The sequence below is a fragment of the Strix uralensis genome, chromosome 4 (assembly GCF_047716275.1).
Source record: "Strix uralensis isolate ZFMK-TIS-50842 chromosome 4, bStrUra1, whole genome shotgun sequence".
Taxonomy (NCBI): Eukaryota; Metazoa; Chordata; class Aves; order Strigiformes; family Strigidae; genus Strix; species Strix uralensis.
Window position 1 is genome coordinate 122,273,032 of NC_133975.1, and position 144,179 is coordinate 122,417,210.

Consider the following 144,179-nt stretch of genomic DNA (forward strand, 5'->3'; position numbering starts at 1 on the left):
ACGCCTAGACTGAGAGCATAGGTGGATTAAATGTGGTTCTGGACTAACCCCTGGCCTAAGGAGGCGTTTCTCCTTGTCTGCTCTGCCCAAGAACAGGAAGTAGAAGCACATTCCTCCCTCCCCGCCCTTTTCTGTAGGCTGCTTAATGCTTTGGCAGCATCTCGTAGTTTCAGTATACACATGAATACGTTGGGTGGGATGCTGATTGGTCAGAGATTCAGGTGGCAACACCTAGTAAAATATGCATTCAAATCAAATTCACATTTGAATTAAGAAAGGTGTGTTTTGCGTTGCTCTTTGTCATCTACTGAATAACGCCCCTCTGCGTAGGAGCGATCTAGATATTGGTGCTTCTCAGCTATTGAGTAACGCTGTAATCAGGGCATCCTAGACATCATACTTAGACATCATACTTAGGCTCTTGAAGAAGAGGTAGTTGCATCTCTAGAAGTCCTTAAAAATAACAGTAAAAAGCTGTTTTATGAAAAGCTAATACTAAAAAAAAAAAAAAAAGTATTTCTAGGCATCAGTAGTCAACATTCACAGAGGGTTTATGCTTAGCTTCTGGGATGGTACTTGCAGTGTTCACAGAATAGTTTGCTTGCTGAGAGAGCAGACATCCACCGCTTCGAGCATTGGAAATTCTTAGGCCTGATCTAACCATTTGCTTTATTGACCTAAGGGGGAGAAGAGGCTCACCCACTGCTGCCAGTTTCCAATCCCACAGACATGAATTAATGGCTGTACTTTCAGCCTGTGTAAATTGGCGTATTGTCTTCCATTTCTGTGTAACTATACCAGTTGGCCCCAAATGAAACACAAGCCTTGAAATTATTTCTCCCTGAAAGTGATTTTGTGCTCAAAACCGGTGATGGAGAATGCAGATAAATTCTGAAAAATGTATTTTCCAAATACAGTTAATTGTTCATATCGGCAGTAATGGCATCCCTATGAGATAAATGGGGTGACAAAGTCTGTGCTTGATTACAATAAAGACATGATATTTTTGCTAGCTGATTTGTTTCTAGCTCCCTTCTTTGACAAAAATTTATCTGACAACCTGTGATTTTAGAATTTGCATGACTTTCAATTTAAAGGTGTTCATAGTATCTGACAATTTATAGTGGTAGCTGATGAGTACTGGCGATCATCCCACTAACTAGTTTTTGTTCTGTCTGTCTGATACAGAGACCAGTGATTTACATCTCCCTTTAGCTTATGTGGCTTCGTGTAATCTTTTTGATGTTCTTAGGCAGACCCAGCTCTCAGGTAATGGTTTTTACTGGTATCTGGGAATACCAGTAAAGGGAAAGCCTTTTGAAAGCATTAGTGCCTACAAGAGTAGCTGGCAAATTTATTGTATCTACTGTTTGAGCTTGTTTCTTTCCCTCCTCTTTAGTGACAAATTTGGGTCCCAGGGGGTGGGGGTATAACAGTCTTTGAAGCTGGAGTAGTGTTCTGCCAATTTACTTTTTATTGGGCAGTTGGATATGATTCACCTGAAAAACTGTAAATACCTGGTTGCCCGAACTAACTTTATAGTTAGTGCAGACAAATAGCCATTTTCAGGTGTGATTCATCTCATCATCTTAAACTGGATGGCTCAAGTAAGTGAGACCCATTCTATCTTAAAAGTACCTATTTCTCTTAGTTTGCTAGAAAGTGGGGCAGCGTCACCAAATCAGCCACGAGACTTACACATTGTGGACTATGGTGACTTGAACCCCCTTGTGAGTTTTCCTGCAGTCTTAGTCCAATACAAACCCTCTAGTTATACATAGCTGCTCTGCTCCATTGGTTAGATCTGTGTTGTTCCTCAGCTGCTAGGTTTATGTGAATCACCTTTTTTCTTGCTTCCTGGAGTGCAGCGGGAAGCAATTTTTAGAACAACGAGCACTAAAATTAGAAATAACTCAGTGACACTTTTATAGTAGCCGCATGCAGGAGTACTTGTTCCGTAGTAGTTTAACCTTCACAGTATCATAAAACAGCTGTAGAGCTGTTTTTGGTGTCAAGATGAAATAAATTTACAATAATGTTTAGTTACCACATTTCATGAGTCTTACACAGAGCTATTTTTGCTGGTAGCTTTTTTCCTAACTCCTTAAGAAATCAGGACTGGGAGAACTGGCCTCAAACCAAAAGCCCCAACTGTTTTTTTGGGTGTGGGTTTTTGTTTGGTTATTTTTTTTCCCTGGAACATTGTGCATAGTAGATTGGGATTAATATCCGAAGTGTAGTATACTGGCCCTTTTTTCATTTAGACAGTTTTAATCTGTTCAGGCGAATGTCATCTTTTCTGGGTCTTGCAGCATAGCCAACTTTATGAACCTGTTCGGTGTTGATAGTTCATTAATTGCTCTGGAATTTTCATCCAGAGTACCTGTTAGCTGGTTTTGTTCCTTGTTGGCTTGTTTTGTTAGATGTTTTGTGTGCCAAAGGCTCCAGCTTCAGGATTCATGTGATTTAAGGATAACTGAGAATCTTTATTTAAGACAGTTCTTCGCTCTCATTGTGGCAGAAGGGTTTGAAATAGTAATCTGACGACACAGAAATGCTCAGAAACTGGTAAACAAATGGAATCAAAGCCATTTTTACTCTCGTGATTTTTGTTGTAGGGTGGGGATGAATGATTCATTATGTCCTCATTTTTTTCTTCATTTTCATAATGCTTGCAATTGACAATATTGCATTGCAATAAGCCTCTAAAGATGTTCTCTATTAATATTATGACATCCAAACAGAAATCCAAATCTTTTCTCTTTCACATGGGCTTAAAACCAGGAAAACACCAGTTATTTGTGTACACTGATGGAACAGAATAAACAAACAGAAGATACTAAAACTGCTGCAGTGATCTGTGCACTTGTCATTTCAGGTAAAACCAGTGATTCCCGATCCCAGATGCTGTCTGGCCCAACCTGTGTTTTGCTGATCTTATTACCAGGTCAGAAGGCTTGTGAAGCTCGATTGGTCCATGGAAAAATTACTTTTGGTGGCTTGTTGAGAAGGTTCCCTTGATGCCTCTATTGCCTGGTGGGGCAGAATTCATAAGCATGTTGCTCCAGGCAAGGGAGGATCTGGAGTATGAAGAAGTGGCTCTTTGCACCATAGCCTTTCTCTTTGCAGTGTCTTATGCTTCCTCCTGATTTTTTCCTCTCGGAATAAGCACCTTCCTGTAGAGTGTGCTGAAGTTTGTGGATCATGTTCCTGGGCACCTTAATCTCCCCCATGAATGAATGGGATCTAAAAGGTGATTTAGAATTAGGAGAAAGTCTGACAGGATTTTTATTCCAACTTGATCCTTCCACTCTCATTGCAGCCTGTGTGAAAACTTGCCTCATCAGGCCATGCTTACCCTGCCACATTCACGCAGCTTGATGTGGCCTCAGCAGAGTTGTGCAGGTTTCTTTGGGGACTGCTGTTGGCTTCATACCTCAGCAGCATGTTGCCAAATAGTAAAGGTCAAAGTGGTGGCATCCCAGGCTCCCTCTAACCAGATTCAAATGGAAAATTGTAAAAGGCAGTTTTGTGCTCATGTCAAATTAAAGAATAGTGTTTTATTGTTTTCACAGACTCAAAGTTTATAAGGCCAGAAGAGGATATTCACATGACACTAATTTTAGGTGGCATGTGTGAGAGGCTAATCTTCTCAGACATCTCCAAAGGGAGGACAGAGGACTGCAGTGAGGGTCCTGGACAGAATCCCCTTTGCTATAGAGGGAACCTAGAAGACAGGTTTAAATCAAATGCATGTCAGAAGGCAGTGTGAATGCCTTCCATTGGGATAAACTAGTTCCCTCTCTTGCATAACACCGCTAATAGGATGTCCCTGGAATATTTATGGTTTGGAGTGGGACACATCTTTTACAAAGACGTGATCCAACTGAAAAAATAAGGCAATTTCCAGACTCTCTAAAATAAACAGGAGATTCATCACATATAATAATGTTGTTCACATCTTCCCTTCCTATTTTTCTTTCCCTAGTAAATACAAACATATTTTTCCTGGCTCTTCTTGTGCATTCCATTTTGTAATAAGGGTTTGAAGAGAAAACAGAGTGACCACACTACTTTAAAAACAGGCACTGGATTTTTATGTTTGTGCAGGCTGTGTATTAAACATCTAATATCCCAGAAGAGGCCAGCATCTTGCAAAGTAATGCCTTTCCAGCCCCAAAGCCTAAACTTAGCTCCAAAATCCATATTTAGACTTAATTGTAAGTGGTCTAGAAAGTCAACATGTAAGATACTGCATCTTTCAGCCTGTCAGCGTCCAAGAACATGGGCATTGCAGGTATTCACTTGCTGTCTTATACTCATCACATTTGGGCTGGTGTCAGTCTGAACCCATACAGCTGTGACTTCAGATGCGATTTAGTGATACTATAGTGATCAGTGAACAGTGTTTCTATCACGGAAGTTTCAGCCTGTGGATATGGCTTCATGAAGCTGTGAATTATTATTTTTTATTTATTAGTCAATAAAAGTAAATACAGAATATGTTTGCATAAAAATATTTTTTTCAGAGACAGATAACTAACCTGGCTTCAGGTGGCTTCCTACTGAGAGCGATTATCAATAGTCTTTCATGTACCATGAATTCCAGAAAGAGCATAGATTAACATTATAGTTAGCTTCTAATATAATGTCTCTTGAGAATTTTTCTGAATATAATAGTAATAATAAAAAAGTTGTTGCCCATCTTCCCTTAAGAGCTGACTTTTCAGCACAGCTAAGTATTGTATAAGGTTATATATCCTTTACTGCTGGTAGTGACTGCTCTGTCCTGGGACAGAAGATCATTCAGAGATATGAGGAGACACCTCTGAGACCTTCATGCCTGTAACTGTTTTGCAGCATTTAGCTATACCAGCATTAATATAACTGTGGCAGTTAAGAAAAAATAATACTATGAGCTGACATCATTGTAACAGCAAACCATCGACTCCTGTGCCCCTTCTTATGTGTGGGTTGTTAGTTTAAAAAAAAAAAAAAAAAAAAAAAAAGAGGCAAAGGGCCATTTGTTTAGTGGCAGCATGTGCCATGTCACCCTATGAGTCCAAGCTGTATTGAATACAGAAATGCTGAAGTCCTGGTGGCTGAGCTCTTTCATCTGGGTGCTTTCAGTCACGACTTTTAGGTCACTGGTGTTGACAAAATAGAGACTATCATCTTTGCAAAGATAAGTTCAAGCAGTATAGCTGAAGACTTTTCTACTGTTGTCACCATCCCTATAGCTGTGAATTTGACTTCTGAGTGCTTGGGAGTCTGGGGTGAGCACGTGCAACCTTGTATAAACTGGGGTTATTCCTGACTGTGTACTGGAAACCGAGCAAGATCTATTAAGGAGCTGAAAATACTAGGCTACTGTGGGGCCAGAAGAGCTGCTGTGTTGCCAGAGGAGCTGGGAGCTCTTGCTGCTCATGAAGTAGAGAAATGGTGGAATGGTGGTGGGCAGATGGGGTATCTCGCTGCAGGATCAGTGTGGTGGGGCACTGGCCTAGGAAAGCAGCCAGCTGGTGTGTTTATTGTGCTGTACTAAGAGCACGCTTCTGGGTGGGTTTGATAAAAGGTGAGTTGAAATGAAGGCAAGAAGGGGATGGATGCCCTGGTGGGGGAAGGAGGAAGATTAGGATGAATGTGTTAGGAAAAGGGTAGAAAAGAGAGTGTCTCAGGTATTCATTTACTTTGGGGTCTTTTTCAATGAAGTTTTGACTCCTTATCTCCCAGTGGGACATCTGCCTCTGTGTGGGAATGCTACTTCTTCTCTCCTTTTCTTAGCGTTCCCTTACCCTCTCTGTTTCCCTCTTTTCCCTCTTGTCTCCTTTCATCTTCATGCATCTTCTTCCTGACTGCATTTCCAAAATCCCGTTTTGCCCTGACCTCTTCCTCCAGTCCCACCTGCCAGAAGGATCGTCAGAGGAGAAAGTAACCTTTGTTGCTCAAAACTGTTGTTAGTTTTTCCAGGTAAGTCTCTGTTACAGTTTAGTTAGCAGAATCAGGGAGATTGCCTCTCCCAGTTATTGTTTTAGTCTTCTGAAGAAGATGTTTCTGATTTCTTTCCTCCCCTATTGGAAACAAACTTTTCCTTTGTTTGAACGATCAGTTTGCATCTGGTATGTGATGGACTGTTTTGGCTTGATGTGTTCAGCAGAGCTGGCTGAAGGCTTCTCAGCTATGCAGGCAAAGCAGCCAGAATTTGATACATTGCCCTGTAAATAAGGGCATGGGCCAGATGTCTTCTGCAATTAGAAAGAAAAATATTGGGAGAGAGATTCTGGCTTAGTGTTGTGGGGGAGATGTGCCTGGATGAGAGAGCCGAAGAGATCTTCCCTTTTTCCACAGTAGGGCCTGCACCTTCCAGCCTGGCTTTCTAGAGCTCTGGCAACAGGGATAGAGGCACTGGAGCTCATGGTCATTTTGCCATCGCTTGTTGACTGCTGCTCTACACAATTGCTTGCTTTGCCTGTAGCTGGAGCTGGTCCTGCTCTTCGTTTCCTCCATGTTTGTTGCATGTTTGGTTCAGGGTGGCCCACAGATACAAATGCAAGGACATTGGTAAGCCCAGAGGAGCCTTGTATACCAGTGAAGTAGCTTGAAAATGTCTAGGTCTGAGTGGGTACAGAGGGAGTGATTTCCAGTTTAGTGAACCATTTGTAGTTTTAAGTGTCATATTATGCAAGAACCTGTCATCACTGTTTGTGTCATAGGCTCTCCAGCAATGTTTTCCATGTGGAAGACTGATGCTCTCACACCCCTTTTTCTGCCTTGTTTCACAGAAAACTGCATTCATTCTCCTTGGCCTTCTCAGGCTGTCAGCACCCTGACACTGGTTCAACTCTTCATCCTTTCTCTCCTAGGACAGACATATACAATATACAGCCACACTTCAGTGCAACAGTTGAATAACTTGAAAAGGAAGGTTTTCTGAAGAAGACCAATTGATGAATTGGTTGGTCTAGCGACTTGATTTTAAAACTTCCTTTATAAGGCACCATTATGCAGGACAGAGGGGGAGGGGGGAAGGGAAAGAAAGAAAGGAGAACCATCGATGGTCTGCTTATGCATTTCTTTATTGTGATATGTGTTTTATTGGTACTTTTTCTAATGTGCAAAAGGCATGGCTTAATTCCAGCAGTTGCCATGCAGGTATTCCCAGGTCCACTCGACTTCAGTCCTTCTCGGCAGCTGTCTTTTCTTTGGTGGCTCTCAACTCTTCGAGTTCAGGCTTTGAGAGGCATTTTTGCAGGAGTGGAACACTGAAGGGTGCCGAGTGTCCAGGGCGGTTGCTGGCGGAGCAGTGCCATCTGCCGAGAGCGGGAAGGACGGACCGGGAACTGCTGTGCTATGACGGGACTCCAGGCAGCTCTGGAAGTGCTGCTGCTTGGAGGCTGATAAATACTCTTTGTTTTGTGCTTACTTGAGGTTTGGGATTCAAGCTCTTCTGGTGTAGTTCTCAGGATTACCAGTATTTTTCAGTCAAAAAGTTCCTGCCTGTTGGTGCGAGTGAAATCTGCTCAGAGGGGCCACTGGACTGTTGAAAAATAATCACCTGCTCTGTTCTTTGTCTCTTACTGTCAAAGCAGCCCCATTTTAGTTGAGATACACAATTTTCTCTTTCTAATCAAATGTATCTAAAAATTGAATTTAGAAAATGGCATTTTTCTGCTTGGTTAAAGGATTAATAAAGACTTCCCCTCACTGGAAGTGTTCAAGGCCAGGGGGCTTTGAGCAACCTGGTCTAGTGGAAGGTGTCCCTGCCCATGGCAGGGGGGTTGGAACTAGATGATCTTTGAGGTCCCTTCCAACCCAAACCATTCTATGATTGTATGATAATAAGGCACTCAGCTTTGGCTGGGGCAGCAAGAAAAATGCACTCAAGATCCAACATAGCGAAGAAAATAAAACAGTAACTTCTCCAGTAAGACAAAACATTGGATGAGCTGAGAGCAGATACAAGAAGAGGCCATACCAAGCTCACTTAAGCACATTTTCTGACTTTGTTCCTTACCATGTAATCTTCATTCTGTAGTGGGGGATGAGGGAGGAGAGGAGGCTGTATTTCCAGGGCTGTGCTTGATATGTTCTCAAGTCAAAAAAGCTGTAAATGCTTCTGCTGTGTGTGGCCAGCGAAACTGATTCTTTCTGCCGCAACTTCTTGGATATTGTCATGTGTGTTGTGATGCTGTTTTACCTTTGATGAAAATATGGTTGTGTAGAACTTGGTATTTGCTTTTTCAAGGAGTCATTTGTCGCAAAGCAGAGTATCCCTGGGAATGCCTCCATGTGTGCCATACTGGGGAGGTGGGGGAACTATTTGATGAAGGCTAGAAGCCAGGGCAGGTTTGTTCCCTCGCTGCCCTCCCCCACGCACAAAGTCTCCCCTAGGTCCTGTTTGATGCCCAGGGTGCTTACAGCCCCAGGAGAGGGGCTGCAAGCCCCTCCCATCATCCTGAGTCACTCCGCTAACGTGAGGAGGAGGAAGAGGAGGACACTTGGTTAATGCCAGTTTGTGCACCTGCAACAGAGTGACACTTTGCTCGTGGCGCTTTGTGGACTGCAGCAGCTGTGGGCAGCGTGGGACTGCTGCCTTGTTTAAGGCACAGGTGATTTTTATTGCTTCTCACGCAGTTTGTGTGGGCTCGGTAACACCAACCTGTCGCGGGAGAGAGAACAGTCTCTAGAGCACCTGCTTCTGCGGGAGCATCCGTCACCTTCTAGCCCGTGGGATCCCTCTGCCAAAGCCACAAGAAGACTAAAACACATCCCCCCCAGCCGCTGCCAGAGGCTTTTTTTTTTTTTTTTTCTTTTTAACGTGTGCCCACACGCCACCGAGGCAGAGTCCTTCGGGCATCTTCTCCCGGGTCCCGTTTCCGCGCAGGAGCAGCGGCCGCGGGGCGGAGGGAGGCGGCGGCTGGGAGGGCCGGGCCGGGGACGCTGTCCGTGGTGCTGAACCGCTGTCCGCGGTGCTGAACCGCCGCCCCCGTGTCCCCGTCTCCAGCAGCACAGAAGGGGGACCAGGCCTTGTGCCCCCCCCCCCCCCCCCCCCCCCCCCCCCCCCGCACAGCCTTGCGAGGGACTCCCCGGGTGCGTGTCCCCGCACCGAGGGAAAAGGTGGTTCTAACCAGGCAGGCATAGCTTGGAAAAAGTACTCCTCGCTCCCACCACCTGATTTCAAAACCATCTAACCAGACATTTAAAAGGAGGCAGGGGTTTGTTTCATTGTGTTGGTGGGGGTTTTTTGCTCTTTTTCTACGGGCTGATGCTGCTCAAATCCATCTGGGCAGAGGTCACTGAAATAGTATTAGGACCACAGATCTATAGTGCAAGCAGGACACTGAGGTATCTGGGTAGGCTGTTTCACAGAGGAGATGATAGTAGCTAGGGCTGAGCATAAGAGGCATCTAAGCAAGCGAGTGAGGGTTAAACTGGAATGATTAGGGTGACAAGAAATTAAGCGGGAGACCATGGACTGCATACTGTCTCTCTTTATGACTTGCAAATTAGAATGGAAATTAAAAAGCTTGAACACAGAGATCCCCACGCCTCCTAGACACGGACAACTGAGCAAAAGATTGTCTGCAACTGTCTTTCATTAAGTGGTGTCAGGCTTTCCTTCCCCTGACCTTCACCAGTTGTTTACAGGAGGGCTTTCCATCTCCTCTTGGAGAGCAGGGTCACAAAGGGGCAAGGGACCAAGCCAGAGCAGGCCCGAGACCTGCTCTGAGCCACCAAGCCCAGGCAGTGACAGGGGGCCCTTACACCAAGTTGTTTTACCCAGGCCTCCCCTCCAAGCCAGGTCATGACCTGGGGCTTGCTTAAGCCCCTGCTTTGCTTCGGACTTGTGAGATCCACTCTGTGGCCTGAATTGCCCCAAGTGCAGGTGGGACATGGTCTTGGTGTGACAGGGAGCCCCATTACTGTGGTGGGAACTGAAAAGGGGTCCTGCAGGCTGGGCTGGACCCCCCAGGACCACAGGGTTGGCAAGGAAGCACTGGTGAAGTGAGCAGAGGGCAGAGCCCCAGTGTTGTGGGGAAGAGGCACCCACGTGCAGAGCTGGAAGGAGAGGTGTCTGGAGGCAGGACATTGTTGGCCAGCCTGGCTCACCTCAGGGACAGAGGGGAAATCTGCCTCGGGGGGTGAATTTGGCCCCTTTTCTCCATGTGTCCCCTCTGGCCCTTCTGGTGCAGACGCATCCTGGCTGCAGAGCCACCAAGGAGCTGGCGTCTTCCCTCTCACAGCCCTCAGGCTGCAGCTGGTGACCGGGAGAGGGCTGGGGGCTTCTCTGGGCGCTCCCCCGGACCCCAGGGGTGTCCCAGGCAGCCGGTCCGGCCCTGCAGCTTCCCCCGGGCACCCCCAGGTCTCTGGGGTGTCCGCATCCCCATCTTTGTGTGAACATGCGCGGGGGGAGGCGGTGTTTGCTTTTCACGCCAGTTTCGCCGATACGATCGTTATTTTCTCCACAGTCTGCAAGGGCTGAAGTTTCCCTTGATGGTCTCAACTGCCCGCCCCACAAATCAATTAAACCCAGCGCCGGCAACCGGGCCTGATCAAAATAAAGGAGAAGCCACACAGCAAACAAACAAACAAACAAACCCCAAACAAACAGGCGCCCCCGCGGCTCCCAGGGCGCCCCCCCGCTCCCCCCTCCTCTCCCGCGCAGCCCGGGGTGGGGAGTGCCCGGGAACGCCCCGAAACCTTCTGCGCCCCGCGGGGAAACCAGCTCCCCTTTACCCCGCCCCAGGGAGCGGGCCCGGGCCCCCCCGGAGACACCCCCCCCCGGCTTCCCATCGCCGCTGCGCGCTGCCCCGCGGCCCCCGGGGGCTCCCGGGCAGGTCGGAGACGGGGCCGGAGAAAGCCGCCTCCCGGGGTGGAGGGGCGGGGGGTGTCTCCGCCGGGTCCTGCCGAGCGGCGCCCGCGGGGCTTTCCCGTCCCCCGCTCCGAGGTTTGGGCTTGGGGCGCCCTCGGGGCCGGCTTTGAAAAGGGACGTGCCCGCCTCCCCTGGCCGCGCTCCCAGCCCGCTCCGCCATCTATCTCTTTAAAGAACCACTAATTTATCGTGTTTTCCTAATTATGTTTTATGTAGCTATTCATGAGCTATTTGGTGTTCCAGTGTCTAGGGCTATCCCTGCTCTGCTTTCCTTTCTCTCCCTCCCCCTATTCCCTCGCTTTGATGTCCTTTTGCATATTACACAAACAAGATCAAAAGCTGCTTTTACCACCTCCGCCCACCTCACGCAATATTTGTTACGGGAGAAAGTGTGTTTCGGGTCGAAACGCTGCCTTGTTAGAGAGAGCTACGACCTAGCTGAAACCTGGGAGGGGGGTGGCGGGGAGGGGGGACACGACACCAAGTACATGAACTTTAAAGTGAGCCCTATTACCGCGTTATTTAAAGGTCTGATTGTGTCAGGTATAATACTGAAGAAAAATGTTATGTCGGACAAAATGCTTATATTTTCCTGCGGTATTAATGAGAAGCTTGCCCTGGGCTATTTCCCCATCTCAGAGGGCAGCAGATGCAGAAAGTCCTTGGGGAGTAGATCTTTGAAATTTCATCAGCATTCATGGGTGACCTAGCCTTTTCAAGCACAATGATAGACATGATAAATCATCTTTACAACGAATTCTAATTATCCTTTATATGGCTGGGCTGCCTCTCGAAAACAGAAATCTAACACTTTTCCATATTGCTTCCAGATTTCAGTGAGGCTGTCAAAAGTCCTGTACCGTCCTTCTTCCCCGCTGTGGACCGCATTGCGTGACATTAGCCCTAAACCTGTGAGTGTGCAGGAGGCAAACTATGCTATTAAGTTACACGCTTGCCTTGTATTGAACTAAATTTAATTCCTTTCCTCTCTTACCCAATGAAATTATGTGGCGTGGTGTAAGATAGGATTAGAAGTATATCATTATAGCAATTAATACTATAATGCCTCCATGATTAGTGTGCTACATTGAATTTCATGGATTTTTGCTCACTGTTGCCTAGATTTCCCTTGGGTCCTCTAGCCCAAACCATTGTATTCTTAGTAAATTAAATGTGAAATCACAGCAATATACTTAATAAATCCACTATCACCTGTATGCTTTATTAATAAAGGAGTCCAGTGCAACCTGTACAGCATCACCTTGCAGCCTGGGACGCACCCACTGGGAAGGCCTTTTCCCCCGAGGAGGTGGCAGCTGCCTGCTCTGTCCCCACTGTCCTGCCCAACTTTCTCTCTGCTTGCAGAGCAGGCCCAGAGGAGCCAAACTGTGGGAGCCCAGCACCACTTACCCCAGCACAGGGCATGGGGGGAGGGTGGATTTAGGCTTTTGTCTCACAGGGGGAACGTCTTACCCCGTGGTTACTTATGGAAGGGAATGCATTGCGATGCAGTAACCCCCCACTCTGCTTGGGGATTTGGATGAAATCCCCTGCCCCTTGCTGGCTCACCCCCCGTCCAGGGAATTTCAAGTTTTCCTCCCATCTCCCCTCAGGGAGGAGGGGGGATCTTTAAAGAGAAGCCTGTTTGAAGTGGCCCTGATGGAAATGGGGTTATTTCAGAGGTACAGTAATGACTGTCTGGTTATCTGCAGCCAGGGCTCTGTGGTGGGGAGATAAGATATTTATTAAGAGACCCATTTTAATGCTGGGGGATCGCTTACAGAGGGCCCAAGAAAAATGGACTTTATCTAGTCTATTATTATGTACAGTCACCCCGTTGATGTTTTACTTTAGTTTAGACACCATGAATAAAAGCTAATAACTTTCCCTTCAGCTTGTTTATCGGCAAGACACCTGAGGGCAGTGGGGTGGGGAGATATTTGCTTTAATGGGGGTGATTGAAAAGAGACTTTCCAGGATTGGGGGTGGGGTTGGAGCTGCACAGGGACCCTCAGTGCCTTACATTCAGGGTGTCTTTTGGACTCAGACTTTCCTAGGATCCCTGCCAAGAGCCTGGGAAGAGGGGCAAACTGTGGTGGGGAAGAGAGACCTGGTGGGGTGGAGGTGACCTGGGGACAGGGAAGAGCTGGGCTCTCCTTGGGGCCAGACCAGGACGATGTGAGTGCTTAAACTTGGGTTGGGCTGAAGATATGAGGGATGGAGACAGATGCCTCAGGCTGTCTCCAAAGTGGGCAGTAGGCCGGCCTGGCCTGGCCGTGCCTGTCTCTGCCCTTGGATGTTTCCAAGTCTCTTTCCCCAATGCATGGGAAATAACATTTGATGCTTTGGGTTCTGGTGATTGGCATTGTTCTACCTCATGCTGAGCACCTGGGCTGTGGGCCTGTGTGGGACACTCTTTACCTGGACAGCTGATATCCATATCACCATTTTCCTTCTGCCCTCCCCTTCACCCTCTTCTTCCCACCCCTTTGGTAAAGTGGCACCTTCCAAGCACAGGGAACTTCCAGGGCAGGGCAATGTCCCACCTGTGAAGGGGAGGGTGGTGGAAGACTTTGCAGGCATAGTGGTGCACAGCGAGGCGGGAGGCTGGGATAGGGTTGGTGTGGGGTGAGGGAATGAGTCTTTACAAAGCAACACAGGTGCTGAGTCCCTGCAGACTCCATTCCCAGGTGGGTTCAGGGACCAGCTCACATGTTGGCACATCTCTGGTCTGAGATGTCTACATCAGGAAGGGATGCAGTATGGAGCCAAACAAATCCTTTCACCTTTGCTGTAAGCATCTCACCATTCCTGTCCTCCTCCTCTTCCTCTCAGAGACTTAAGACCTCCTCTCCTCTCCTCTCCTCTCCTCTCCTCTCCTCTCCTCTCCTCTCCTCTCCTCTCCTCTCCTCTCCTCTCCTCTCCTCTCCTCTCCTCTCCTCTCCTCTCCTCTCCTCTCCTCTCCTCTCCTCTCCTCTCCTCTCCTCTCCTCTCCTCTCCTCTCCTCTCCTCTCCTCTCCTCTCCTCTCCTCTCCTCTCCCCTTCCTTCCTTCCTTCCTTCCTTCCTTCCTTCCTTCCTTCCTTCCTTCCTTCCTTCCTTCCTTCCTTCCTTCCTTCCTTCCTTCCTTCCTTCCTTCCTTCCTTCCTTCCTTCCTTCCTTCCTTCCTCCCTCCCTCCCTCCCTCCCTCTCTTCCTCCCTCTCTTCCTCCCTCCCTCTCTTCCTCCCTCCCTCTCTTCCTCCCTCCCTCTCTTCCTTCCCTCTCTCCCTCAGCCCTGCTCAGGGCGCAGTTGCGGGTGGGATGGCCGGAACCGCTGCCCTGTCCCCCCCCGCCCTTTCCAGCAGCGCCCTGTGCCCATGGGGGGAGGCCGGCGCGGAGCCCGCGGGGGGGGCCGCGCTGTCCCGCGGGGCCCGACTAAACAGATTATCCAACTCGCTTTCACTGCAGGCGTTATGAGGCGGGATAATGCTTTTGTCGGGGGGAGAATTATTTGTTTAGCGGCAAAGTACACAGGAAGGGATCAGCGCGCTGCCCAGCGCTCCCTCCCTCGCTTTGCCGAGGAGCCCGATCCAGCCCGTCCGCCCCGACGGGCCGGGCCGCGCCTCGGCGGAGACCCCCGGTCCGAGAGCTCTGCCCCGGCCCCCAGGCTGGGACACGCGTGGGGACACGCGTACGGTGGAGGCAGCAGTGCCGCGGCGGAGGGGGGCGGCCGGGAGGGCAGCCTGCAGGCAGGGCTCCCCTCTCCCCGCCGCAGCCTCCGGGGACCTGTTTCTCGGCTCCCTCGATCAGGAGTAGCTCGCTGCCTCTTGCCGTCCTCACCCACTGCAAATAAAATTAAGCAAGGGGAAAAAAAAAAAGGGGGAAGCTTTTCAGAGGAGTGAAAGGCCGGATCCCTTCCGGAAAGTGCTTCACTTCTGCTCCCTCAGGCTTTCAATTTTTTTCCCCTTCCTTTTTTTTTTTTTTTTTCTTCCTATTTTCTTTTTATTTTATTTTTTTTTTTTTTTAATTTTTGCCCGTGTATCTTTCCCCTCCTAAACTGACTTCACTGGCAGCTTTTCCCTCCTTGCGCTCACCCCGGAGGAGGAGGAGAAGGAGGAGGGAAAAAAAAAAAACCAACCCAACACCAACCCAGCCACTAAACCCACCCAGCAGTGGATGGGGGGAGGCAGGAGGCTCGCAGGGCGGGCTCCTGGCCAGCGGGCGGTGGGAGCCCCCTCGCTCGGCGAGCTGATGGCCGGCGGCGGGGGAGCAGGGCGCTGCCGGCCCCGCGCACCCAGCGCAGCCGCGGCCCCGGCCGCGGTGCCGGCGGGGCGCTGAGAGGGGCCCGCACCCGCGCTCGCTTGTCAGGCAAGGTGCGCTGGAGGGGGGATAAAACGGGAGGGAGAGCGGCGGAGAGAGGCAGAGAGAGGCAGGGAGGCTGGTGGGTCTGCCCGGCTGCTGGCTACCTTCAGCCCGGCAGCGCGCATCCTGGCAGATGAAGGAGTAACTCACCCGCGCCTGGCTTTTTTCTTTTTTTTCCCTTCTTTTTTTAAGGGGTGGGAGGTGTTTGCTATTTTATCCCTTTTTCCCCCCCCCCCCCCCCCCCTCTGTCTGTGTGTGTATACAAATACATCGCCTCCTCTCAGGGAGCCGGATATTTCCAACCCCAAACTATGGCTTTTCAAAAACCGCCCGATGCCTCCAACGCCACGAGGAAAAACCCCAGCCTGCTGGAGATTGGAGCCTTGTGCTTGGACTCTGAGATCATCTTCGGCTTCACCAGCCACCTCCTGCGGAGGAAAGCCAAGGTGAGGGGACCTCGCCCCGGCCCTGGGGGGCTGGGGGCCGGGAGGGGGCCGGGGGGGGCCGCTTGCCCGCCCTGCCCCGGGCCGGCTCATGGGAAGGGGGTGGCCAACTTGGCGGTGCGAAGTTGGCGGCGGCCGTGCCGGGGCGGGTTTCAGCACCACGAACAGTCCTGGCGGCTCCGCGGAGCGGTGCGCAGCCGCGCGCAACGGCGCAGGGCGGGACGGCGCTGCCCGGCCCGCTCCCGGGGCTCCCCCACAGGCGCCTTGTGTGCCCCCGGCTTCAAATGGGGAGTGGGGGCACCGCGTCGCGCTATTTCCAGGAGGATTTCTGTAACTTAATAAGAAAAGGAGGCGGGGGTCAGCCCAGCAGCGCGGCTCAGCCCCACGCTGGCCGGGGAGCACATCCCTTGACCCCCACCCCCCCCGCCCCGTCCAGCCTGAGACTTGGAGCCGCAGGAGGGTTTTGCAGCCGTTATTCGGGCGCATGGAATTTCGGAGCAAGTTCCCGGAGACCTGCAGAGCCCCGAGCAGGCGAGGGAAGGAAGCCGGGGCGCACCGCCCGGGTGCAGGGGTCTGTGCCAGCCCCGCTTCCCCGCCCGCCCCTGAGAGGGGCACACGGCAGCCCCCGCGTCCTGCTTCTTCACCTCCCTACCCAAACTTTTCCCGGGCTCCAGGCGGGCGGTCCGGTCGGGGGGGCGGCGGCTTGTGCCCCCAGGGGCTCTGCCCGCGCTGCGGGGACGCACATGGCCCCAGCTCTCCCCATTTTTTTTTTTTTTTTTTTTTTTGGGGGGGGGGGCGCTTCAGACACGCGCTCGGGAGAACCAGGAAAGTTTAAGCGTCTGGGGCAGGTGCCTCTTGCGGGGGGTGGTTGGGGTTTTTTTGGTCCATATGTATGTTTTTCCCCACGCTTTGTGCTCGGCGCTGCTCCCGCCACCGCAGACCCCAGCCCACGGCTCCGTGCCACCAGCACCCACCCGCCCGCTGGCGGGGGAAGGAGACAAGAGTCCGCCTTCGGCATCGCCGGGGGGAGCCGCCGCCGCCGCGCCCCGGCGCGTCCCCGCCGCTCCGCCGTGGGGTGCCGGGTCGCGCTGCGGCTCCGGCTCCGTCGCGGGTGGGACCGGGGGCTCCCGCGCGCGGCGGCGCCGGCAGGTGGCGCCCTGGTCACAGGGATGGCGGCGGCGGCAGCGCTGAGCCCGCGGGGCCTCTCCGCGGGGCCCGGGCACGTCCCGGCTCGGCCCCTGCCCACCGCCGCCCGCCCGGGCAGCCGCGGGGGGGGGAGTGATAGACAGCGGCGCGTACTCCCCTCTCCGGGGGGAAAAGAAAAAAAACCAACTAAAAAATAAGTGCTAAATATACGAGCCGGAGCAGCAGCCAAGTAGACAATTAGCCGCGAACGTTAATTTCTCCATCTGTCAGGTCAATTTTCGCATGTAGGAACATCCCATCGCGCCCGCCGAGCGGCTGGGGAGTCGGCCCCCGGGGGGGGGCTGCGCCCCGCGGCACCGCGCATCTGCCCGCGGACGCCGCCGCCACCCCCCCGCCCCAGTCCCCCGCGCAGGAGAGCACCAGCGGCGGGGGCCGAGGGGGGGCAGCGGGCCCCTTGCCGGTCCCCCGACCCCCAGGCGCAGCTGCCCCGCACCCTCAGCGCCCGCGGCAGGGGCCGACGGCTGCGCGGCTTCTCTGCCCCCGCGCTTTGACGCGGGACTGGCACCCCCAGCCCGGCCCTTTTATCCGCACTCCCGAGGAACTTGGGTGTGTTGGAGTGTCAAGGAGGCAACCGCGGGAGTGCCCACGCTTTAGTCACACCGTTTCGGAACTATCCCGTAGGGTCACTATGAAATGTCATCTTCCCCCACACCCCTAACCCTAAACCCCAGCCCCCCCTGGCCGAGGCTCCCCCCGCCCCGTTTACCCCACCCCACCCGCCCCCGCCCAGCCCCTCCTCCCCTGCCCTCCGAGCACTTTTCCAGCTTTTTTTTTCCGACGTGTTCCCGTGCTCCGGGTCCTTCCCCGTGCCGCCGTGGGGAGCTCACTCCGCCTCCCACTCCCAGCCCAAAACTTCACTCCCTCCTCAACATGGGAGGCAACATCACCTAGAGCGGCAGCCCGGACGGCGGGGAAGGGGCGAGAGCACTGTTGGCACCCCCCGACCCCCGCCCCGCCATGGGCGCCGCGGGCCGGCCTCGCCGCCGAGCACCGGCCCGTCCGCACTAGCGGAGCGGGGCGCGGGGCAGGGGCGCATCCCCCGCTATCATGATCGCGGCCGCCGGCAGGAAGGGTCCGGGACCGGGACCTGAGCCCCGAGCGCCGGGGGTAAGTTGTTACAACACTCCTCCCCGCGCTTGGGCTTTTTTTTTTTTTTTTCTCTTTTTTTCCCCGCGAGGGGGGTGGGAGCCGCGTTGCCTCCGCGATCCTCCGCGCTGAGCTCTGCTCTCTCCGCAGGTGGCGGAGGGGAGCGCGGCGCGGGAGCTCTCCCCGCGGAAGAGGCCGGCGGCCGAGGAGCGCTGCGCCAGCCGCCCGCCGCCCGAGGGAGCGGGGGCCGCCGCGGGGGCCGAGCCGCGGCCGCTGGAGCGGGCGGCGGCCGGGGGCTGGTGCCGGAGCTGCCAGGCCCAGCTGGCCGAGCTGAGGAGGCAGGCGGCACGGCTGGCCGCCGGCGGCTGCCCGCCCAACGCCCCGCCGGTAAGTGCGCCCGTACAGCGCCGAGCACCTTCGGGCGGTCAGGGGAGACCGGGGGGGGGGGGGGGGGGGGAAGGGGGTTACGGGGGTGCGGGGGCCGCCGGAGCCTGGCCCCCAACCCGGCGGGGTCAGGTGTACATCCCTGCGGCTTTGGGAGGAGAGCAAAGCCGGCGATTTGCAACCGAGGAAGGTTCTTCAAAAGTTCTAAGATTTTCCGTCCTGGGCTTTATCAGAAAGCGAAACCGTGCGGCTGGACGCTCACCCTCTGTTACAGTCGCCGGCTGCGAGAAACAAGTTAAAAGAAATAACAGGGAGTTTGGCCAGCGGAGCGGGCGAGAGGCTGTGCGGTGCCGTCCGGGCCGCGCCCTCGGCGGAGCCGCTCCGAGAGCCCCGGTGCCAGAGCGGCCCCGTCCCGCTCCTCCCAGCCCTGGTGGCCCCGTGCCGGGGATGCCGGCTGGGTGCTGCGGCCGGGCTTTGCAGCACCTTCATCCCTCCTGCGAGAAGCTGCCGGTAGCAGCGGCTCAGCCCCTCCTTCCGAGGAGTCCATCAAATGCAGCTGAGAAGCACACGCTCGCGTTTGTGGCGCTGGAGGAAAGTTTGAGCGGGATGGTGTTGGTGGGCTTTCGCCGTCTGGGTGCTGGAGTGACCCTCCTTGGCTGACGGGCTCATTCCTGGCCTCAGTGTCACTGGGGCAAGCCGGGGCTGTGTCATTTGCTTCCAGTTTTTTGCCTCATGATGTCCCTTCATATCTGGTAGGAATGGAGAAAGTGTGTGAGCGTGGTAGAGGTTTCCTTTAACACGTGTGCCCCTTTATTCCTGTGTATTGTAGTTGCCTGACCGTTTTTTCCTTTCCGTGTGTTTTCTGTATATCAGAGGTCTTGTCCCTTTTCCTTTAGTGAGGGCACGTGACACAAAGCTTTAAAAAGGTGATATAGGTGAAAAAATACATCTTGCCTAGACACCTGAAGAGATCCAGAGGATTAGCTGACGGGGCAAAATGCAACAGAAGACCCTGAGATTCTGTTCCAGGGCACACAAAACGTGTGTCGGGTTTTTGATAACATTTGGAAGTAACGTATTGTTTTCTAAACAATGCTTATCTGGATGTTTGCAAGAATGGGGGGGAGGGTCTGAAGAGGAAGCCAAACCCTACTGACCTTCATTTTCATTCAAAGAGTTCCTGTATGATCTACAGCATTCCCATTGAATCTAAATATAGTTTTGTTTGGAAGTGCATTGTGGAGCAGTGTCCGAATGCGCGGCAAGGTTTGTATTTCCAGGCCAGATCCAAAGCTCTTTGAAATCAACAGGAGTCTCTCTATTGACTTGCTAGGTTTGGAGCGGGCTCTTATTTCTGCGGTGTAAAAGGTCACGTATCTTACTGAATTCAGGACTGCTGGACCTTTTGTTTTCTGTATTGCTGCAAATCATGGAAAGAAGTTTAATTTGCCCTTGTGAAGTGCATGGGATAGGCTGCTTCACCGAGGAGCACATAAACCCCTGACCCGTTGTTGGGGTGGGCCTCTGCTCTAAAGAATAGTGTCCTATCTGGGAGCGATCTCTGTCATGGGAAAATAAAAGCCGCCAGTGCAGGAGAATCGGGGGGCTTGGCCAGGTGTTCGGGTGAGGAGACCTGTGAGCAAAGGCCTGTTTGTGTGGTCTCCTTCCTGCAAGTCTCGGGGGACTTCCTTGATAAGCACTCGATGATGGGTAAATTAATCCCCCTTTTCTGCAGGGTTTCAAAGCATGCCTAGGAACGTAATAAAATAGTAGTCATCACAGTGTCAGAACCTCGACAGACTTGATCGCAGAGTAACAGATACCTGGAGTTTGCTTATTGAGTGCAGTAGAGTTAGATGTTTATTTTTTTTGGTTTTTAAATAAATTTTCTAATGCTTGTGAGACCTCTAGCCTAATTGCAAGCTTCCCCCCCCCGCCCCCCCTAATCCTGGTGTAGTGAGCAGCTCCTCAGGAAGGAAGATGCAATAAACAGTCCTACTTACTGCCTTCTGAGTGTGAAGTAGGTTAGCGGGAGATAACAGTCAGGGGTTCAGCTACTCAGCTGCTGCGAATTGGCCTTGCAGTGGGAATCTGATGCAATATGCTGGCAGGTTGAGCGCTGTGTAATGTTTGTGCCAGAAAGGCAGCTTGCTTTTTTTTTCCCCTCCTTTCTTGTTTAATTGTATAACAAGACATCTGAAAAAGCATCTCCTCTCCATAAGAGTTTCATGCCCATACAATAAAAGTCCAAAGAGTTTCTTATAAGCTCTTCTAACATACTGTCAAACTAAGCAACTACTGGATGAGTAAACACAGGAGGCTACTGCTTGGAGCATGCTGCTCTTAAAGGATTTACCTCCTTTGCCATAATAATTAAGGGATCTTTCAGCACAGATTCAGAAAGATTTCCACACCTGGTTGAAAAGCCTTTGGAAAGGTGGGTGGGTGCCTCAGAGATGAAAGAAGGGCTAGTTTCCTGCTGTTGATATCTTTCCTGATGAAAGAGAGGAGGTGTATTCTCATGCGTGGGGCAGCTGACAAGGGATTGAATTCACATTAGAATAAAAAGCCAACGTACTGTTTGCAGGGATAACAAATCTAATTGCTTGAGAGGGCTATGATTCATACAGTTTATGTGTTGCTGTCCTTTCAATTAGATGTATTTAAAATATATAAATAAAGTTTCGGTGCTCAGATGATGTGCATTGATTACAGAATACTCTCAGTTCTTTGCATCTCTTTAAAGTCCTCCAAATCTCTGTGGACAGATGATAAAAAGATACACCTCTCTGCTTATGTTAAAACTCTTTAACAGTTCTCCCAAGTACAAGATTTACTGCACTCCACACTGTCAATTCCCTTCTTTTTACCGCTGCTGCCTTTACAGTTTGCCACCACAGTGAGGCCTGTGTGTGAATCAAAATGTGATTTTCATCAAGCGTGGATGAAAACGAGCAAAATTTAATCTGAAATTATTCCAGATTATCAGTTTGGTATTGCAGTATCAGCATCAGTTGCTGAACTAGTGTTAAGAGGGGAAAAAAAATAAAAGGTGCCTTGGTTTATTCCTAATTAAAAGTTCTGCGTGTGCCTTGCAGGCCATGTCCCTGGGGAGCTGGTAATGGGATACAGGATCTCCTACGGCCAGGGCTCTGGCTGGGGTGGAGAGCAGGTTGTTGTGCCTGGAAGTTGCGGCTGTTGGCAGCTGTGGGGCAATCCACGGGAAATGGGTTGGTGGTCTCTGTCTCACTCCCAGTTGGCAAATAGCCTTGTCACAAAACCACCACAACAATTACCGCTAATTGGCATCACTGTTGGCAGTTTCACAGGAGAGGCTGAGGACTGAATGGGGATGTAGATTAAATTAGTAATAATAATACTTAGCACCTCAAATCTTCACAGTGCTTCACAAATGCTAATTAATTAATTTGCCTGATGCCTGTGTTCGGTAAACCCAAAGGCACTGTCATTTGTAAAGAGGTGTATGTTGTTTCTAAGGAGGTGTATGTCTCCGAAAGGAAGGGGACAGGCAGGGACTGTCCGACATGAGAGATGTGCTCCTGCAGCTGCGTCGCTGGAAGTAAAGTCTGCGCTCCCTCTAGGAGCCTCAAGGATATACAGCTACTGTAAAATGGTTTTAGCTAATCCCTTATGAGCAGAAGAAGAAAGCTCTCTTGGTATGAGGAACATGCACACTAGTACAGCCACATCCACAGAAGGGTTTTATACTGGTATAAATATTTTGGTTATAGAAAAGTAGTAACTGTACCCAGTTATACTGTAATAAAAGATTATTTTAATCGGTACTGAAAGGAGGCCAAGACCAGAGGAAGTTCACTTTGGAAGTGATTAACTTTGAGAATTCTGTTTCTCCCAATCCAGGGATTCGTAGACCGTTTCACTTGTCCCCATCCACCGTCACCCCTGATCCCTCTGGTCTGAGTTTATATTGTACATACTGCCAATGCAGGCAAGTGTCAGAGGCAGCATTAAAGGGGGAAGAAACATGCATATTGTATTGTAGCTTAAGTTCAGCCAAGTTCTTGCTGTCCTAGTTTTTAAGAGCTTCTTTTCTTCCCTGTTTTTTTTTTTTTTTCCCCCTGTTGTGTTATCTGCACTGTATGTTACATGAGGCACGCCACTGAACGGCTTCCAGGGAGTCTGAGGGACAAAGGAGCAAGTGTGGGCTCTTTATTGCTGGTGGGGTGGACAACGCTTTTTCTCTGATACTTAAAAAAAATGAATTCCCACTTGAACAGGTAAGATGTGGTTGAGTACAAAGAGGCACACTGCCAGCCCTGGTCTGCAGAGAGTCTTGGTGACCAGGACAGGTCATGCTTTTGGTTGATAATGAACCATGAATCATTTGAGGGAGCTAAGCAAGTTCCAGCCCGCCATGTCCTTGGCAAGGCTCTGTGTTACACCAGCTAGAGTTGGAGGAAGCCCGACTTCTCTGGAAAAAAGGGGAGGATAGCAGTGGCTTTAGACACACTGCACTGACATGTCTCAGCTGTGCAGACACCACGCAGTGCTGCTGGATTGAACTCCCACCACACCCACTTCTGATCAAAGCAATGGTCTCTTAGTACACCTGTATGTGCTGCTGATTGCATCATCTGAAGGGGGGATGAGGAACGAAGTTTTGGAAAGGGCATGCTCTTTCCTGTGGGTTTCTCCTGCATGCTAAATAACCCCCCACATGTTGCCATGAGCAGCAAAGCTAAGGAAGGATGGTTCTGTAGGATGGATGCTTTGCTCACCTCCTTTGCTCTCCCCATCCCTCTGCATTAATCCCAGCTGTTCCCTCCTTGTCCTCAATGAGTCGATAAGAGGCAGCACCTTCTCTGCATCTGCAGCTGCTCACGTACAGTTTGGTTGACAGTAAGTTAGTACATGGACATCTGGCTTCTGCCAAACAATTAATAACAGGTAGGTCCTGCCCCACTTCACTCATGGCCAGTTTGTGGAAGTTGTAGGAACTTGCTCTGAGCCTCAATTTCACATCATTTGTCAGGTTCAAAAGCTGTTAAGGAGGGCTGGCAGCAAGGAGGGTGGAAAGAAGGGCAATAGAGCAGTTGTCATTGCTTTGGAAAACCAGGCCAAGAGGACAGGCATGGGATTGAGGACTGTGGTCCTGATGCATGAGGGCCAGGTATGCTTTGTTATTCCCACCTTGGCCACTCTGATGGTATCAGCAGGACTTGTAGAGAGGAGAACTTGTGTGATGCCTGGCTGGGGATACCTGCCCCCTCACTGTTGTGTGCTTCAGGAGCCTGCGCTGCCCACAGAGGAGCCTGGGAGAGGGCTCTGTGTCCTTAGCATTTGCCTGCAGGCTTGTGCTTTCCTGAAAGCAAGGGTTCAGAGCATGTGGGGACTTCTCACAGCATTTGAGGTGCATGTGGAATAGGTCTGAGCTTTTAGAAGCAACCCCTGACTTTTTGTGGAGTTTTTCTTCTCATCCTGATTGTTTTCTATTGATGTGTCAGCCCTTTCTACTGAGCGGCATGGTCATCTGGAATTTGAGACTTCTGGTGAAGAGGAGGCTGAGTCTTGGATAAGTTTGGGGTCCTCTGTTCCTGAGGGGCTGTTTTTCTTTTTATGGGAGACCTTTCTGCAAGTGGGTTGATGTGGATAAGGGGAATTGAGTGGGAGAACTGTCTTTTACAGATTCCTCTCTAGAGGAATCCAGTTTTCAGGGCTCTTTATAAGCACTAAATGCACCTTAAAACATTCTATATTTAACATTTCAAAAATGCATAAGTGGAAAAGTAATGTCTTAGTTAATAAATATGAAACTACGGGGCATTTTTTTGAGATGCACATTTAATATTTAATTTTGTGAGAGAGACTCTTGCAGAGACTTGGCTGTGGAGTGCTTCAGGCTATGAGCTCAGATGTGGATTTCAGGTACGTGTGCAATCTAATAATGGGGTTAGTGACAACACCGTGTCAAATGTGTTGACATGAGCAGTTTCCTTGTTTCGGTCAGTGCAGTAGTCCGCATGCTATGTGATAGGCTGTGGAAACTGTTGGTAATGAGTTTGCTTTAGACATTTAGGATTTTCAAGCATGCCCTTTTAAAATACAGGTGAGCGGGATTATCTTGCAGTTCAGATGCCGGAGGCAAGAGACCTTCTCACTGGGGGATCTGAAGTGGAGGAGTGGGGATTGCGCAATTAGCTGAAGGTACTGCGATCTCCCGGGTAGATGAGGGTAATTAGTATTGCTCCTGCTCTTTCTCTAGCTAATGCCTTCAGCACCCTGCCCTATTAGGGGAAAACGGAGGACACATATAAACCATTTCAAAATCCCAGGGGGTGGAAAAGAGCATCTGCTCCTAACATCTGAGGTTACTTTGAACCTGTTGAAATATGTAGTAGCTGCTTTATTGTTTTTGCCAAGAGTTTCCACCTACAGTGATCCCAACCTCTGACTTGTTAACAGCGAGGTTGTAGGAGGCAGTAGTCATCCTCCTCTTCCCCGACCCACAGCAGCTGATAGTGGCTGTTGCTCCGGACCTGGCACCGCAGGGTATTGAAGCAGGATGGCTGAAACCACCAAGAGATTTTTCTTTCCCAAGACCAGGATTGCCCACCATGTACACAGTCGCTGCCTGGGTCTCCTGGTGCTCAGGTACCCCACCATAACTGCACTCTGTGGGTCTGAATCCTTCATCCCACAGTGAGGATGCTGATACAGAGAAGAGCCAGTTAGTCCCTGGGTTTTCAGCTGACAGATGAACATTTTGTCGAGAAAAGTGAGCGGAGATTTTGCTTCACCCTGGCTAGAGGAGGAGAATCTATCTGGAAACATGTGCATGTTTTATGGAAGATTTTTCCATGACGATGCTGTTGCTTTTCTCAAAATTGGATTACCTTCAGGAACTAGATCTATTTGGATATCGCTCACACTGAGTATGGCAGGCAGCTGTCCATTTGGGAGTATTGAATCCTCTTTTTTTATTTTTTTATTTACTGAAGATCTATGGAATTTAATTTGTCTGGATTTGGCTCCCTGTCCTCTGACTTCAGACCTGCAGCACTAGAATAACTATTTTGTATTTATGTGTCCAGCATATCCCCAAATGGAAGGCATCTTTAGGAAGGTGGGAGTCTTGTCTGTCACTGGCTGTGCTCATGATCAGGAGCAGGCTGACTTCTTTTACAACTATCTGCTAATTTGGTATAGTCTTTCAGATGAGTGGCTTATGGGAGAAGACTTGGGCCTTACTTTCCAGAGAATCATGCCTCCTGCTGCCTTTGTTAACAGGAGGAATTGTGTCCCATTGCAGGGATGCAAGACATGAATTTAATCCCTAGACCTGTCACTAACTTTGTGAATTTGGGCAGGCTGCTTAATATCCACATGCTTAATTTCTCTTTTGTTCAGCAGAGAGAAAATGCTTCCATCTTTTGTCCATCCAGTAAAAACTTTTCTGCTTGTATGGCATTGAGCATCATCGACTACTGTTCTTAGCAGAGCTGACTGCTACTGTAATATGCATAATAAGGAAGAATATATAACAGAGGGACACAGAAAACAGCAGACTCTGTGACTTGGAACTGAACTTTCAGGTCAGGTGTCAGGGTATGGTTTCTGGGGCTGGGGTCTCTGCAACAGCAGAAACAGCAAAGCCAGGGACTGCAGATAAACTGTGAAGACAGTAATAGACAGTCCTGAAAATCTGCCAGCTCACCAGGAGGGGAGTGGTGAGGCTGTGGAAGGGGACTGGAGGTGTTCAGGCAAAGGGGAGCTTGCTTAAGTAGCAGGTATCAGATCAGCTTGTGGAGCATGGATTAGAGCTGTGCTGATGCTATCTAAAAGGAGTTTATCTGCATAGTGCACTGTGCCTCCCTGTGATGAAACTAGAAAGCTGCTTTGTGGAAATGTGGTGTGGTCTTGTAAATTGGGAACTCTTCAGTGGCTTCAGTCCCTCGTACTGCTGTTGAAGTTTATGCCAAAGTGTGTTAATTAGTAGTTTTTCATTAAAAATGCTTTATTTTTAAATGGAAAAAAGGCAAATTTTGTAGAAGAACCCAAGAAAAAGGCTTCAAATGATTATTCCAAGCAAGGAGGGTGGTGGGGATATGCCACTTTGCAAGAGTAATGTATTCTTCTCTAGGATAAGTTAAACTGAACGTGAACTTTTGGTGTGCAGTTCTTTGGACTGACTTCTTTGCTTTGAAGCTGCATGAGCTTTTAAGGCATAGCTGGCAGATGTTCCTTTTCATGTTGGAGAAAGAATGTTTAACTGGTATAAATATATCCACCTATTTTAGGCAGCATAATGCCATTGTTGCATGTTTGTTTTATCACTAGGAGTCTGACTGTTTTATGCATCACCCTAACATACAGTGAATCAGCGAAATCTCAGCACTTGCTCACAAAAAAAGGCTTAGCAGAGCACAATTATCCTTCTTTCTGAGTCAAGCTTTAAAATCAGTCTTTCATCAGCATTCCTGGAGTTTGGCAGGCTGCTCTGAGTTTCGGCTGGGGCCGGGCCGGCATTACCATACATCAATACCTGTGCAGAGTTGATTGGAATGCTGGACAGCTGTGGGAAAATGATCAATTTTCATTTAGCTTGTAGCAAATCTTCCCCTATCGTTTCTGAGGGATTTTACACTGCTCGATGAATGGGATGGGAAGTCTTCTGTACAAAAATGAAATGTGATACTTCTGGCTAGGCTGAGCATTGACTGGCTTTCAGCATTAACTGTGAAAGTAAAGCATTAGTCCTAGTTCTCACAGCATTCTAAAGATTACGTTTAAATGTGTTTCCTGTTTTACCACAACATACAATTTGTTATAGCATAGTTTGTGTTGCTTTTGGTCTGTATATATCGATCAGTGCTGATTATACTGTAAATGAGCAGTGTTTGGCTTTGTGTTTTAAGTCATTTGGGAAGTTAGATGTACTCAGTTTGTATTGTACTCTTTTTATTGTGTGTTGTTCTCACTGTATTGTGTGCTGTAGCATGTGTTTACTCCTTCTGGCATTGTTGCTGTTCTCCTGGATTTCAGAGTACAGAAGTATGATTTGTCTGTAGCTTTATCAAGTAAATTTTTTTTGCAGGGGTTGCCTGCTGCTTTTGCATCTTATGTGGTTCCTGAGCAGTTCAGAGGTGGTGGCTGTGCCCAGGGTACATCACGCAGCCCTCAGCAGAGTGGTACTGCTGAGTGTCTTAGAGGAGATGAGCCTGCTGGGGTAGTTGAGGTCAATGGCAACATGCTGGATTGGTGATACACATCTGATTCCCATCACAAAACAGGGCGTCATCCCCGGACTGTGATGGGTCTCCTGGAACTCTCTGGGATGTGGCCATTTCAACAGCTGTTGGAAATATCATGCAAGTGGCTTGTACAATCAAGAAATCTGGATATCCTTTTTTCAGTTGCTTTACTACTTTTGGGTCATCTGCAGGGGCTGTTTGTACTGTTTGGTGTGGAGTGGTGAAAGCAATCCGCTCTTTCCTTGGTAGCTGTTGAGCCTCTTCCGGTACCTGTGGACAAAACATGCCGGTGTTGTGACAGACCCTCTCTTTAACAGCAAATTACCTAGTGTGGAGCATAAAACCAGCTGCTTGTATCTACTGCCCAACTGCAGCCAGGCTCTAGTGACCAATGGCACAGTTCCCAGAAGGGTTAAGAGACCAAGAGCCAAACCTTAAAATGTGCTCTGTGCTTCATCTGTGGAGTGCTTAGTAGGTGTTGGTGTGGGGGCAGCTCCAGAAGCCAAGACCACTGCCAGGCCTGTGTGACCAGTCACCAGCCCAAACTGGGAGCATCCTGCATGGCCTGTTCAGGCAAGTAAATGATTTCCAGCTGCACTAAATAGTCAGCAAAAGTTGGACAGATCTGGCCTCTGTTCAGCAGATGGAGCTTGGCTAATGATGCCAGAACACCTGATGTCCAAATGATGGAAGGAAGGGTAGGGAGATAGTTGAGTGAGCTAATCTCTGGTAAGTAGGGCAAGGAGGGTTTTGCTTTCCATGTGGTGAGTATGCTTAGGATAAGTGTGAAGACCATGCCAACTTCTGCCAGTATTGGACTATGTGCTGTGTTGACAGCAGCAGATGTGTTAGAGTTTTGGCCCAGATTTAGTAAAAGTGGTTGTTGAACTTAGGAAAAGGGAAGTTTGGCTGACTTGGGTATTATTTGAGAAACGTTAGCCATGTTGTGATAGCATGTCAGTTTTGTGTTGAATATGTGTACCTGTGCTTGTTTGTATAGGGACCCAGCTTCTCCCCTTGTGAGAATGAGTGCTCCAGTGACAGAGAGGAAACAGAGTTCAATCTTTGATGAAAACATCACATAATCCCCACGTGCATGCCCTAATGCTGGGTGTGTCATGAGGAAGAGAGGTGTTCCCATACCGCTGCCTGGCCCTGGGCCATCTGGTCTCAAGGAAACAGTCATTAGTGATGAGAAACAAATTTGCTCTACAAAATTTGGCCTTTGAAGGATGGAGGCGAGGTACAAGTGTCTTTGCCACTGTCATTACTGGGCAATGCTGGTGCTCCTTTTTGCTGGTGGGCGGAAGATGGAAGGGCTGGTTTGTCCCAGATACCAGCTTTAAAAGAAATTCTTTAGACTTAATATGAACTACAGGTGCTGCAGAGCTTTTGTAAGCTATCTTGAAAACTGTGCTGTGGGTGAAACACAGGCCAGGATTTGGCCTGTAACTATTTTGCCTGTAGCTTGTAATTAAATATAAAGTTAAACCCAGAATCTCCAGTTAAAATGTTCAGGTGTTAGTGTAGCTTGTATATCTGTGAATGCAAAACTGAGCTCTTTTGCTGTCTTTCTCTGAAGATTTTCTTGCAAAGAAAGGCAAGTACATTTGACATTCCTCCAACAAGCTCTCACAAGGGTAATTTTGTGTGGATGATTGAGTGGCATGGAAACACTGTAAGATATTGTCCTTCTGTGGGTTTTGTAAAGAGGAGATACAGCTGAAGTAATTTATAATATGCAGAGTCTCAGCAGTCTGCTGAGAGAGCTTCTTTCGGCAATTACCTGTAAGAATAAAGTAAAAAGCATTTATTATTGATATTCACATTCCACATATTAAGAAATATTTCTTCTGATATTGTTAATTTTTTATTTGTAGGCTCCAAAGGAGTGTAGAGTAAGACAAATGTGGTCAAGGAAGAAAAATATATGAGTTAATGTATTACGTTTACATATTTTTCGTTTGACGGATTTATGGTTTTTAATTACACCTTCATGTCTTGCATTGGGATCCCTGGGGGCCCTTTCTGAATTTCATGCTTATACTCTTAGAATTATGAGATGCTTTAACCTGCCACCTTGTGCAGTCTTACTGCTGCTTGACTGACCTCTGGTAAAGTTACTTTTTTTTTTGAGTTTAAAATTTGAGACCTCCACAAAGAGCTAAATGATTACAAAAATATTTGTGTGATTTGGAGAGTTTCTCAGCCTGCCATCTTGTTCCTGTGAAACACAGGTTGTGAATTGTTTTCTCTGAAGTTTGTATGGAAGGGCGGACTTTGTGCTCAGCATTTGCCAGTTGATCATGAGTAGCAACACCCTGGCCTCAGTTTATGGCCTTGCTGGCTCCCAGTGGGGTGTTTGGCAGTGGAAAGTAGTCGTGTCTTTGGTAATAACCCTTTGGGGAGCTATGACTGAGTTTAGGAAAGAGTATTTTCAGCAATATGGTGTCCTGAATCTGGCTGTACATCTCTCTACTTCTGTCTACAGTTACATATAGCACTGGATTTTCATTTCATAACATTTTGCATCGTGGTTCTTTTATTGACAGTGGAATCAAAAACCTGTGTTAACAGGTGGAAAATGAAGCCTGTTGGCACTGTGTAATTTCAATTGATTTACACCGGTGAAACAGAAGAGGAAGCCAGACTGAAGAACTGGGTCAATGTCTGTATTCCAAATCTGTCTCTCTGTGTAGGTATCATTACTTCTGCTTTTTTCCAGCATATCCGCTTCATTTTTCTGTTCAGTGGAAACAGAATTACCTGTATGTGGGGGTGGGGTGGGGGGGAAATAGTGCCAGGATCTGTTTGGTATAACTGAGATATAGCTTATTCAAGAGCCAAACAACCCAGGCTGATAATACTCAGAATTGCCAAAATAAATTTGCCTTGGGACTGACACTAAGCATGAATATTCAGCCACAACTTGAGCCCCTTTTCTCAGATTTGTGCTGTACATCCTTTTATTATTCTGGTCATGGCTGCTCCTGAGCACACGCAGTTCAAGAGCAAAATAGCTCTGATTTGTGCAGTTAGAATTTAGTTGGGTTTCAGCTTCTTGTTGTCAAGTCTTTTGATGACATGAAAGATATGTTATATGCAGGGCTGGCTTTTCTGACCCACTCTGAGTTCTTCTCCCCTGAGCTTTTTATTGCTGTGGGAGGGCTTGACTCTTGTAGGATTGGGTGCAATGAAAAGTGTGGAGTATATAGCTAAAGAACTGCAATGCAGAATAAACACTTGACCCTGGGAAGTGAGCACAAGTGAGAACACAAAGGCATTGTTCTTTGAGGTGATGCGTTGGAAGGTCTCTACCGTGTTTTCTTTTTTGTAGTTTCCATTTTAATTCCTCTTGCTAGCCCAGGTTCAATCTGATTTTTCTTTCTTCTTGCCACTGGAGCAACAGTCCCATTTGTCGGTGTTGGAAAGTAGTCCAGGGCATCCACTCTTACTAAAAGTGTAGAGCTTTCAAAGCTCTGCTTTCTTTGGAAGCGATGAAAGGTCTGGTACAGAAGTTTGTCTCACTAAGGATAATGGTACAGAAGCAGTTCACCTGCATCTAAAGGAGTGAGCTGAAAAATGGCTATGATTGTTCAACAAGAAAAAAATGTAGATCCACTGTGTGCAGAATCTGCTTCTTTCTGTACCTCGACAGGATTCCTTAAATCTGTGCAAGAGCAAAGAGTTAAGATAATCCTGATTTTACAGAGGAGTTAGCTAACCCAGGAGTCTTGTAGCTCAGTTAAGTACAATACAGGAGTGACATCAGTGAGAGATTAGAATAAGCTTTGTTATCTTCAAAGACTGTTTACTTAATGGTTGGGGAATCGCTGTGTTTGTAGGTAGAGGTAGGAAATGTCCTCAGGCAGGCAGGAGCTGATAGCATTAAACAGAGGAGTAGTGTTTCTACTCAACCATCCTTACATTGCTTGTGTGCTTCTCCCAGCCTGCTGGCTGTCTCTGCTTTTGTGTACACCACCAGTACCGAGGTCTTTAAGAGATTGCCAAGGTAATTTCAGATGTTAAGCACTGAACCCAAGCAGTATCCTTATAGCTTTTGGGTTATTTCTTCCACGTCCTACTGACTTTGTCCCTATATAGGGTAATTATATGGACAGTCTGTAGCGTCTGGCTTGTTTTTATGTTGTTTGCCTATAATTCTTTTCCAAATTCCTGTTAATTTTCAGGAGAGATGTGCTTACAGGGTAGCTTCTGAAAGCATAGCCTGAGTTAGCATGTCTATCTGTGGAGTGGTGGGGAGGGAAGGGAGAAGGGAACAGGGTCTGCTGCTTTTCAGTGCTGGGCTATCCATGGCCTGTCCTGTGGTGTGATGTGATGGGTATGGGGCACGTGTCACCGTGCAGCATTGGCTGTGCTGGGAAGCACATTCTGTCAGGGGAACGAATCCTTCTAATAAATGTCCCTGTCTGACAGCCAAATGGTGTAACGACCTGAGGAATCAACTGCTATAAATCCTGGGGCAGTACTGCTTGTAGTTTTCTTACACGTATACAAGTTTTCTTTAAAAGATTGGTTCAAGGTGTTTTAAAAATCGCAGAGTTGAGTAGTGTTACCTACCCTTGGATATTTCAGCTATCGCTTGTAATCACATGGAAGACAGCATGTAATTGGTTTGGGTTTTTAGAGGACTCTTGTGCAGTACTTGGATCTTTCCTGCAGAGTTCTTTTTGACAGCAGTGAAGTTACTTCTGATCTCCAGTAAAAAGGACAATTTGATTTGCAGATTGCTGTGTAAAAGCTGCTATAAACTTAATTTGGAGCCCACTGGGATACATGTCCTGCATGCAAGCATTTAGCTCTTTCTTCCTCGTTGGCATTTTTCTTTAAAAGACAAAGCAGAGATGCAGTGTTCCAGGCAGATACATTTTTGTTCCCAGCTGTTTTGAATGCTGATTTGATGTTAAGTCTTTGTTCAATCCAGACCTATGTCATTAATGACTCTGGAGTAAGTAGGTGTGCAGAACTGGAGGAAATCCTGTTTTATATGTTCCTATTCTAGGAGACTCTCAGAAAGACTAACAATAATGCTGCTTGGTGAGGTAATGGGTAAACATAGTAAGAAATAAAAACGTGCTTACTCCTTACTGAAGCAGAAAAATAGCTTATGAAGCATAATGTTGTCTTTGATACGTGTAGATAATCTGACCTGCTTCAGTCTGTGGATTAAGGCATTAACTGGGGCAGCTGAAACGGCTTCTCATAAAGAACCTGTCCCTCTGGTTGTAAAGGAGTTGTCAGCAAATGCTAATGAGAATTAAAAAGAAGTAGGAGCCCAGTCATAACCCAGCGAAGTCACTTGAAAGGCTTGCCTTGACTTCAGCAGTCAGTTAATTCCCACCTGAGGTGGAGGGTTGCTTTGTGCAGCTCAGCATTATCACAAGTCTGATGTGGGCACCAGTTTCAGTCAAGGGGGTGGGTGGTGCACAAGAAAGCTCTGGTGAAGCCTTGGGTTTGTACCTATCCTCTTCATGGTCCTTTCACTGTGGGAAAGACAAAATGGGTGCATTCCGCCAGCTTTTCCTTCCCTTTGTTGAATGAGTGAAGTTTAGGAGAAGTATTTTTTTTTCAAGAAGAACCAGTATTCTCATAGGAGGTCAAATTACTTCATCAAGTTCTTGAGGAAGTCAAGGCTGGGTTTAAAGCTTTTGATCTTGGCCAGTAGATGGAGAGCAGGTAGAAAAATAGGATGAAATTTTGGGAAACTGTTTCCGGGGTTTTTTGGGTTGGTTTTTTGGTTGTTTTTTTTTTTTTTTTTGAGAAGCAAATGTGAAATTGTGTGTTGGGTTTTTGTTTTGTTTTGTTTTTTCTTTTTCTTTTTTTTGTCCATCAGCCAACTTCCATAGCAGCATGTGTGAATACAGTGAAACGTCTCCACTGCAGTCTATTCGCACTGTCTGTGCTACAGGCTTCCCTGAGGACCTAGGGCAAGTCAGCTAGCATTACATTTTTAGATATACTTACCCCATTTAGCATATGCATTTTGCTTAGCATGCACTTACAGACTAGTGACTTGCATGCATATATAGCAGAGCACTCCTGTTGGTATTCCTTATATATGCACTGGTTTTTATGTGCATTGATCTGGTGTGTGTATACTTCAACTATATTTCTAATCTCTCTCTGCCTTCATGTTTTTGGCTGTGAAACAGCAGCGATCCCTTTTCTTTGAGTAAGCAGGCAGAGTCATACTTGTGACATTTTAAGACCACTTCGAAGATATAAACTTGTTTAAGTGCTTGTGATTTATCTTGTTTTGCTTTATTTGTTTCCTTAAATGTCAGCCACTCTGAACAGTTCCTTGGATTTTCCTTTTATTCAGGAAGTGTCAGCTGATGAGAAGGCAGCTGGTGTGCTGAAAGCATCATGCCCTTAAGAATTTGGTGTGTGATGTGTTTAGTTGGGGAGAAAGCCCAGTTGCTGTTTTGTTGGTTTTTTATTTTTTCTGCTAAAAGTTGATGTCTTGTCCTGTTGATTTAATGAAGAAAGAATGCTGCAACACATTTAGCTGTGCAATGCCTTTCAGGTAGTGAGAGATACCAGAGGAATGAGAGAGATCCCGTGTGCATAACTGGCTGGCACTTGGTTGACCTAAGCTGACGGGTCTATACATAGTTCTGATTCCTGCCCGCCAAAAGAGCATCTGATGCAGACAGCTGCTGGGTGTGTGACCCCTTTTGGTACTTGGGGCGTGCGTGGGCACGTGCCTTCCTACCTGTCTGGTGGGTGCGGCTACCTCCAACGCTTTCTGCTCTCCTGTGCTCTTGGAGAGGACAGCCCCACCAGGAGACCTCGTCCTAGGTGGAGGGAGCTTCTGGACCCCTCATGGCAGGAGGGAGCTGGGATACCTGTGCTTATGTGCTGCAGAGGAGCAGATGATCGTGGCTCCCTTATGCAAACAGTGCTTCTTGGTGGAGTATTTAAGGTAAGTGGGTGAAGGAGTGAACATGCATTGGACATCACAAGCTTGTAACTGCCTGGTGGAAAGTGCAAAGGGGAGATTGCTTGAAGCATCTCCCTCTCCTAGACCCCAATAACTGCGTTATTGGCCCCAAGATGATGTTGGAGGGAGGGAAACTATCTGTTAACAGCTTCTTTCCAGAAACGCTCGAGATCAGAGTCTAATAAGTATGTATCACGTCTAATGTATCTTGCTTGTTTCAGGTTATGTTGTGATGGCAGTCTTGATCATTATCTCATATTAATTTTCTAGAGCATGATGTATGTGGATACACCTACTGCGCTCAGAGATTTCACTGCAAGATTAGAGACATGTTTAGGAAATTAGTAATGAGAGAAAAACGTGTAATTAAAAATTATATCAGTTTGGAAGCTCATCCATCTTCAGCCAGCTTGCTGGAAGATAAAGGAGTCTTACACAATGCTTAGTGGTGGGAAAACGCATTTGGCTTTCTACGTTTTAAACAGGAAGGAACTATTTAAATGACAGACTTACAATAGTAATTAGGGCATTTACTTGGGAATGCTGGATCACGTATTGTAGTTGCATAGTGTCACAGTAACTCGGACTGTATAAAATTATGGCAGATCTCATTATATTTGTTTTCTTTTAATGATGCCTTCAGACAAATTAATTTTTAACTTATTTGGACCCTTTATAAAGTAATTGGGTCCTTGTACTGAAAATAGTGTTCATATTTTGAGGTAGTCAGATTTACATATGCTAAATATTGGCTGTAGTGTTATGAGGTTGTGTACTTAACAATTTATTTGTTTCCTGAGATATGCAATTTTATGTGAAATGTCTTAAATTCAGAGTCTGCAACAGAATTTCAGCTCTTCATCCCCAATGACCATTATAAAATTGCCATATGCCTAAAAATGTGCTCAGCACAACTCCGATTGTTCAGACTGTGAATTTCCTCTCTTTTTATCATGGGATCCTTAGCTCAGAATAATTTTATTCTTTAGCAGTAGGAGAAACACCATTTGGTTGTATATGGTTCATTATAAAATGTGGTAACTTTTAAGCATTTCAAACAGTAAACATGCTTTATTTTAGTTTTTATGCCATTTTTCATGAACAGTTAACAGTGCCTTGTTGTCATTTTTGTCATGATGTGTCCATAAACTCAATTATCTTTCTCTTTGGTCCAACTTACAAGCACATAGAAAACCTAAGCAGATGTCAGAGCAATAACCAGGTGTACATTGTAGTACTTTGCAAAGTTTTAATTGCTGCAGGGATGTTTCCTAGTTAATGGATCTGTTTATTAAGTGCTTCTATCTGTTGTGTCTTGTTCAGGAGCATACCTTACATATGGTATTTTCAGGCTGAGCCTGGCTATTTTGTCTAGCAAGAGCCTCATAGTAACCCTGCAGAAGGATGTGCTTTTTCAGTTACAATGTCCATAGTGTAGTTAGCAAAACTGCTGAATTGCTTGTTGTGTAAGGTACCATGTAATTTGTGATTTTTGGTAAAATTATTAAGTGCTTTAGAGTTGTGAGTTTGACAGAGGGGTGCCTAGACCCAGCTGGGCCTATGGATGTGACCAATGTGTAAATATTTACTGTCATTGCCTCTGTAAGCACTATGGGGTAAGGCTGAGCATGGTCCATGAAAAATGGTCAGAGGGCTGGAGCACCTCTTCTGTGAAGAAAGGCTGAGAGAGTTAGGGTTGTTTGGCCTGGAGAAGAGAAGGCTCCAGGGAGACCTTACTGTGGCCTTTAAGTACTTAAAGGGCGCTTAAAAGAAAGGCAGAGAGACTTTTTAACAAGGCCTGTGATAGGACAAGGGGTAGTGGTTTTAAATCAGAAGAGGGTAGATTTAGATTGGATATAAGGAAGAAATTCTTTATGACAAGGGTGGTGAGACACTAGAACAGGTTGCCCAGGGGAGTTGTGGCTGCCCCCTCCCTGGCAGTGTTCAAGGCCAGGTTGGACGGGGCTTTGAAACTTGATCTAGTGGAAGATGTCCCTGCTCATGGCAGGGGGGTTGGACCTAGATGATCTTTAAAGGTCCCTCCCAACCCAAACTATTCTATGGTCTTTGGGTGGCTGCTGATGGTGGGTGTTGAGTGTCCACCTGTTGAGAGATGCTGGCTGTTGTTATTTGGGAGGAGGGACTACGGGTGAGGAGAGCATGGCCAAAATGACTCACCAAAGACCAGCAATTCTTGATGGTGCTTGGAGTGGGGGGCTGTTAGGTTGGTGGCCAAGGGACCCCTTATATCTGGGAGGTGGAGGTCAGCAGCTGTGATGGAGCGTGTGGGCAGCTCCCTGGCATTCCCTATTATGCCTACACATGGAGAACTGGCCTTCCTGGAGAGCTGCGAGGCAAAGCATATTCACTCTTGGCAGCCACTTTGGAGTCTGTGCTGTTGTGTGTGAATGGGGAGATGTGGATGCCCCATACTCACTGCCCAGAAGCAGCTGCACATGGTTCATGCCACTGTGCAATACCCAGATTTGTACCCAGACCAGGCCATGAAGCCAGGACTGTGTTTTTTATGAGAGATATTATGTATTGATGAAACAATGAGAGAAAATCTTTTCCCAGGAATTAAATAATTGCTTCCTTGATGAAAGGACCCAACATCTGGCTCTTGTGTTTCATGTATTTTGTCATGTAGATGTAACTGTTTGCTTTGTTCCTGGCAGTAACGTTAACTTATTAATGTATGAAGCTGTTTCCAGGTCAGTGGGAAACTGCATATAAATCTTTATTACATGTACTTGATTGTCTTTAACTCTTTAGAAGATATAATTAGCATCCAGTAATCATATTGCAGTGCTGTTTCTGTGATTATGCTGGTGGTTAGTGTGCAGTGCAATTCTGGTTTTATAGACTGGAGCTAATGTTAGCTTGATTAAAATAAAGGATAAACATTGGCCCATGTTGTTGGCCAGTTAATTTTCTCACCTTTCTGCTGCCCAGTTTCATTGCCTTCTGCAGTTCTGAGATGTGACCACCTGCCACTGAGTGGCTTCTGATTAAAAAGCTGTGATTTTTAATACCTGGTGCTTCAGGTTGAAGTGGAGGCACTTGCAGTAATGGTGTCGGTGAGGCAAGAAGTGGATTGGGGCAGGGTCTTCAAGGACAGTGACTTGGCTGAAGTACTAATGCCTAGAAATGTTTTGATCCTATTGTAATGAATAGCTGCTGGTTCCTGTTGTTGTTTCTGTTTTGATTGAGTGCCCAGCTGGTGTATGGTGGAGATAGGATGTTGGGGCAGGGAAAGGAAGTAACTGTCAAAAGTGCATCTCCCTTAGGAAAGCAAGAATGTGGAGGCATGGTAGAATTGGGGTTTAAATAGCACTTATTTTTGCTTGGTTTTCAGAGTGCACTGACCGTATGCAATTTTCCACATGCTGGGTAATGGAAAGTTGGCCCCAGAGGAAGTCACTTTGTAAGTCAAGTTTGGTATTATAAAATCAATCACTGCTGGGTCACTAATTGGTGTGGAAGATAGGAATTTCCTATACAGTATGATAAGTTCATTGGTTTTCTGGCAGCATGTGCGCAGTGAGCTGTTTAGCCAACGATATTCTTTCCTGGTTGTGTTGTTAACTCAGGAAAAGCATCGGGTCGCTTATAGCTACACCCAAATCCCTGGTTTGTTTCTGAGTAGTAAGGGGAGGGTGGGGGGAGTTTGATGTCATGTAGAATCTACATGCGTTTTATGAAGTTTGTTTTCATCTCTTTGTGGCATAATAGTGAAGCTTGGCAGCCACATGGGAATCGTGAAGATTGATTGCTCTTGGTGTTAAGCATCTCACATCTCTGAGTTTATATCAACACAAGCCTTCTTCCAGCAGCAGCATCTGGCTCATTGGCAAGATCTGCGGACAGTTGTTCTGATCGCTCTGGAGATGCCTCTGGCTGTCATGTGGCTGCTGCCTTGGCTGTGCTGCTTTGTTATTCTAGCTGGGCCCATTTTCATTTATTTAATTTTTGGCTTACCTTTGATTCTGATGAATTGCTCCTGAGATTATGGCCTTGAATAAATCTTGCCTAACTTCCTCATGCAGGGATTTCCATGAGATGCTGATGTTAATTTATTTCAGTGACTATTTGCTGATTGGAGCTGGAGCAATAACATCCCAGTCTGTGCCTTCTGTGCAGGTTTTCCCTGTGAATCACAGCATCAGTCTTGTGAAGTAAAACACACATCTTTGAGCATATCCTGCATAATGGGTTTCTCTGAGACTAGAGCTGCAAGCGTAAATCAAATATTATTACCAATACACAGTCAGGGTCTGGGATGATGCTGAGAGTCCTGGAATCAACGACTTGGATTTCTCAAGTTGACCACTGGGAGTGGAGTTTCTGGCCCAGCTGATATAAACTGGCACTGGAGCAAAGAATAATGTGTGTCAGCTCTGGATTTATATCACCTCAAGTGCTGTCCCTGTCTGTTTGATTGTATGTTTTTTATTCATATACATTGTACTTTAAAAACATGATTCTTTCAGAAGTACTGTGGCTTTGGAAGACACGTGGGCTCAAATAAAAGTGAGTGTTTCTTAAAATAATGAAGCATCTATTTTCATTAAATAAGCCTATTGGGGTCACTGCTTCTTCTGGTTGAAATTAGCAGAGCTGTGATGTGCAGGAGGCCAGACAAGATGGTTATCTTCACTGGCCTTTAACTCTAATGATCTGTAGAACTGCTTCTGCACTGTCCACAATGGGAGCTGTTCAACGAGCTGTCGGATTTTATAAGGATGTTAGCAAAGCAAGGCATGATTACACACAGTTTTCTGGTTTTAAATGTGTATTTACATCTTTAATAATAAATACTAAGGCAACTTGGGTGGCACGTACATTTTTTTAGTGATTTACTGCAAATTTGACACATTATCTACCACAACAAAATTTTGTTTTAAAATGAAGGGGGAAGTTTGCACACCACGATGTAATTTAACTCATCACCTGACAGCTACAAATGTGCATTTAATGGGAATTTTATGGAGAGGCAGGTTGATGAAAGAGTTCATTGCTGTTTTGAAGGTAGGAACAGGGATGCTTCAACTTAGAGGGGAAATACTGACTTTGCATTCAGTATGAATGTGGCTATGGATTTCTTTAGGGCCCAGGTCTCACTCTGGGGCTGTAATTTCTCTTCTTAAAACAACCCTTTCCTCCTCTGTTTTTGGCCTTCTCCAGCAGGTGATAAGGCAGCTTCTTTTCCAAGGTCCCAGAACACAAACTAAAATAAAAACATCCTTTTATGTAGTACCTTCAATTGAATTGAAACATAAATGTATCCTATGATGTTAGGCATTGTCTACATTTGTGGAATTTCTATAGAATCAATGTTAGACAGTGCAAATGTTTAAAAACTCTGGAAGTGTGACTGGTAGGATGAGCTAGAGCCTTTCATCTCTTAGTTGCTGGTTTTAATAGGATCTGACTTGAAGGGTTTTGAAAGTTGTTGCCAGGTATTTGATTGCTTCTCGGTCTCAGGAGATAAGGCTTTTTTGTGTGTGTGAGCAGCCTGAAAGAGTTTATAGAGGTATTTTCACCAGCCATCTGTGGGCATGTCTACATGTATGTGTGTTATAGGCAGATACAAGCTCACTTTGCCCATGTGTTTAATATGTTTATATCCCATGTCATAGCAGAGTTTATAAACCCTATTAACAGGGCTTTCAAGATGCTCTGAGCATGGGTGGAGTGGGTTTTTGTCTGCTTGTGGGCACAGCCACATTGATTTATGTTTGTAGAAGAGACCTTAGGCAAAGGGAGTTGCTCCTCTTTGATTACACCAGCCCTTTGGATGGGGAGCGGTTGCACAGCTTGCAGGTTTCACAGGACCACTGCGGGGCTTCTCACCATAAGGATTACAGGTGGGTATTCATCACAGGCCTGTAGGCCCACTCACACGAGTGTGATTTGCTGGGCTGACAAAGGCAATTCTTACTTGTTATTTAGGTTGTGCAGAAAATGTACAGTGCCTTTTGGTGCCCAGTCAGGTATTTTAAGGGTTTGAGGCTGGATACATGCTTTATTTTTCACAATGCAGTATAGCCATTGAAAGGCTTGTTACAAGATTGTATGATCAAAGGGTAGCAGCTACCTTGCAAAAACTGGTGTTCTTATGGGAAACCAAAGTACTCTCATTCAAGGCAATTCATTGGTCTGATGTAGGACTATTAGAAATAAGTTGTTTTGTAGATAAGGATTATCTAATACTGTTCAGGTAATGGCTGTTGAAGACCAACAGAATCAACAAAACCAGCTACAAGGGTATCTTACTACTAATAATAATCTTGTTCTTGCTATGTTTCTACATAGTATCTTACTATGACACTGCTACTAGTTCATGGTCCATGATGTTGTGGTGTTACGTGCTGAAATTCTCATCTAAAGAAACTGTTGAAATAGGAGAAGTCTGTAGGTAAATTATAGCCATAGAACACACTGGGCTATTTTAAGTTTTCAGAAGCACTTTGAGTAACTAGTCCTTACTGTTTGTTCTGTGTATATATTTAGGATTTTGATATCTCTGTCCATCTATCATTTGCATGGGTATTTGGGAGAAACCATGCCTTTCTTTTGTGATTATTTGTTATTCCTGAAAACCTGATAGAAATGTCTCAGGGTCAGAGGAGTAACAGGTTTACTGAGAAAATTTTTCTGGAGATGCTGTGAAATGTGTTGATGACAGAGCCTCTAGAAGAATCGGGACAGATAGCCCTGCAGATAGCTATGGATTCATCTTTCTCATGCCATCCTGTTACAAACATTTCTGGTGTACCATCAGCAACCCTGAGATGTCTTAAATTTGTAATCTGGAATGGTAGTTGCATTCGTTCACAGTTCCTTTAAGTTGGATTTGCAATGAGGTTTTTTTTGAACCTTTGCAAGGAGATAGTCTAGTTACTGTAATGCAACTAGTACTCTCTGGTTGTTTTGTTTTTTTGTTTTTTTTTTTTTCCCCCCCAATTCTCATTTCTTAGATTTTACTCGATCTTGATTATTATGTTTATTTCCAGAATGTTATGGACAGATTGGAGTGGTTGGAATTACACCATCTGATTTAGGCATCTCATTTCGATTCCTAAAATTATTCCCTGACCCTGTAGGGAATGAAATGTAACAATTCTGTACTTTTCATCTGTAAGGGTAGATTGAAATTGAAATATATGTAGTATAGTTAATGATAAAGAATGTTTTGGGTGTCATGGTGATGGGCAGTATTTGGCAAAAGAAGAATTATTCAAGGTGATACAGAAGGTCACAACTAGGACAAGAGGCATGGAATTAATACAGGAATGATGCAAGTTGGAAAATTTGCTGTGAGCAAGATAGCGTAGGTTACTGAATTAGTCATCTAAGGAGAATAGTATTTTGAAGTCTATATGCTTTGTCTGTCTGTGGCACTTGAACCCAAGCAACAAGTCTGTCTACAAATGTGTTAGTCATCTTTCCAAAACTAGGATCATAAGAACATAGGGCTGGAAAAGGATCTCAGATCTTTAAAAAGTAGTCCCTTTTCCTCCACTGAAATGTGATCACCTCCCATGGTTGTTTCTCCGCTGCTCTTCAGAACCTGTCATGAATGACCGAAATTTCTCAACTTCATTCTGTAGCACTTGCCAGTATTCACTCACCTTTGATAGTTTTAAGGCATCTTTGCTGAAAAGTAGCATGATTTCTTTATTTTCTTTTTCCGGGTGGAGATGGAAAGTAATTGGTTACCAGTCTTTTTATAACTACTTTTTTGTGTACTGGAGGACTCTGCTCAGTTTTCTCTCTTCTAAAACAAATAAGCCACTCTCCTTTGAACTTCCCACAACATTCTTGTTTTCTAAACTGCTTTTTGTCCTATAGACACTTCTCAAATGGTCTGCATCCATCTGCTGTTTATATGGCTGAGATTATAATTCACCCTAATGAGATTCCATAGGAGGATTATTTGATTCTTTGGGCAATGTCCCACACCTGCAGATGTCCCTTAGGATCTGCATATTTATCATTCTTTCTAATGCAAGATGGGGCGAGCAGAGTGAGGTCAATTACTTTTATGCACCAGCATCTTGACTGAAACCAAGGGACAATGATGGACCTTACTTCCAGCCAAGTCCAGAGGTACTGGAGGCACCAGGACACCACTTTCCAACATGTAGCTGATGGCAGATTTGTGAATTTACTTGCTGAAGTTCCTCTGCTGAAGAGTGGTATTAAAAAAGCACCCAAGAATCCATTTTAAAGAGCTGCTGTGGGTTGAACAGATTGGAGAGGGAGGTGGTGTCTCATACATGGGCCACCTAGTAGGCAAAGGAACTAGAGCAGACTTTTCAGGTAGTGTGTGGCCTGCTTGTGGCTGATGAGTTAGAAATACACTTCATCATTCTTTTTCTATTCATCCCTCCTTAGAGGGTTTTTTTTCCTTCTTTTTTTTCTTGATTAAGACCAAGCAAGGAGAAAAAGGAAAAACTCTAACCCACTGCGGTACTGCTTAAGTTCAGATGTAAACCCAAAATTTTTCAGCCAAGTTGTTTTTTGGTGAAGCGGTTAAACTGAGGCAGTGGTACTTTAATTAAGATGAAGAATAAGCGTAATCCACTTTGTTTCTGGAGACAGACTGCCTGGTGTGCTAACTGTGCACTATATGCAGCAATTTGTAGCTTGCAAGCGGAGTGCTCAATGGGCAGCCCTTCGGTTGTGAAAGCTAAATCATTTCTGTACTGTCCTCAAGTATTCATTTACCAAAAAAATAATTGATAAAATGAGCAAGTGAAAGAGACACTAAGAGGGTGTGATCCAATGCCAAGCATTGGTTTTCATAGTTGATTTTAAATCTGCATTATGCTAATGATGTTAATTTGGAAAATGTGTCCACTCCCTAACTTCTGCCGCTGAGCATTCTTTTAATTGGATTCAGATGGTTGGACTGAAACAGTTGTAGGGTTTGTATACAGCTGTCCTGAGTGCTCCAAGCATTTTTTTTCCTATCCAGTTTTTCTAAGCCAGAGTTGCTTTCACTGTGGCTGGTGTCCAGACGTTCTTGAACTCCCTCATTAAAGGTCTGTCTGATACAAATGGGCATGGTTCTACTGGGGCAAATGCAGTTATGATCACTTAAACATGCTGAAGATCTCATCTGGGGCATGACTCCTCTCCCAGTCCATTTGCGTTGTCTGCACTGGGTTGCTGTCTGCTCTGGCCAGAGTTCATCAGTGTGGGAGTCCATCTCACAAGGCTTACCATTGCAATTTGTCATTCTGACAACATGGGTTGTTACCTAAATAATTGTAATAGTGGAAACAGCCTTTTGTTTCCAATAAAATGATATTAAGAATTGATGTTTCTGAGGCATTTTGACAAGGCAGCATGTTTTCTGTGTAGTGGTGCTGTGTTGGGGGTCAGAGCTACCTTATTATCTGAGGAGCCTGATTGAACATAAACTGTATGTGGAGGAGGTAGCATTCAATGTGATAAAGGTATCAGAGAACATCGGTTTCCTGAGTAGTTCTAACACTTTTCATAAGTGCTCAGTTTGCTTTTAAGAGGAAACAGAAGTAGTGACTTTTTATGCAGTCTAATAGGCAGAGTTTCTATAATCTGATTTTACCGTGCTCATCCGAAATTTACTCTCTGGTTTCAGGGAAGAAATAATTAAGGATGGAAGGCTATTTATCTTCTAAATAAAAGTGTCTAATTTCTATCAAAAGTTTTTGTCTGAATTTATGAAAGGCAACTTTGTCTAAGTGGCTATTTCTGAAAGTAATAATCAAACAAAGGCTTTTCAGTATTGTGTGGTGATGGGTATGCTACTATTGCCCCAAACACTTGCTGCTGTTCCAAATGATAATATTTTGATGAAGCTTTAAAAAAAAAAAAAAAAGAAAGAAAAAAGACACAATGGGTGTTGGAAGACAGTGTTTTCATATGAACAAAATCAGTACAGAATTTGCATTGTGAAGTTACAGTAAGCCTCAGACCCAAGAGGGAAAATTAAAGGATTACTTAAAACCAACAATAAACATGCAAATTAAAAGTAATCATTTTAAAATGAAGTCATACACTATTAAAAATAAGCACAAAATTACATACTAGTATGGATGTGTAGTTTATAGAATACACCAAATGTTAAAATTGAATGAAATTAAGAAAAACATTTTCCAAAGGCAAGTAAAATATCTGCTTAATTAGATCGTAAAGAAAGGAGATTAAAAGTAATATTTTGTGATACAGTAATTACTGTTTTTCAGAAGTAGTCAGGTTCCTCTGTGTTGATCTAAATTTAACTGTGATAGCAGATCTCTTCGGGGTCTTTTGTTTTGTTTGTGTCTTTAATTATTTTAAATCGCAACCACTACCTTTATTTTGTTTTCTTTGCAGTGAACACACTGCATGGCTGTTTGCTCCAATACTCTGCCAGCTCATGAACACAAATCTGGGAGATCAGCTCATACCCTCCGGTTTTGCGAGGTTAAAAGCCAAATCATTGTAGGGGACTATACAGCAAGATAACAGGAAAGGCGGCTGAAACCATTGGGAGGTGGGTTGAGGTGCTGATGGGAGCCTGAGATGTAAATAAACCAGATTGCTCTCATTTCCTCTTTCCACTGTATTATGCATTCCAATAGCACTATTCATCTTTATGACAGACACCTATTGCTTTAACTTTACTGCGGGCCACTGAAGTACATTAAAGTGGGCAGGAAATGGAAATAAATAGAGTTCAGTGAAGGCTGCAGAATAACTAAACACACTGCAGTCATTTTTAGTGTGGGGTCATGTGTTTTTTAGCAGATTTATCGTATTGCTTGACTTTTGTGAGAAAGATGGGCACTGTTTAAAGGAGATGCAGTATACTTATAAAATAAGTAAGAAAATGCTTGGATACTTTTTTCAAACTCTTTGGGATGCCAAAGATGAAAAGAAATTGGGTTGAGTGTCAGCTGGGTAGAGTCAGTGGGATACATCTGTGTGCAGTACTTGAGGTTGTGGTTAGAAACAGAATAATGGGATTGGAGATTTGAAGAAATCCAGCTAGCGGACAGCATGGGAGGAAGATCACAGTCCATTGACTTGAATTAATCTTCCACCTAAAGGTAGTGAGACATTCAGGTAGAGAGACTGCCTGGAATTTGGCCTTAAAAATATATCTTATTTGTTTTTTAATGCATGCGCATTTTGCTCACTTTGGAAATGTGGATTGCCCTCCTGTTTATTCAGAGGGCTGTTTTCAAGGACAGCAAAGTTACACTGCGAGTTACAGATACCCTTAACCCTCAGGAGATGGGACTTGTGGTGAATTCTGTTTTTGTGAAAGCTTTGTGTGTTTGTTTTTCCTTGATTGTTTATATTCTGATAAGGTTAGGTCAGTAAATGAATGAATTCACAACATAAGTTACTTGAGGACTTACAGCTCATGTTTTCACTCCTTTGAGATAGTCAGCTACTTGGAAACTTTTCTTTTTAAAAAAACCCCAAAATTAACCATTAGGACTGTTTTTTTTCCTTGATTACGCTGAGCAGACTCTGGTTTTGCTGAGTATAGAGTTCTCTTTTTCTTCTCTTTTTCTGACAGTGACTGCTATATAGTTGAAAGGCAAGCATCAGCCTTCAAAGTATTTGTCAATATAGAAGATATTAGTGGATATTTCACAATGTCATGTAAGATAAAAACTAATTTGTAAGCAGCACGGCAGAAATCTGGAAAGACAATTAAGACAAAAAATCATTAACATTGATTCTTTTGCACTGGGAAAGTACATTCCTTTCTCCCAAAGCATCCTTTAAAAATGTTGTTTACCTAGGTCTATATTTAAGTATATATTTCAGTGTGACATTCACTGATTCCTCTTATTTCTTTTTAATTATTTTTATATCAAGAATTTAATTTAATTCAGAATACTGCTCCAGATATACTTGCATTGCAGAAACTATTGGCCAGGCAGAATTGCAGGTAATTACTGAGGATGGTGTTGGCAATTTGACTTTTCATCATTTGTTCGTCATCGTTTGTTCGCACTCTGTGGATAGTTCCTCGCTGAAAGGATTAGGTTACAGATGGGTGGGTGTTCAGGGACTTCTTAAGTGAGAATCCAGATGCTTTTCTGCGTCCTCTCCTCTTGCTTAGTTTGAGAGTCACAAGTCAGTAGCTGCAGGTAAGATTTAAAGCTCGTATCTTTGTTTCTCTTTTGCATGGAAAATTTCTCTGTTACTCCTTGTTAACTAAACAAATGGTATAACTGCAAACTTTAAATATTTGGGACATTACAGATTGAGCTAAAATTTCAAAAGAATCTTATTTTTTAAGTGCAATATCACTGACAGACTGCTTCAGGTTTTCAAAAGGGTTCAGCACCAGCAAGGTCATTTGATGTTGCATGCTTTTGAAAACTTCGCTATGATTTTGGTGCCTAAGCTGTAGAGGGGCTTTTCAGAGCTGTTGGCCTTTGGCCACATCCCAGTTGCTTTGAGTATGTAGTTTCAAGGGCAATGGTCTCAGGGTGTAGTATTTTACAGTTGTGAGATGTGGGTTTTGTTTGTGTGCCCCCCATGCAGCACATCAGTGTTACCTGCATAGCTGAAACCCTGTTTGACCCTCGCTGGATTTCATGGGGAGGTAGCAGCAGTTGAGGTATACCTCAGAGAGGGAAGCCTGAATTCAAATGACTGTTTCTTTCTTTCTGTTATATGTTGCTCGTTGTGTTTTCAAATCTGAGCTCATTTTCCTTACTCTTGGTTTCAGAGAGAAAGCCTGAAGGCAAACTCCAGGCTAAATGCAGCTGGTGTTGAACTAAATGGGTGTTTTGCGGTCTGTTCTAGCAGGACCACAATCCTGGTTTTCCATGTTTACCACCCTGACCGGCTGAGCTTGGAAGGACTTGCAGACCATGTCCGTGTGCTCTTCCTCGCGTGGGCAGTTTGCACGTGTGTGTCTAATCTCCCAGCAGCAGTTTGCAGTCTTGCTTGTGTCTGTAAGAACCACTTGCTAAAAAGCACTGGTAAATTCAGGCATTTCAGAAAATTCTTGCTCATATAAGTAAATGTAATTATCTCGTGCACTGACACTGGGGGCTGCTGGGCTCCCCAGTGCAGTTGTCCGTAGTGGGACAACTTTTTACCCTTCTAACAGTCTGCACTGTTTAAATATCTCAAATTCATATGCAAAAGTTAACAAGCTGTGCCTGAAATTAGGAGTTTGGTTTATGTAGCAGGAGGGGAAGATACGAATGTTACAGCATCACAGTATTTTGCTTATCCTGCTTGTTCAGAAGGTAAGAACAGCATTTGGAAAGTAGGTATGACAAAGACAGCATAGTTTATTTATGCTGTGCGGGAATAAAGGAGTCGTCTCCTTTGTAGCACAGCAGACGAAATTGGTTTTGGAGCACCGTTTGGAATAGAGGCTTGTATGTTGTACATTTAATTTTTGTGCCAATCCCCCCAGCGTCTTACACCCCCCCTTTGTCTGGCTTGCCTCTCCGCTGGCAGAGCTGTAACAAGGATGGCTTTAAGTGCTTCCCCTGCTCCCACGTGTGCGTCTTAACACATTTGGTCACTCAAGTTTTATTTCTTCCCTCTGTAAAACATGAGAGTGTAATTTCCACCCTAGCCTTGTTAGGGCGCGAGCTGCCGAAGCAGGGGCTCCCTGCGACCAGGCATTGTCACCAGGTAGTAAAAACCTCTTTAATGGGGCTGGCTTAACTTTTAAGTTACGGTTAATGTTTTTAACAGTAACTTGTGTTTCCTCTGCCTTTCACACCCAACCATTATCCAGGTGTTTTTGTTGCACAGAGTGGAAAAATAAAAGTAATCTAACTGTACAGCTGGGCCCTCAGTGAGGTGCTGGAGGATCATGGCCACAGATGCAAACTGGGGATCACAGAGGCTGGATGAGTGGGTTAAAAGGATCCTTGTAAATGCTTGGCAAAATACAAATACTGGAAATGAGATGCCTTTTTTTTTTTTTTAAACTATAAATAAATTAGAAGGTTTAAATTTGGCGTACTGTGTGCTTATATGGTTTGCTCTGTATAATTTTCTAAATAAATAATTATTTTTTTTTGCTTTGTGTTCCTCCCTTTAATATGGCATCCACTGGATTTCCTTGTAACTGCAAGACAGGCCTGACTCTGATCTGCCTGACACTGTAAACTGTGTTTATGGAGCTAGAATTGGGGTCATTAATTTTCTTTACATCAAAAGAAGTCGTTTCTTTTAAATGAGAAGCCTGTTTCACCTAGTAATTCGCTTTAATTGCTTATTTGAAACTTTTGACATTTGATAGCAATTTAAACATTGCCAGATGAGGCTCACGCAGTTGGGACCTGCAGGTGCTTCCTTGTGTGCCCAACTTAGATCAAAGGAGTGAGCCCAGGGATGTGCCTGGCTGCGGACAGGGCACCCGGTGCTGGAAGGTGCTGTTTTCTGGGGCTGTTTGAATAGATGCTGTGTGTCAGCCTCTGCAAGAATTTGCTCAGAGGGCTCTCCCTTGGAAAGGTTTCTGTGGAGCACTGTGCTGTTTGTTTTTCTTGGGAGACAGACTGCGTGGCCTTTGTTTTGCCTGAGGCTTGATAGTGCTTGCAGCACTCAGTCGTTATGTTTTTTGAGTCTAACCAATAGCACTTTCTGCTGAAGGGTTAGAAAAAAGTTTCTAAAATATTAATTACTCTTTTTTCCGGACTAATAATATCTGTTAATTTAGTATTATCATCTTCTGGGAGGTTTGGAGGGAAAGAATTTTCTTGCTCATGAGGGTAAGCAAATGGTGCAACTTCAAAGGGATTTTTACCAGGATCTAAACCTCAATAAAGAGACAAAAATGAAACAGTGTCTTTCACTTGATTTTGTAAACTGGTTCACCAATGTGAATGCAATTTATTGTTCAGTCAGCAGCAGGACTAGCTTTCCTTAGCCTGAGAAGAATTTTTTAAGTCAGTAAATAAACAATAATTTAGATTATTGCAGAAAGAGCAACTTCTGTTTATGGCTTTTGGCTGCAGAATGATGAGATGCTAGATATACTCACAATGGTTTCTATCAACACTGTACTGTGTCCTGTGAGATAGATTAAAAACTATTGCAGGAGTAGTCTGGCAGCTGAAATTGAGATAAATTCTGTGCTGCTGCTGCAGAAGTTAGGCAGTGTTTTAGGACTTTCTGAATTCAGAGCAAAGGGAAATAGCGCACTTGAAAGAGAATGAGCAAAGCCAAAGTACCAGTGCCAAGACTTCTTAAAAGAGTTTTATTGATGTGTGTTGTAATTAAAACCAGAATTAGTTTTCTAATAGGACATTCATTTCCTAGAGAGCAATTGCAGCTTGGCATAAACTAATGCATTTTTAAAAATGAGTACTGATCTGGGGATACCCCCAGCATATGTTGGATGGCTGACTTACTAGCTTTGTGTGCCCTCATTATTAACAAGCAAATTAAATATTTTCACTTAAAATAATTATACAAATAAACCTTTGGCTGTGCTGTGATTTCATTAAAACCTTAATTGTTTAGAGAGCTCGACGAGTGTGTGAAGTTAGGTCCGTTTTACTGCATGGCAGTAGTCTTGATAGGAGATTTACAACAGGGCTGGATTTAATCTCTTGACTAATCTTTACAGTAGCAGGCTTGGGATGGGAAGGCGTTTGTGTGTTTCAGGAGATAGGTAACTCTATCTCCGAACTGGAAACACAGAGCTGGGTTTTAAAATGTCTGGGCAGCCTTAAAATGAACTAGCAAGGGGAAGGGGGGGGAAATTGCTCTGTGGAAACAAAATAGGTGTTGCTTTTAAATCAGCTTCTTAGTGTGCACATTGTCACACCTTCGCACATGGCTGTAGGCCCAAATCTATTTCTCATCAAAGCAACTGTAGCGTAAGGGAATATTGTGACCATCTGGGTTGCAAAGATCAGAAATAACGGTCCTTGCTAGCAGAGGAGCCAGCTGTGGGCAGCACCATGTAAACTGCTTTTTATGCCACTTGATTAATTGTTTCTGAGGGTGAGGACAACAAAACGTTTACCAGGTCATACACTAATTTTTTAAAATACTTTAAAGTCTAATTTTCCTGGGTTTAAGGTGGCGGTATGCCTTTGAAACACATTATGATATTTGTAGGTTCAGCATTTCAACTAACATTGTTCCTGAGCATGGGAAACACAGGCACGTTAGATGTCTCCAAAGGAGAGTTAATTAGAAGAATGAGTAGTTATTGAGTACACCACAGTTCCACTGTTTAATTCTGATAATAATTTTCATGCTGGGTCTAATACAAATGAATTCACTTATGGTTTATTAATCCGCTGTGACCTGCAAGTCTTTTAGGGTGTTCAGGGGGAAAAAAGGCTGAGAGTTACCAGACTAGATTTAAAGTACTTCCATGGGAGGAGAGCAAATCACAGAGAACTTTTGTCTTTTTCTTTCTTTTCTATCTTTCTGCATTATTTTAACTCAGTATGGTTTTTCTGCCTTTCTCCACTTCTCTAGGACCCACGATTATCAGCTTTAATTTTTGACAAGCTTCAAGTGCCTGACTATTTACAGAAAAACAGGAATGAAGGAGAGAGCAGATGTGAAACTTGTGCCACTCACTTGAATCAGCTGAAGCAGGAAGCCATTCAGATGATGCACACCCTCAATCAAACCAGCTACCCAGAAATGCCCGACCTCGCGCCCAGCGCCGGGGCAGTGACCAGCATGGTACCCAGGATGGTCACTGTCTCTTCCCAGAGAGACCTGCCGCTCATTGCTGGGCAGGTGGGCAGGCAGCCCGGGAAGTCGCCAAATCTCTTCTCTGGTGCAGAGAGGAAGAAGGGACTTGGATGGTCCCAAGGCACGAGCAGTTTTCCGAACTCCAGCGTTCAAGTCACGGTGGCCCCCAGTGGTCTCAGCGGCGCCCTGAGCTCGGTCACCATCCAAGCTCAGCAGTACCTCGAGGGCATGTGGAGTATTTCCAGGGTGAACAGCTTCCTCCCTCAGGCTTGTCTAGTAAGTAGCAATAATTCAGTTTTGTTTACATATGTGTGGATATACAGAGCGATAAAGATAAAAATTGAGATGTATACATATTTATCTTAGAGGGGATCAGCTGATGGTATTCTAAACCATGTTTCAAGAGCTGAAGAGCTGAAAAAGAGCTTTGAACGATGTTCTGTCAGATGTTACAAGGAATTTGCTTTCTTATCTCACATGGTGAGATACTTTCCTGAAATGTTTTTGCATCTGTTTTAGCTTCATGTATGCAGGTGATGTTATTTGGCTGTCACATACTTGGTGACCCCTTTAGAAAAACATAAAAGGCCAAGTTTGTCCCATATGAAACTCTGGGAGCTTCATGGGATTGTATCAAAGATGAATTTAACACTCAAGTGTAGCGCTGAACTTCTAAGGCTGTGTTCAGTTCAGCAAATGCTGTTGATAGACTGTGATGGAGAACATTAATCTTCAGGTTAGATGTGCCACAAAAGTTTGCTGCAAAGGAGGGTGTTCAGAAGGTTGCGTCAGAGCCACATGCCTGTAAATGTCATTGCACTTGGATTTTAAGCATTGATGTTGATTTCCTGTATGGTGTGTATATTTTAAGAACTCTTGTGGGAAATGAAAAAGCTTTATAGAGATGCATGTTACCTTTAAATGCACGTTCATTACAGACTTGTGACTATCTGTAGAACCTAAGAGGGAGGATATAGTGTCTGGTTTTGACTAAGATTTATTCCTAAACCATTTTCACATGGTAGTGGACAAGGGGAGTGGGAGTAATGATGAAATGTGTACAAGTAGAAGTCATGGTTTTCACATAAAGATGTTGTTAGCAGATCTTGCAAGACCGGGTAAGTTGGTGGTAGACAGCTTTAAATTTAACATAATGCCTTATGTGCTGTTGTATATAAACACTACCTAATATTGCTTGGTAGCTTCAACTGGTTGAGCTCCAAGATCATCAGAGATAAATATTTAAGAGTGCTGCCATGTAACGTTACTTTTACAGGGTGGCTGTTGTGTTTCCTTCCAGAAAAGGCTTGGAGATGTAATTCCTCCCTCCCATACTTCTCTTTCATATGGAGATTTGTGAATGCACATGCATCCCCCCTTTGAGGTACCCCCATTTAAATCCAGTGAATCTCCACTGATGTCAGATCGCTCTCTGATAATTTTACATTGAGAAAAGGGAAAAAAATGGCCCATTCAGCTCTTCATGGTTTATGAGGAGCTGCTGCTATGAGTGCTTTTCTCTAAAATGCTGCTCAATGTGTTAAGGATCAATTTGGCCAACGTAAGGCATATGATGTTGCCTTTTAATTATTTTTTAAATTCTGTCATCTGTAATGATGACAGAATTTTTAAATTCTGTCTTCTGTAAATATCACAGAAATGTAGAAAAAAAATTGGAAAGCTACTGGATTAAGAAGCCTGCAGTCTCTGAAAGCAGAAGCATTTGCATTTCTCTGCTCATTCCTTGTCTGCCCTTATTCTTGTCTTAAATAATTCACTAACAGCCAGCTCCAGATTTCTTCCTGCTTAACCATGCTGACTGATAGATGTGGTTTTCCCTAACCACTGCATTATTCTAAGATAAAACAGAGTTGCCTCATTTAACCCCTGTGAAGGAAAAATGTGTATAATGCAACAGAGCTTAAGTGTGATCTAGAAATGTGCAAAGAAACTCAGTACTGTGGAAAACAGTGACCTTTAATGAAAGGACAAACACTGCTAGACTGTGAGTGTTGGAGGCTGCTTGGGTGTCATCCAGTCATCTGCACGGACAGTTTAGATTTAGAAGCACTGTTTGGAAAGACAAGCTAAGCTTCAGTTGTTTTCTCTCTCTTTTTTAAATTATTTTAAAATTCTTTTATTCATTTAAGCCAGATGTAGTTACTGAAGACTGTGTTGTGCATCTCTTCCCAGATTGTGCTTTTTGCGTCTGTCTGAATTCTCTTACTGCCTTTTTTGTTATTAAGAGCCTTGTATCTGATGAAGCTATTTGGGTAGGTAAGGCAGAAAGTGCTTCCCCTATGCTTTTCCCCTGAGGAATCACAAGTGTTGAAGGAAATAGGATTGGAGGGATTTCAGGAATCAGCTAGTGCAGCCCTTGCCTGGAACAGCATCCACTGCAGGACATTCTTGTCCAGTGGTCATATCACCTCATCTTATAATTTTGCAGAGACAGGGATTCCCTGACTTATGTTGATTGTCAAGTCTGAACTTCCTTTCCTATTAGAAAAGTTTACTTGATTTATTTAATTTTTTTAAACCCTGGTTAGAGAGGTGATTTTGGCTATTCTTTCCTGAGGTTGGAGACGGGGTTTAGGTTTAAGATTAACCCAGGAGAGAGCTGTGGATATGCATACTTTTAGAGATGTCTGTCTTTAGTAACCTTTCCCATCTTCTTGTGGGGCAAAGCTGGTCTGGCTAGAGGAATTCTGGAGCAAGAAAAAGAATTGCAGTAGAAAGGACAACATTGAATATACTGTTTATTCTGTGCAATGTGACTGCATCTTGGAGGCTTCAGCCCCCATTTAGGCAAGATACTGCACAAATGCAGAAGAAAAAGATGGCCCCTTTCCTGGCGAGTTTACACTCTCAGTTGTGATACAAGTCATTTTGACCACTCTGTAAGTACACCTGTTTCACTGGGAATCTGTACTTTTGCCTCGTTTTCTTACCAAAGCGGAGTTCTTGAAACAAGTGCCGAACTCCCTGGTAGGAAACTATTACCCAAGCACTTCACATCTCAGTGGTTTAACTCAGTGCTGCATATGAAGTGAGCATGATTCATTTTCTAAAGATAGGAAGACGGACACAGATAAAGTCTGGGGTTTGTCTCAACTATTTTTAGCTGCCAAAAAGACGGGTGTTTATTCTGAGCTAATTAGTGAGGCTTCCTTTGTAGTTGTGGGAGAGCAACGGCAACTCCAAGAGGTACTTTGTCCTTCTCATCTTGGATGTCTGTCTAGGCTCACCTTGTCTACCAAAGGTGCCTGTGGCTTTCTGCTGGTGCTGGTGGAGCCCAGGTGGGTGATGCAGGGCAAACCCTTGCATGGGCAGCCAATGTGGGGTGCTGTGTGCCCAGCGCCTTGTGGGCATGAAAATACACCCCAGGGTATGGCTGCCAAACCTCAGGAGACCTTGTACCTACAAACATTTTTCCAGGATCCATATTTTTTATTTATGGTTAGTTTTAATAGTGGCAGCAGTGGAATTGTCTGCGGAGAGAAAAAAAATGATTTCTGCTCTCTTCTCATCTCCTGTCCCAAACTCTCATGCATTACCTTGTAATGTCACTTATGGTTGCGAAAACACTTCTGGGCTGAATGTTGGGGGTCAGAAGTGCAGAACATCGTAAATTTTTAATATATGTTTGGAGTTCAAGTGTGAAAATCCATTATATAGATTATAAATTTTTTGAACAGGAATGTGTCTTTGAAGCATAGTGTGGGTGCTGCTCAAGCCAAAATAATAACTATGGGCTTCAGGAGCTGTGAAGAGGAACAGTAATTAAGGATCTGGAGGAAGGTCCAGAAAGGGGAAGACTAGGTTTGCAACCAAGGTGCAAAAGGTGAAGATGTAATCAGCTGCTTTACCCAAGTGGCCTGTTGAGAAAAATTACAAAAAATAATCACCAGTAGCAGTGATAAGTAGTCTGACCTGACAGCGAGTACTGTGGAGGGGAGGGAGCTGGTATAACTCTGGGTAAAACAGCTGATTTGTAGTGGACGACTGACAACTATAATTAATAAATAGCTTTATATTGATGTTTTTAATTCTAGACCTGACAAGTGAATATAAGTTTGCTACTCAAATGAAAAAACATGTCAGCAGTGCTCAGCATTGCTACTCAATTTAATACAGAAGCAGAGGAGCAAGGGGAGTTTAGGCTTCCTAGATGTGTTGGAACCTGTCTGAGAGGTAGAACATTAAAACCACTGAAAATACCTTGTACACCTGTTGGAAGTATCTGCATGTATTGTGGAAAAAAGAGGTTTTACTGTATGCTTTCAATTGACTGTGTTATTAGTATGCATTGTTATATACTGCATAAAAGTGGTAAAGTAGCCATGCCATGTGCTATAAAGACGTCGTAGTGAAATAGAGCTTGTTTTGCAAATTGCTTTTTCTTTCATCTTATGCAAAATGAAATCTTTGCCACACTGTATTTCTAATTTGAATATATACAGTTGGTACTGGCTATAAGGCAAAATATTGTGGCTCCTTGAATCTTTACCAGTTTCCAGGTTGCTTTAAAAATGTATTAAAAAATGCACTGTTAGGAAATTGGAAAAGTTGGAACACTGGAAAACTGAACGTGACTTAAGTAAAACTTCTAAAGCATGTGTATATAAAATTGTAAATTTATCAAAAGTCCAATGTATGTCCCTGAGAGTATTCACAAATTTAAAGTTGGGTATAAGTTTATGGCTTGGTGCAGTGAGGCTCAGAGAGGGAGGGTTCACCCACAGCATGTGTAAATGGGTACATATACTCCATATACTCTGAAGTTAAAGGAGTTATGTTTGTTTGTTTTATGTGGAAAGTCTGAGTTATTTCACAATTGAAGCTTTCCTGTAGTTCCTAGGAATAAGACTTCTGTTCACCCTAATCTAAACCAGATGAATTCATCTGAGGGTGGTAGTTCAGCCTCTAATGACTTCCCTTAAATCCTCTTTGTTTATAGCAAGGATGACTTACATTTTGCTTAGAAGATGCAGTAAGAAGCTGGCTGTGGAAACCAGAAGAATGACAAGATTTACTTTCCAGCATTTACTTTTTTGCTCTGATAAATGTCATACCAAGTGGATATTTAAATTAATTTTTTTAATCCTTCTTGATAGCTTTCTCAGTGACCTTTTATGAATACAACGCATGAAATATATTTTGCAACGAAACAATTAAAATATAGTGCTTTGACCATGAATCTTGTCTGTGAGACATCTGGATGACTTTGAGCTTTGGGACATTTCTCAGGCTCCACATATAACATCTTGATTCTGCAGAAGTCAGTAGCAAACCCCAGACAGGTGGTGGGGCCAGGGCTGCGTAGAGGCTTTTGTGTTTTCCCTTAGCTTTAGTGCTGTTGGTTACTACTCTTGTAGAGGAAGTACATCAAGGAAAGGGGGTGGGAAAAAAAAAATCTTCAAAGTTAGTGTTGGTCACTCTCCATAACAAGTCTGAACAGCAGAAGGAAACCTTTTGATCCAAGTTACTAAATGCTTTCTCACACTAACCTAATTTATAGCCCCGATGGAAAAGACCTTTCCTGAGACTGTTGCATCTCAGCTGGCCAGTAATGCCTTGAATTGCACTTTGCTGCCTTAGCAAATGCAGAGGAAGGGTGTGATGTGGGAGGAGGACGCTGCTACTGGCGCCATGCGTTCAGAGTCATCAAGACCCTGCCCCAGCAGCCAGGAAGCAGACCAGTTTAGAAAGCATGGGTTGGAAATTCAGCCTTAAACATGCAGATGAAAACGCAGCCCTCCATTTTGTGTCGTTGCTAAGGTCTTCGTGCTCTCTTTTTCTAGATAGCCCCCAGTGTAGGATGCTGAAGGTGAAAATGAGGTTTACTTTATAATGTATTCCCAGGTATCAGAGTGATTTAGGAAAAATGTTAAGAGTTGGTGGAAAGTGTATTGGCTGCAAGATGGAAATGAGTGTTTTCTTAGATGAGGGTATGGATTGTGTCTCTCTTTATTGTGTATTTGACACTTCTGCCATAGAATTAGTTTTACAGTTGTGGGACAGGGTAACTATTTGCAGGACTCAGACCCTCTTGTGGCTCAAATTACCACCTGAAAACAGTTCTTTTGATCCTTCACCCCTCTAGGCTAAGCAGTTGTTGTTACAGCTCTCACAGGGAAACAAGTCCATACTCGCCTTTGTTGACAATTGAAGTCAACAAGCAATAATAAAGAATGTTGGCCCAGACTTCACCTGTACTCATCAGAGGTAGATTTAAGACAAACAGACTTTAGAGATTATGTGCAAATTATAATCCACTTGATTTACCTTTGGCCCACAGGTCATTCTCTCATCCAGCAAGTGTATCATAAGCTACACTAAGATAAAAAATACCCTCTTTTTTTTACCCCAAATATTTAAATTTTCTACTCTTGCCATTGAACTAGTTTCTTAGGGATGGCCTTTTCTGTTCACTTAGTTCCTCCCAGCTTCTTTTGCTTCCCGCTGATCCTTTTATACTGTGCATGTGCTTCACTATGAATTCTCCAGTGAACTGATCGCTAATCAACACATCCCATGCCACCTTAACATTAGAAATCGCATTACAAGGAAGACTCATACTTTTTGGCTGGGTTTTAGAAGTATCATCCAACATTTGAGAGCGATTCTATTTATTTTATGTAGAAGTGCTTTTATGAGGCTAACGTTGCTCTGCACTGGCTACCTTGGTTGTTAAGGGTGGGCTGCAGCTGAATAATGCCCTTTGGTTTCAGAGGTTAATGCAGCAGAGAAACCAGATAAATTCAGGCTGAGCTCAGGCCTTAGTCATATGCAGGCTGGTGGAGAGAAAGTCTTTTGCAGTGGTCACTGTATATCACATAAAGGAACTGATTTGCAAAGCTGGATGCAGGTGTGGATTGCCCAGTTGTCATGCTAGTGTAAAATAGGATTGAACATCATACATTTTCTGGAAAGTGCTTTGAATTTAACATTTGTTCCATAGGTTGTGTACTGGAATGATGAGATGTTGAGGTCGTGGGCCTCCAGGTAGTCAAGCTGTGCACAGTGAGCGTTGCTGAAAGCATCTCCTGTTTTATTGTGGCATGAGCGGCTGAGCATGTGGCAAATACTGATGCTCTTTGTTACTTGCAACTGAAATGCCCTGGATGGTAGCTTCTGAAAGGAGGTTTAAAAACCATTAATAGAAAATGTATCTATTTTTCTGTTTCAGCACTTGGGAGAGAATTTATGATGTATAGGTAGAGTTCATAGATGTTTCAAGCATTTCATATGTGTGTGTTTAATGGAATGGATTGCCACTTTACCGAACATAGCATCAAATCAGCTCTGTTAATTGAAAAAGATTTTTCACATTATTGCTAATGATGTGACACAGTTTTGTTAGAGATGATGCATAAAATAGTGCTACTTGAAATGACATTAATGTATGCATTTAAATTCCTTTTTTCCCATTTACGTGCATTATTGATTTTATTTCATTGTTGAGGAGATAATGGATTTATAATTAGAATACAGTCACCATAATCAATGATGAGATTATTAGACTTATAAATAGAACTTTAAAACTACGATGAGATAATTTCCCAGTGTAACAAAGGATCAATAATTAGAGGTTTGCTTTGAATCTGAAAGTAGTACTTGTAAGATTCAAGCGTGAAACACTTCTAGGGAAGTGAGTCCTTATAAATTATTATACAAACTGATGTTGTGGTTAGGCATTTTCCAATACTATTATTATTACCAATTCCTATTATTATTATTACTTCTGTTTGGTGCCCAAATGCTTCTGAGTTAATTCCTCTTGGTTTGCATAAATGCCACTATCTCAGAACTGGATGAGTTTGTTCTTTTCTAATACCTAAGTTGAAGGAAGCATTTGAAAGGTCCTGTAGGCAGGAGTCCTTTGCTGTTGTTTTGGTTGTTGGGCAAAGATAATGGATCTGCCATTCAGAACCTCCCCCTTCTGCTTCTCAAAAGTGATGGTGGTAAACTTGGGCAAGGCAGCCAGCTGTTGTAGTGGGGGAGATGGCAGTGGAAGGATGAAGAGGGGGAGAGCGACCCTTGTGATGCCTGGCTTGGGAAGGATCTGGGTTTAGTTGGTTCATGCAGAGTAGCTGTATAGACATCCCCTTGAGTCTCACCAACCTCTCCTGATGGCTCTGAAGTACTCATGGGGGCCTATGGGAATAGAGCAATCTCCTGTTACTAATTAAGCTAAGAAAGACTCTAGTGAAAAGTTTGTATGGGAATGATAAGAACATTAGAAATATCCTACTGGGTCTCAGCTGCAGCCCCCCTAAGCCCAGGGCTGTGTCCAGCAGTGGAGCTGGAAACGGTGTTTAGGGAGAGCTGTGGAGCCTGGCTGCTTTTTGCAGCCTGCTCATACTCCCAGAATGCACAATGGGGAAGTCTCAGGGACACATCCCTGTCTGTTCCCTTTAATATCTGTTTATGGACATACTGTCCAGGAATTTATCTAATCCCTGTCTGACTCTGCTGTCATTCTCTGCCTCCACAGCTTCCTGTGTCAGCAGGTTCCATGAATTCAATGCCCCAGTGTGAAGAAGTACTCACTTTCTTTCAGTTTATTGACCACTTCCATGACTTTGTAAACCTCAGTCAGGCCCCCTCAGCCTTCCCCTCTCCAGACAAGAGTCCCAACCTCTTTCATCTTTCCTCCTGAGGCAGCTGCTCCACCTTCTTGACTGTTTACTTACTTGTCTCTGTCATTTTGCTTACTCCACTACCCCTGTCTTGAGATGCAGGACTAGGACTGCACCTGGTACTCAATATGTGGACGCTTTCCTTGTTCTTTGTGCCCTGCCTTGTGATGTCCAAAATTTGTTTGGTGTTTTTTTGGGTTTTTTTTTTTTGGTTGCTGCTACATCTTGATTTCAGAGGAACTGTCAACGACCCTTTGATCTTCCAAGTTGTAGCTGCAAGTTTTGAGTTCAGCATTGTTTAGGAGGCATTTAGGTTATTTTCCCCTAAATACATGGTCTTATCTATGTCAAATCTCACCTGACACTTCTTTGCCCACTCACATTTGGGAAGTTCTTCTGGAGTTCCTCATTACTGTCATGACATTTGGCTACTTGAAAGAGCTTTGGAACATCTACAGGCTTGCAGATTTCACTCTAGTCATGGTGAATCATGACTGTCTGTGCATCTGGGTTACACGGTTCCCACATGGGGAACAAACAGCAGGTCAGCAGGAAACAGCCACAAGAAAAAAAGAGCAGCATTTGCACAGCTCTATCCCTAATTTGGGACCCTGGTGTCCTTCAACGACGATTGCATAGTCAGAGCTGTCCCTGTGTTTGCAAACTTGATGCTGCTTCATGAGCTTGCCTGTAATTGAATCTTGTCTAGATTTGGGTGTACAGGCCCAGTTTTCCCTTCAGATAATGAGGGCTTGTACCTCTTCAAGTAAGATACTAGTCAGTGGGTGCCTTGCATGTGGTAGCTGTCAGGCAGATTGATCCCAAGGGATGTTCTTTTTAAAGCAGTTACATCTCATATATAAGAGTTCAAGCATGATTGAAATAGAAATTAGGTACGACAGTCTCCGTCCACCTTTGCCTTTATTTGCTGACATTATATGTCAATCATTGTAACAATATAATGATTATAATAAAATTGTAAGACCTGTAATTCTTGGGAACATGGTTATTCCGTTTTGCTGAAAGGAGAGTAATTAAGGCACAGTGAGATTTTGGTTGAGTTGCTTAAAGTCATTGAGAAATTTTGTTGTGGAGTCAGGAAGGTGATACAAGTTATCCTGATTCAAAGCTCTGTATGTGTCCTGTGTTTTGTTGCTGTTAGAGACGCATCTGGCCTGTGGAAGTCAGTCCTAATGGAAAAGCATTTGTCTTCTTGTAGGAAACCCAATCCTAAACTGACAGAAATTTGCATTATTATGAGCTTGTTAATGAATTCCTTCGCTTGCTCCTATAAGCCTCTGACAAAAAGCATGGATTCAACTGTGTATTTGCCCACTTGAATAAACAGTTCATTTTAAATTTTGACCACAACAGTAAATTAAAACACCCTGGGCAGTACACAGCTATATTTTTTTGGCTTTGGAGGCTGTAACTATTGTAATACATGTCAGCAGGGAGGCCTCTGGGCAACACTTTCTGCTGCTTGCCTGGAGGCATTAGAAGAAGCAGTTCCTCTAGCCTGGCTGTTTTAAATCCACTGCATGTGAAAAGTCCCAGTTTGAGAATGTTTATGTGCAGCAGGATCTGTGTCATTCTCAATAGCCCTTTTTCATGTCCTCCTGACTTTCCAAGTGGTGAGTTTACATGTGCAGATAGGAGGGTGAAGTTTGTGTGACTGGACAGATAGCTGTGAAGAAGGAAAAAAGGAGCATTGCGTGCTGCCTGTTTGGTACTGGTGTCCTGAGTGCTGAAATGGCAAGTAATTGGTCTATCACTGCATGGTGGCACTTTTGTGCTACCAGAGCCCTGGCTGCAGAGACCTTCCAGCTTGAGAACATGGGCAGGCTGAAGGAAGGAATGAATGGGAGTTTGTAGATGATGGAGGCCTGGCCAAGACCTGCCCAAAACTTTAATAAATTTCTCGGGGACCAAGAAGCATGATTTAGGAGAGATCTGGGTCAGACTGAGATCAAGAGCCCCTGCTCAGAGGGGAACAAGCTGCTGCTTCTCCATCCTTGTATTCCCAAGGACACCAGCACTGGATGCAGCTGGGTGCATGTGCCCAGGAGTTGAAGGATGAGATCCTTTCTGTGCATGAAGCACAGACTGCTAGTGATTTTTGGTGGTGAAGACCCAAACCCTTAACCTGTTTTAGTAATTCATATATTAATCCAAAAAACAAGGCCCCTGAGGTTGTATTTGGATCTCCTATATTATTTTCCAAGTCTGTGACAGCAGATGGGCCCTCCTATTTCTATTTAATTCTACTTCTCTGATTTTTCTCCTTCTGTCTCATCTTCAGAGATCAATGATAAGCCAGGCACTAGCAACTCTTGTAGCTGAAAACTTGTTTTTGGGGAAGGGATATTATGTTCTGCCTTTGATTTACACTGAACACGAGATGCATATAAAAGTCTGAAACTACAGGTTTAGGCATTCTTGTTACCACATCGCAGCTGCAGGTTATAAAATGACTACAATAGTGTATTGTAGTTATAAAATGCCCTAGTTATTTTATAATGAGTCCTGGCAGAAACATTGTCAAATGGCAGTAAAAAGTTTATCCAGAACACGTTTCACTTCAACCTGGCATATGCTACACTGTTATCTTTACGTAATGCCAGGCAGTCAGGAGGAGACATTTCACATAGAAGACGTATGCAGGACTTACCCACACTTACAGGAAAGAAGGGTTTATAGTGTGAGCATTATCCAGATAGAGATTTACGTCACATTTGTTCCACTTAGTGGTAGTAGGTCATAAGAGTCTTAGCATGAATCATTTAGGGGGAAAATTATTGTTTCATCATATACAAACAGTAGATTTAATATATTGCAAAATCATTAGATCAAGCAGTTTTTACAATTTAATTGGCTGTGACGTTCTAGTCTGAAAGGAGAAAATGGTAAATTAAAGCAAATACTCAAAATGCTGTATGTCTGCCTGCTAGTCAGAAAGGGGTAAGAACAACTTGGGAAAAAAAAAAGTCACAGTACGGACTCAGGCTTTATCTTGCTAGAGGTTCACCTGCAATTCACTGTTGAAGACCTGTTGAATGCTTTCATTATGGGACCAATTTTTTGAAATAAGACAAATTGTATTGAGTTCTGACTCTGATTACACAGATGTGTGTCAGACTCGTTGACGCTTTTGTAATTTTCTCCATTCCCTCTTCTGTGAATCTGTTCTTGATACTTACATTTAGAGATCATATCTGATTACTTTTTTTTGCAGCTCTATCCAACCTTCTGGTTTTCTTTTACCATGGCATTACTATCCTGGGATTAATCTATTTTTCTCTAGATTTTTATATTCCCATGTTTTTCTTGCCAGTTGCCAGACGCATATCTTGCGCGTGTTACAGAGACGAAGTGGCAGCACCTAGCTTGGCTTTTTTGGATCCCTGGACAAAGGTCAATGTCCAGAGAGTGGAAATATTCAGGAAATTGGAAACATTATGGCTTAGTTTTTGGCTTTGTACTTCAAACTTGTAAAGAGCTTGTTAGTGTTGTAATTGTCCTTCAGTTGGTAATGGCCTGACAGTGTACTGTGTACCTGGAAATTTAATCTATCGCCAACTTTTCTACAGTGTAATTTTTGACTAGTCTGACTTGTTTAAACCTGGGCAGATGTTTCCTGCCATCTGGTCACGGCAGGGAACCTGTGTGCTGGGAGTTGGGGATGGGGCAGGGGATGCCCCTGCTCTGCCCAGCACACCTCCACAGCCTGAGGATGTCAGGTGGCCTCTGTCTCTTCCTGCCCTGTCCCACAGCCTTTGGCCATTTTAACTGGGAAGAACTTATGCTGTCATTGCTTGTTGCAGCCCTGCCAACCTCAGCTGCATGTTTGGATGCTGCCAGCCAAAACGCAGCATATCTAGCTCTGCTCCCATCTCCTCAGGACGGGTGATGGGACCCAGTACCAAAATCCTCCTGTCCATGATGCAGGCACTGATATGAAGCACTGAGACACTGGTCCTTCCTGTACGTGCAAAACGCCTGGTGTGACATTTTCAAGCGTTGTCCTTGCTGTGCTCTTACTGGTACCGGTTTTCATGTGCCTTCGGAGAGAGTAGAGGGAAGGGGTCCTATAGAGCAGTTTTGGAAATCCTTCCTTTGAGGATTGGCTGGTTTCCAAAGGGTAAATGGCTTTTGTCTGGCAAACTTTTTCTTAGAAAATTAAAACAAACATTAATCTCTGGATGGGGAGGCCTATGACACTTTAAATATTCAGTGCAGTCAGTAACACTTTATAGTGACAAAGTTGTGATTTCTGCATTTGATCGTGAGTGATTTATGAAAATTTAGTAGACAGTGAAGCACAGTTCCCTTCAGCTGCAGATCGGAGTTTTCTCTCTGTGCAGACTTGTGTGCACAAGTCATGCAAATTTGCTCCCATTCATCTAGAGAACTGTATTTTCCACATGCAGTCCCCAGAAGAGCATGGGTTGAGAAGAGGCAGACTCAGAAAGTAATTCCTGCATTGAGTTTAAAAACAGAGCCCCTTTATCTTATTCATACCCCTTCAGAAGGTGTAAGGGGCAACCGTGGTGTGACAGAGGAGTACCCAGGATGGTTCCATGACTTGTCTTTAGTTTTCCTGCTTCAGGACAAATGACTCAGACCTGACAAATTTCCTCATCTGAGTCCTCCTCATCAGCTGAGAGACATAGTGTCTCAGGGAGAGCTGAACATGGTTGTGCTGGGAAATTGTGTACTTTGGACGGTGCAAGTAGTTTTTGAAATGAATCCTAAACTTGGAAGAACTTGTTTTGTGCCTTTTCAGCTTCTCATCGTGCAGCAAAACTGATGTTACCTCTGTTTTAAGAATACTGATTGGGTAATTTAAGACTTAATGAAAAAGATACAGGTTGTCTTCTGCACTAGTCTTCAGATGATTTTATCTTGCACGTCTTACTTCACTTTTTCCCCCTTTACAAGAATCAATGCCTTCTCCTTGGTTTCCCCTCATTCTCCTTTCATGCATGCACAGAACTGAGAATAAAAAACTTCCAAATTTACCCAGAAATTACAGTTCGAGTTTTCAAAAGTGTCTAATGTCGGAATAGCAATTTACAGACATCCAACTTGGATATGTTGGTTTGGAAAGTATATTAATCATCTGATATCTGAAATACCGGGTTTGATTTGGATATTTCAAGTTAGATGCCTGATATATCCACAGTCTCTTAGAAATGTGAGCTTCTAAGTTCTCATAGAAGTAAAAGAGTGGTGAAAAAAGAATGTATGTTATACATTGCTCATATTTTTGTTAAGTGTGAATAGCTTTTACAGGAACTGATCTCTTAACAGATTCCAGTCAGTTCTTAGAAATGTTACACTTTGCTGTAAAATTAAGTGAAGTTTCATGCTAACTCTATATATTTCAAATTTAGCATTAAATTATGCCATCATTTAGATTATGCATTAGCTAAAGTATGATTGGTTAGAAAGACATTGCTGCTTCTGTCTTCTTTTTTCAAAATTTTGCTTAAACAGGATTTTCTTTGTTTCATAGTCCTGTTGTCTGATACAGCCCCTGTTGAAAGTGAATGGAAAAATATGTTTTGGGAATTTATTTTGGCCCTGTAATTTTTAATCTGAGACAACAGCTCACATGACAGAGGGGTTATGTTTGTCTTCCCGGCAGAATGTATGGGAGTATTCAAACACAAGTGTTAGCCTGCCAGTGGTGCTGGTTGGGTTTCCTTCTCTTGCTGACCATCATGCCACCAGCCACTGTGCATGGCAGCACCCTGATATGCCAGTTTGTAAGCCCCACGTACCAGCTCCAGAGCTTCTGGTGTAGATTTCTTAATCCGTAAATTGCTAAATCTGTAGTAAACTCCACTTATTATTAGCACTTTGTGTCAGTTCATGAAACTCAGAAGTTCAGATGTTACATTGGATTTTTCCCAGTCTACATATTTTTCCCCATGCCATATAATTACTGTGACTGGTATAGGTCAAGACAACACATTTGTTGCCTCAATTCATTAGTGATCAAGTACCTGCTTTATTGACTACCTCAACGTCCTCATTACTCCATCACTTAGTTTTAAGCAATTAACCACATGAGGGGATTTGACCTTTTTCCAAGCACCTCTGTTCCTGGCTGTCATTGCCAGTAGATAGTGGATGGGATAGATAAACTCACTTTTTTAAGCATGTGTTCCTGCCATACCACTTCTTTGTGCCAGTCTTGATCTCTGGCAGTGCTTGGTCTCTGCCTTTCCGCCTGCATTGCTAAGAAATCTGATCTCTTGAGACTTCTGTATTACAAAGTGAAGGGTTTTGCAGAAGGTTATTCAAAGTTTCTAGTTAGGCTTCTAGCGCAAGTAGCTTCACTAGGATTAAATTAATCTGTGTGAATGTTGTTCTGTGCCTCAGCCTCAGATCTCTTAGGTGAGCTCTATAAAAGTACTTTTTTGTGTAGCAGTCTATGGTAAAGCATTAGTCAGCCACTCCATAATACTGATAATAGTATTAATCTTTAAAGAGCAGACCTTCAAAAGAGCTGGGTGCACTTTCTTCTTGTTGACTTTGCTGGGAACTGGGAATTCAGCACTCAACCTATGGGAATGAATCCAGATGAAATTCCAGACGGCCTTTCATGCACCAGCTGAGTACTACTTGGTTGGCAGAGTTTTCTTTTACTTGGTACCTAATAACTGGGTTGTGTAAGTTCTCATGAGAAAAACTCTGTTTAGGTTGTAAGTGTATGAGAAAATTGAGGGTGTGTATGTAACTGGGAAGGCCCTATTACCATGTCTGCATATCTATAGCTGTGAAACATGATATATGGCAGCACAAAATTTAAAATTTGGTGTCATCCCAGGAAGTACTTAATTACATTTGTGCTTCATTACAAGGCTGTCTCCTTTTCTGGAATTTATTTTAGCTAATTAGTTGGAAATGTCAAAGTAGTATTTCAAAAGACAGAAACATCATATATTATCATACATGAAGCAATTAACTCTTTTGACAAATATTTATTGTGGTGTCATCTTTAATTAAATCTTCCGTACTCCTAGACATAGAGCAGGTTCTTCTGAAAAGGAGGTCTTCCCAGCACTGTCAATGAACATTTGACTGATGGGACTTAATTGAACTTGGTACTGAAAGAGTTGGTGGCCTAAACATGAAGATATCGACATGACACAATTTCACAATACAGATGTCTGATATTTGGCAAAATGCCCAAATAATCACCACCCTCGAAACTCTGTCTCTCATACTGCAGATGCATTATGCTGGGGAAGATGCATCTCCAGTCACTCCTGTTCTTCCACTGGAACAGTTTGCAGGAGAAAAAGATGCCGTGCACTTGTGCTACTAAGATGAATAATGCTGAAAAACAGGGCTGTATATATGTTTTAAAAAATCAATTTTTTTTTATTTAGTTCTTGGGGTTATTCATGTGGAAACATGTTACAAATGTGACTGGTTAGTTCCTCTTAAACAGATAGGTCTTGTAGATGATGTGCCACTGAGAAATAATTCCTGACAGTTATAACTGAACCAAATAAACAGTTCTGCCAGCTCCCAAATAACACTGTAAAACAAAAAGGTTCTGCTTATCGTTTTCCATTTCTTCATGCCTGTCAAACTATTTAACTGTGCATTACCCATCACAAAGGGTCTCCATGTTTTTCTGCTCATCTGCCGTAGTCATGGTAAAACCCTTCTCTGTTGCAGGACCTACTGTGGGACACTTGTTCAGCTGTATCGCTCCTCAGCCGCTGCTGATCTGCACCTTCACCCTTGCAAAGACACTCTTTGGAAGTGCTGCACAAGATTTCTCCCTGTCATGGCCATTCAGCAAGTGTATTAACTTGTACATATGTCTTTATTTTTTTCAGGCAGAAACAACACCAGAAAGTGGCCGAGATGGTCCCAATGTTCAGATCAGCTCAGGGCAGAACAACTCCGACCCCACGGGAGCAGGTGGCTCAGCAGCCTGCCAGAGCATGGTTGCTCCAGCCGGGGTCTCGGCAGGTACCTCAGCTGCAGCTTCGTTCTTCATAAGGTAGTTTTTCACCTTCCTGGTTTCTGTAACTGCTCACGGGACTTCAAACAATTGAGGAATGCTGTTGAGTCTTTGGCATGGGTAGAAGGTGTAGCGTGTGGTACTGGTTGCTGAGAGGTGGAGCTGGTCACCTGGTCATGACTGTGGCTTTCCACTGCCACTGGGGAGCAGGGATGTGATGGTGACACCCTGTTTGTCTTTCTGGAGACCTAAGCAGGCACATCCGTTGACCAAAACCCAAGAAAATGTGTGTTGGTCTTTTTCTAGCCCTTAATGGCCATTTCCACCTGTATCAAGTGTGTTATTCTGTAGGCTTCTTGGAGCAGAAGCTGAAGTAACAAGGTTTTTTCACTCAGATCCAAATTAAATAAAGTTAGATTTTTTTCAGTAGCATGGTCTGTGTGTGCAAATAAGTTTTTCCATAGCTGGTAGCAACTGTTGAAACCATTTAAGACATTCTTTTTTTAGCAGTAGCCCAGAACAATCTTTTTTCGTTTTTCCATTCTTGGGTCTTATAACAAAAATGATATCTTAGTTTTGTTTGTAAAATGTTTATTTTAATTAGCAATGTTGATTAAATGCAATAAGCTGTCAAGCAGATGGTATTTGAAACAACAAAATTCAGGGCTTTGTACTTGCATTCCAAACTCCTTTTTTAATTCAGAACTGAACATGTTTTGAGACAATATTGAAAAACGTATGTCTGTGAACGGCATTAAAGTCAGATTTATGTACTGAGTGAGGATCCTTTGTATCATGTAATCATGATGGTAATTGTATTGTTTCCTTTTCCTTGATCTTTAAAATGTTTTGCACTGTTAAATAAATGATGTTTACTATAAGTTACAATCTGACTTCAGAAGGAACTCAACTTCCCAAGTCCTGTTTTTCAGAAGAACATAGTACAGTGAGTCTTAAGCATTCTATGCCTACATATAACAGTCTGTCTGTACACAAGGGGTTGGGAAATGACTGCCTCAAGGGTGGTGTGTGTAAGTTAGTGTTTTGTCTCTGTGCTAAGTGCTGCAGGTTTAAAGTCAACACAGAGAAATGGTTGCCTACAGAAGATGATTTGTTTCATTTTAAGATAGGTGTCTGAAGTCAGTGGGAGTGGAGAGGAAAGGTAAGGGGTAAAGCTCAGACATCTATTTTCTTGTTTAGTTACCTAAATAAGGACAGATAAATCCTTTCCAAAGTACCTAGACTGGACAGCAGCACAGCTTCCATCACTGTATTTCATATTGTGGGTATGAACAATGTGATTGAGCTTAATCTACTCCGGATTTATTTCAGTGTGAATCTGCATGTCATAAACAAATGTAAAGACTGTCACTTGCACTGGGGAATCCAGAAAATAAAATAGCCTCCTTGGAATTGACAGAAAGAAATCGGTGCCTAATAATCTGAAATAAGACCCAAAATCTTTTCTCACAGTGATGCTTCTGTCACGGGTCAGCAAAACTCAGTTGTGGTTTTACTGTAAAGTGACAGATCCTTACTAATGATTGTCATTGGTTTGATTCAAAGATTCTTGAAGTCAGCAGCAAGACTGCAAATGACATCATTGTACATTGGATCAGGCCCTAATTGCTGCTCATGAGTCTGTCTTTGCCTTGAGTGAATCAGAGTTTTATAGCTTTAGCAGCTATGTGCTAGCTAAAACATTTTAAAACCCATTAGTACATTGCTTATTCCCTACCCATGTTTCCTCTGTTCAAAATTGATTCTTTTCAATTTTTTAACCGAAGAACAGGATGGTTAGAATTTTTTTTGCACAAAACACTTCTGTTTCTTTTTTTGTGGTTGTTGGAGAGAGAGAGAGAAACTTAAGTGAGAAATATATTTTTCCTTTACGAGTTATCAGTTATCTGAATTAGTTTTGTAGCATTTTCATGATCTTTCATCACACTGCTGATTAATGTGTTTCAGCATTCATTTCTCAGTATTCCAGAGCCCATCTAAGAATCTTGGGTTCCCTAAAAGCAAGCATTCAAGAAACAAGTTCGGTTATGACTGTGATTAAAAACATAAATTGAAATGCAGAAAAGCTCACAAAGGCTGGGGTAGAGAGATCCATTATTGATCCCTAGCAGTCATAAATATGTTGAGCAGGTCCTCAGGTAGGTATCGTTTCGTAGTCCTGGCCAGGCTGCTTTACCACCATCAGCATTAACCTCAGGAGAGGCTCCCTCTCCCACTGCTCCTTCTATTCTGACTTCTCCTGCCATTGGGACCTTATGGATCAAAGTTTCCATGCTGAGTCTTCTTCCTGCCCTTGAGTTGTGCAGTCCTCAGCAGGAGGGGAGAGGAAGAGGAGGAAATCTTCAAGGATGAGTGAGAGACAGCTGCTGGCAGAAACTGGGGTGGAAGTGGCTTATCCAGGGACCACAAATATTGGGATATCATGTTTTGGCTGGTTTTGTTCAGTACTGATGGAATATCAGGCTTCTTTGTTCCAGCCTTTCCAGTCCCATCTCCTCTTTCCCTTTGCACCATCCAGCCTTGAGCATGTTGAGGAAGAAGGTCATCTCTGCCTTGAATCCTTTGCAGCAGCATCCACATCTCTGTCCTTTGTCTCTCTGTTCAGCTAATCCTCTTTCAGCAAGCACCTAGAGATGAAAAAGGAGTCATGGCACTAGTGTTACGCTGTAGTCCTAGTTCATTGCTGATTCTTTCCCTAGTGTATTTCTCTCCTCAGCCACTTAAATTCTGAACTTCATAGCAGGGCCAGTATGTTACTTGCGTTATGCAGAGCCTGGCACATTTTGTTCCTTGTTCTCTACTGAAATAAATGCAATTAATATATTAATTATCACACACACACACACACACACACATATATATATTTTTCAAATCATTGCCCTCTCTTTGACCAAATCTAGTGAGTACCTCCATCTTTTTACAAGAGCCCTTTTGTAAAAGGGGCTATGGTTGGGACTTTAGCTTGGGAAAAGGGTAGTTTTGTCGTAGAAATAAAGTAGCTAGGCAAAAATATGCATGTATGTTAACATTCAGTGTATTGGGGTGCAGGGTTAGTTTGGAAGACAAAAACCTTCATAGGGTGCTTGTGGAAACTGCATCTGTGATTTCCTTAGCAGCAACAACACTAGATACAGATTTTTTTCATGTACGCATAAAGGATTCCAGTCTTGTTCTTCCTGAAACAGCATTAACTGTGTTCATACAGGTCCTAGCACAATTAGCTTTTGGGCTGTGGCATGGTTTCCTGGCAGCAAATAAATGTCTTTTTCACATTAAAACTAGAGTCTCTATTTGGTGAAATAACACCCTTTGACTCTTGCTTGTGGGCTGTCTTGTGACTGGGAAGGGAGGAGGTCTGCACAGGTTTTGGTTGGCTGCGTTTGTTTTTACTCCAGTTTGTTCTTCAATGAGAGTCAGCTTTGTGTTTGTAAGGTCACAAACTAAAAAGACCATCCAGACAGTTCACATCCTCACCTGGAAAATAATAGCTAAGAGCTGCAGCAAAATGTTTACTTGGTGATAAGAGGTACCCATGGTTAAAATGAGTGTCTTTAAGATAGTCTTTGCAATGAATGCATTGATTTTTTTAAGCATATGTGCAGCCCAAATCTACATATTCATCCGAAGCTCTTTCTCATTTGAATGTCATATTTAATTTCTTCAAGCTTAATTATGTTCTTCTTTTCAAAAAAAAAAAAAAGAAGTATTCATTACCTAGAAATGCAGAGTGTCTAGCATGGAAGTGCTAAGTATTCAAAATCAAAGCCAAATATTAGAGCCAGCAGACAGAAGCGTATTAAGAAATTAAATCAGTTTTAAGCTTTTTTTCCTCACTCTGATCTGTTATAGAAGGAGGCAGGCTTTGATTAACATCTGACTTTGTCACACAAGCAAATTGCCAGACATTACTCAATGGTCGTGTTACCAAAGGACCAGAGGATATAGCAGAAAATGTAGCTTCTCAGTAGGTTACTGGCAGAATAAGAAAGCCAGAGCAAAAAGAGCAGCTCATAGTCATGGATGGCTGTGAAGAGGCTCTCAGTTTACCCTTACAATGCAGGAGAAATTTCATCTTGCATTCTTCAGATTTAAGAAGAACGCAGCTGGGCTTTGTCCCTTGGTGTGGCATGAGCCATGCCTTGTGTAGTGCTCCACACTTTATACTTGTTTCCAGGATTTTTTTTTGTATAAGGAACCTGAACAAACTTTATATTACTAAGAGAAAATATGTGAGATGGTTGTAGGACCCTTCTGTGGGCTATGCTTCCAACTAAGTAAATATTGGCATATTGTGACATGCTGTGGTATAAAGCTGTAATAATCTGTTGGGGTTTTTGTCACCTGGACACCTGGGAAAATGGTGTTTCCAAGAACAGGCAGGAGAAGGGCAGAGAGGAGGAGAAGGGACATGCACTTGGGAAGAGGTTAATGGGCTATCTGCCAAAAATACTCCACCACTCTCTTGGGAGGCTAATCAAGGCCCCTGAGAAATGGAAGCCATCACCATTCAAGTGCCTTTTCTGCCTGTTGGTGGCTGGTGACAGTGGTGGCAGCACTGCCTGTGCTGCTGGGTGGAGGTACAGTGTTTGGGGGAGAGCATGGCTGTCTGGCCTTGGTGCACAAGGGTGAGCTGGAAGGAAGGTTTGAGCAGTGACAGGGCAGCTAGGAAGAATCAAAGCTGTTTAGAAGAAAATATCTTTTCAAACTGGTTTGGTCACAGGGTTGCACTTGCTGCTGTGGGACTGCTGCCTTTGAAGCAGGGAAATAAATAGCTGTATAGTTGCAGCTACTTTTCCTTGCATCCGCCTGCTTTTGTTTGATGAATTAGTCTTCCAAACAGCACTCACTAGTTTTCAGGTTTCTAAATTATTTGCTGGGCTTTGCTAGATTAAAACCATTTAAGTTAATAAACTGGAGAATCACAGTGGTGAATCACACCCATTATCTTTCCGCTCTCATCATATTCCTGCATGTTTGGGAAAGCTGTGTCAATTTAGACATGATATAAAACATTACACATGATATGCTTTTTACAAGCAGCTTTTCTTAACAAGATGTAACATACGATCTCTGAGTAATGTAATAGAACATCTTAAGAGTTAAAATAAGCATAGTTGTCTTTTTCTAGATTCAGGATATTCCATCATATTTTAATGCCTGTGAGTTGTGGATTAAAGAATCTAATTATTCACTAATGAGCAGTAATGGTACATATAAACTAAGGGTCACTATCCTATTACAGGCACCTGATGGTTCACTGATAAGCATTTGGTCATTAGATTGACCATAAAATATAGTCAATAATTGAGGTTACTCATAGAGCAGACACCTTATCAGCTTTAGGCATGGAGGGACAGCTTGTCAGTACTTTGTGTACTGATTGTGCTGTGACTGAGCATATGATTAGGGTATTGAAGCAGTCTGTATCTAATGAAACTGCAGGAAAGGCATAGCAATATTAGCACAACCACTAAATGACTAATGTGTTTTTGTTCCAAGCCTCAGACACTTCAATTAGTTCCAATAAACTCTGATCTAGTGTAGCGGTAAGCAGGAGAATTCAGATATTTTGTCTACAAGCTTTCATTACGCTAGTCAAAATTTGTAACGTTTTGGGGACAGATGAAATCTGTGTGGCTTTGAATGAAAAATGATGGAAATAATAAAGGCTGTCATTACCATTTTTACTTCATTTTTTTCAGTTTCATTTTTGCATTTTTTAGATTTAGAATACTTTCTGAGACAGTGCCTAGTGCCTGATTTAAAAGATGAAGCTGACAGCAGCAAATTAGATGTCTACATGTTCTGTTTTAAGGTCCGTTCACGCAGTTCATGTAGGCTTGTGCATATAGATCTAAACTTAGAATGTGTTCCTTAGCATTTTGTACCATATGGAACATTAGTCAAATAGTCTAGTTCTTGAAGGCTTTTGTAGAGATATTGATTTTACTGTGCTTCAAACTGGTGCTGAGAAAATAACCTCAGAACCTATTCTTTTATGATTTTTTTTTTCCATGAGGATGCCTTAACTTTCATAAATTATTTAATATGGTGAAGGATGCAAAATGCCTTTTGTCTTTCTGAACTGCTGTTCAGGCTTCTGTGATGCGACCTTGGAAAGTAACCATAGAAACATGTTAAAAGCATCAACCGAAAATCAGTAGTTCGGTTTGACAGTGATGCAAATTCTGTGAAAGAAGATTATGATGTATTAGGAACACTTGAGGCATATATTACCGCTAACCTGTTAAACCTGATTATTCCATGACTATCAGTACTTTCAGAATTTTTAATGCAGGGGAAAAAAAGCACAAAAAAATGAAACGTACATTTTTTTTAAGTTGCCATGTTTAAGATGTTTTTAGCTAAATCACTTCAGCCTATCATTCTCTGTCCTGTTAAAAGCAAGAATTATATTTCTGCTAAGCTGCTAATAGAGTTCACCAGTTCTCTGTATTTAATAGCTGTAAACTTTTGCCCTGTACCCTGCTGGGATGCACTGGTATCCTGGCTTTGTGCAGAGCTGGCACAATTTAAATCTCTTTGACAGATAAAGTGGATAACTGGGTTATGAATAAGTAGTAGTTCACCAAAAGGTGAAGAAAATGTGTGACTCATTGGATCCTGAGTTAGACCTTTTTGTGCTGACCCATGGTAGTTAAGCTAGTCTGTGAGGTTGAAACAGAAGTGCTTGCTATAGTTGCAGGTAAGTGTAGTAAATTCTTAGTGAATGATGGGTCAAGGGAAGAAGCGGAGTCACTTGTTAAAGCTTCCTCATTAAGCATAACCCATGCCCAAGAAACTCTGTGTTGAGGTGATGTGGGAAAATTAAACTTGAATTAATTACCTAGGAAAGTGGGGTACCAGCTCTTCCTGATTAAGGCTGCCTTGCTGGCAGATATATCCAAAAGCCATGCATGGTTTGTCCCTACTTTTCAGTGTCATAGCAGTATCACAGGAGCTGTGGGGCTATTCAGGGACGTGATGGCTCGCTGGCATTAACGCAGCTCAACAGCTGCTCCGTGCATCAACCTTTCTTCATTAAATGCCCCGCAATGCCCCACTTTCTCTTGCTACCATTTGGTCACTGTTGGAAGCTGGTCAAGAAGGGTGGCTGAGCAATCTGTGGCTTGGGGGAGAGCTACAGATGTGTAGAAGAAGTGGAGCATCCCGCTGTTTCAGGGGGAGCCAGATATATAATTAGCCTTTTCCCCTTAATGAATCCCTCCTTTGAAGCTAGTGGGCTGGAGCAGCCTGGTGCCTGCAGTGTCTTCCCCACTGCACGGTGCTGGAGAGGGGGATGGCTTCCCAGCCCCCTTTCTTCTCTGCATGGAGCCAGGGAGAGCAAGAAATGGAGATGGAGCGGTTCCCACCAAAGGGCTTGCCTCGACTTGCCGGTGCCATGCAGCGGCTGCTGGAATGTGGTTGCTAACTGTCCCCAGAGAGTAAATATGACCTGCGTGTGGCACAGCACTAAGTGGGGACAGGAGACGGGGCAGGGTGTGTAGCGTTGTGCAGTATCTTGTATCATCTTAGGGCAGCTTAAGCTTTCCTAGTTGCTGTGGCAGCATAATACTGCCTATAATTAAGGACAAACAAAACAGTGTATGCTTTAGGTATATCCTATTTCGTGTTAGCCTGTAAGAAGGATAAATTAGAAGATAAGCCTGAATTTAGTAGGCTTTGTTCTTGGAAACAGAAATGGCTCTCAGGACAGCATGTTTAAGAGCAGAACATCATTACTGGTATCATTGCTAATACTGCATCATGCATTTACACAGTGCTTTATCAGCATATGGTAAGCCAGGCTCCCTGCTAGGAAGAGCTCATCCATGATGACTGTGAGACTGACAGGGCAAACAGAGATGAAACACAGAGCTGTAGTTAAGCAAAGGGAGGAGGTAAAGAAATTGGAGTAGCTAAGAGAGGGAAGGTAGAGTTTTGGACATCAGCACTGCTGAAAGCATGAAAAATGTCCCGAAGGCCAATAGATCTGTGATCAAGATATGTCTATTTAATTAGAGGGGGGAGGCATTGAATGATCAGCCAAGGTGGAGAGCCCATGGTGAGGATTTGAGAGAGCCTCAAAGGGAATTGGCTGAGAAAGTGGTGGTGACCAGATAAAGCAGCATTGGGCATCTAGGAGTGACTGCCTTGGAAGACGAAACTCCCCTGTATAGAGGATTAGGGATCATGGTATGAACCAAGGAGAGATTGTGCAAGGCATCAGTGTCAGGGAGATGTTTGGAAGGAGAACCCTCACCTGGACAGCACAGGCCACAGGGGTTGTGTGGGAACAGCTTGGGATGTGCTGGAGGTGGCAAAATGAAGAAAAGAGGGAGCCTGGTGCCAACCAGATTAGCAGGAAATGTGAAAAAGAGGAGACAGGGAAAGAGGGGAAAAAATGGATCTAGTGATGAGGGGAGGTCATGGTGAAGTTGGGATTTTGGAGAGGATGTTCTAGGTCTTTACTCCAGCTTCACAGCAAAAGCAGAATTGGAGCACAACAAAACACTTGCCGTGCTTCCTGCTGACCAGATACTTTAAAGATCTTTATCATGTGAGGCTGCCTCTAGGGAGGGCTGATTTTTGTCAGCCCTGAGTGCCTTGATGCATGATAATACAGGAAGTTCTGGAGCACCAGAGGCAGCCCCCCAGGAGACGTGGTGACTTTTCCAGCTGCTCTAGGCGGTTCAGTGGGGACTGCTGTTGCAGCAGTTGGGGCTTGGATTAGCTCTATATTCTGAGACATTCATGATGCCCAAGAGGAAGAACAAAGCAGAACAATTAAAAAAAAATGTGCTCACAGATATGTCAGAGGGGAGAATCTCTGTGCCTTCAGAGCCACCCAAGTTTGAACCTATTTGTGGGCGTAAATGGTGGTCAGTGGAAGGGATTTTAAACTAGGGGGAAAAGTCTGAAGTATTCATGGATGAGTTTGACTGGAGCCATGTATATTTCTTCTTTGTCCTTGCTCTGATCTTCTGCTTTCCTGAACCTGATATTTTCTCCCTTAATTTAAGATTTTTGATATGACCCTTTCTATATTTTCTTGTTCATCCATAGCTAAATGCACCTGATTATTCTGTTTTCCTGAATATATGGAATCTTGCTGTTGTCTAGCTATTAGAGTCTCTTTTTTCCTTGGCTTCTTCCATTCTTTCTGCCCTTCCTAGCTTGTCAAGAGGAGCACTCCTCTAGCTCCCCCCACCCCAGCCCTCCCAGTCTGCCTGCTTTTTTGGTTCCCGGTCTCCTGAACACCATTGCTTGCTCTGACTCTGTTAATTGGGGCTCCTCAGCTCAGCAGCAGTGGCAGCTGTGCTGGTGGATTTGCTGCAGTGGGAACAGAGCATTCTGTAGGTAAAATGATAACAGTGACTTTCCTGGGGGATTGTAATTTGACAGTTTGCACCTGTTTTGCAACTTTATTAGTGACTTTCAGACTCTTCCAATAATGTATTTAACTATTTTAATACTTCATTAAAACAGATAGACTTAGCAGGCAAAATAGTAAAATCAGACTGATAGTTAATTGAATATTTAGTTCTCATGGCTGACTTACAGTCACTCTAACAGTTTACGGTGTACAGGATATGGTTTGCAGGGCAGATGGACTTTGAAGTGACACTGTCTCTATTCTGAGCTAGACTGGTTTGCTTGCTTGTGCTCATGGCAAAATTAGACATCCCACATTATCATTTATAACAAAAATGAAATGTTGAGCTAATATAATGCACCAGCACTATAGCTGCAGTGCTTGATCAGCTGCAAGAGTACTCTGAAGGTACTTTTAAATTCTCTGTGAAATAGCTGTGAATTTTGGCCTTCTAAAACTTCCCTCATTTTTCCTGCTGGAGGATGGAAGCTGTTTCTTTTGGCAGGACATTTCAAATTGCTTAGCCAGTGCCTCACTCAGCATCAGTTAGTGCTGCTTTACTGGTCATCACAGAGTGACGCTCTTGGGGTTTCTGTCTTTTTTTGTTGGGCTTTTCGTGTCTTCAGTGGTGGAGCTCACTTATTAAGAAGCACTGCCCTATGGAGTTTTAACTGAGAGGAAATGACTCAGTGGAAGTTAATAAGCATAAAATGAATCTAATCTAATCGTTATTAGTGAAGCTAGTTGGAGTCCGGGGCAAGTTTCGGAATATTCTTTGATATTGTGTCTTGAGCAGGTCTTCAGGAGTTGCTTATTTCTGCTGAAATTTGAAGTTATCATCTTTGGGTCAGAAATAGTCAAATCTCTCTGTCTGCAGTGATGGAAGAACATGCATCTCACATTTTCCTGCTAAGTGCTATTTTAAATAGTGCTGCAATTTCAGCCTATTATACCTCTGAGAAGTATCATTTCAGAACTGATGTCAGTTAAATATATCACAGGAACACTGGGTTTTAAGAAGCCCCTGTGTCCCTCCCCTGTTTAAAAATACTCATTGTGTGGGCATATGACTTCTGTACTTGGGTGATTTCCACTGCATCATTTAATGCTGTCAGTGACCATTTAACTCGTTAACAGTAGGAATAAGTAAATGCCCTCCTGAGATGTTATTTGCTTGGCAGTATAGGTGTCAAGCCTTTAACTAAGCATCTGAAATAAAACCCAGCTGAAGCAGGAATGGATCCTCTGTGGATTTTCTAGATGTGCACCAAAATGTAGAACTGAGGAAGCTGGAGGTGATGAGAAAGGTATGTCTGTTGGGGATGGTGTGTTTGGGGCAAAGGAAGGTAACCTGAAAACCTAGCCCAAAGCTTTTATGGTAAAGGAGGCTTTACAGTCACAGATGCTAACTTGTACTCAGGCTGCTCTATGTGATCAGGAATACCAAAATACTGATTTTCCCCCTCATTCAGTCCTTCTTTCTTCTGTCTGGTATTTGTCTGAATCCAGTGCTTCAGATGAACCCTTCTTGGCCATGTCCTGTATTTTATCTCTAATCCTTTCCACTCGCGAATATGCCTGTGTCTTCCCTGGAGCAGCCTGAATGAGCAGAATGCTTTTGCTTTTCATACCAGATTGGTTTTGATGAGTAGCATGGAGTGTAATATCCTTTGTAACAAAAATAATTTAGTGCTTGGTAAGTCATTTTGATACTGGCTTCTTTCTGTATACCAGGAGCTGATATTACAGGGCAAAATTTTAAGTGATCTATTTAAGTAATTACCTTAATAATGAAGGGCTAGTTAGCACCATTGCTTCTGTTTCATTAGTTTGTAGTTTTAAAAATGTCTTTATTACTTTTTCTTGATAGAATACAAATGAGACCAGAACTTTATTTTGCTCAACCCAACTGTTTCATGAGTCTATGTCTTGCTGGCAAATAAGTCCAACTATTTTGCCTACGGAGCATGCTTAGATTGATGTGGTTCTGCCTGCTTTAGCTCAGTTAGTTCAAGAAACAGAGTGAGGCATTCAGGTAGCTGTATTTTCAATATGTGGCTATCTATGCAGTGTGCAGTCCGGGAACTGACATATTTCTATATTAGGTGTTGACAGTCTTGCTTACATAAATATTAACCTACACAGGTTTTCAGCAGTTTGTCATATGGTACAATTGTAAACAGCGAGTATAGAAGTACAGCAATATGTTCATCTACTCTTGCTTTGTTTAACATCATTAATGAACAGAGCTGGAAATGGTATGTGGTAGACTGCAGTGACTAGCTCTTATTTTGGTGTATATATATAAAAAAGTCAGTTCCTGAACCCTGGTTCTGGTTGCTGAAGCAATGTTCTTTGGCCAGAAAAGTGTTTTGAATCTGCAAGGTGAAGGGAATATGGAGCTGACATCACTCATGACAATTTTGTAGCAGCAGCCTCAGAAACTGCTGGTTTGGGAGAGCAGAAAAAATGGTTGGAGTGTAACAGTCAGTGCTCGTGAAGATCTGCCCTTTGGTGTTTCTTAAACCTGGGGAAAAAATACAGAGAAGAGCTGTGAAAACTCCTTGGATTCCTGTATACAAATTGCTTGAATGCTTGAAGATGGACTTGGTTGGTTGCTTGTGTTTAAATAATAATGTGTAGCTAGAGGAGGAATCAGCTCTTGGGTCTGTATACCATGAGCAAGTGTTTCTGATGTCAGGGGTACTCTGCAGGTTTGTTTTAACTTGTCATCTTCCAGAGGCCTTTTTGAGTTTACCCCAAAGTGGCTTTGCTTGGTCTTTCTGTATGGTGCCTGAATTGAGGTGAATCTTGATTATTGCTCACTGATGCATGAAGCCTCGATTCCATACTTTATGAAGATGTGAATAGAGTAGGAGGAGAGCCAACAAGGATGGTCAGAAATCAAGGAAACTTGATGTGTGAGGAAAGGTTGGAAGGATCAGGACTTTTTAATTTGTGGAAGAGAAGACTGGGGTGTGGTAGTGGTCTTCCTGCAGGTAACAGCTGCTGTAGGAGAAGGAAATAAGCTCCTCTGCATGTCTGCTGGGAAGGTGGAGGGAAAATAAGGAACATAAATTCCAGCAAGTCAGATTTATGAGAGACATGAGGTGTGAATTTTCTAACAGTAAGACTAGTTAAAAACTGGAATTGATTGCCTCGAGAGGCTGTGAACTTGCTTTCACTGGAAATTTCTGAGAACGAGTTGGACAAATATATATTGGAATGAATGTATTAGGTAAGTTCATCCTACCATGGAGTATTGGGAAAGTGTAGATAACCTCTTAAAATCCCTTTTGGACCCGTCTTCTCTGATCAGCTGTGAGCAGATGATGTTCCTAGTATGTCAACATAGCTGATTTTTACTTCTGCCTTGCTGATTTTAATAAGAGATAGTAAGAGAAAATTAAGAGGTCACTCAAAGTGAGAGGCTGAAATTCAAGCCTGAATTGCAAGATTATGCTATGTGCAAGAGGCAAGGCATGAACTTAATCTCATACTGGGGATACTTTCTCTCATAATGTTGTCTTGGTAATATCCCCATAATATTAGATGTGGTTTGACATTTTGTTTCAGAATAATGGTTTTCTACTGAAACTTTATTACCATCACCTGTTATAAAAATGCTATTGTTTGAGGCTGTGTATTGTGGTCCAGAGGAACTAATTATTTATTGAGGAAGTTGAACCACTGGAATAAGTAACATTAATTGTTTGTTCTTCCTGGCAGTGCTTCTCAATAGCATTGCTGGAACAGCTAAGCAAACAAAGGTTTGATGCTGTACTTGTGTAATGGCAGTAATGTGAGGAAAGGTTTTATATCCTCCTGAAGCTATATATGCATCACATGAACCTAGTAAGCTTGTTCTAGGGGGTAGAACAGACCATAACCTCAAAATTTAACATATACTTTGAGTGACTCCTTGGACAAAATTTATGATAGAAATACAGACAGTGCCTTTCCTTTCCAAACCTTCATGACAGATTTAGACATTCCCATTTTTCTCTTTAAAAATGTCTCTTTCTGGACCAGATTTTATTTTCCAAATAGAATGCTGTTAGTGGAAATGGATAGCTTGTTTATTTTTAAGTTTGCCTGGGCTTTTGGATAGCAACTGCACTGTTTCATTGTGCTACCTCTCTAATTTTAGAACCACAAATCAAACAGTAATAGCAATAATAAAAGTAATAATGCCAACCAAGTTTATTCTGTGAGTTGCGGAAGGCTCAGGATGGATTGCTGGAGGGTGTATTGTAGGACATCCGTCTATTTGTTGTCTGTATTGACGAGTAATTAAGGAAACAATAACTGGAACTGCAGATACAATGACAGACTGTGACTTTCCCACTGCTTCCTTTGGAGCTGGTTTGCAGTGGGAAAAGTTTGGGGTATTGGTTATGTGACAGAGGCGTGATGCCTGGTTGGGCTGGGAACTGGGAAAGTTTGGAAAAGTCTTGCTTTAGAGTAAATTGATTCCTAGCGTAAACCTGCATCCAGAATTCTGCAAGCTTTGCAGAGGGTTCAGAATCAGGATAAAAATTGCTCTCATGATGTCTGTCAAGGTCAAACAAAATTCAAAACAAAAAGGAGTAAGTGTACTCTCAAATAAACGCCAAAGTTCAGGTTATTTAAGGCTTGGACTGTGCGCTTTTTTGGCCTTGACCCTTTCAGTGAAGCCCTTAAGCATTCTCACAATATGAATAATGACAGTGATCACTGAAAGATAAGGCTGGCTAATAAGACTAAAACTGTTAATATGTAATGAGTCATGCTGAAATGAATGTGCAGAAGTTTTCTTTTATTATTTTTGTCAGTGAAGCTTAATAATGGGAAGCAGGACTCCCAGTTCTATTTCTGACTTGTGATGGTTTGTCTGTAGACCCATCGTGTCAGTTAAATCCTCTGTATCTATCTCAGTTGACCCATTTCTAGTATCTGTACCAGAGTATATTTCACATCACTGTTCCTTCTGAAGCTTAATAAACTCCATAAAGTGTTAAGAAAAAACTCTATACTTTTTCATAGTTATAAAAGTTTCAAATCTACTTTTCTTTTCCATGGAGAAATTATGCCCAGAAGGAACACTGTTTAAGGATTTAAATTGTGCTGTTTAGTTTCACAGCTGTAATGTGCAGAATGGGTGCACTGAATGTAAGCTAGAAGCAGCTTTCTGTACATCAGAATACCTGAAAAGTCATGTTAACTACATAGGCAGAATTTAAAATAAAAAATTGTATGGGTTTTTTAATAGGCAGTCTTTGTAGCTACTGTTGTTGCACAGTCTTATTCCCTAGGTGCTGAGCATTATGTAATTGATCTGTCCATGGTTTTCCTCACTGGTCTCATCCATGCATGGCAGAAAACCTAGTAATCTGTAAATTGTGTGGAGGAAAGAGCAGATTAGAGACTGTCCCTTGTCATTTGGTATTTGAGTGCCCCTGCATGTGCCATATATTAGTTTTATTTTCTGCTGTGACACCTAGCTATGAGAAAAGAACTCTCCAGAGCATCTTAAAAGACATCTTCTATTAAAGATGGAAAGAGTTAAGCAAAACGCAGACAGTAAATCTCACAGCTGGAGGTAAAAATAATATACATGGGTGTCTCTCATGCTTTAATTGGAACAGAGGTATAAGAGTGTGGAGTTTAGTTCCCCTTGCAAGAATGTTTTGTAGAAGAGTGCTTGGTGGAGGTTGAATGGGGAAAACAAAGGTAGGTGAAAATCTGTGTCAAAGCTGTGACAAAATGTGTGGAAAATGCCCGGAAAAACAAATGACGCTAATGCTTAAATTTTGCATAGTATTCCCTACAGGTCATAATTTTCCCTGTGAGGAGACAAGTTGATACTGGAGAAGGTCAGACAGCCCACTGTGATGCTGAAGATGGATGTGAGGGCCTCCTGTAAGATTAAATTTAAAAAAAAGAAGTAAATCAGGAAATAGGCATGGCACCCAATTAAGCTCCTACAGAAAGTGATCTGGTGTAAGCCTGACTTCTGACTTTCTGGTGCTAGGCAAAAAGGGCCCAGTTCGAGAGATTTGCCTTCCTTGTCTTCATGGGAAAAATTCCCCCTGAGAAGAGGAATGCTGGGGAAGAAAAGAAGTGGAAACTTAGGTGTAAATTCGGTAATGGGTTGTTGGATAAGGACTGCAGAAAATACAGCACTTTGGAGTGTCTCAGAAGTGGCTCACTGTAGATACATGCTCTCATGAATTTTACTGAAATAAGGAGTTTTGTGAAGTTGGATTTTTTTAAATGTAGTTGGGCTCGTGCAAACCACCTTAGCCTATATATTGGCCTAATGACTGCTTCACTGGGATGCTACCAAGTATACTGTTGCTGCCGCAAGAAACGTAAGGATTGATGAGTCCTTGTGTGATTGATCACACCTTGTGTGGTGCTCTTTGTCTGGACCAGTCCAGGAGCCCAAGCAAAGCATAGGCATGCTGCTGTCCAGCTGGCTTTTGTAGTAGTTAAAGAACTGGCTGTGCTTTTTATAGGAGCTGAGGATGACAAGTAAATTCATATTCAGAGTCTACAGTTTCATAGTGATTAGTTTTGCCTAAATTGCCCTATTCTTTCCATTAGATCCTAACTTTTCCTTTTTAGAAAAAAACCCAAAACAACAAACAAAACCAAACCCAACAAGCTGTTTGATACTGCTGGTACAAGATGTCCATGATGTTCCAACTCCAGAAACAACCTCATTTTAATGTTGGGCAAAGTAATTCTTGCATTCAAACACAGAGAGGTTGTAATTAAGCTTTGTGCATTGCTACCTGAGTAGAGATGCTCTTTAAATGTGAACCATATACATCATTATTAGTGCAGTTGGCCTGTTGCCCATCAAAGCACTGATTATTTTCTGTAACAGCTACTCCAGTTCCTCTGCTTTTTCAGTTTCCTGTTATCTCACAGGACATCAGCAGTCCCCTTGCCAAATTTCTTAGTAAAATCATGGCACTCCAGACTCATAGGAAGAGGATTTATCAGCACTATAGCAGTTAATTGCTTTAGCTAGCATATGGCACTGTCCTTTGAACAGTGAAGATGCAGAAAGTGTGTGAATACTGTTGGAAGTAAATCACTTTGAAAGTTGTTCTGTCTCGGTGAGGAAGATAAGACAACTAGTAATGTATTTGGTATCTTAGATATGCTTTTTGAAATGGTCCAAAACTGTGTTACTCAGCTATTTTAAGAGATGCTATACTTTTAAAAGGCTGAATTTTCTGTTTATTTGTTTACATACTTTGCTTAGCTTGGCCTTTTGGGGTGCATTTATTCCTTGAGTGTTAGTGCTTAGATAGTTGCTTGAATACATAATTCCTGAGTAAATTTGTCCTTTGTATCTCATTCTCTTTCACATATGTTTCTCAGAGGAGTTCCTTCAGCCAGATCTATTGAAGGAATAACTATTTCATCAGGATTTAAAGTATATCTTGATTGCACTTTGAAGACATTCTCTTGAGGAGTTTTTATCATTTCAACAAGGGATCATAGCATGTAAACAAGGAAATAAACATTATCTTTCATATTAATCAACAAGATGATTAAATAATAATCACAATTTTTAATTGGTACTTGGAGATAGAGGGTAATGACTGTCTTGAGTTCCACAATGACAGTACCAACAGGTAGAGACTCTTTTCTGCACAATAAAGCTGCATATAATTTAGGAGGCATTACGGTTTTAATGTGCAGCTGCAACCATAGTGAAGTTGTGCAACTGTTTGCCTGGTGTCCTATTTCAGGCATATGTTTATATTCTGAATGAAGTATTAGCAAGGGGATTTGAGATTTAGGCAGTTAAATCAGTTCTCATTGCCACCAAACCCCTGAGGTTCTGTATAAACCCATGCTTGCAGTGTTTTGCTTCGCTGTGGGATCCAGTTCCTGCTGGTTTCAGGATGCAGCAGGAGTCAAAAGCTGCTTCTTTCCTCAGGAGCAAAGGTCCAACTTGTGCCTCACAAGACAGTGGCTTCTGGCTCCCTCTGAGTTTGGAACTAGAGCCTTATTTTTTCATCACATGAGTCTTTGTCTTCCTAAATGCTGCAGCATTTGTAGAGGGAGAAGGAAGCACATAGGGAGTCTGCATCTCTAGAAGTTGATGAAGTAAAAAGATCCAGGAGTTTAACACACAAGTATGGGAATATAGAGTGTAGGGCTGGGAATTTTGGAGATCTGTATTGAGAGTCCTCCCCCTTGTACTGGCTGGCTGTCTAATCTTGACCCAAGTGAGTAATTTTGCTCCTCAGACACAACCAGTTCTTTGTACTGTAATTCATTCGAAGCCAGTGGTGCTGCTGGAAGAAACTGTGCAGCCCTCCTGCTCTCAGTGTTCATTTTTGCTTCTAACCTACCATAAATATAAGCAAAGAAGGAGTTTCCTTCTCTGATCAGCTTACTAAACTGACTCAGCCTGAGGCTGCCTGATGACTAGGTTTGTGGCAAGGTTAGGGGTCTAGATTTACCCTGAATTAAGTATGACAGCAAAGCGCTGCCTTAGTTTCTCCATATGTCTGTTGCTTATAATACTTTATAGATGCTAGTGCCAGTTTGATCTTGCTGAAAAATACTTGGAGATCCTGGGCTGAAAAGCATGATGAAAATGTAAACTAGCCATTGTATAAAGAGACTTTTTGTCATCATATTTGTAAATTAACTTGTCCAAAGTGACAAGCCTTTATATTGCAAGCATGGACCATAATAGTGATTTGTCCCCATAAGACCTGTTGGCATCAGTAGCACAGTCTCAGGTTGCCCACAGATGCTGGCAGTGTAACGCTTTGCATTTTTGCTGGCTTAACAGCCATTCAAAGTAATGCTAAAAGATAGCATGTTGGATGCTTTTACAATACATATCTGAGGGTGGGCTATCTACTGACAGTCTTGGGGTCAGATAGCACATGTCTTATTCAGGTGGCAAAGCTCTCCTTGGCTTTGACAGAGCTGATATTTCACCCTCACTGCCACCCCCAGTTGCCCAGCATGTGCTCACTAACACAGGTATTTGTTCTACTTAACTCTGCAGGGTGATTTTTTTTTTCCTATGTGGGTTTTGATGCAGACCGGAGTTTCTGGTTTTGTTTCTTGCTATATTGTTTGGTGTTGCTGGTGGGGAATAGAAGAAAAAGTGATTATGTTCCTATTCTTATACACAAGGAAGAATGTTACAGTTTTAATTGTACCTTTTAATTTTTCCTTCTTCATCTTTTATGTTTTGAAATTCTGCATTTCAAAAGCAGGATCATTATCATTCAGAACATTAAAGCATGTCTTTTTAATAGCTTTCCCTTTTAATGTGAAAGAATGGAATTGAGGAGGAAAAACCAATCTGTCTTGAAGGAAATTCTCTGTTATCTAAGGATTTTCAGTGCAGCCAACAAGAGAGGATCTTGAGCGCAGCTGACTTGGAGTGTTATCCTGTGCCTTGAGTAACTTGTAGGGTACAAAGAACCACTTTCATAATGTTATCACCAGCAAAGTCCATCTGGTCCTGCCAGTGACAAGGGGATTATTTTAGCTTTTATTACGTCAGTGAGATTTTAGCATTTTAGGATTCAGCTGTCAAGCTGTTGGGAGGAAGAGGGGAGAGTTAGATTATAATTGAAACTCTGTTGGGGGGGAAATTAACTGAATATTTTGCCAGTAATTTTTCTACCCATATTTCCTTCTATTAGTCTCCTGATGGTTTGTCCTTATGAAATCGGATTAGAACACAATGACTTGATTTGTTAAGCAGGTACTGATGACAATGAGCATCTGTTTGTCTGGTCTAGATTCCCATTAACACCTAGTAACATTGTCCTTTCTTGCTATTACTTTTATACAGAGCAGCACAGAAGCTTAACCTGTCTTCGAAGAGAAAGAAATACCATCCGCCCCTGCCACACACACACGACTTCTCTATTTATGCTACTAACTTTAGTGGCATCCTGCAGCTCTGTCCTCCCCCAGCACCACCATGCCTTCTGAGAGCTGTGTCTAAAATCAAGGACAACCCTGGCATTGGAAAGGTAACTTTGGATTTCAATTTTTAAAAATAGTTTTCTAGATGAATTTTAACAGGGCTGGAAGATTTCAGCCCAGGACAGGGTTGGATAGGCTCAAGGGAAGGGTCTTGGGATAAAAAGATAGCCACATCCATTTGAATGTGCCTGAGAGCTGTTATCTCATGTTGATTTTGGAAAGAGTTGGCAGGCTCAGAGCAAATTCAGTGCTAGAGTGTCAGCTTTCTTGAAGCTGGTTAACATCATTGACAACAACATTGCAAAGGTTGTTTTGTCCTTCCCTCTGTTAAAGTAAGAGACAAAATTTCCTTTGACATCATTGGTCCAAAACCAATACAGGCCTCACATACAGGCTTCACCTTTGGCAGAACTAGTGTCTGTGTTGCCAGAAAGGCTCAGCGATTGATGCTGGTGCTGTCTGTCTGCTGAGGCTTCACGTGTCATTGTAAATCAGAAGTGTGGAAATGAAGTAGCAGGGGAGAAATAGATGTCTCTCCAGCTTAGGAAATATAGTAGCTTTCAAATTGTAGAATTTGTGCTAATTTTATTTAAAATTAATTAAAATACAACCCAATTATTTAGAGCTTTATTCATATTTATAACTGTTTAATCACCCACACAGCAGAGTCTGAATGCTTATTTACATAGGTTACAAGAGATAAGAGTTTGAAGGTAGAATTGAAATATGTAATGTGCACAGGAGAGCTAAAATATGCACCTTGAGTAACCATACAGATCAGCATTAACATGAAGATATTGTCAGTCTGAATACCTATAGCTGACACTATTGCTCACAGAGAATACTTTGTATTTCTTAAGTCAGTGAGTTTGTGCTAAATGGAAAACAAAGGAATAATCGGGGCTATTTTAAGCAGGTGGAAACTCACAGATAAAAAGGTGGTTTCTTCTGTTTTTCCAGTGTATTAGAAAAGAGGATGTAGTATTAAATGATAGAATACTGCAAACCTGGCACAGCACTTTAGAGATTCCCAGGTGGAGGAGGGTGTGCTAAGGAACACCCTTTCTATGTGTGTGTTTTACCAGAGCCCATTTGTGGTGCCTGCCTCTTCTCTGTGAGGCTTAGCACTTGGCAGTGGCACCAGGAATAATGGGGAGTGTGGCATTTCTGAGGCTCTTTGCCTTAGGAAGACCTTTAAAGCATGCTTGTATCTCCTTGTTTCTCCACCTCAGTAAAACTGTCTTTGCACCTCACGACACTTGTGTGCCTGCAGCTATGTGTAGCCAAAAGACTTCAGCCTTTTTCCTGTGCTTTGAAGGTGGCTGGTGGAGCTTACCAGTGTGACTCGTGCCTTGTGGAAAACTCTGGTTTATCTGGTGTCATCAAACAGATCAATAAAATCTAATAAAGATCAAATGCATAATCCCAGATGGCAGAAGAGTATATGAGTAGGGGTCATGTGGTCTCCCTACTTTCTTCATTAGTGAGCACAGCAAAGGGCTTTCAAAGGGAAGAGCTCTACCAGAATGCCAGGGAGCATGGCAGGACCTTGAGCAACTGTGCTGCTCAGCTCTGTGAGCTTCTCCTCCAACACAGGATATACGTGTAGCATGCTGGCAACGTGGGTGGTATTTCTCTCCTGCCTGGCACACTACACCAAGAATTTCCAGACTTTATGGGTCAACAAGCTGCTGTTGACCCTCAGATATCTCTGTTGTTTGCCTCTCAGCTGGAAACATTATTGAAGGTACTGTTTGTTTGGGCCCAGGGTTCCAGCTGTGTCCTTCTCACCGCATACTTGTTGACCACAGTTTGAAAGAATCCTGTGCTGTGCTGGAGAGGCTAAGAGCTCTCTGCTAATTGAATCAGCCCTTTAGTTCTTGGGTTAAGATCTAGACCATCCAAATGATGATGGGGTGTGACAGTTACTAGTTTTAATGCTTCACAAAAAATAGAGTAACTACGTATCTTCTCTGATCCACAGTTTAAAATATGCAATGCCTATTAAATGTCTCAACCCATTCTTCTTTTGCTAGTTTATAAATTTCAGTGTTTGCCCATAAAAAAATCCCTCCAGCAATATAGCTTTTTGTAAAAATGATGAGTCAGCACAAATGAAATCTAATATATCCTAATTCCTATAATTTGCAGTCAAAGGAAAAGTGTCAGTCCTATATAGGTGTTCTTTTGGTACTAAACACACATAATTTCACCTTCTTTGTGCAATGTCCAGTAGCTTTTGATAGCATTTAGCCCACTGTGCAGTATAATTTCCTCTTCAGCAGCTTCTGCTGATCCAGATTTAGTCAGCTAGTATCTCATTATGAGGATGATGGGAATAAAGTAATTACCTTTCTTCCTCACTGCTTTAAGTATCATAGCAATTGAGAGAACAATCAGCAAACACTGGCAGATGTGCTGTGGTCCTCTGTTAACTTCAGTCCCTTCTCTTCTAACACCTTTTTACTCCTTTTTACACTCCTGGTTATCTTTTTCCTTGGCTTTTTCTTGCAGCCCGTCCAATAATAAGTATGAGATACACATAGGGGGCAGAATCAGTGATGGATTCTGGAGTCACTTTTTCCTACCGCAGCATCTGTGGCTGTTGCTCTCCTTGGTTTGTGTGATTGCCCCCAGGTCAGCGGTGTCCCTCACCCTATTATTACTGTATGGTTACAGTGGGTTAAGCAGCTGCTGGGGCAGCCTTTTCCTTCCTCACCTCCCACTTGCTGCTGTCTTGTCTTTCATGGCTAGTTATGATATGGAGAACTGGTTCCTTGCTGGTTTCTGCTGTACAGGTAAGAATGTAGCAGTGCTGATGGGCTGCCTAATTCCCACCTAACTTCACCTTACTAAGCTGAGAATGACCCATTGAGGACCAGCCCTTATTCTTCTCAAGGGGGTGATTTCTTTGAGCACAGATAGCTTGACAAGTTTTAATTCCCTTCTTGTTAAATGGTTTATTTCAGAGCAGAACAGGATACCATAGAGAAACATGCCTTTTCTTACTGTGAAGGGGTTGAAGAGATAAAATTTAAGGAGAAGAGTATAAGTTGTGTGAGAATGAAAAATAGAGTAACAAACTGGAAACCTGTGAAGTGCCCAAGATACTTCAATGGGAGCAATGTGACTCCCTTTATGAAAAGCTGAAGAGGTGACTATGTCAACTGTGTGGAAATACCATTTATTGTGAGTAAGGCCTGAATACTACAATGACTAATTATTATGTGTAATGACACACTGTAGGTAGTCCCATTTATTTTGTAAATTTGCTGAAAGCTTAGGGCAAAGTACATCTTGAAACATTTACAATGACCACTGATTGGCTTTCTGTATTTCCACTGCAATGGTAATTCTTAAAATTTTTCCCCCCACTGATGCTCAAGGTTGTCTTTTATCTGGTATTCAATACATTATAAGAGACACAGGAACAGAATGTGGAAAATGTGATGTCACTTTGTGGCTAAAAGGCAAAAAGGGCTCCAGGGGGAATCTAGAAGTATAGTATCGTAAGGCTGACTTTCGGACTAGGCAATCAGGCAAAGTGGTTGAAACAATGATAAAGGTAGAAAGGGATTAATGTGATATAGTAGGGATCAGTTGATGAACCTTTTACAGGTGGAACACATACGTTAGCATTCTGTGGAAGAGTTAGTGAGCATTTGATTAGGGTTGGTCGGGTTGGTAGAGTGTATTTGAATCTTGAAAAAGCTTTTGACAAATGTCCTGACCTAGGTTTCTGAAAAAAAACAGAAGCTGTTGTGTATTCCCTAGGGGTTTAATAACTGGTAGGAAACAAGAGGGCAGATTTCACACTGGAGCAAAGGTATCCATGGTGTCATATGGAGGTCCATGATGTTCGATGTCTTCCTAAATAGCTTGGATGAGGTGGTGAAGCTGCATATTCAGAGCAGCCAAAGCTAAAACTGACTGTGAAGACTTGGAAAAAGGTGCTATGACACTGAAGTTACTGGGTGGATAAAGAGGCAGATGAACTTTCATATTGATTAACACAAGGTAACGTACATAAGAAAAGGAGCTCTAACTATGCGTGCACAAACGATAAGAGGTAAGGAAATCAGGCATGACCGTAACCCATTTTACCAGCCATCATGGAAGTTACAGCATTAGGTTTGTTATCATAAGTCTGAGCTTCTAAAGAAATATTTTATTGACTGTTCAGGAGGCAAGAAGATTAAGCACCTTTAGTTTTACAGAGCCTCTAACAGTATGTGATATAAACACATGTTCCTCTTCAGGCTTATAATGCTTAAATAAGTCACTCATTGATGTTTTTTTCTTTACCGTCCTTCTTCCTTGAGGTAATATCTTTAAAGAAGTTTAATAGAGGATGGTAATAACTGAAGAAATGTAAAGATTTCCCCTCCTCCCCCATGTATTTATCTCTAAATTACCTTCTTAGAGGGGAGCTATTGCTGTGTCTGAGAGAGGAAAGGGCTGGATGCTAAGACCTCAGCATGCAGAAGCAGCAGCGTGTGTTTTGCTGCTGTTTTGGTACAGACCTGGACCCCAGTAAGCCTAAGCCTTTGGAAAAAAGACCTTACCAAACAAACTAACATTGGTACCTGGAATTTTACCTTCCTTATTTGATATGCACTTTCAAAGCTGCCCTACCATGACTGTTGGCTTATTCTGCCAAAGAAACTCCCTTTGGCCAAAGCACCAATTCAGTGGAGGGCTTCCCCATGCATTAAGTTCTTTTCATTGGTTTCAAAGTTAAACACATGAATAAGAGTTATTCTGAACTGGATGAAGGGACAGTTCAATCTAAGGAAGTGACTGAATTGAGCATAGGCAGCATCAGGACTATCTTGGGTGTTTCTGTGGTGTGTAGAATTGGACAGGTCCTGTCACTGGTTGTGGGGCCTTGTCTTGAACTTGTGAGCTTGGTGGACAGGGAAGGCAAGAGGCTTGAATTCTGGCTTTTCTTAAGCTGCATGACTATAGCAAAGGCAGCAAATGTGCATTGTGAGAACTGCTGGAGGAGGCAGGAATGTGAAGATTGTGATGGCCAGTTCTTGCACTTGAACTCTGTTATTGATTATTTGAGCCCAAGATCTAAATTTGTTCTTGATCCCACATCATCATCTCCATGCATATCATACAGTGCTGCTGTGGTGAAATTGCTATATGGATTTTATAGCTGAATACATTTGTTGTTAGAGACTTACTTTTGCTTAATTTTCTTTACTAAGAGTGCCAGATGTTACACACTCTCACAGGTGCTTGCAGAGTTTGTCAATATTCAGGAATACCAAGCAAGGAAAAGTTTTTTAAAAAATAAAAAATTTAGAACTGTAGGTCTGCCTGGGACCAGTGTTTCATATAATTGACAATAATCAAACTCTCATGCACAAAGGAAAATACCACTACCAATGTAAACTGGATACCGAAAGGAAGTTTGCTTACTACTGATAAATGTTATGTAGCAAATTTCATACCTTTCTCTTGAATGTACCAAAAACATCAGAGTCCTAATCATTTAGCTGAATCCTACTTAAAAGGCAATGATCCAGTACAGTATGATTCTTGTAACTGAATCATTTTTGTGGTCTCTCTGGGTGTTATTAAATTTAATGTCAGAATAGTAGGAAAGACGTCTGAAAGCCATTTAATATTGTCACTGGAAAGAAGTTAGATTATGCTCAATTTCTGACATTAATGTGCTACTTAAGATAATTTATCATATTGTGGTATTAAAAAAGACATCCTTTTTACAGTGGCTGTGTGTAGCATTCTAATTTGCTATTTTTCTTTAGCATGGTAGGAAGCCTTTTTAATGTTAAATGTTTTTTCTGGGGTTCTATTCAGCTCATTCTTCATAATACTGCATCACTTACAACAGCAGCTTTAAGTGCTTGTCTCTTCCAAGGATCCTGTCAATTTTTTATGTTAGAATGACAGAATCCTCCTATGTGAGACAATTGAAGTGGAGCATTTAAAGAGAACCTGAATTGTCAGACATGTTTCTTGGACAGGTATATACATACTGGTCTCCATTTATGTGTTTTAGCCATTTACTTTCATTTATGCTTTACCAAGCCATAGCTGAGGTACTGCTAATATGATTTACTGATCTTGCAGGGTTTTCTTAAGTGTGCTGTATGTCCCATTCACTGGTTCTTACGATGGTTTGATGACGGATAACAAATAGGTACTTAATTTTGTCATCTTTATTGCTGCTTGTTTCCTAATGACTAGAGTGTTATTTCTGATATAAATCATGTATCATACTAAGTACTCTTCTATCAATGTATGTAGTTCTGTATCACCCAAGGTACATGCATCCCTGCTGAAATGCCTTGAACTGCTTAAACAAAAACGTGGAAAAATTAGATAAAAAATACATAAATTCTTCTACTTTGTTTTCACCTTTAAAAATGAAATAGTTTTCTTCATGTCTTCTGGGAGTAGAGAATCAATTCTTCTTTAATAGAGTACAATACAGAAGTGATTTTTTTTTTTTTTTTTTTTTTTGTTTTAGGTTTTCCCAGGGGAGCTAGATGGCCTATGCTAGCATGGCAATTTTGCATATAAATTTGCCATCCATTGGTAGTGGCAGTATATGAAAGGCTTGTAAGAACTACCCACAGTAAACCAATTTAGCAAGGGTTATATATCTGTCAGTTACAATTAAATCCATGAAAAATATTGGCTCTGAACTAGGACTTTTGTAATTTGATTTACACTGTAGTTGAAAAATAAGTGATTTCATTGGAAAATGGTCTTTATTCAACTGAATGTGAATTCTTTCTAATTTCTTGCTGAGAAATCTTAATTCAGAATGGTGGATGTCTAAACATAGTTACTTAATTAACCTGCTGTTATATGCCATTTTGTGGACAAAATTAACTTCCTGGCTGCACGATGCCTGTCAAGGATGTGCGTTTCCAGGGAATATTTAGTGTCCGTTCAAATTTGATATAATGACATTTATTGCTAAAGACCAAATTGCTTGTTCATTTAGGGATTATGATACTGCTGTAACACAGAATATGACCAGCATTTTTAGAATGAATTCCAGTATTGTGCCAGCACTTTCTCAAAATACAGACAGATAAAGGCAGAGTTTATTTTATTAAAAAAGGCTTGAGCACATGTATTCTAAAATTTTACATGCTTTTTAATTAATCCCTTCTATTTTTTCCTTCTCATTCTGTCTAATTTGAAACTTGACAACTATATAATATCAAATGCTAACAAAGCATCCCTATAAGCGCATGAACACTGCACATCCACTGATTTCAAAGAAGGTACCATATGTTACAGTTATGCCAGGGCTAACATACTTGGCTGGGTCAGGGTCTTAATTTCCTCAGCATCCAAAATGCCATGGAGTTAGTCATTACTTAGTGAATTAGTGGAGTCTTTTCTGTCTACATGTCTTCCCCAAATTAAACTGTGTAGAGTATTTGGCACCCTTCACTCCACTGAAAGATGAATGACCAACTTTCTGAGATAAATAGATATGTGTATATATATATATATATAGTAATTTTTGTATTCATTATCTAAAGCATGTAGTAGAGGTCCATGATAGTCTTAGGAACAGAATTCAAATATCTGATTCTTTAAGTGTGTGATGGTCCTTCCCCTTTCTCTGGTCTCAGAGTTGATAGCCTTTCCATCTCTTTTGATTAAGGTGTAATAATCAATGTGAGACCTGACTGTCTCTGTCTCCTGACTGTTTCTGTCTAAAATTGTGTAGGATTGTGTCATTCTCTCTGTTATCACTAGCTCTTTTCTCTACAAATTCAGACTTGGACGTGATTTCTTCTGGGACCATGCATGCCTCACTGGTCTTGGAGTTTTGTGTTCATTGACGTGTGGCTTTGCTGTAGCTGCATTCAGTTCAGCATATCCAAAATGTATGGGCTGTATTAGACAAAACTGCTAGCTTATCTCTGGCCATCAGTCTCACATTCATGTCTTGCTGTCAGAGAGTTGCTTTGAAATTTGGATTTTGCAGCTTTTTGGTTTGACTCTTACTTTTCCAGACTTGCTTTCTGGCACTGACATATGCTTGATGTTCTGCGCTATCTTGACCAGTCCTGAAGCTAACCCATTATTTTGGTTGCTGTGACTTCCTTGTCTTGTTCTTCTCAACCCTAGCTGGTTCAGTACGTGGGGGGAAGTCTGGAAATCACGAGTCCGCACAAAGTGGGCATGTGGGGCCAGCACTACTGGAGAAAGTCACAGCATGGGAACAGCAACTGCCACATGGCAATGGGGCAGAAGGTCTCTCCTTGTGACTCTTAGGTGTGAAAAGGGGTGGACAGTAGCAATGGAGGAGGAGGGCTGCAAGAGGAGGAAGGGCTGGTACCAGCCAGGATGTACATCCCTCAGTTTCTGAGATTTTTCAGTGTTTAGGTCAGAATTGTTAAATATGCATCTAGATTTTACTTTCATAAGAGTCAAAGATATCAAGGACTAGAGGTCTGGTTCAGGGCTCCAACAAATTACTGATACTTGAGTGTACTATATGGATCTGTGGTTCTCTAGTGGTCTCATCAGATGTTTCTAAACCTGTATGGGGTTTTGCCCCAGAGTTCTTCACATAGCCATTGTCCTCCACACAGAGTACTTTTCCCCCTCTCATGGTGTTCAGAAATCTGCCTTTCTGCAGTTTGTCTCCCTTAAAATTCTTTATGTGGGCATAAAACTGTGATATGATTTTTGTTTTTATGCTTTGGCATCCATCCACTGGGTTTGCCCTTAAAAGCTGGAGCAAATTAATTCTAGCTTGCAGATGTTTGCTTTTGTAGCCTCTCCTTTCCCTGACTTCCACTATAGGCTGACATATAAAAAATTTCTATGAATCTCTCTCCCAGCCTTGCCAGTTAAGGTTAAAATTGTTGTCCTGGGTGGGTGGACCTCTGACCTTATGCCACCTGTTTCTAGGGCTTTTACAAATTATTTGCTTGTTTATTTATTTTAAAATTCTTTATCTTTTAATGGCATATCCAGGGTGTATATGCCATCTTCTTTTCCCAAACACCTTTGATTTTAATAGGGTTTCCTTCAGCAATTCCTGCTGACCTCCTGGTTCCTGCAGAAATATGAATTTGGAAAGTTCAGCAGAGTCTTAACCCCCAGTGTACAAAACTCACCAGATTAGAGTCAGTTAATTTAATGAGATACTTCAGTGGTTTGCATGATTTAGGCTGTCTTCAGGAACTGAAAAGAATGTTAATAATGTGCAAGTATTGTGATGTTTGTGTATCTTTTATTTTTATTTGCAGAAATTGAACTCAAATACAAACCTATCCTCATTTTCTATCAACATCCTCATTAAAATGGAGCCTCTATCCAATATTCAATGTCTGTATGAATGTCTTATGTACAAATCCTTATATCCTTGATAACTTGCACTGGTAGTTTTTTTTCTTACTCTGTATCTTTCTGTGACATTAAAGAAGAAATACACAAAAAGGGGAAAAAAAAGGAGTTACTAAAAGTCTCTGGTTCTAGCAGGAAGGGTCACCCCCATCACAGGATGGATGTGCCATCTTAGCTCTCTTTAAAGAAGTCTAAAATTGGTCAGGGCAGAGATGCCCTGAGCTTGAGGTGACTTTTCTGGAATTGCTGTATTTGTGTTTTCTTTCCTTTTTTGTGTTTTTTTCTCTCTCCCCCCCCTATTGCTATTCCTTTTAGCTTTCTCTTTCCCCCCCAGACCTGTTCTTATTCTTTCAGACCTGTCTTATTCTTCCTTTTCTTCATTCATTCTCCTCTAAATACCTTATCTTGTGTTTCTTTGCTTTGTGCAAGTGTTACTAGTGGCTGGTACTGCTGCAGTTGGAACTGACCACCAGAAATCTGGCCATAGTGTTGAATAACTGCCACAGAGGGTGTGATCCTGAGTGGGCCTGAAATTAATGTTATTGCACTTAATTCTAGTAATTCATTTTCATAAGCAAATAAAAGCATTAGAGTGCAGTGCAGATATTGCTGCTTTGCTCCCTAGTTACAGGCCAAAGTTACTTAAAGATTTACAGGTTCCTGTGTTTTCTTGAATCCTCCCCTCACTGCAGGCCCTTGTATCTGGATGATTTCCTGCACTGCACATTGCTCTCTCTACAGGTGAGCATGCCTTTTGTATGAGAACTGGATAAAGAGACCCAGGGAAGATGCAATTAAGTAGATCCTTAAGGCAGGAACCATGCTGGCTCTGTAGTATGCTCCTTTTCTGCAGTGCTCATCCCCGAAGAGTACTAGGATGAACTTCAGAGCTGAGAATATAAACCTGTCACTTCAGATTGGTCCCGAAACACAGGAGGGCAAGAAGTATAAAAAGAATAAATAGTATAATACCAAACCTTTCTTTTATGTACTTCGAAGTGTGTGCATGCAACTGGGATCTGCCTGCACTTAGTTTTTGCTGTTATGAAGGGATATATTTGAGTAATCTTTGTCCTTGTTGGTACTTTCATGAGCATTTCCGCTTCATTTCCAAGTGAATTTAGAGTCTGGCTCAGCATCATGAATGATTGTGACACATTTTAACACTACAATTTTTGGTAGACATCCCTTATAGATCTATTTAGCAGTCAGAGAAACTAAATTTGAAATCAGTGGGTTTCTACTATGCAAACCAGCTTTTATACACAAAAAAATAAGAGGGACTCCCTCAAACTGCTTTTCTCTTCCCCCTCCCCTTTGTCTTGAAAGCTCACTTCCACTGTAAAAATGAAGATGACCCTTGAGGCCCGTTAAGTTGGGATCTGATCCATTATAAGAAGCTATTTTAGTATCTTCTTGCTTCAGAGAGGTGGTCTCAAAAAGCTGATTTGACACAGAAGGTTTTTCTGGGGGTAAAGCCATCTTTGTGTTAGGGGAGCAATGCTTTGATGGAGGTAACTTGCTGTTTAGGTCAGGAGCAAACCAATTTTCCTCTTATCCAAGCTCTGGCTGCTATAATCTAATAATAGGTGGAAGAGAGAACAGAAAGGACTGTTTAGAGAAGTGCTTTGAAAACAGCATATATTTTAAAATTCATTTTAATCAAGTGACCCTGAAGTGGGCATTTGTACTTACATATATATTTATGTTTTGGTTTTTTTTTTCCCCGAGGGAGGTTATTTTTCTGAGCACCTTGGTAACATGTCAAGGTTGAGCTAGCAGGCTAATACACAAAGCTGGCTTCATGGAGCTTTTATGGGGAAACAGCCTTGAGCGTGTCACCTCTGGTGCACTTTGCTTTTGAAGCAGCTGTTTCATTTATTCTAAGGTTTGCTTATTTTCTGGAAGTGTATTTTCATATTCATATCATTATGAAAGGGGAAAGAAAAGAAAGTGTTGAAATCAGGGGACTGCTTGAGTCAATAGGTGGAAGAATTTGCTGCTACTTTGGTGGAGCCTCCTGCAGTGTTTACTGGAAGGGTCGGTTGTTTCTTAACCTCTTTGTTTGGAAAAATTGTTGGGGAAAAGCTTTTATAGCCGCTTTGTGGAAAATATTTTCTGTGAGGATGCTTGAGTAATTGTGCAGGGATGCCTGTGTGCAGCTTAGCCCCTATAGAAAGGAGGAGCTGAAAAAAAGAAACAGTTGAGGACCTAAATGAAATCTTCAAATTACCCACCCTCCTCAGTTGATAAAGGCAGGGACAGTTCAGCATGGTGTTTACTGCTGCACCCACCCATCTGCTGTGGATCATCCTGGCTTGGGCACTACTTTTCAGTGTGTATGCCATCGCCTTTGCATCTTGTCTGGTATGAAGGGCAATCCTAGAGGCTGGCTCAGCCTGATCAGGTCTATGTCTGTTACCTGCATTTCCCATGTTGTGCTTTGCTGAAGTAGTTTTTCAGCTTTGGTTCTTTCTTTGCCATTATTTCTCTGGTTACAGGAGTGATGGGGAAGCGCATTTCAGAGTACTTTTTTTTTTTTTGTAAAGACACAAAGAATGTGTCAGTGAAGTAAGTGCACACCATTTTAATGACATAATGTTCTTGGAACATAGTAACCAGAAGTCAAATGGTTCTAGCAGATTTAAGGTAAAATTTAGCTATAAAAAGTTACTGAAAAGGAGGATCATTCATTATCAGAGATGCATGCTTTCCAACCTAGCTTCCCCATGCAACATCCAGCTCGGGACTAAAAGTGGGCCCAACTCATAGAATTATAGGATCATTTAGGTTGGAAAGGACCTCTAAGATCAAGTCCAGTCATTAACCTAGCACTGCCAAGTCCACCTAACCATGTCCCTAAGCACCACATCTACATGTTTTATAAATACCACGATGGTGACTCCACATCCCTGGGCAGCCTGTTCCAATGCTTGACACCCCATTTGGTGAAGAAATTTTCCTAATTTCCAATCTAAACCTCCCCTGGTGCAACTTGAGGCCATTTCCTCTTGTCCTATTGCTTGTTACTCAGGAGAAGAGACCGACACCCACCTCACTACAATCTCCTTTCAGGTAGTTGTAGAGAGCGATAATGTCTCCCCTGAACTTCCTTTTCTCCAGGCTAAACAACCCCAGTTCCCTCAGCTGCTCTTCACAAGACTTGTGCTCTAGACCCTTCACCAGCTTTGTTGTCCTTCTTTGGACATGCTCCAGCACCTCAATGTCTGTCTTGTAGTGAGGGGCCCAAAACTGAACACAGTATTTGAGATAAGGCCTCACCACCTCCACACCTCATGGAGTGCCAACTCATCAGCCAGCAACTGCATGCTCTGTGTTTGGAGGCTTCACCTGGCAGATTTGCAGCAGAGAGGTTGCTATCTGTCACTCCCCTTCCAAATCAGGTGCAAGTGCTGTAAAAGGAGTGGGTGTTTTGATGATCAGTAGTTGCATTGCAGAAGGTGAAGCTCTTGATGGGTGCTCTGGAGAATACGAATGTAAATTGTTCCAGCTGTGCTGGCTGTGGTATATTACAGGCATGGAGGCTCTTCACCCAGTGAAACTAGATGGTTAACACTGGTGTTGTGAAAGTTGTCTGGTGGTTGGATAAGGAGATATATACTATTGTTCAACTTGTTGAAACATTTCATACTGGCCATGGAAAGTCACTCTGGCTGAGCATTGCTTTTCTCTTAAGTTTGATCTGCTGGGCAGTGCAGAGTTGAAGTTGCACCTGTAATAGTCATTTACTTCAGTGCAAGGTGTATAAAACATGCTGGTTCTGACGTGGGAACATTTCACAAGGAAAAACGGTCATAAGTGGGTGTGAGGCAGTATTTCACAGTTTTTCAAAGTAAAAGTATGCTTTTGAGGAAGCTTAAAAGAAGCAGGTGCGCAGCCTTTGCTGAACTTTCATGAGACCCGATCACTTGGCTCCCATAAGCTGCTTTGGAAATCACAGCCAACATGTCTGAGCTCTCTAAAAATGCTATCTTAAAATGCCATGTGTAGGAAATCAGCATTTGCAATGCTGGAATAGAAATGTACTTTGTGAGTGGTTTCTTTTCAGGCTTTTTGACCTTTTAATGTTTTTTTTTTTCTTTCCTTCTTTCCCATTAAATCTGCAACTAACCACCAAAGAGCCTAGCAATGATAGCATAAAGGCCTCTGTCTGGGAAAGCTGTAAGAGAAGCACCTTTTTATTAGAAGAATGTGAACAAGGAATTGAAAATTTCTAGATTTAGTTCAGTTTGAATGCACTAGCTGTCTGAGCCTTGTGTTATTCAGACTGATTTTCAGAGTGGGTAGGTTTGTGTTTGCGGTCACATTGAGTACTCGAAAGGTAGGAGACTAGAGTTGCCTTTTCTTTAGGTATGGTATTACATCTATAGTAGATTATACCTGTAGATCAGACATTTATAAATTGAAATGGTAAAACTGGAACAGAGTCAGATGAAGGGACAAAGTGCACCTTTAAAAGCTAGTTCAGTGAAGACCCCAGGGTGGAAACCAGGCTGGAAAATCTGGCTCTGGTTTTGTCCCACGGTTGTTCTGACACACCTAAACATTACAAATGAATGTGTCATGGGAAGGGGAGTGGGTTTGGGAGGAATGCTTTGCATGCGTTTATCTGTAGCTGGGAACTCAAGTTGTTGCTTTCTTCTGAATTCTTGTAGGTGAAAGTGATGGTAAGGATTTGTCCCTCTCAAGGAGCACATGAAACATCCGAATCCATGTCCTTCCTGAAGGTAGACCCGCGAAAAAAGCAAATCACGTTTTATGATCCAGCGGCAAGCGGGCCTTCCAATGCAGGTCACAGAAGAGGTGTTGTTGCTGTCCCAAAGATGTTTGCCTTTGATGCGGTTTTCCCCCAGGATGCTTCACAGGTACTGGGGTCACTTGCATAAACCTCCTGAGTCTTCTCATGGCTGCTGCATTTGATTGCCTGAAGAGTTCTTTCTGTTTCTGGGCAATTTTATTTGAATGAGTTGCCTTAATGCCTGGAAAAAACATGGTAATTAATAGACAAGTGGGTAAATTCTTACATTTCAGTTTAGTCGAGATGTAGAATTAAGGAATAATAGCTGTGGAGATGGATTTGCCGACTAAATTATCTTCCTGCATTTTCTCTTGTTAGAGACAGACACACAGCCAATTTGAAATTCACTTTTCCATCCAGTTAGGTTTTAACCCATTTGATGTCACTGAAATAAAGTCCTTACACACTGCTTTCAATGGGAAATGAACATGTGCTTAACGTTAAACTAAATGCTGTTGTTAAGAGAAGAGATACGGCTCACCCCATGGGAATGCTATATTGAAGCAGTTAGGGAGCTTTTCTATTTTCCTAGCCTTTTCCAGTTTGTTTACGCTGTATTTTTGACTGATTATTTTATCTTGATGGTTGTGCTGATGGTGGTGCATGCCTTTCTTTTGACCTGCAAAAGGGGGTATTTATACAGTAGTAGCCCCAGACCTGAAATCTGATACACAGGCGGGATGGCTGGTATTTGAGAGGGTTGTGGGCTGCAGTATATTTGGTGAGATTGTCCTCATGAACACCTGGAATTTTCTTCTGGTAAAAGTCTTTGGTTTAGAAAAAAAATCTTACAATAGCTTTAAAAAGAAGAACAAATTCAGCAGCATAATGAAGAACTACTCCACGTTTGAACTGCTGAAAAAAATTAGGGTGAAAAATACACCACAAAACATTCAAGGTGAAAATGGTATATTAATGTTGAGAAAACATGGCAAGATCTAGTTCAGAATCCCACCCTCAGATCTTCTCCTAGGATTTTGTTTAATTTTTTGGTCCCCAAGCTAGAGATATGAAAGTATCTATTAGGTCCAAGTTCTAACCAAGCACTAAAGATGGAAAATAACGTGCTACACATATCAGTGCCTAAAGTAATGGTAACCTCATCAGGAGGCTGTTTTTAAGATCCTGCATAAGCTCAACTGGTGTCTTTGTGCAGAAATATGCAACAGTAATCTCAATGTTAGTGCAGACCTGGAAGGGGCTTTTTCTTGTGTTGCCAGCCCTGCTGCAAGGTGGCTGGCTACAGCCTGCTTCTCTGCTGATTTTTCCTCCTGTCCTTCAGGTTGTTGACCTCTGGTTTGCACTAGGCTCTGTCAGGTCCTTGTGGTGGATCTGTTGGGTGGCCTGTTTGTGGTGTTCTGGTTGACACTGGCCAGTGCAGCCACTTCTGTGTAGGCATTGTTGCTCGAGGCAAGCTTGCTGCCATGCACCTGCAAACAGAGCCTTCTCATTTCACTGTAGTTACATATTTACACCAACCCTCTCCCCTGCCCCCAGTTGCCATACTTAATAGATCATCTTATTGTGTATTTGAAACCTTTGCTGATGTGGATAAACTGGTTTTAGTACACTGAAATATTTTAGCAAGTTCTCTTTATTGATGATGATGTTTCTCCTGGAAGAGGAAAATGTGATACTATAAAATCTTATTCAGGGATCTTAATGCATTTTCTCCAGTGTGAATGTCTGCCTAATTCCTGTGAGCACTCTTGAGTAGTTTAATTTCAGTGGAGTTGCTACTATTGCTGAATAGCCTTGGCTAAGCTATTATACCAGCAGGAAGCCTGGTTGGATAGCATTCAGTTTGCTACATTAGTCATAGAATCAATATTCCAAGACAATTGGTTTAATAGAATTGAAAACTATTTTAGGCTGTAGTAGCATATTTTATTATTTTTTAAGATAGCATAGTTACTAAAATAATAGGACTGATGCCATAAAAATGGGGAGAATATTGTGCCTCAAAAATATTGAGTCATTCATTTCATTACAGAAGAATAGTGAAAACCACAGCAGTATATGCTCTTTTATTTATTTGTCTCCAATCTTTCTTTCAGGCTGAGGTATGCTCTGGAACAGTAGCAGAAGTAATCCAGTCTGTTGTGAATGGTGCAGATGGTTGCATATTTTGCTTTGGTCATGTCAAGCTTGGTGAGCTCCCAAATTCGTTACAGTTAATTACTATGTCAGTCTGGTAATTACATGCTGTCAGCTCCTGGAACAATAAACCTGGAGTATATGAATAGATTAGAATTTCTTTTTAATTAGCTTTGCAAACTTATCATGGTTTATTTCTACACTGGGATTGTAAGTTTTAATTTGAAAAGGTAAAATGTAACATCAGATTAGCTTACTCAAGAGCAAGTTTATGTATGTGCATTGTGATGAAAATCAAAAGATCAGAGATGTTTTTAACATTAATTTGCTGTGGGTCCGAGTTACAAAAATTGCAAGACTAATTGAATAAATAGTAACAGATTAATAATGAAATACCTCACATTTTTGCATCTGTTCTTTCCCATTATCTGTGCAGCACATGGCATTGCATGTAATGTACAGTGGTGGTATGAAGAGACACTGTCTTGTACAAGAAAGGCGAATTAATTCATGTTTGTCTTCTCATTCTAGGAAAATCTTTTACCATGATTGGGAAAGATAACTCCACACAAAGCCTTGGTATCATCCCCTGTGCAATTTCTTGGCTCTTCAAATTAATCAATGAACGTAAAGAAAAAACTGGGACTCGTTTCTCTATTAGAGTATCTGCTGTGGAGATCAGTGGCAAAGATGAAAACCTTAAGGATTTGTTAGCTGAAGTAGCCACTGGCAGCCTTCAGGATGGCCAGTCTCCTGGGGTTTATCTGAGAGAAGATCCAATATGTGGAACCCAGGTATAATGGATATCACAACATAGATTTTTCTGAGCCTGACTTTCTTCTGCTTTTTATTTCCTTTTATCTGCCAACAATTATGACAACTTTTAAGACAGTAAAAAAAAATTATTGCTTTTAATTTATAAGCCCTTCTCCCATGGTGTACATATTTGTTTCTTTTAGTGCCCTAGAGATTTAGCCAGTTCAGCAAAAAATAATAAAAACCAAATGCCCCTGTGCTAATTAGTCATTTTCTTTTTTATATTCAAGCTTCAAAACCAAAGTGAGCTAAGGGCCCCGACAGCAGAGAAAGCTGCCTTTTTCCTTGATGCTGCAATTGCTGCCAGAAGTACCAGCAAACCTGAATGCGAGGAAGAAGATAGGAGGAATTCACATATGCTCTTTACTCTTCACATATACCAGTATCGCATGGAGAAGAGTGGCAAAGGAGGAAGTATGAATCTTCTTACCATATTGTTTATTTTTAAATGACGTGGTTTTGGGTTAGTTTAAACAATAATTTGCAATAAACTTAAAAAGAAAAAATGAAGAAAACCCTCAAGCCAGTCAAGTTACCTTTAACTTTGTTAGTTGTGGCTAATATCTGGTTTCCTTACTATTAATATTTAATTTGGTCATCATCCCATGGTGTATTCATTATTTTCCTCATCTGAATACACTTTGCATACCAAGTTTGGCTTGAGTCCATGCAAGAACGTGATGTACAACTGTTTTTCCTTTTTTTGTTTTAGTGTCTGGAGGACGCAGCCGTTTGCATCTCATTGATCTAGGGAGCTGTGAAAAAGTGCTGAGCAAGAGCCGAGACGGAGGAGGCTCTCTGTGTCTGTCTCTCTCTGCTCTGGGCAATGTAATTTTGGCCTTAATTAATGGTGCTAAACATGTGCCATATAAGTAAGTGAACTATTGTCTGCATTATCTTAAATTTGTGGCTGGTGTTACTTTAGAAATGAATTGCATCAACAGTTTATTCTTTACCCAAGACGTAGTTAAAGGAAGTTCTCTCAGGGAGGAGTCTGTCTTCTTCTAAGGTCACTTCTATATTATAGATACATACATCTATTAATCTACCTGTCTATGTGTATACATGTACATACACACAACTTTTTAAATGTCACATAGTAACATGAAATTCTTAATTACATGGCCAAAAATTACACGCATATTGGTATATACTTAAGTTGGGTGAAATGTTGGGGAGGGTTTGATGAAAAAAGCAGGGGAAAATGGCCGAAATGTTTTCTTTCCTTCTATCTCCTCTTTGTTCCCTGGGTTTGGAATTTAGACTGATCTCAGCCAGCTGGACATTGGTGAACAATTTCATCAAAATTTCACTTATTTTTCCAAATTTAAAAATTATATTGAAATTTCAGAAAATACTAGAGAGTTTATCAGGTATGGTCATCAAAGGTTGTTATTTCTGTATGCCTTTTTGAATGATACATCTTTTAATTTAAAAAAAAAAAAGACCACCATGTCGCACTCTTGTTTAGCAGAAGTGAACATTTAGGTGTGTTCCTTTATGGTGTGTACTTGACAATAATATTATGTCAAACACACCTGTGGGAGCCCAGCTTAAAAATAACAGCCACATTGTAAACACCTTTACCAGAACTTGGCCTTCAGTCCTTAAATTTAATTGCTGCTGGTCTTCGTGCATTATAACTTTGTGCCGTTGTTATCAATCATGTCATTTCACATATTTATCTAGTGCTGCATCTCAAACAGGTGTTCTTTCCTTCTGTACTAGGCAGAAAGATAATCTCCTCAGGCTAGTTGCTAGGTTTGTGGATGGAGTAGAGGATGGATTGGTTAGAATAGGGAAGGGCAGATCCTCAACTTTGTCACCTGCCATGGTTTAGTGAGCAGACATGACAGTAGCTCCCACATGTTGGGCCAGCTTAGGGGCACCATAGGAAGCAGCCTCTGGGGAGCCCTGAGCTGACATGTCTCGGAGACCAGTGGAGGACAGAATGTCACCTGTCCTGTCAGCTTTGCTGTCTATGGCAGAGGACTTGTATCACCAGGAAAGCCTTCAGAGAGAAATTCTGCTTCCTATTTGCTATGTTAGAGCAGAGCACAGCAGGCAGAATGGAAACTAGATTAGCTGGGGTGGCACTGATAGTATATTCCTGATATCTGACATTGTTATATTTGTTTAGAGATTTCTTATCGTTTCTGTTGACTTAATTTTTCCTTATTATTGAAATTGTTTGCATAGAGCTCACAGAGCTTAGCTATCCAGGTGCTAAGTCTGCTCAGCTGAAAATACAGCATTCGTCAGCTTTTTGGGTAATATGAGCTGAAGCTGAAATAACTAACTACTTATCAATCAATTTTTTCACAATTGTCTAAGTAACAAGTAAAATGACTTATCATACTGCAAATACACAGTCAGATAAATAATTAAAATACCAGTATCTCTGTCTGTGTACATTTAGACACATTTTAAGTGTGGTCAAATAATAGGAGCATATTTCTTATCTACATGTACCATACATGCATATATCCTATCAGAGTAAAAGCACAGCTTGTGGTATAAAAATCTGCAAAAAAAGATTGTGATTTCTTTAAACCATCCTAGTGTTCTCATTTGTTACCCAGGGACAACAAGTTGACAATGTTGTTGAGGGAGTCACTTGGGAACATCAACTGCAGAACTACTATGATTGCACATATTTCTGACTCCCCAGCCAATTATGCAGAAACTCTCACCACCATTCAGCTTGCATCGCGAATTCACCGAATGAGAAAGAAGAAATCCAAGGTTGGTTCACAAACAAGCAGAAATTAATTCATTTGAAAATGAGTTTTCCTAACCTCTCGGTGGGGGAACATGGGATTTCTCGGCGGTAAGAAGTAATACAAAATGCATAAAAGCTCAGGAGAGGAACTGACAAATGACTTGGCACTGAGCCATCATCCCGCCCCCAATCCTTAATCCTGAAATTCCCTTCTTTTTGTTCCAAACATGTATTCTTTCTTTACTTATATGTGGAACTATCTCAAAAGCTCCTATTTGTATTAATTAAAAACCATTAAGGAAGGAACAGAAAACTGTTGAGGAGAAAGATGATGCATAATATTTAATGGAAATGATCTGAAGAGGTGTGATTGTTATATTACTCCTAATACAGTAAAATATGTGTAGCATGACCTTGTTATTTTAATTCACACTAACATTTTTCCAATAGATGTAGTTGTGATAGTACATACAAAGCACAGTATATAGCAAACCTGACCTTTTAATCAATTATATGTACATATATATACTTATATATCAATTAATATTAATAACTTTCCCCTTATTGATCATTTGCAGTATGCATCAAGCTCATCTGGAGGAGAGAGTTCATGTGAAGAAGGGTATGTCCGAAGACCGCCCCATTTGCGACCGTTCCACCCACGAACTGTTGCCCTTGACCCTGACCTTCCTGTCCTCAGTATATCAAGTGATCCTGATTATTCCTCCAGCAGTGAACAGTCTTGTGATACTGTCATCTATGTTGGTCCCAATGGTGCAGCTTTGTCTGACAGGGAATTGACAGATAATGAAGGTCCTCCAGAGTTTGTTCCCATAATCCCATCCCTAAACAAGAAGAGAAGTAAAGACAATTCTGCTATTGGTAGGAGTTCTGACAAGGACCATTTTAAATGCAACACTTTTGCTGAACTGCAAGAAAGGTTAGAGTGCATTGATGGAAGTGAGGAACCCATCAGATTTGCTTGTGGAGAGACCTCTGTTGTGTCCAATTGTAGTCCAGTCCCTGGAGGTACAGAAAATACACAGTCTAAGCTGATAAAGGAAAAAATATCTTCTCCTTCTGGAGGATTTAAGAAACCAATTCCACAAGAAACTGCATCTCCCAAAAAAGGACATAACCTTTCTTTCCAGGCTGTTGCACCAAGGGGTGGCAACGGCAATTGCCATGAAAAGAGCACACCTCACTTGAAAACAGAGCTGCAGAGCAGAGCTGACAACAAAATAATAGACTCAATACTGGAGGGAGAGAGAGACACAATCACTGATTCCCTGCAGTCCTCAAGGTGTAGCCCTTCAAGGAATCCAGAGCAGAATAAGGTCACAGCTGAATGTGTCCTTAAGGAAAAGTCCTTGTATGTGAAGAGACCCTTGCCAAGCCCAGCACCTCCACCTCCGCAGCAGAAAGAGCACGTACCGACCTCCAAGGCTGAGAATTTGGAGCTGGACAATAGCAATGCAGTTCGGACTCCTCCTGTGGGAATGAGCAAGCAGATAGGAAACAAACCTGAGCAAAACCCCATAGGAAGCACGTTCCTGGTTGGTAGCAATGCCCAGAATCAGTCAGGTGCGATAGAGGTACACAGCTTCAGGTCAGCATTCAGAGGGAAGTGTTTTGATCGGGATATACTAACCACCACAGTGACTTTGCAGCAGCCTGTTGAGCTGAATGGAGAAGATGAGCTTGTTTTCACTGTGGTGGAAGAACTATCCATCAGTGGGATTATGGATAATGGAAGACCTTCCAGTATCATTAGCTTTAACAGCGACTGCTCCCTTCAGGCCCTTGCATCAGGTTCGAGGCCGGTCAGTATTATCAGCAGCATAAATGATGAGTTTGATGCTTATACCTCACAGGAGACTTCTACTGGTGTAAATATTGATATTGTCGTGCCCTTTGCTAAGGATCCCTTTACCAGCAGCAGACGGTCCTCCATCAGTTCGTGGCTTAGTGAAGTCAGCATCTGTACGATCGAAAGTGATGGAGCCCAGTCTAGTGACAGTTTCGTCGCACAGTCATCTTACAGCTGTAATAAGTCTGAGGAACCCTTCAACTTGGATTCATCCCATTTATCTGTCCCCCTGAAAAGCGCTCTGAATGACAGTGGATTTTGCTTCTCTGAACTGGAGAGTGAGAGCTTGAGTTCCAGCAAGCTGTCCTCAGGCCTCAGCAAAAGCCCTCAAACCTCTGAAACTACCAAAGCATCTCAGATAAAAAGTGCTTTTTGTGTCACTGATCAACCCATAAAAATAAAATTTAGTAATTCTCGTGATACACCGGTGATAGAAACAATACATTCTAGTCTTCCTAGGAAAACAAAAACTACCTCGTCTCCAATCCACAATAATACTGTGCTCAGCTATAAAGAGCTGCAGAATCCACATGGTATATTTGAAGATCCCTGGCTGTTGCGTACCGATTATCAGTTGCAAGCAAAACCTGCAGACTCACTTCTGTCTCCAAAATCTCATGCATTTGGTACTGAGAAGCAGCCAGGAAAAGCTGCCCAGTATTTTGGTGCAGTATCCAGGCCAACAAAGTCACAGACTATGCTTGCCTGTTCCCAGAGGGTTGTGGATGGTTGTGAAATGGCCTGCAAATCCTCCAGCGGAGCTACAAAGAAGTCAGAAGTTGCGATGAAGATGCCACAGCTGAAGAGAGGAGCCACCACACTGGGAGTGATGCCAGTGTCGCATGCTAACAGTACTTTGTCAGAGGCAGTGACCCGAGGGAATTCAGATGCTCCCTTGGCCACTGGCAGCTTGAAATCATCACTGGGAAAGAAGAGCGCACCACAGAAGTCGACCATGTTGCCCAGGCCAGGTGGGCCAACACCTCCAACACCTCCTGTACGCAAATCAAGCCTGGAGCAGAAACCTGTTGGTCTGGGTAATGGTGGAGGAAAAGCCTCTGGCCTGGACTTTGCCAGAGCTGCCATGCCAAAGGCTGAAGATGAAGTAGATTTGCGGCTGAAAGTTGGGTCTTACTTCAGTGAAAGTGCCAGCAGCAGAATGAACCTGAAGGGCGACCACTCTTTGCCCAAGATGACATCCAGCTTAAAGGTGAAGGCATCAAAGAGTGAAGCCGTGCACCGTTACGGGAGCCACATGTCCCTGGAGAGGTGTGACAGCCTGACATCGGTTGGATCCAAAGGAAGCATGGCGAGGGAGAATGGGAGTGCCAGCAACAGCCGGGCAGCGCGCTCCGTCCCCAGGCTGGGGGTCCCCCCTGTTGCCTCTGGTGTGGGTTTACCACCACACTTCACTGCCCCTGCACCCGGTAAAAACAACCAGGCAAAACCCACAGCTAATCAGAAGGTGCAAGCGAATGGGAATAAAAACCGTGGCCTCTCTGCCAGTGGGTCAAAATCTCTCAGTTCCTCTGTGAAGTCCCTGGCACAGCCTGCAGGGAAGGGCTCTGGCATGGCCCCTGGCGGGAAGGCGGCCCCCCGCTCTGTGCAGCCCGTCAGCAGCAAACCTGGCCGAGGGACCATCATGGGGACCAAACAGGCCATGAGGGCGGCCAACAGCCGCGTGAACGAGCTGGTGTCAGGCGGCTCTGCCAAGGTGGGCCACTTCAGAGGCTCCACCGACTCCGACAGCGGCAACGACAGCGGCATTAACCTCAGCGACGAGAAGTCGCAAATCCCGGTGCTGCCGTCTCCATACAGCAAGATAACTGCTCCGCGGCGGCCTCAGCGGTACAGCAGTGGGCACGGAAGTGACAACAGCAGCGTCCTAAGCGGGGAGCTGCCACCGGCCATGGGGCGCACGGCTCTGTTTTACCACAGCGGGGGCAGCAGCGGCTACGAGAGCATGATTCGGGACAGCGAGGCCACCGGCAGTGCCTCCTCAGCGCATGACTCCATGAGCGAAAGCGGGATGTCCTCACCAGGCAGGATGAGGAGCCTCAAGTCCCCCAAGAAACGATCAACAGGTAAGAAATGAATGGGAAGGCGGCTAAGTGTCCACTGGTGCTCCACTGTGTCCCTGAGGATGAGGGGTTTTCATGGTGTCTCTGGCAAAGAGGGAGAGGATGTTTGGGGGAAACTCAAAGTGGGGAGGTAGACTGCCTGCATGCGCTTGCGTGTGCACACGTATCACTGTGACAGCATCTACTTGTCATTTATTTCACTTCAAAGCTGCAGGTGTGACACAGGTGCTGCAGTGGAGAGGGCAGGAGAGGTGCTGGGTGCCCCGGGGCGCCGGCAGCCTCCCTGTGAGGGAGGAGACAGCAGATGGCTGCCGGCAGACTGGGAGACGTTCCTTCCTCTCTCAGCAGGGTCGGCAGTGAGTGCGGCACCAGGGTGGCCCAAAATGGGAGGGTGTTACAGGTGGGTTGGAAAGAGTGAGGATGCTGGGTGGGTGCTGATGAGTTTTTGTGAGAATTGAGTGAGTGTCAGGGAAGACTGGTGGGAGAAGGGCAGTGAGGAGAGGAGGAGCTCTGCTGCCAGGTGTCTGTGAAGGAATTTCAGTGAGATGGGCTGGGACTGTAGTTTGGAAACCAGGGAATAGGCCTGGAGGGGAGAAGAGTGTTTGTGAATTAACAAAGATTGCTGAATGTGCCTTAGATTACCTAAAGGTAAACCTTAGTTTAGAGGCAGAGCGGTAGGGTGTGTACATAAGATGTAGCAACTCTTACATTAATGCTACCAGCTAATTGCAAAATTATTGTATTGCACTGTAATAGTGTTTTTATAAAGAAATTTAAGAGTGTACATGTGGATACTATAAGCAATAGGAAACCAACTGGGGGAGTTGCTCAGAAGAGGCGTCTCTGGCTCATGTACTGCGCCAAGGCAGACATGTCTGACCATGCCATGCAAAGGTGGGCGTATGAGAACCAGCTCCCCTTTCCTGCTCTCTGGTGCCTTACCTTTTTGCTATCACAGGTGGTGCTCATGTAAGTGCTGACAGTTGTAGGTAGCTTCAAAATCACGCTCATATGACTGCTGTTACGGTATTAATTTTTACAGATCTAGCTTGAAGTCCTGTAGTATTGTAAAGAATTGGTGGCAATGGGTGCCATGTAGCTAATGACCAGCAGTCTCATTCAGCAACTTAAGCACACTGACTGTTGGAAATGTAGTAGGAACTATTATCAGCAATGCGCTCAATCTGAACTTTTGGTTGGAAAGTGGTAATTGTTGTAATCCCTGTAGACACCCATGATGCTTGATTCTGGCAGTAAAACCAAATGAGTTAAACTGACCTAGATCTCATGGTGCTTTCTGGTCAAAGCAACTGAGTTGCTTCAGCAGGTGATAAATCATTTTGGAAACTTAGTGCAACATATGCTGCAGTTCTCCTTCCATAGCATATCAACCTCTTAAACTTTTCCTATAAATCAATATTAACAGCTGTATAAGTTGCACACATATTGAGAAGGCATTACGCACTGATGGATTTGTATTTGGTTTTGCTCCAGGAAATGCTTATAAGGTCTTTAAAAATGACAAACTATTTCTTTTTCCAATTGAAATTGCTCTATATCAGTAAATTATGTATTACTTTTTTGGAGTGCTGTAGTTTGAGACAATAATGTGTTTTATACATGAAATGGAGTTTTCTAGGAAGTTCATGAAACATTTCTTCCAAGAAATATTTGGTGCAGACCCATTATTGGCCTAAAATATATTGTAACCTTTGCAAAGTGTTAGAGATTCTTGGAGTAGCTTACGTTGCTCCAAGTTGTTGGAGTCATGCAGTCTCTGGATTTAAGGACACATCGTACTCCCATTTATGTCACTGGAAACCTTCTCCCCTTATCATTTAAATTCATCCTTGGAGAAGTTAACTTGACCCTGGCTGGTACAGTAGAAGGATATGAAGTTTGTCTGCTTAGTATATGTGTTTGACTGATCAGTTCAGTGTCCTCTTCAGAGGGATCCTGCCGTCAACAAAGTGGTTACATGATCAAAGTTACAGTGGGTGATTTCAGCAGGCAGGAGTATAGTGGTGATTCAGGCTAAATGAATCAGGATTGTGAGAATCGTGAACAGGTGTTGTAGAAGTAGAATCAGGTCTTCCCCTTTCCAGAACATTCTCGTTGTGAGTGTTCTTGTTACTTAGAAATTAGCAAGGATGCAAATAAGAATTAGGGATGTTTTTCTTAAGAATGTGTGAAGCAGGTTACTCTTCAGGTATCTATGGAGGTGTGTTGCTTTGGGGTACCTGCTGGGATTTTGTCTCCATTTCATGTTGAAGTTTGTGGCAGGGCTTACCTGACAGCCTTAACTTGCACTCTGTAGAGGTCTCAGCCCAGGAGTTACTTTAGCAGCGCTGTCCTCTGAGCAGCACTGTCTCGTCTGTTTGATGTGCTCCATTTTGTAAGACCAGAAGGAATAAGACTCCTTACCTCTGAGCTGGTTTTCAATAAGAGGAGGAAATCAGGCATAAATTTATTGTCACTATTCACCCAAAAGCTGCTTATACTTACTGCCACCATGTGATATTTCAGCTTGTTTCTGGTGGCCTTCAGCCCTCCTATTTACCTAGGGATTGGACTGCAGCCTTGTTAAAATTGCCTGACCAGCTCTATGCATGTACTCATCCTTGACACATGTAGTGTAAAGGTCAGTCTTTTAGAGAATGAAGAGAGACTTTATAATCGCAAAAAATGCTGGACACCAGAGTGCCAACTCTTGTATACAAAAGTACCAGCATTTTTGAAGGACACAAGTCTCTGCTTCATGGAACTTGATTCCTAGCAGATGCATCAAGGTGGCAGTATGCTGTTTGTTCATAAATCTGGGAGCCCTCCTGTTGAGGAATTGGTGAGTTTTGTGATTGAGTGCTGGTGCAAATGGGTGGTGATAGGCCTAGACATTAGAGGTGGCTCAGGTTGCAGCTGGGTTGGTTGCTGCCTTCTTACTGCCTCCCAATCCCACAAAGTCATTGGAAACTGCTGGTATTTAACACCTTAAAGCATTAGTAGTACTTCTGGGGGGAACTGTTTGCAAAGAGGTAATACAATGAGAGGGATCTTAGATAGCCTTGCTTAGCTTTAACTGGAGGAGCAGGAGATTTCCAGATTCGTCTTCCATTATCAGTATTGGTTTGAAATGACTCACTATCTCATTGCCATTGTACGGTAATAAATACCATTGTAGCCCACCAAAGAAAAATTAATCCAGGCAAAATATTTTTGCAAGGAGAGAATAAAGAACTGATACTCAGACATCTGCTTTGGGAGAGGAACTGCTGTCACTCCCATCCGTGAACCAAGTGAAACATACTTTGTCAAGACAGTAACTCAATTAGCAGCCTGGGGGTATTTTACTAAAATGAAAAGATCAAGAAAAGCATTTCTTCTTAAGTACCCTGAGAACCTAGACCTTTCTTTAATTCACTGCAGTATGTTCTGCAGTCTGCTAGTCTCTTAGAGTCTGAGGAACACTTGTCTTCTGTATTTTAGGCCTCCAGCGTCGTAGACTGATTCCTGCTCCGTTGCCAGATGCTGCCTCCCTAGGAAGAAAACCCAGCGTCACTGGCCAATGGGTTGATCTGCCACCTTTGCCAGGCACTTTAAAAGAGCCATTTGAAATTAAAGTTTATGAGATTGATGATGTGGAACGATTACAGCGACACAGACAAGAGGAAACTGAGGTCAGCACATATTTTACAACAACTGTAGACAACTTAAATTACAGTATACAGGCAGAGTCCTTGCTTGAATGCCAGAATGGTGTTCAGGAAATTGATTGCAATTAAAGCACTATAATTATTAATTTTACAATTCATATGTTGGGGTACCCTTAACACAGAAAATGAAAATGATTACTGTCTAAAATTAATTGTGTCTAACATGACTGATGGTGTAAATGGAAGTTACCAATGAATACATTATGAGAAGACTTTATGCCTGGATGATGAAACCTGAGAGGCTTCCTCAACTATAGGGTCATTAACTCTTTATGTAAATGACAGGATTCTATTAAATCAGGGCTACACTGATTTTAATTTAGTTGTAATTGGCAAAAAATTCAGCTAATTCTATTTTGGAGACCAGATTTCTATATTCTTCTGATGCCTTTTTCCCATTTCTTTCATAATAGCCTTTCCAGGATGTTGAGAAGGTAGGAATGCTTTTAAGAAAATAAGAATTCATATGTTTTAGGATTAAATATAGCTCTAACCTTATTATTAGACTGTGTTTATAATTTGCACTGCTGGAAAAAAAATTGCTCTACAAACAGTACTAATTTCAGAATGTATTGAGAGAGATGTTTGCTAATTCAGAGAAGTGCAACAAATGCTCAAGTGATGTAGCATGCTGTTCCTCTAGTTAAGAAGCCATTAATGTAAACTTCAAATAAAAAAACCCCAACCCCAAACCAAAAAAACCCACCAACCCCATAACCGAACAAAACAATGCACCTGCTAACTCTTACAAATAATGAGCTGGGAGCAATATGTGTCAAATTGTTGGAGGTCAGCTCGTAACAGGCAAATTCATGAAATGGCCTTTCTGTGTCTTAAAAGGGTCTGATGTATTTCCATACCAAGCTGAAGATACTAGAAAGGCGCCAGCAGCGAATCAGAGAAGTAAAGGCAAAGCATGAATTTTTGAAGGAAGAGTTGGAAGAGACAAAGGGCAGGCTGATGATGGATCCAAATAAGTGGAAAGAAGACTGTAAGTATTTTGTGAAAACAGCAGTATGATCAGCATGTAACAAGTTTTCAGCATGTGAGCAGTCCCACTGAAAAAGTTAAGCACTTGTTAAGATGTTTTGCTGAATTGAGCCCTAAAATGCTCTGTGACTCCGTTCATGTTTCTGTGATAGGGGATTTGTTCACTGCCAAGTAGTACCAGAAATGAATAAAAAACCCCCTCCAAAACAACCAGAAGAGAGTGTCAAAACAATGCAGAGACTCACTGTGATGCTTGTTAATGTTAAATATGTATATAACCTTTTATTATCCTCCTCTCCAAAGAAGGAAAAAATGTTTCTATATCCATGTTACAGCTGGGGAACTGAGGCATGCGATTTGTTCACAGACTGAGTGCTGTGCTATACTGGAGCCTCAAGGTAGAGTTTTGCATCTGCTGAACAAAGCGAAAAAAATTTCTTAGTTCAAGAGAAATAAAATTGTACTCTACATTATTGGCTCCCTTGTGCCAGTGTTTTGCTATGAGCTGTTTCTCTTACTCACTGATTTTTTTTTTTTTTTGTCTGGCAGTTGAAGTGGATCCTGATCTCGATAAGGAGTCACAGGAGTACCTGGAGGCACTGGAACAAGTGACAGAGGAACTGGAGCAGTGTGTTAATCTGTGCAAGTCACATATCATGATAGTGACGTGTTTTGATATTGGAATAACAGATGCGCAAGATGGAGTAAGGGAAGTGGAGGTTTGAAGAGAGGTTTTTTAGGGGACTGAAGGAAGTGAAGCTGGATCGTCTGACATGAAGAAGTAAAGAGATAAAGTAGCTGGGAAGTGAAGGAGGAACGGTGAAGATTAAGAAGCAACAATGAATGTTGTGAGAGAAGGAAACAGCTGAGGAATGGGAATGTTCATAAATCATTTGGTGCCTCAATGTGACTTGAACTGTACAAAGATAAAAGTAGGATCAAGTATTGCTTCTGCCAGAGGGAAGCAAAGAAATTTAGTACAAACCAAGATGTTAATTGACAAACAAGCGTACAATGGAAGTGCCTTTACAGTTCATTTGGTTTTCATTTTTGTATTTGGTGCTAGAATTAAAGCCAGCAAACCTAAGCAGACCACAAAATGTATTCCTATGAAATATTTTATACTGTATAGTGTATTTATGACTATATGTAAAAAACAAACAACATTGTAGCAAAAGCAATAAGTAAATTATGTTTTCATACCTGAACTTGCCTTCTTGTTTCATAGAAAAGCTGTTTTATGTAGCAGAATTAAAATTGTATTATAATTTTCTTGGTTAGGGTTCAAGATATTTTTATGAACATTTATCTATTGAAAAGGTGTTTTATGGCATTTTGAGATGATTGTTTTACCTTCAGGTTTTGTATTATTACTTTTTCAGATCAAAATAAATGTTTGTTTTCCATTTTATATATACATATATAGATATATATTAACTGCTTACCTACTTCCGTGGTTACTAACCTCACTTTTCACAGACCTTGTCTTTCTGGAGTCGTAAACTTAATGTGAGGAAGTCTACAAAGGGCACTGTGGTTTGTTTTGGTTTTCTTTTTTCCTCTGTGACTGCAGGAATTGAGAATTATGTTTATTACCAAAACCATAAAACAAACAAAAAAAAAAGGAACAAAAAGTTTTTGTAAATGTTAAGTTAGGTCCATATTTTTATATAGTTTTGACTATAAATATAGCATTTGCATTTTGAACTTTTAAGACAAATAGTATATCTTTTTACAGTTTTTCTAAGGAAGGCAAACCCTCAGGATCAAGTTTATACATGCTGCATGAGATTTTGTGCTTTTTTGAAGGAGGCCACTTAAGTGTGGGAACTATTGATAAATTGTTGCCAAACAAATACTTTTGAAAAGGTTTAATAGTGTATGTAATACCACATTTCATAATGAATCATATTTTCTAATCATCTTCCTTTTTATGGTTTTTTCAAATCCTTTGTACAAATATGTATTATAACAGCTTGCTTCAGTTTTTATCTGTGAATAAAAGATACATCTATTGTTATGATTGCTTCTTGCTATGTTCATGATTTTAATGTTTGGAAGAGGGAGGGTGGCCTGTGGTATACTGTATTAAGTGTAATATTATATTATCCCTTGCCCAAGAGAGATAACTGGGAGCAGAGTTTTGACATTAGTCATCACAAACCAATCAGGAATGAGAGACAAGACACCAAGGGGTAAAATAAATAGCGATGATAATACTTATATTCTCTTAGTACTTCATAGTTTACAGAACAAAGACCTGCGGCTCACATACTTGTTTTCCCTGATGAGATAAAGCAATTAAAAATGGGTCTAAAAATGCAAGAAAATTTTAGTAACTGGAATCAAGCCCTAGGCCCTGTAGGTCCATCATAGCAAACAACTACATTCATTTCTCTCTGACACTGCTATGTTTGCTCTCTGGTTAGACAGTAGCTGAGCCTGGTCCTCTCATCTCCCACTGATGCTGGCTGGAGTAACTCCAGGCAGATTTAATGTAAAGCTAGTGCTTCTAATGACACCATCTTGAGTATTTTCCAGCTATTTGGCCAAATGGCCTTTAATGTGTGAAATTTTTCCCTCCCTCTTGATCTCCCATTATGTAGCCCTAACAGCATGGCATCCAAGCACTGAGTTCTCTTACTGTCACAAGAGGCCTGTGAGAGGGGGTAAATGCTTTCCCCCTCATTCTGCAGCTGGAGAGGTGGGAGAGTGAGAGCAAGAGTTTGATGCTTAAATATCTTTGTGACTTTGCATAAGTTACTAAGGATACCCTGCTCTTACCTACTTCTCTGTGATTTATCCCTGGACAAGGTTGTACCATATCTGTTTACTGACATTTGACACTGCGTTGGGTTGTGTGCAGGGGAATGTGGCATCTAGAATTTCTAGAGGATCCCCTTGCTGATATCCTTGAATACCAGATATATTTATTAAGCTGTAAATTCCTGCTATATTTACTTGTGTGCAGAAAGTCACAGTTCTTCCAAAGATGGAATCAAAACCATGCAGTGATTCAATACATTGTGGTTTGTTTTTTTTTTTTTTCAGAGCAAGGATCAGATAAATAAATACAATGAAAATAAAAAAGACAGCAGCATGCTGAGGGACAAGTATTTCTTAGCCAAAGGGAAAACCTCTAAATGAGAGGGCCGAAGGAGAATACGTTCATGGGGAGCTCTGCACTGTGGTGTTAGGTTTTGTCCTCTGGAGATGCACATCTTGGTGGTGCTGCTGCAAGGTGAGTTGACCTGTGGTAGCCTCTGAGCACTGCCAGTGCTGGGCTCATAGTTTCTTCTAGGTAGCCTGTAACCCCCTCTTGAGTGAACACAGGAGTTTTTTTCTTTTATTTGCCAGCCACTTCATCCTCTCCTCAGAGGTCTTCATTGTTTCTCCTGCACTCTGGCAATATTATAGTCCTCTGAAATAAAAATCAAGCCACTAGTCATCCATTCCAACTGTTAGAAACCTGACAATTTGTTTAAATATTCTGCTATATAGTGTTTCCTGATCAGGTCCACATCCTTTGAAACTTTCTCCTTAATTTCTAACTAAGGTTATGTTTGCCACAGAGTAGCAAAAGAGACATTTCAGGGCTGCTTAGTTCCATGTCAACATGGTAATAGCATGCACATTAAATGCATTTAGCCTCTGGCTTGGTGACACAAAATAAACCTGAGATGCAAAATAAGGTGAGGCGCTGACAGATGAAATAGCAGACTTTTCCCTATGCACATGCATAGTTGTGGAGAGTAAATTATCTTTCATATCTCAAGACCTTAGAGCCTGTAATATTCCTTTCTTTTTATTTACTTTTGCAGTTGTGTCCAGTTAAAATTTATACAAATATATGCTTAGTTTACGATTCAAGCCTATTTTGCAAAAGGCTTAATTATATAAGGTTACAAATGATAATTGCAAAATTAAGCTGGATGCTTTATTTTGTTAATTTTCTATTGAGATTTCATGATTTAAAATAGCCATTAAATTGCACACTTAAAGATGTGATCTTGTTGAGTTTGTTACAGTATCAAATAAAACCTTAGAAACCCACTGGTGTTGGAGAACTGCCTGAGTTACTTTTGGCAGGGCTAATTCGGACTAGAATTCTTTCTCCCTTGGTTGCAGATCTTCCCATGAAATCTCTCACCTCCTCCTTGCTGAGGCAACCCTTTCTAGATCCCTTGATGGCCCAATTTACCAAGCAGCTCATATCATGCTTATTTCCTGGCAACAGTATTGACAACTACTGTTTTTTTAAGTCAATGCAATTGTGACTCTAAATAACACCTAAAGATTAAATTTCAGGAAGTGAGACATCAATTCCCTTTTCCTCAAACCCCACCTCTTGTCAGGTTTCACTAACCAGGAGGCCAGAGGTGAGCTTGCCTGCATGTGAGGGGCAGGGAGAGGAGAGGTCCCCACCACCTCAGTTGCATGGTCAGGCATCTTCCAGGAAGAGATGAAGTATGGACTGGAAAAGAAATTAAGTGAGAAAGCAAGACTCTTATCTGGTGCCAGGGACTCAGGAAAATGAGGAAAATCTGCATTGTGGACATGGCCTCCCAGCTTACTTTTGCATTTTCCCATCATGGGACCATGGCAATAGTCCAATATATAAAACTACTCCTGGGAGGTGGGATTTCAGCTCACTTGTCAGAATTTGCAAGTTGGATGGATGAGTTGGAGGAGTCAGTAGCCACTCCTGTAAGCTGTGCTGTTGCTAACCATGTACTAAACAGTCTACATCTATGGGGACATTGCTACATTGCTAGGAAGTGTTTGGAAATGCAGTTATTACATAGATTCCCTATGGAGAAGTCAGATGGTGTGTAGGTAAAAACTCATTTAATGTATGTGTAAAACCTTTTACAGTGCTTCTGGTATAACCAATTCCAGCTAAGGCATTTCTAAGACACTCTAACTGCAGTATTGAAACATCAGTACTAAAAGAGAATGCAATAGAAATATGAGATTATTTGTTCTTTTCTCAGCATGCATAAAGTGTTTCATTTATTTCTATTTCAAGGTACCCATGTATTCTGTTTCTAGTTATAAATTCACGTTTTCCAGTCGCTTGCATTTTATTTTTAAAGTTATGTGTGGAACATAACTCCACAGGCAGCTGTTCTATATTGTGGCTATAGGCAGGCTTTAAGGCAAAAATGTTAGCTATAGGATGATCTCTGTATCAGATGTCCAAGCTGGTAGAAGTGGACACAAATAAAAAATGGTGCCGTATTTGGGTCCCAATTCACTAGAGCACTTAGGCACCTGTTTAAGCAAGCAAGTAAATCTGGTTTGTATCCAGCAAAACACTCCAATTTTGGCTTATATCCCATTGACTTGGGTTTTTTTGCTCCAGGGCTTCAGATGGTGTAAATTGTTTTAGCAGTGGTTCAGTGGAGCTACGCTGACTTTCACCAGATGAAGATCCTGCTGAAAATATTTTACTTATCAGTGGTATTTAGGAGAAAGGAAAGAATAATTCTGTCGATGTGCAATGATATCACAAGTGCAAATTAAAAAGGAGAAACTGCCTCCCAGGCTGCTCCCGTATAGCGTCTCATGGCTTCATGCAGAATTTGACTTGCAGAAATCTGTTTGTGGAATACATAGAATAAGACATAACTCTTGACAGTGTAGATGTTCAGAGAGATTTATTATCAGACCTGCAGGGGAACTGCCTGATGATGGGGTGTGTTTGGCATGACAGTAACCTTACAACAGCTTACATAGAAGCCCATTACTTCACTGACTGTTTCCCTTCCCAAGACTCTCCCCTCAAGCTGGAGGGGAACAGCAGGAACATGGTGGCAAAAGGAGGGGAATTTTTCAAAGCAACCCCCACAGGGACTCCAGGTGATGCACACTTCCTCAGTGGCCTGGTTTTACCTTTTTTATATGTCTTTTGCTTCTGGCTGTTGCATTCAGCTTGAGACAGGTCATTCCTGGGTATATTCCTGTGGCTCCCAGATGAGAAGGAAGGGCAACTGTCATTTGGCTACATCTTACTGGGGGATCGACAATAAAGAGGCGCTCTTACAGTAGATACAAATAACATTTCTGCCTTCACTGCATCAGCAGCATAATTCACTTGCTGTATTTTTATATTAATATATTATATAGAGATTAGGACCTTATTCAAATCTTGGTGGTAAGGAGGTCTCTCTGAGACAGCTTTTGTTTCACTGATTTGTCTTCCAAGCAGACAGCCTAGGTCCTGATGTGAGCCAGTGCAGCTTCATTCTGCAAAGGTTTGCTTCATTTATTTCTTTAATGGAAACATTTCTGTGGGAGCTTCCTATCAGGTCTGGCAAAGGAAGGCAGCAGCACACACTGTGCAGTCCAGGTTCCCTGGGACAGCTGAAAGAGCTTGCCCCAACTTTTGAAAGACTTGTTTTTTGAGTTTTGCTATTGACTTCAGTAGGAGAAGAACACGGTTTTTAGTTAACTCCTGGCATTGGTGGTATTACAGCAGTATTATGTGGCCAGCAAAGCCTTCAGTCCCAGGGTAGTGAAAAAGCAGGTTCATGCCTGCTTGTTATCTGGCTCTCCTACCCGAGGTCAGCGGATTGCCTTAGATTCTGCCCTTCAGAGTGTCAGGGACCTAATCAGGGCTGCAGAGCTCCTGACACAGCTCACGTGACTGTATTTAAAGCACATTTTAATTGATCTGACCTTGTATGGGAAATACCTTTGGAGTCCTAATGTGCTGCTCTCTGGGAGGCAGGCGTGGTGCTCCAGGGCACAGGCAGTAGAGAAATAAGCAGACATTTTAGAGTTTGGCATTTGACTGGAAAAAGTGACTTTTAAATATTGGCTCACCAAGACCTTTCCTTGTGTCTTTAACAGTGACCCTCCATTTGTCAGCACCTGGCACAGATATACTTACAAATGCCACTTGTTTTGAAGGGTGCCACTCATTTTGTTGTACATTACCATTTAAATGAGTTACATTTGTACCTAAAGGCTTCAAGTCTCATGGGGCTAAGTGCTATACAAACACAATTTTTTAGCCTAAATAGACAGGGTGTTAGCAGGAAGGACAAAGTGGACTACTGTGTTTCCCTCCAAATTGAGCGTGTAGCAGTTCTTAAAAATATGTCTCTCACAATGTCCTTTGCTGAGTACAGAGCAAAACCTTCAGCCACAGCAGCTGAAACACTGCAGACAGGCTCCGATGGGATGCCATTTTCAAACTGCTCAGTTTTCAAAGACATGTTATTTACTTGTATGACAGGAAATGAGGGAAAGCAAAGCTTTCAAAAAGCTTTCAAAAGCTTCAGCTTTTGGGGAGAGAAACAGAAGAAGGAAAATGTAATAATGTATACAAATACATCCATAATGGAAGAAAATGCCAGTGCCTGGACTGTGTTCCTCCTTGCTAAAGCCATGCATTCTGGACAGGCACAAAGGGGTGGACAAGAATGAGGGCAGCCATGTGCTGCTCCCCCTCCCATTTATATCCCTGTCACATTTCTGCTCAGTCTCCTACCAAACAAATAATTTGCAAACCCCTTTGATGTAGCTTTGTTGTAGCAATTTTATAAAACACTTTTGCAAATGCAAGATTTCCCTGTTTTCTCCTTTTCCCAGTTCTTAGTGGTCTGTAGTCTATTCTTCTTGCTGTTGCCTCTTTGGATGCTTCACTTGGTCTCTGATTTTTTCTTTAATATCTAAAGTATCTCCACCTTTTCTTCCATCTCTTCTTTACTAATATTCTGACTCTAAATGCAGTTTGCCATTAGGTGTTGTGTAATGGGAGCTGGCTCCTGCCAGGAGAGGATACAATATAAGAAGAGAAGGGTTGGTAAAGGAAAGCTGCCTGTTAGAAAAACTGGGAATGGAGTTCACGTCTAGGACTCAAACACACAGCTGTGTTGGGGCCAGTGAGGTTATGTTTAGAATTCGACCAGCGGTACCGATATGCACAACAGAGACATTTATTAGTCATCTTCATATATACTAGGTCAGAATTTCTTCTGCCTGAAGTTCACTGAGCTATGCCTGTATTTGCAATGCATTTGAGAACTGTTCAGTTTTGTGTCATATTTTCATTACACTGTTGAGTATATACATCAAGCCATGACAATTACTAAATCCAAGTTCAAAAGACAGAACTTCACACTGCTGGGATTTTTTAAGATTACTTTTTAGGCAACTACTGAAATAATGCCTATGCACCACATATCCATACTCCAAAGAGCTCCAGCAAGACAGCTACCATTTGCATGGGACTTCTCTATAAAATATCCAGAAGGCTGCTGAGGGTAGTGTTGAATGTGGAAACCAACTATTTTTCTTGGTTTACACGTTCAGAGCTTATTAAGCTACTGTTTGGAAAAAAACAAAATGCAGTGGATCAGCAAGCTAAGGTCTGGTATATTCTTGGGCTGCCCTGGAGCTCTCTTCAAAGGTCCTGTAACTTTGGAAAAAAATTCCCTTCTCCAGACTGGATGTTGAAGTTACTTGAGGGGGTTGTCCTTGATAGACAGCCGACCCAACACAAACCAAGCTCTGAAATAGCATCAAAACATTAAAATTCAATCACACATCTCATTTACTTTTGCTTAAAATCAGAAACTAGGGAAGTTATTCTGATTAACTCTGTCAGGAAGGATTTACAGATGTACTGACGACACACTGACTGGGTTGCCACAGGGACTAAAGATCCCTTTTCAGGCGTGTAAATTGTAAATGCAGGTTTGAAATCTTCATAAAATTTACCCCTCCATGGCGCTGATGGTATGGATGTGATATTTGAGTCACTGATGTTACAAGATCAGTTAATATAATAGATAGGTCTGTATATGTTGGGAATACGGCCAGGAATTTTGGCTCCGTATGCACCAGGCATGCTGCTGTGCAGTCCTTGCCCTCCAAGGCCTTTCCCCATTAGCGGTGTTAATAATCAGGCTGGAAACGAGCACAGCAGTCTGACAGCACCATATGCAAACTAACTGGGAACCTTTGGAAATGCCAGCGCCCTGCCTTCCCTTCTCTGGCAAAAGCCTCTCTCTGCCCCTTGCATATATGCAGCTAGTTAATAATTTTCCAGCTGACGGTAACTGAGAAGACGTAGGGCTGCTCCCAGCACTCTAGGACACATGCAAGTTGTTACATGTATTTCAAGTGGTTTCCACTGTGTTGCTATTTACACAGAGCTCCCGATACTTTGCAAGGGGTGATTTAACTGTAATCTCCCACAGCAACAAGCTGCACAGGCAGTAGTTCTGCTATTTGTATATAAGTTTAAAATGTGGCAATACTTCAACACAGTCAGCGTGGCTTTGTGTTTACAAATGTGTTGCATCAGCCTTGCCTTTGTTGTGCTATCATCTTATCAGAGTGAATGACTGATGTGTTTTGCCAGTCTACAGCGTGTTGGCACACACTCTTCTAAGGGACCTGTTGCTGCTCTTCATTTCTGGAGTGCACACATGTAGGCTGGGGAGAGGGTCAGTGCATGACTGAGCAGCTCCACTGGTTGACAGAAGTATCTGTGGCAACCAGACTATAATTCAAGTTCTCCTGCTATTTTCCAGTCTTTGAAAAGTCCCGGGTCTAGTTTTAGCAATGTCACAAATGTCACTGCCAGCATGGCAGGGCCCTGTGGGCCACTTGGAACCTGTCCAGTTTTTGTCCTTATTGCACTGCAGTTGCTGTTTCTTGTACCTTAAGTTTTAAACCACTTATTGTCAAGATGGGAGTTTTGTTAGCATTTACATGCATCAGATAACAATCACTCCTATTGCCCAGGGGGGTGTGAGACTGATGAAGAAATAACATTTCACTGTGCATTTGGAACAAAGAGTGAAAAGGCTGTAGTCTTTTTCTGTAGCTCTTCTGCACACAGAGAGGGGAGCGGTGACCATGTGGAAGGACTTAACTTTGTACTGTAGCCAGCTTAAGTGACGACTTGACAGCCCTGGCAGTGTGCTTGTGACTCACCACACCTAGCAATCCAACAGCAGCTGGAGATTTGCTCTGTATAAAGACAAATTGCTCTTTTTATTTGCCGTATGTTGATTTTTGCCTTTTCTAAGATGCATGATGAACTAAGGACAGCGGTAAGATGTTTCATACCTTAGCAAACAGGTTTTTTTTCCTCATTTTGTCCAAACTTGAACTTCTCCAGAAGCCTTTGAACAGAAACACAGTTTGCTTTTTATATTGGGTGTTTCAGACATGTTCTGACTGCATAATAAAATGACAATAGGGAAACTGCAGAAAAACTAGAACAGAAGAGCACCTGCTGCTATTAGTAACTATCTCTGAGTTTATTGTTCTCCCTTAGACCAGTACCAGTCCCCTCCACACCAGTAACAGACTATATTAATGCAAGAGAGCTTTGCCCCGTGGTTCGCACTTCAGGCTGTGCATGGTATCTGGCTGGAGAAGCAGAGAAGCATGGTTTCTTATAGACTTATGAACACCTCCCCTCCATCCCCTCCCACTAAAGTCAAGCTCCTGACATGATCCCAGCGACAGCCCCAGCAGACAAAAGGCAGCATGTGCTGTGGCTAGTGCAGTGACTCGCGTGCCGGCTGCCTGGCCAATTGCTGCCACGGGGGCTGCATGATGCCTGACTTGTGTCCGCCCTTCCCTTGGTGGAGGAGTTAATTTCCTCTATCTCGCTGCCAGTTTTCATGAAACCCTGTGGGAATGTAATTATCACTGAGCTTTCTGCCCTTGGTCAGATTTGTTTGATGTTGGCCAACCCTCCTCCCAGTTACTGGGGAAAAGGGGGAGAGTGGTGAGATGTACAGTGCTATTGAATAAAAATAGCTCAGCAGTTAGAGGAGTTACTATGTGCAGTATGAATCTAAATAATTTGCTTTCAAAGCTGAGCATAGTATTAAAACAGAAAAATATGCAATGAAGCTACACACTCCTGAGTGATTTAGTGACTTCTAGTCCTAAACCTGAAGTCATCTCCTGTAATGAGATACATCTGAAATAGGGTTTTTCTTAGTAAATAATGCCTTTCTCTGCTTCTGGGAATGAATTCTAAGTAGTTGAGAAGAGGGGATATCAGTGCAGCTGGTCGATCTGTGTTCAGTGGGGTTAGAAAAGCTGAAAAATAACTGTCCTGGAATCTGCTTACGAGGATTTGTTACAGCTCCAGATTCTGGTTACAGATCACATCAGTGCATCTTTACCTGAGAGTACACTTAGGTAAATTTCGTTTGTTTAAACTTACATCAGTATTGATGAAAAGAGGATTTGGTCCTTAGGCCTTCGTTCAGGAAAGCACCTGTGTTTAGAAAGGATGCTTACACACTGGCTTAGCTCACTGCCATGCTTCAGAAAGCACTTTTCTAATTTACAGGCTTCGTGTGCATTATTGAATGGAAGCGAATTAACTGGAGGTGAAAACAATTCTAACACATTTCTTCAGCTGCTGGCAATACATGTAACTCCATTGTCTTTAATAACAAGTGCTAATTTTACACCTGTTAAGGACTTGATAAAGAGCAGCATTGGCAGTGCTGTGCCTTCTGGGGTAGATAATGAGACATTTTGTGTCTCTGAGTCCTGGCTTCCTCACTTGCTTGTGCTGGCTGGAGCGTTATGAGGGTTTTTATCTGCTGCCAAGTCTCCTATATTATTATTCTGCCTCTCCCATGCTAGTAATAGCCATATGGGTGACTCTTTTGGGAACATGCAAGGATTGTATTTTGACTTGCACCCCCATGTAAATGGTTTGAATGGCTTTCTTGACCTGTGTGATCAGTCCTGATATGAGGAGAACATTTGAAAATAGTCTTTGCTTATGCATACCTTTGTCTCTAGAAGTGAGGGCAGTCATGTCTCAGCTTTGGAGGGGTTCTACAGAGAATTTTTTGAAGTCACTAATTGTACAGGCAATCTGCTGTGGGGGGGAGGGCTGAAAAATGGCAGGTATTGTCTTAAGTGTGCATAATCCAATTTTTTTGGTGAATGTGGCCTTTAATCACCAGTCTTGCAAAGTGAGGCATCTGTTTCTGAATTTAAGTAGCTGAGACTAATCAGACTAATTCAAGCCTTTCTGCAACAGGCCTAATTGATCAACCTAATATCTTTGCAAAAAAAGAGAATAATTGTTAATTTGTGTTATTCTTTACAGTAAGGAAGATAATGAGTCTTTTAATCACTTTACATGGTAATCTTGAAAGTTGATGTAGAAATTTGTTTACAAAATACACCTGTTCTCATTTGTTGCTACTTCAAAGCCTGCACTGTGCTTAAAGGGAGAAAAAGTGCTGATGTGTGTATTTCCTACCACAGTTCTCTTATTCTCATAACAGTGCAAAAAGTTAGTTTGAAATACAACTTAGCCTGAAGTGGATGTGAATTCTTCCAAGGTAAATTGTCAGCCCGAACTGAAGCCTTTAGTCTGAGAAGAGGTTTTTGGTTGAGCCTTTTCTCATGTTTTTATGGCATGACAAAATACTTCATTTTCAGAGCTGAGCACCCTGCTGTGAAGAGAAATTGTTAGTATATGTATTTAGGTGCACAGTGCCTAGCACTCAGTATATTTTGCAAACATTGAAGCAAGCTATTATTAGAAGAGTGCTACTGAGGGTAAACTGAGGAAGAGAAAAGGCACCCAGGTCAGCGAGCCTAGTAGGGACTCGGCTATTTGTTCCTTTTGGAAAATACACCACATCCCAGAGCTACCAGTCTAATATTGCCTGGACCTGCCCAAACATCTTGAATCAAATGCAGAAATGTTATTTACAGGACAAAAATGTGCTTCTGAGTAAAGGATACTCATCTCTGTAAAACTAGCGAATCTGAATTCTGCTTAACTTGCCTCAGGTAGGAATTCACTGATATTTTTACAATTGGATATTGTCACATTCCTGGGAAAAGCTGATGTGGACTAAATGATTCATTTTATTATATGCTCAGACACACATTCGGGTAGAAAACTGCAGTAGCAACAAAATTGCATTGCTTTGCTTTGTGAACTTGTTAAAATAAGGTGTTTTATTTGCTGGTGTTGAAAGCTAGAACAAGTCTTCCTTATAGCTTCAGATAAACCCTGACATTTCACACAGGCCTTAACCCTGGCAGATTATTAACCCTTGAGTGAAGTTACCCTTGACTTTAGTCTAATATGTAGTGAAAGTTATTCATATACCTAAGCCTTTATCTTAATTATCATTTGCCTGCTGCATTAGGGCACGGTTTAATGTGCCAAGGCCAAAAAACCTCTTAATTTCTATTCATCAAGTGCCTATTGGACCAGACCTTTTTCTTAAAAGATAGAGAACAGCCCTCCTTCTACTGTTCTTGTGATGGTACCATAAGAAGAGAGGAAACTATAGTATTGAACATAGTAATGAAATAATGCCTGTTGTTTTATAAGGCTGTAGTGGAAAATAACCAAGGAAAATGGCAAGAGTAAGCCACTGGCATTACACAAAGTCAGAAAACACATGGCAACTTCCAATGCACTTTATTTCACTTAGTTAATATTTTGCAGAGTGTTTGCATGTGTAGTGCTGATCAGTACTAAGATCTAGTCCAGCTAAGCCTTTTACCAGGTAAATAAACCAACATCCTCCAAATAACATTTAAGCATAGGTAGTCATCTTGACTTAATCTACCATGAACATTTGTTACAAATATTCTCATCCTTTCTCCTCCTATCTTTCACAAAGACAGCACCAAAAGGTTTATAGGATGTATTTGGGATGTTTCTTAACCCCTGGAGGACATTATAGCATAAATAATTTTACTAGATGATGTTACTTGAACACTTCCTTTGTACTTGTTCTTTCCTATCATGTAACCAGGATAGCACCTTGCTATCATCACTGCAGTGGTGGAATGAGATATCTTGGTATGGCAGATGTTATCTCAGCCACAGCCCAAGATAAATTTCATCATTTAAAAAAATTAAATACTGGGACAGTCTTGGACAAAGCTGTGGTGCTTTCATGTGGTTTGCTGTTCTATTGATGGTGGTGTTGGAACTCTGTTATAACATAATACTGGGAGGAATTGTTACTATCAAGTTTTTGATCTATAAGCAAGTAGTGATCCAGTTCTGTGTAATATCTTTATCAATGATCTGGATGTGGGGATCAAGTGAACCCTCAGTAAGTTTGCAGATGACACCAAGCTGGGTTGGAGTGTTGATCTGCTTGAGGGTAGGCAGGCTCTACAGAGAGATTGGGCTGAGGCCAATTGTATGAGTTTCAACAGGGCTCAGTGCTGGGTCCTGCACTTGGGTCACAACAACCCCACGCAACGCTACAGGCTTGGGGCAGAGTGGCTGGAAAGCTGACCACTGGAAAAGAACCAGGGGATGTTGGTTGACAGCCGGCTGAATATGAGCCAGCAGTGTGCCCAGGTGGCCAAGAAGGCCAATGGCATCCTGGCTTGTATCAGGAATAGTGTGGCCAGCAGGACTAGGGAAGTGATTGTTCTCCCGTACTTGGCACTGGTGAGGCTGCACCTTGAATACGGTGTTCAATTTCGGGCCCCTTGTTCCAGCAGCTCAATGTCTTTCTTGTAGTGTGTCCAGAGAAGGGCAACAAAGCTGGTGAAGGGTCTAGAGCATGAGTCTTGTGAGGAGCAGCTGAGGAAACTGGTGTTGTTTAGCCTGGAGAAAAGGAGGCTGAGGGGAGACGTTATTGCTCTCTACAACTACCTGAAAGGAGGTTGTAGTGAGGTGGGTGTTGATCTCTTCTCCCAAGTAACAAGTTGTGCCAGGGAAGGTTTAGATTGGATATTAGGAAAAATTTCTTCACTGAAAGGGTTGCCCAGGGAAGTGGTTGTGTCACCATGCCTGGAGGTATTTTAAAGATGTGTAGATGTGCTGGTTAGGGACATGGTTTAGTGGTGGACTTGATGATCTTAAAGATCTTTTCCAACCTAAATGATTCTATGATCTACTGAAATTTGTTAAATGAAATGTTTGTAGCATTCTGTTACTGGAACTGACATAGTAGGAGACTGTTTGGGCACTCAGCTGTTTGGTAAGTTTAAGCAGAGGGCTCCTTATGAGCTGAGAAGTTCAGAGGGGCTTTTCTGAAAAACACAGGACCTGGGCAACTGGTTAGTTGTTGGCTTTTGTTTGCACATGCAGTGGCAGAAAGTTAAGGAAGCTGCTGTGAAGATGGAAGAAACAGAAAGAGCATTTGGGGGGAGGAAGTGGGAAAAGCAGACTTGTATTTTGTAGCAGAGTAATTGCCTGCTGCTGTTTGTTCCTCTGGTGCTTTCATGGCAGGAGATGGGGAGTGTCTTTTGTAACTACACAGGATTGTACCAAAAATGTTCTGACAAGTAATGGGTTTGCAATGATAGCAACTAACGGGAGCACTGTCTGTCTTGTTATTTGGTTGCAGTCTCTACCATGATTGATTTTTACTGGAATGTGGGTATGAACAGGACTTTTAAATATGTGGGAAGGCCCTTTCCACCCTCAGACAGTCCGACACTACCATCCTTCCTGCAGAGGAGGCAAGATCATTGTATTTTCCTCAACTCAGCAGTCTGCAAGAGTGTGAGGTAAGAAACTTTTTTCATGCCAAATAAATTATGATGTGTGTTTTGAAAGTCAGCTCTAACTACATTTGCCATTTCCTATCTACCTTCTTGTGTGACGCCACTTGCTTCAAAGTAACAGCTTTTGTGACACAGGAAGTATGAGATTGTCTAGCAAGAGCATGTAATATAGTTGTCATCCTACTTTAATACTTGTTTAATAATCTCTCAAGGCCCAGTTGTGATCTTGGACTCAGAGCTGCCAAGATTGGAATAATCTTGATGTTTGAGAATAGAAGCAGTTTTATACTTAAAGTTCTTGTCCTGTTGGGATTTTTGCAATCTCGCTTAAAGTGATTTAAGGTTGCTGTGTGTGTCTAGAAGAGGTGAGCTTAAATTTAAAACAAAGTTAAGCTTTTACATTGGTAAAAATAAAGCCTTTGGTAAAAAACTGGGCTTGCACGGTTGATTCAGCCTTATACATCTGAAAACACCTGAAGTCATGTAACTTAACATATACAGCAAGGATATTGTGTTTACTCTGTATCCTGTATTGTGGAGGGATGTTATTTTCTTAAGGGTTTTCCTCTCCTGCTCCCCACTCCAAGTTCAGGTCTTCTATCCGAATCAGGCCTAAACAGATTTAGAAGTAACATTTCACACCCTGTGCTACTGAATTCCTTTTTGAGGAAGCTCTAATCTAGGTATTGCTTCATAAACCTAGTACTGTCTGTAAGAGCTAAGGTTCATGAGGTGTTTTTCTTGCATATACTTTTGCTCACATGTCATAAATTTAAATCCCGGCATTTAGGGTGTTGCAAAATCTGTATACCTGCATGGTTGTTTAAAACACACTGCATAATGCATGCACTTTTGTCCATATCTTATTATTTCCCTTGCTGGTTAAAGCTGTTCCCTGTGCTGCAAGTTCAGATCTTTAAAGGTTAGAGTAGTACATGTGTGCTTAAAGTCAAGATTGCTTCTTTTGCATTCTATCCAGGTTAATCCATTTCAACCAAATGTGTTAGCCCAGGCATTTGGGATCCTTCCCATATACAGCCTCAATAGATTCTGCAAACACCTTTTTGTAGGGATCATCATAGAGGATTGTTTGGTTAAGGGCTAAATGAAAATGAAGACATCCTTAAGACAGTTTTAGACACTACTTATGTTGGAATAGTTCTGTTGCTGAAAAGCTTTGAGAGCAGTTAGACCACCCGGGGAAGAATTGGGATTTGGGGACACCCAATTATGTCTCTTTCAACATAGATACTTCTTCAGATTTCCCATTATGGGAGAAAGGTAGATTCTTAGGCTGTATCCTTAGCAGAGATAAAGCAGTATGGTTTTACTGAAGTCAGAGTGACACTGCCTCTACAGGATCTGTCTTTAAGCTTTAAGTCTTTTTCATCACTTTGCAGAGCAAAACAGGTGTGTTTTCCTCTAAAAGATGCGGTGTTCTCTGTGGAGCTTCAGTGATGAGCAAAGAGAAATCTTTCCATTTAAATAACTATAATTTATATTGATGATAATATGCTGAATTCTATAACCACTTCCATCTCTCAGAAGGATCTTAATACATCCTTGAGTTTTGGGACAATGTTTCATCTGGATGTAGTAGATGGATGTAGATGTCATGGGGTCTTTAATTTTCACTCCTTAGATTCATTCTCCCTCTTTCTGATTAATTTCTCTATGGGGTGTCTGCCTTTTACATCATGGCAAATGGAGTGCCGGGGGGAGGGAGATGTAATGTTTTATTAGCAGCCTCTGTTTAATGTAACTGTGCTAGTCTTGTGAACTAAATATGCTATCAAATGTAATTCCCCTGAGATGAACAGACTTACTGGTACTGGGAGAGTTGTAGAAGAACATATACAGGCTATAGAGGAAAGCTTGAAAATCCAACTCTTTTCAGTACCTTTTTTCTAAGCCTGACCCAGGGGTCTTTTCTGTTAATCTTAAATTTTGTTTTCTTGTAGAGAAGGAAAGATATTTCAATGTATAGTATGTATTTGACAGCTGATAGAATGAAAAGGTTGAAGCTAATGTGTGATATGAGTTGTACTGCAGTGGCCCTGGGAACGTATCAAAGAAAGGTTGAAATCAATGTAGTATAGTAGCAGCCCATACGTACAAGGTGTGTTCTTAAGTGAGCCTTTGAATAAGTCTATTGAAGCACAGAACTGAAGGAATTATGAAGTCAAAGCTAACAGCACTCCATTATGTCTCTGCTTTCACATCTTTAATTCCATAAGACAGATCCATATTGCTGCTTCTGTAAACTGCAGGTTACAGTTTTTCCCCAGTTAGTGTGAGATCGGGTGGTGGCACTGGTGCTGAAGCACACAGAAATGAATACTTATCCTATAGCTTCTCTCCTTTTCACTGGGAGAGGTTAGCTGAGTCCCATGAACATTTACAAGTTTTCCTGTGAAGTATTCTGTTTTCACTTGTGTGTCTGGATGACTCAGCTGCCATGAAACAGAAGCTGCACAATCACAAAGGATCATAGTGTAGTCTATGTGGCACTGATAGGCATGAGCAGTAAGCTGTGATGTGAAGTTACAGTGCACTAGCATGAACTTGCCCACATTCTTGGCCTCCAAGACTGCCTTCATGTGAAGTCGTTTTATACTTTGAAACAAAAGGTGGAATAAGATGCCTTGTGTAATGTGTATCTGCACTGGGGGTGGTGTGTAACCTCCTTGGATTAACCTGTGCTTTAGCTACTATTGTCTAAGACTAAGCAGTTGGCATTTTAAAGAGGAGTCATTCCTCCCTTCTTTCATATGGAAAACAACATTGCTGCACAAGCAGTACTAGCTCATGCTGTGTGTGGCTGGGTTACTTTGACACTTTCTGTCCTTATCTAAGGAGTCCCAGATCTTGCTCCTGTCTAATTAGTTTCACCCACTTGTACTATGGATGAACCTGGAGATATCTGGAAGCATGCCAGCCACAAGACAAAAGGTGTATGGGAAAGAAGTGACTTCAGATCTCCCAAGTATCAATCTGGTGCTTAGTTATTAAGCATCCTTCCTTTTCATTACTATAAAACACACTTTGAATCTGCCACAGCCTATTTAAGACACTTGGCTTCTCAATCTCTGTGTACTTCTGCAATGTATGGTACAGTAAATATAGCTAACTGGAATATTATGAAGCTTATGGTGATTAGTAAGCCTCCTGATTCTTGAATGGCATTTTGCTGGGAGTATTCCAGGCACTCTGCAGAAGAACTACTGCTATGCAGAGGTAGAGACATCTGTGGTCACTGACACTTTCACTACTTGCTTTTTGCCATGTATCTGTTTTTCATCCTTGGAATTTTTGTCTGCATTTAGTATCTCAAACTTTAAAGCAAAAAGCCAGGAAAAAGTTCTCAGGAAGAGCTGTTCTTGCTTCTCACATGTTGAGATTTCTTTCTCAGTGGATACTAGTGCTTCTTAGCCCCTTGCATATTTATCCAAGTCTTCACAGAACCCACTTCTGATTTATTGTTGATATGCCTTCTGGAAAGGCAGAGGGAGCTTCTGTCCTCTTGGTGCTTGATTTCTAGTACCTTTAGAGTTGAGTTTAAGCAATGAGTGCACCTTCTCCTGCAGTCAAACTGCTGTGCTGTTGTCTTGGGGGAGGAATTAATTGATCTTCTCCAATACCTTTACCTATAACAACACCCGTGCAGGAAATACAGTTGCTGTGATTGAAGAACAGCTACTCCTGCAGCACACTTAAGATTGATATAGAGGTATCATCTCTAGTCAACTCTGAATCATGGTCCAAGTGACTGGATCCTGTTTACAGTGCCATGGATTGGAACAAGCTTTGGCACAAGTTTGGACAGAATTCTGGAGTCATACTTTTTAACTGTGTGCTTTGCAAACCACTTCCTGACACCCTGATCAGGGATTCCTTGTTCCATGTGGGAATGTCCACCCAGTTTGGGGGAATTTGACTCTTCTTCTACATCCATCCTTGAAGCCACAAGCTACTGGACTACTTTATTTCCTCGTTGTGACAGTGTAAGGGACCACAAGTCACCAGGCTCAAGCAGTGGGGATTTGCAGTGGTGACCTGTTTGAGTAGGCCATGAACTGCTCCATACTGGTCACCATGGCTGCCATGAGGCAGCTGGAAACAAATGGCAACGCATCATGGGTCACAACCTCAACCAGTTAGAGCATATTGCATCCCTGCCTAAACATATTTAAACAAGAAATATTTCTTAACAAAGAAACTGCTTGTGCCACCTAGACTTCCTGTACTGCCCATCACGTCACTGGGGTAATTTTAACTGACTGAGTGTAACGCATTGAAAATAAGGCAAGTTGAGACTGTGGAATGGGCCCAATAAATGTTTTATGTGACAAAAAACCCCAAACAAAACCAACCCCTTCCCCAAAAAACCCCCAAACCAAAAAACACCCACCACATTGTTTGTGTATCTGTGTCCTTTTTCTCAATGCCCAAATTAGTGATCCAAAATATGTGTTATTTAGTAACAAATGAAGTAAAATTTCCTGACTTGAGAGTGTTTTTATGACAGGCAGAAAGGTTAAAACTGGTAAACTTATTTTAAAAGCATGCTCCCAGATCACAAGCCTCTGAAAATGAGTGTTGGGTGCTTAGAGGAGCTTTATGAGCATGCTTTTGTTAAATAGCTGCTCTGATCTTGCTTATTCAGTCTTTAAATTAATGTGTAAAAGATGCCCATAAGCAACCAGCAGCTGAATTGACTGTGATTAGATGGATTATTACTATTACTCAGCCCAACAAGTTGCTATATGTTTTGTGTACTCAAGCAAATTTTGCTGTGCAGGCAAGTGGAATGATATGCACATAGGCTAACATAAAATCCCTCAAAATATCCCAGGATTAGATAAACAGACTTATGGAGTTGCAATAGGAATGAATTGCCCGTGTTTCTAAATTAGAGGCTTTCTGGCATTTACATATACAAATAGCTTCTATCTCAAAATACTCTGTTTCAAACAAGCATTGACTCAGTTGCTCCTTTTCTTTCCATGCTAGGAAATAGGAGCCAATTTATCAGAGCATCAAAATGATTAAGAAGAGATTATCTGCTGTAGGGGCTCATTTAAAGAGGTCTGGGGATTCCACTAGATTGCTGTGTTTGGTTGAATTCATTTCACACAGTAAAAATCCAATCTCTTGGCTTTAAAATTCTTTAATTCTTTCTCTTGGTGTGAAATAATGAGGAAGTTTTGTTGTTTTGAAGCCATGCAAAATGCAGAGGGTTGTAAAGATCCCTGGTGATAAAGTAGTCCCGGAGGGTCTGCATCATGTGATGAAAAGACTTTGCAATGTGGACCATGAGCCAGGTCTCATAACCCAACAATCCTTCCTGTGGTTGACTGATTTGGGCTCTGAGCTCACGCTCTCCTTAGGAAAGATTGAGTGCTGTTGCTGCTGGACTCAGCTGAAGCACGCTTTGCCTGCTTTAAACAGTTACCCAAAAGGATGGCTACTGGGTTACAGCAGCAAGCCTTTCTTACTTCTGTCATTCCTGGGGAGCTGTGGAGCTCAAGTTGAGGTAGGAGTTGAACACTTTGAAGACGGCAGGTAAACCTGTCTTTGGAAAAGGGTCTGGACCTGTGGATCGGTCAGCTGAGATACAGCAATTGTATTACCACTCAGGGAATCAGCATTAAGACTGGAATAAGAGGGGAACTAGGAGGCCCTGTGGTCCTCTGCTCCCTCAGATCTCCTGAGGACTTCATGTCTGGTTCCTTTCCAGACCTAGGGTTAGGATCACAGCTCTAGATCTTAGTCTGCTCTACAGAATGTGTTTTAATATCTGACCAAGATTTTAGATAACAATTTATCATTCGTTTTCTAGGAGGAAATAGATAATTGATGCCCTTACTGCAAGACTGGAAATTGCCATTAAGACAAATCCTTATTTCATATTTTCCAGGTGTTCTTTGGGGAAACTCTATATGGCAGGAAATTCAAGCCATGAGTCAGTTACAACATGAACAGTATTATTTCAATCAAGGGACCTTCTTCTGAAATAAACTATAAAAATACAAGCGAATACTTTATTTCCTCTAAGCTGTTGTTCAGGAAAGCACTTAATCATTTTAAGGCTCACTGACTGCAATGTAACTTACACATATGTTTATGTGCTTTATTGACTAGAGGTATATTCCCGGTGAGAGGCAAGCACTCATTGACTATCCGCATTGTTCCACAGTTCTCCTATCTGGCCCAGATTTGTGTTTGCTACTACAATTCAGTAACTTTTCATATTTTTTAACTGGTGTTATGTTGGAGCCTGGTGTGCTGCTGCTCTGACTGCTGGGTTTGGGCAAGAGAAGGAAACTATTGTAACCAATGCAGCAGCACTTTCCCTAATCTTCCTGGATCTGGGAGAATGTATTTGCTGATGTCCAGGTGATAGCTGGGGATCAAGAAGACATAAATTATGTGAAAACATGATAGCAATACACTGAAATGCCCTGATATTTTTTTGTACAACTTTATAGTGAGACTGGATCATGTTGTTATTAAAATAGCATCTGCTGAACAGGTAGGGGACAGCACCAGCATAATGTTGATTTTGTCCTTTCACAGTGATTTCTGAACAACAGTTTACAGAGGAAATAAAACATTCTCTTGTATTTTTATAGTTCTGTAAATACCCTCCAGAGTTGTTTGTTTTCACATTATGCTGTGCTTGGAAAGACCCTTGTGGCTGAGGCCTCCCTGGGCTATTGTGAGCAACCCCAACTACATGTTTATAATCAAAATAGAGCAGGCAGAGAAATGGTGGGAGATGACAGACATATGGAATGACATATCCAGGGTGACAGGTCATCTCTGCCTCTTCTTCCAGCCATGGGCTCAGGCCTTCCTGCATACACTCATGTGCCTCCTGCACAGGCTCTTTCCTGCATATTTCAAATGCACATTCCACTGCATGCTGCATAAATGTGAAACCAAAGTCTAGACAAAAACATCAAACTTGTTGGCCCTGAAGAGTGTGGCAAGTGGACAGTGGGACTTTCTTGCTTCAGTTTTTTCCTTTAACAACCTATTATGGTTTGCCATGTTGATAAAGATACTGAGCCAAAATAGCCAAAAGAAATGGCACTTATGCAGCCTGAAGAATACTCACTCACTGGGTAAAACCTAAGTGGGTCTAATGTCTAAGTTAATCTTCAATCATTTGCTTAAAGCTTGCAGATCAATGTATTTTAATTATAGTGTATGCTATCAGTCAAATGTAAAAACAAACTTCCTTTTTAAAAGATTAATTTACTTAATTTGCAAAAACCATACGCTTCTTAATGTAAGGAATTTTGATTTTTTTCTGAGAGCTCTTTGAATGTTCATTGAAGTAAGATTTCCATTTATATTATATTAGAGTTGACAGAATGGGGAAAAATGAATAGCCATCTGCTAATCAGTTTATTTCTCATAATGAAAACAAATCTGCAATTTCCCTAATCTGAAGGGCATAGAGCACTAACTTTGCAGGGAGCCAGTTACTGGCTGTCCGGGGAGCCTGCTTTCATCTTGCAGAAAATAACTGTTTGTGGAAGACCTTGATTGTGAAATGCTGCTGCTAAACTCACCATGACTGTTCTGCCTGAAGTCAAAAGTAGCCCTTGGTAGATGCTGCAAAGCTCAAGGCCTATGTTATCAGTTAATATGGTCAGATGCATAAGGCTCTGTACCCATGTCCCAAGCCTGTTCTTGTTCAAAAGCCATGCAGTTCTTGGTGTACCTAATCCAATAAACCCTGCTGAAAAGTAGTGTACAGCACACTTAAGGGGTGTGGTAATGCAAATATGGAGTTTCTGGAAATGGGGGCAGGCTACAAGAGCCTCAGTTTCTGGGTCTAAGATAAGAAAAATTGTAGGTTAGTTCCCTCTTCCACTGCAACTTGTCTAATGCTGCAGAAAGTATGTACTATAAGCTAGGAGCTGTGCCAGGTGATATCTGAGTGTGAAAGTAAGCTCTTGCAAATACTCCTCTATTTAGAGCAATGTGAAGTGGATGTTGTCCCTGAACCTAGTGCCTTGTAGCATGCTAGTAGCAAAACTTGCTTCAAAATTAAGGTTGTGATATGGTTTGGAGAAGAAAGTTGATCTGAACAGACAGCATGTGTCACTGACAGATCCTGTATGCAATTAATCTCTCTGCACAAGCAAAAACCAAAACCTATGTTCTTTTAACCTCATGGTAGAATGGCTCATATTCCTAAAAATCTGTCTGTATGAGGGTGCTAGTGAGGGAGATGAAAATAAATGTTTGAAAGTAATCCTTACTGATGTCTAACTCAGTTAATGAAGCTGGTGTTGAAAGATTTCAGTGTTGCTGTTAGGCAAATAAAAAATGTCAGCTTTAAGATGCCTGTGGGCTGTGTTAGACTGGCCAGCATCCTGATGCAAGGAAGGTTTCCAATCTGCAAGCACTGGTGTGAGGGGGGGGCGGGGGGGGGGAATATTTCCTTGCCAACATGTTGGTAGAGGGAATAATTTTCCTTGCCAGCATCCTGGAGCAAGGATTTTTTTTTCTGTGCTAACTCTTGCAAAAACTATTTCAGCATGTAAAATGTGCATGCTGAACAGTGACAGTCCTGACCTTTTTTTATTGCTGCTGCTGCTCTCCCCAGGCAGAAGCAAGCGCAGTAGCTGGCAAGGTATTCTCAGATGAATCAGTTCAGAAGCTGCGGCTTAGATCCTGAAGAGCAGCTGTAAAACTTAGTCTATATGGAACTGGTGCTTGTGAGATCTTTGTTGGTCCAGGGTTGACTTCCAAGCTTCACACAGGCTCAAGCAGATGGAAGGGAGTGGGGCCCAGGAGCCCACAGAGAGCTTGGAGAGGGGAGGACTGTGGCAGCTGGGAGGGAGGTAAGATGAGACAACTCTCTCCATAAAGTTTTGGGTGCAGAAGCTATGTGCTACTGTTGAATTGTATGTTAGGTTGCTTGCTGCTTTTCAATCTTTCTGCTGTGGGTATAAATCAGCAATCCCAGTTTTCTGTCAATTTAACACGATGACAGTGATCATCCCAACAGATAAATGCCTAGGTGATGAATACTGAGGAATGAAAAGTAAAACCCTTACAAGCAGACTGGTGCCCTGTTTTTTTTCCCTGCCACTCTGGCAGAAAGCAGGTCTGTGAAGCAGGGACAGTAACTCATGTCAGAGTTGGTAGTGCATCATGGTTTAGTGCATCATGGTTTAGTGCATCATGGTTTAGTGCATCATGGTTTAGTGCATCATAGTTTAGTGCATCATAGTTTAGTGCATCAAGCCTGTGTGAGATTAGGAGTGCCAGTTGGACTGTGTCTGCTGTGAGACTGTGGATGAGACTTGTCTTTTGACACAAATGGAGAAAATAACTGTCAAATTGGAATAGAAATATGAAAGCTCATTTCTGTGTTGAAAGCTTTTGGAGAGCTGCAGCTTTGTGACATGCCTCCTTCCCTGTTTTCCCCAGTTTTTGGGCTGCAGTGGTGTTTCCTACATGGGAATCTGCAGTGAGAAAGCAAGAAAACACATTTGTCACTATGAGCACACAGGTGTTCTTAGGCACTTGTTAAAGAAAATTTGTAGTTAAGTGGAAAGCTGTGGGCTTGGGAGAAAAATTTTACAAGCTATGGCTTTTGAGTATGGAACATCAAAGAAAGTGCTGAGTCCATGGAAGGATATGGGATTTAGCGACCTTGTTAGAAAGATGGTAGCATATTTTCCTATGTGACTTCTTCACATTGACATGGAGATTACATGGACTGATCAACAATGACATGACCTTAAAATCACAGAGCATTTATGTGTATATGTGGCTTTTTAGATGTTTGTTTCCTTTTGAAGTAACTTCTCAGATTCTTCAACTTCTCTAGAAAAAAAATAATTCTTCATTCATGGTAAACATCAACTGCTTTACATTTGGAAGGGTGTAGACGAGTATTTGAATGTTAATGTAGATCATCCTTTTAAACATGCTAAGGTTTGTTCAACCTCTCAGCGTCAGGTTATTTTTATGTGTACCCTCTGCTTTAAGTACTATATAAGCAGAAAAATGAGCTTTGTGTCAGTTCATACAGGAACAAAACTGGCTAGGACATCCTGAACTAAAATAGTGTGACGTACCATGGCTTCATGCTTTGGCCTGTCTGGACTGGAGCGCTTTCCATTCTTTCTTCTTTAATACTTAATTTTAAGGCTTCTCTCATGGCTGCTCTCAATGTAACATGAATGCAGCCACTCTCATGATCCCTGTCAACTCCTCAGGGATTTATCTCCCTTTCCTGTATTTTAGGAAAGAGTTGATGAAGGAACTATCATAGACAAGAGATTCCCTGTTAAGTACTTTTTTTGGAGTGAAGTTAATCAGATTGTCTCTAAACAGCTCTGAATTTTAGAGATAAATTTCTGAAGAACTTGAAATGCTTGGCTTTTCCCCTCAGTGAATGAACCAAGTGCTAGATTCATGTGCAATCTAAGTTCGTCTGTAGCTTTTGATTTCAACTGCTCAGCTGATGCCTGGTGCTGGTATCCTATTTTCCTATAATCTACAACATATGGATACTCATGTATCTGTATTTCACCATGAAGCTCACAAGTAAGGACACAGACAGGGGTCCAGTAAACCTTTCCACAGAGAAACAGACCAATTATTACTGGCTGCGAAGTGACCCATGTAGATTATATGAATAGACATGAATTCAAAGTTCTGCATGCAATTCTGGCTCTAACACATGCTCCGTATACCTGTGCTTAGTGATTTTTTTTTTTAAGGTTTATTCTGGCCTAGTTTTATCAACACTGTTTAGGCTGGTAAGTGAAGTTTTGGAGGTCTTTGAATTGCAGCTCCAAGAGAGTTCATTTTCACACCAATTAAGATCTGGTAATGTCTTTAGCTAGTAAAAAGGAACCTTATAAGAAGAGGAGTGCATCAGTTTAATGTTCATATGGTAATTACCTATTTTGGGGTGACATTTAATAGACTGAAGTTCACTGCTGTTCATTTTATCCTTTTGTGTGGAGATTGCTGGAAAAGAACATGTACTTAACATTTTGGGATGTGACAAAGAAGGAGAAAATTATACCTCTTGGTTATACTCTTTTGATCTTGTATTTTTACCAAGGTAAAAAACGTAGTATACGTCAGATGCTAGCTACAAAGTATGTCTAAACAATTTTGGTTTGGACTTGCAGAAAAATTGGTCATTCAGATTGCAGAAATGTTTATTCTGTGGAGGAGAAATTTCCAGCACCTATCAGTCCTTTCTTTGAATATTTGTGGGTATTTAGACTAAGCAGCTACTTTGCAGCAGCCAGTAACTCAGCCGAGTGTGGTGATACCAGAAGTAGAGCAGAGATATTCAGTCTACGTTAAGTCCCATTATACCTGGATTTTCAGAAAAATTAAAGGATTTGGGATTTGTTTTATTTTACTGTTTCATATGAAAACAATATCAACACATCCGTGATTTTTAAATGGAAATAATTAAGATGTGCCCAAAGAATTATAATGGAGGTAAAAGCCTCAGCTTTAAGCAGTGAAAACTAAGACCAGTGAGATTTGCCTGCATTTTTTTCACCCCTCTTCATTTTAGCATTTGAGAGTGGACAGGAAGTGGATGTTAATAACAACAAACCCTAAGGTTTCTGGCACCTTGGGAGGATATTGGGTGTATGAGACAGACTAAATGTGTCTCTCAGGGCTTCATGGGGAGCTAGCAGTAGGGAGGGGAGTTACATGCAGCCTTACTCCCATACTATGAGTCTGTCTATTGTAAAATGAAGGTGTAGATATACTGGAGAAAAGTGAACCCATTGTGTCTTCAAGTTAGACTAACATATGTAAAACTTGAGAAGGCTTTTCTCCAAATTTTTTTACTACCTCTGAAAATCTTCTCATGAGGCAGGTAGGTCTCCACTTTCAAAAAGCAAGAAATTATGCCTGAGGAAATATAAATAACAAAAGGTGAGGGGAAAATGGGCAAAGAAAGGTCTTGGATGCTGATAACAATGGAGCTGGAGAGGCACGGTTAACAATTCCCCTTTTCAGACACCCTGCAGAATAGCAGGAAGCTCTTCAGGGAGGCTTTCTTGTATTCCTGAGAGAAATGAAGGGCTGTTTCCTTCAAAAAAAGCTATAACTTGTTCTTCCTCTAATATTATGGGATAGTTTGGTTTGAGACAATTTGAGCTCTTGTCCTGATTTTTTTTCATTATAAAAAAACTACATTTAACACATCTGTTACAGTAACATCCAGGAAGAACTTTCTTCCAGACTCAGAAGACTTTATTACCTAAAGAGCAGTAATACAAAGTACGCAACAGCCATTTCAGCTGAAAGGGACATTAACTGTTTGTCAAACAGAAATATGCCACATTCTCATCTCTAAACAAATTACTGTACCGGAAGGGGAAGATCAGACTCTTTCCCCCTCCCTCAGATGGGGAATTTTGTTGTTAAAATGTTTCCTCAGTGTCTTGGAATGTCAGAAATCAAAGGTCATAAAGGTAGAAGGTTTATTTATTTTTGCCTGCTGCTCTAATTAAAGGGTCAGAAGCAACTGGAGAGTCTCAGTTCCCTTTGGTTCTCAGTAAGGCTCTACAATTTTAGGGGTGGAGAGAAGGGAGAATAAAATAGCCATGTCCTTCTGACTGCTGATCTTTTAAAGTCTTTGATCACTACCTGCTTGGTTTTTATCTGCTTTGCAAGAGGAAGGAGCCATGCACACCTAAATTAAATAAATGCATCTAAATAACCATGCATCTGATTTAGAGAGGACAGGAAGGAGTGCTGCTGCTGCTATGAGTTGCAGAAAGAACCAAGTAACAGTCTTAGCTCATAATTTCCTGTCTGCTGTTGCTTTAATGCTTAAGTTGTTTTTAATATTATTCAAATGTATGTATGGTTTTAAATTTCTCTGTTCTTGTTTTTCTATTTAAAAATGTATTGAAGAAATATAAACTCAATAGGTGTTTAAGTTGGTGAGTATAACTCCAAC

General features: G+C 42.5%; 1 protein-coding gene across 3 annotated transcripts; it reads left to right on the forward strand.

Annotated features, from left to right (window-relative positions):
- The first annotated feature begins 15,456 nt into the window (after positions 1 to 15,456).
- On the forward strand, positions 15,457 to 117,710 carry KIF26A (kinesin family member 26A). Of its 3 annotated transcripts, XM_074868943.1 has the most exons (16): positions 15,457 to 15,659; positions 18,099 to 18,335; positions 51,000 to 51,500; positions 67,732 to 67,898; positions 87,089 to 87,272; positions 101,262 to 101,471; positions 103,462 to 103,555; positions 104,033 to 104,295; positions 104,548 to 104,731; positions 105,030 to 105,189; positions 106,900 to 107,062; positions 107,618 to 110,993; positions 114,474 to 114,664; positions 115,114 to 115,134; positions 115,541 to 115,691; positions 116,240 to 117,710. In XM_074868943.1, the coding sequence occupies exons 1-16, from the start codon at positions 15,525 to 15,527 to the stop codon at positions 116,413 to 116,415; spliced, it is 6,213 nt and encodes a 2,070-aa protein (XP_074725044.1). In that variant the 5' UTR covers positions 15,457 to 15,524; the 3' UTR covers positions 116,416 to 117,710. The 3 variants fall into 3 exon arrangements, with proteins under 3 accessions (XP_074725044.1, XP_074725042.1, XP_074725043.1); XM_074868941.1 differs by lacking the exons at positions 15,457 to 15,659; positions 18,099 to 18,335; positions 115,114 to 115,134 and having other exon boundaries at positions 51,135 to 51,500; XM_074868942.1 differs by lacking the exons at positions 15,457 to 15,659; positions 18,099 to 18,335; positions 51,000 to 51,500; positions 67,732 to 67,898; positions 87,089 to 87,272 and adding an exon at positions 90,347 to 90,414.
- The last annotated feature ends 26,469 nt before the right edge of the window (positions 117,711 to 144,179 follow it).

What these genes read in the sequence shown, in the direction of transcription:
- KIF26A (XM_074868943.1), top strand. Translation starts at nt 15,525, where the DNA reads ATGGCTTTTCAAAAACCGCCCGATGCCTCCAACGCCACGAGGAAAAAC. An exon ending in TGAGAAAGAAGAAATCCAAG is followed by an intron (nt 107,063 to 107,617) that starts GTTGGTTCACAA and finishes GATCATTTGCAG; the next exon opens with TATGCATCAAGCTCATCTGG. An exon ending in ACAGACAAGAGGAAACTGAG is followed by an intron (nt 114,665 to 115,113) that starts GTCAGCACATAT and finishes CTTTCATAATAG; the next exon opens with CCTTTCCAGGATGTTGAGAA.